We start from the raw sequence: 118,288 nt of genomic DNA, 5'->3' as shown, positions 1-118,288 counted from the left end.
TATGTGCCAGAAAGCGCTTTATCATTCAATGATGAGGAAGCAGAAGGGATCTCACAACCCCACAATGATGCTTTGGTAATCTATATCCTTATGAATAAAATTCAGGTTAAACGTGTTTTAATTGATCCAGGAAGCTCGGCCAATATTATTCGATCGAGGGTCGTGGAGCAGCTCGGCCTATAAGATCAGATCGTACCCGCAACTCGGATTCTCAATGACTTTAACATGGCAAGCGAAACAACTAAAGGTGAAATCATCCTACCAGTAAATGTAGCCGGAATTATTCAAGAAACAAAGTTCCATGTGATCGAAGGCGATATGAGATACAACGCACTGCTCTGAAGACCCTGGATTCACAATATGAGGGTGGTCCCCTCAACCCTTCACCAAATGCTGAAGTTCCCAACACCGGATGGAGTAAAAACAGTGTATGGGGAACAACATGCTGCCAAAGAGATGTTCGCGGTCGACGAAGTGATACCGATATCGTCGCTTTCGTCAACAAAAGGATCGGAGTCCAAAGGAAAACAAGAAGCTAAATAGCAACCACAGCTACCAGCCTCGACTCAATCGGAGAAGCAGGGAACGGACGATGACGATGACGATGACTATTGGATCCCTCGATCCTTCATAATCCTCGAGGATTCCGACGCCACCAAATCGACGGTCGAGGAGCTAGAACAAGTTGTACTGATCGAGCATCTACCCGATCGAAATGTATACCTGGGTACAGAGTTAACCCCCGAGCTCAGGAGAAAACTTATCAATTTTCTTATAAATAATATGGATTGTTTTGCTTAGTCCCATTTAGATATGACAGGGATCCCGCCGAAAATCGCTACAAATCTACTAAGCTTGGACCCGAAGTTCCGCCCGGTAAAACAAAAGAGAAGACCCCAGTTCGAGGTAAAACATGCATTCATCAAGAACGAGGTAACCGAACTTCTCAAAATAAGATCCATTCGCGAGGTAAAATATCCCGAATGGTTAGCAAACGTAGTTGTAGTCCCTAAAAAGGGAAATAAACTTAGAATGTGCGTAGACTATAAAGATTTAAACAAAGCATGTCGTAAAGACTCTTTTCCTCTGCTGAATATCGATCGCATGATCGATGCCAAGGCCGGCCACGAGATCCTTAGTTTTCTCGATGCCTACTCCGGGTACAATCAAATACAAATGAACCCGGAGGATCAGGAAAAGACTTCGTTCATCACTAAGTATGGCACCTATTGTTATAATGTAATGCCGTTTGGACTAAAAAATGCTGGTGCCACTTATCAACGCCTAGTAAATCGAATGTTCAAAGAACAAATAGGTAAGTCAATGGAAGTTTATATTGACAATATGCTAGTTAAGTCCCTGCGAGCAGAGGACCATTTGACACATTTACAGGAGACCTTCGATATACTAAGGAAATGCAACATGAAACTCAACTCGGAGAAGTGTGCATTCGGGGTCGGCTCAGGAAAATTCCTCGGCTTTATGGTATCAAATCGGGGTATCGAAATCAATCCCGATAAGATCAAGGCAATCGAGGACATCACAGTCGTGGATAATGCTAAGGCCGTACAAAGATTAACAGGGCGCATAGCCGCCCTAGGGCGATTCATCTCGAGGTCTTCAGATAGAAGTCACAGGTTCTTCTCACTGCTCAAAAAGAACAACAATTTTGCATGGACCCCGGAATGCCAACAAGCATTGGAAGAACTAAAGCAGTACCTCTCGAGCCCGCCACTGCTTCATACTCCGAAAGCGGACGAGCAACTATACTTGTACTTAGCAGTCTCGGAAATCGCGATAAGTGGTATCCTAGTTCGAGAAGAGCAAGGTACGCAATTTCCTGTTTATTATGTTAGTCGAACTCTAGGCGAGGTTGAGACCCGGTACCCATACTTAGAAAAATTAGCACTTGCCCTAATAAGCGCCTCTAGGAAATTAAAACCATATTTACAGAGTCACCCGATCGGCGTGGTGACTACTTATCCTCTTCGCAATATTTTGCATAAGCCCGAACTTTCGGGCCGATTGGCCAAATGGGTCGTCGAGATCAGTGGGTACGATATCGAGTATCGACCCCGAACGACCATCAAGTCTCAAAGCTTAGCGGACTTCGTGGCCGACTTTACGCCAACCCTCGTACCCGAGGTTGAAAAGGAACTATTAATAAAGTCGGGTACATCATCGGGGGTGTGGACCCTCTTCACAGATGGTGCTTCAAACGTGAAGGGGTCCGAGTTAGGCATCGTTTTGAAGCCACCCACGGGTAATACAGTTATACAAGCTATCAAAACTGCCAAGTTAACTAACAATGAAGCCGAGTATGAGGCCATGATTGCAGGTCTCGAGCTAGCTAAAGGTTTGGGAGCAGAAGTCATCGAGGCAAAATGTGACTCCTTGCTTGTGGTAAACCAAGTCAATAGAACCTTCGAGGTTCGAGAAGATTGAATGCAGAGATACTTGGACAAACTACAGGTGAATCTACATCGGTTTAAAGAATGGACTCTACATCATGTGCCTCAAGAACAAAACAGCGGGGCCGATGCCCTCGCAAATTTGTGGTCATCAGTCGAAGACGACGAGATCAGCTCGGGGACTGTCGTATAACTTTCAAGGTTAGTAATCGTAGAAGGCTACACCGAAATCAACTCCACAAGCCTGACCTGGGATTGGAGGAACAAATATATCGAATACCTAAAAAACGGGAAGCTTCCATCGGACCCTAGGGAATCGAGGACTCTACGTACGAAGGCCACACGATTCACATTGGCCGAAGACGGAACACTGTATAGAAGGATGTTCGATGGACCATTGGCAATATGTTTGGGACCGGGAGATATCGACTACGTCCTACGAGAAATCCACGAGGGCACTTGTGAAAATCATTCCGGTGCCGAATCATTGGTTCACAAAGTCATCAGAGCAGGATACTATTGGGCCGATATGGAAAAAGATACAAAAGAGTTTGTTCGAAAGTGCGACAAATGTCAAAGGTATGCGCCGATGATTCACCAACCCGGAGAGCAACTCCACTCAGTCTTATCCCCATGGCCATTCATGAAGTGGGGAATGGATATCGTCGGCCCTCTGCCATCGGCCCCGGGTAAAGCTAAAATTATTTTGTTTATGACTGACTATTTCTCTCTATGGGTTGAAGCGCAGGCTTACGAGAAAATTAGAGAGAAAGAAGTCATAGACTTCATCTGGGACTACATTATATGTCGATTCGGGATGCCTGCCGAGATCGTATGCGATAATGAAAAGCAGTTCGTCGGCAGCAAAGTGACAAAATTTCTCGAAGATCACAAAATAAAAAGAATCCTGTCGACGCCTTATCATCCTAGTGGGAACGGCAGGCCGAATCAACAAACAAAACCATCATTCAAAATCTAAAGAAAAGATTGAACGATGCTAAGGGAAAATGGAGAGAAAATATTGCCCGAAGTCCTTTGGGAGTATCGAACGACGTGAAAATCCAGTACGGGGGCAACGCCGTTTTCTTTAGTATACGGCGCCGAAGCTCTGATCGCGGTTGAAGTCGGGGAACCCAGCGTCAGGTTTCGATATGCAACGGAAGATTCAAATCACGAGGCTATGAATACAAGCCTCGAATTGCTAGATGAAAAATGGAAAGCCGCCCCCTTTCGAATGGCCGCACAGAAACAACGGATCGAAAGGTAGTACAATCGAAGAACCAATCTTCGACACTTCAAAATCGGGGACTTGGTTCTGAGAAAGGTCACCCTCAATACTCGAGACCCAAATGAAGGAAAACTTGGTCCGAACTGGGAGGGACCGTATCAGGTACTCGGCATCGTCGAAAAAGGATCCTACAAACTTGGCACTATGAACGGCGAATAATTACCAAACAATTGGAACATATCACTCCTCAAACGATATTACTGCTAAGGTATGACCTTCTCCATTTTCGTTTATATTTTATACTAGCCATTTGCAGATGTTTGATCGAAGACATCAGAGGATTCTTCAAGCACAAAGTCCTTAGGTCTGAAAGCACGCGTTGCACTCTTTTTCCCTTAAACCGGTTTTTGTCCCAAATGGGTTTTTCCGGCGAGGTGTTTAACGAGGAAACCATTGTTCATGCTAACTTAGAGCAATTCAACAGTATTCGAGGCTCCTTTACAATCAACCTCGAATACTGGGGGGCAACACCTTCGGATACTTACAAGGAAAATACTTCGTGTCGATAGGGTCTCGATAGGTAAATTTTGTAGAGGACCAAACGGTCAAATGAACCGTGTCCATGTAGATTACTCGAACTCTAATGGCAAAACACGTACGCATATATAATCTATTGAAAGAAGTATTTTTCCTTACCAGATGTTCCATGCTTAAGAAAAATTTATACTTTACAATTTCATACTTATGATCTATTGTGGAAACTAGCTTAAGGGCCGATCACAACTGAAGTTCAAACAATTTACCCGATACTCAGGGACTGCCGTCCAAAAAATCGACATGAACGAATTACTAAACCTCGAAATCGTAAGACCTTAAAAAGGCAATCCTCGATTTTATAGGCCACGGCCACCCCACTCGGGGACTGATACTTCGAACAAGTTCGAAGTATAACAGGGGGACAAGCCCAAAAGGAAAATTCCAAGTTAAAGGCTACGGCCAAATTAACACGGTTCAGAGACGTCTGATTCCTTTTATTAAACAGGCCTTCGAATATTTTTACAAACCGGTTAAAAAGGCTACCCTCGGCCATATTTCTAAGGGTCTCGATAATATCGAGCCTCGAAAACCCTAATGGGTACAAAGTCGTTCGAACTCTCGAACAAATTCTTTATTTTATGCTAAGGCATTACGAAACAAAAGGTCTCGATAATATCGATCCTTGAAAATCCTAATGGGTACGGAACCATTCGAACTCTCGAGCAAACCCTTTATTTCGTGCTAAGGCACAACAGAATTTATATGATTAAACAATAAACTTTTCAAGCCGAAAAGGGGGAGAAAGCCATTCTTTTTGCTATGACCGTATCGGCCTAATTCAAGAGCCTAAAGGGCCTGTTTATTTTTGAGAAACTATCCTCACTCAATTAAAACCTAAGGGTCACCCTTCTACGAGTTCGAGCAAGTACTCACTCGATTATAAAAACTACACTAGTTCGGCTTCGATCAAATTGCCTAAGCCTCGAACTTATGAACAAAATTTTCATAAGGCATAAACAAAACAAAATTTTCACAAGGCATAAATGAAATAAAGACAAGTCGGAAAGGAAAGAGATCTTTATATATATGAGAATATTTATAAGATCCGATCAGGATCCTATACAAAAGATCAAAAGTGAAAAATCCTAAGGTTCCTGATCTTCTCCGGGGACAACTTCTTCTCCATCGAGGTCCTCCCCATTCTCGGACCCGCTCTTGCTGCCATCATCATCATCATCATCGGAAGTGGCCAACGCTCCAGCTTCGGCTTCATGCTCTCTAGCCTTTACTATCTCGTCGGTAAGATCGAAACCTCGAACGTGGATCTCCTCGAGGGTTTCCCTCCGAGATTGACATTTGGCGAGTTCGGCAATCCAATATGCTCGAGTTTGAGTGGTCTCGTATGCCTCTCTCGCTTGGACTTGAGCGGCTTCAGCATCGGCCCGATAGACGGCCACGATCGCATCTGCCCCGGCCTTTGCCTTTTCAGCTTCAGATTTGGCCTTGGCAAGTTCGGAAGCCAACCGAGCCTCGAGCTCCTCTATTTTCCTTGCTTGAGCCGAGCTCTTCTCCCTCATGCCTCGAAGCTGACTTTCGGCCGATGACAATTTGGATAAAGTAGTCTCTTTTTCTGTAGCGAAGCGGTCCATGCCTTCTTTCCACCCCAAGGTCTCCGCCTTCATCATATTGACCTCCTCGCGGAGCTGCTCGATCCTCTCGACCTTCTGCTGCAGCTGTGAGATTGAAATATTAGCCACCATTCCCGAATCGAGCCCATGGGCTTTTAAGATTTTCATTACCTACTCGATCAGGTCGGTCTGATCTTAGTGAGCCTTGGCCAACTCGGCTCGGAGGTCCTTGGTCTCCTATTCTTTTTTCCCATAGAGAAGTTTAAGGGCATTCCTCTCCTCCGTGAGTCCTCGGAGGTCGGCCTCACATCGACTCAGCTTAGCTCGAGACCGAGAAAATGCTTCCCGGTGAAGCGCCGAGGCCTACGCAGAAAGAAGAAAAGAAGTTAGACAGGAAGAGAAAAATGAACACAAGTGTAACACCATTAAGGGGAGTTAAGGCTTACCTGATTCAGAGCTTGCTGCACTTCATTGAAAAGGCTCGATGCCTCGCCCGAGTCCTTCCTCGAGACCTCCAAGTCACTCAGACCGGTAAAGTAATCACGGAAGGGGTTCTCCTTTCTGTGGGCTCCTTCGATGGAGAGGGTCTTCAAGGCCCGAGCCTCTTGAATCATCTCCTCAGAAAACGAGGGGAGCAGCGGGGAGCCTCCAATTTCTATTGCCCCAAGTGAATCACTTGGGGCGTTCTCCTTATCTCGAGGGGCCTCGACAGCCGTACCCACCGTTGGCTCAGTGTGGTGGGAGGCATCTTCGATCCTCGATGACTCGGGGACTTCGCCCAAGTCTCTTCCCGAGTCCCCCTCATCTCGAGACGGAGTCTCTGCAGCCTTCACCGATTCATTGGCCTTTGGAACCTCGGTGCTCATTCCCACTCGGGCCATCAGCCTGGAGTCGTCATCTTCCACTTCTTCATCTTCCTCCCTTAGACACCGAACAAACTCTTCGGTTAGGAGGATGATGTTCTTCTTCGGCTTACGAGCCGCCTTCTTCTTAGGTTCTGGATCCTCGGAGGGTGAGGACTTTTTCCTCTTTTTGTCCTTCGCCGGTTTCGGTGCCGGGATCGAAATCTCCGCCTCACCAGATAGGGCCCCTCATAACTGCATCTTTGCCAAGGCCTGTATGAAAAGGGAATTAAGTAAGAAATGCTTTATTAAAATCATTAAAGACGTGGAAAAGGGGCTTACCATGAGTTTTGGCTTCCCATAGGCCCTTTGATAAGTCACGCCATGAACGCTCGGCATACGTAGAGGTCGAGGCTAGGTCCCGAACCCAGCTCTTGAGGTTAGGGATTGCATCAGGCATCTAAGCGACCGCTACATCACGGAAAAAAGATATCAATGAGAAGAAGCAAAAGAGCAAAACAATTAATAGTGTACTTACGCTTCATATTCCATTTCTCGGGAAATGGCATCTTCTCGGCCGGGATTAGGTCGGAAGTCCTCACTCGAACGAACCGGCCCATCCAGCCTCGATCCTTGTCCTCGGCTATGCTCGAGAACAACACTTTGGTAGCCTGGTGTTGGAGTTTTATTAACCCGCCTCGATAGAAGCGGGAACTGTATAACTTGATGAGGTGGTCGAGGGTGAAAGGCATCCCCTCGATGGATTTGGCCTAGGGTTATTTGATACTGACGGCAAAAATCAACGACGGAGGAGTCGAGGGGGCCCAGCGTAAAAGGGTAAGTGTAAACACTTAGAAACTCTTCCACATGGGTAGTGATGTCCTCTTCGGGGGTCGGGATCACCACCTCTTTGCCCTCCCAGTTGCAATCTTTCTTTACCTACTTAAGGTATCCCTCAGTTATCGAGCATATATACATCGACACTAGCTCGCATCAACCGGGAACTGACGAGGCTTTATCGGTCTTAAAATCGAAAGTGAGGACACAACCCCCGGGAACACATTCCTCGGGGCGCGGCTCCGTCGGTGTCTTGTCGCCGGCAGACCGCGATGAAGAAGCGTTTTCCTTTTGAGGAACAGTTTTTGACTTACCATTTTTGTATGGATTCGAAGTTAAAAATAGATGGAGATGATAAGATTTGGTGTTTTGAGAAGAGGTTAGCAGTGAAAATCGTAGATTTGCAGATGAAGAAATTAGAAGATATAAAAAGTTTTGGAGATTGAAAATCTGAAAGTAAAAGTTCAAAATGGTGGAGAGGGGCTATTTATAAATTTCACAACGACGATTCAATATTGGCGGTGGCCGACCATCGACTGACGTGCATTTAATGCCTTGGTAATTGTACAGACGGGACGTTTCAGTCACTTCCGTCGCTTACGTCACAAGGATAACATCATGACAAGTCGAGATAGAAAATCGAAGGCTCAATTCGTTTCTTGTCATTATACTCCAAAAATACGAGGGGACTATCTGTATACGGTTAAAATCGGGCCCATCCGATTTTACTATTTGACCGAGACCGGGAGTTTGCATCGGAGGATGGCCTCGTAACGGAATAGGCCATATCACGAGGACAAGGTACCGAGTTCAGAACCGAGGTACCTGTCAAGATCGAAGCTAGTAGCGATAGAAGCCAAACAAAACAGACATCGAGCAAGATCGAAGATAGCACAATAACAGAAATGCGAGATATTCGTGACTGGTCGAGGATCACGGCGTAAATCTCGGTGACTGGTCAAGGATCATAGCGTAAATCTCGGAACGGATCAAATCAGAAACGGTTAATTAGCTAATCATGGGATTTTCTTCTGTAATTAGAGTTATACCATAAGTGGAACTCCTCTACTATATAAAGGGGAGTATTTACTATTTGTAAGACATGGTTCTCACGTTAAAAAGCCAATAACGCTCTCTCTTTAGCTTATACTTTCTTGTTCATCAGCTTGCTTTTATTTTTAACTATTTTGGTATCAATCAGTTCGAGGACACCCTAGCTCGAGGGTTGAATTCCGTTTCAATACTGGTTCGCTTTATTTTATAGTTCATTTCTGTTATTAATCTTCATATTTGTCTATCGGTGTTAAGTGAAATCGCGTATCATTAGAACTTCATTATAAGTTTAATTGTTATCCAATTTTAAGGGTAAACAGTTTGGCGCCTCTTCAGTATTTGCTTTCTTATTTATTGTTCCATATGCTGAGGCTATATGATAGTGGATTATTTTAAAGATACTGACTTCTTATAAAAAGAAGAAGGTTGTTTTCAAATTCAGAAAAGGGTCATGAAGTTAGTAACTAATTTAACGTCGTATAAGTTTAAAATTTTGAAATATGTTTGTTGTTGACAGAAACTCACTGTCTGAATTAGTAAGTACTCCTAATTGAGAAAAGAATGCTAAGAGCCCCCTCTAAAAACTTTATGATCCAAACACTTCCCTTTTAAAAATATGACAGGATATGTCCTTTTTGAAGATTTTATTACCTGCTCTCTCCCTTCTGATGCTGACTCCACCGAAGGCCATTCCCCCTTTTTTCTTTGTTTTTATTTTTTACTTTCTTGTTTTTATCCTTTTCACTTTCTTTTATTTTTTCCCATAAACTAGTAATAGTCCCTCACTTTTTTACTTTATTTTTTTCTAGTTTTAATTTTTTTAATTATATTTTACAGTATTTCTTTATTTTCTTAATTTTGTTCTATCTAGTAAAATTATCCAAAATATTTCTTCTCTTTTTCATTATTCTTTTTATTATTATTATTATTATTATTATTATTATTATTATTATTATTATTATTATTATTATTATTATTATTATTATTTTATTGTTTTCACACATATTCATCTGTACAAACTTTTGCACTCTCTTTCACTTGTTTCTTTGTTCTTTCTACTTAAGTGAGTGAATCCTAAAATTTATATTGGTCATTTTCTACACAATTATTTATCCATCATGATTATTGAGAGTTACCTTCTCACCTTTTTAATGTGTTTTTCGTACTTTTTATTTTATTTTATATTATAGATGGTTTTATTTTATAATTTCCAAAGAAATTTTAGGGTTTTTTAAATAAAAGATTATCTCAAATATTTTATATATATCATTAGATAGTAATTGTCACACCTCCTTTTTCCCGAGGGATATGGGAGTTTTTCCAATTAAAGTGACATTATTCGAAATGGGATTATTTATTTAATTAGAGTCGCCACTTGGAATAATTATTATGGTGTCCCAAGTCACCAGTTTATTTTAAAATCCCAAATCGAGAAAATTTGACTCTATTTGTGGTCTACGAACACAGAAGATCGGGTAAAGAATTTTGTTAACCAGGAAAAAGGTGTGAGGCACTCCCGAGTTCCGTGGTTTTAGCACGGTCGCTTAACAATTAATACCTGGCTTAAATATCTGAATTATTACATGTTTTAGAACCTTTTTGTATTGCCGCTTTTATACCGTTTTTAATTATTTTAAAACAATTATGAAATTAATTTAAACAAGTCGCAGTGTCGCGCACTTGTTATTTTTGTACACACCGCAAATCACGCCACATGAAATGTACCCGTGATTCACAACATGTTTATTTTTAATTATTCGAAGTTGATTGGTCAAGTCGCTTGAACGCACACTTGAATTTTGGATTTAGGTATCATAGTTATGCCACGGGAGCCGTACCCATAACCATGATAATTAAATTATTTAGGTGCCTAAAAGCAACTAACGTGTTTATAATTCATTTTTCAAAAAAACTAATTTGAGATTATTGTAAGGCCATAGATATGAAATTATTTGTGGAAAAGATGAAGTAAATTAGTTATAGAAAGGTGGGCTATCTTGTAGCCTTATTGACATTTGCGCCAGCTTCAATTGTATCACTCTTGGGCCGGGCAGAATTCTTTTTGGCCCAAATCCTTTTCTGACTTAAACCAACACACAACCCGCTTTAATATTTCTACACTACGTTAACATGGCCCAATATGATTATTACCCAACCTACAAGAATTCGATGAACAGTCCATAAATTAAATGGAACAAATAATTCCCTATATTAATCTTATCAGCTACAACCAATTTAAGATATCAAATTAACGAAAAGGCAAGGAAACAAATACAATCATTAGCTCATCACATTAAAATAAGCATGCTTACAATAATTAGCAAAGAAAACAAAAGACAAGGCAGATGAACATATAGAAATGGGCAGAGGAGTAAAAATGGACCTTGAATGAATAATGAAACTTTAATTTCTGAGTGGCTTTCGTTGGACAAGGAACATCGAACCGGAGTGAATCGAATGGCGACCTCGATGGTGATCTCGAACTCAACTTTGGAGTTGCTGTTTTCGTGCGAAAAGGAGGCTGTTTTTCTGCGTTTTCGGCTGATTTTGGAGGTTGTTCGACAGCTTTTAACTGTGGTTTTGAGCTGAAGAAAATGGTGTCATTTCAGCAGGTTTTAGGATTGATTTAAGGGGCTGTTTCAGGTCAGTTTTCATGGGAGATGGTGGCTTGTTTTAAATTGGATTTTCAGCTCGTTTTTGGAGCTGTTTTGAGGTCGTTTTGGGGGGTGTTTTATGGGTATTTTTGGGGCTGGAATTTGAGGATTTTTGGGGTTGGATTTCAGGATGTTTTTAGGGAATTTTGGGCTGTTATTGAGCTGCTTTTGGGGAGTAATTTCAGCTGCGTTTTGGGGTTGGATTTCAGGATATTTTTAGGGAATTTCGGGCTGTTATTGAGCTGCTTTTGGGGAGTAATTTCAGCTGCGTTTTGGCTGATTTCTGGTACGTTTTGGGGATGTTTTGAAGCTGGTTTTCAGGATAGTTTTGGATTGGTTTTAGCTGAAATTTCAGCAGTATTTTGGGTAATTTTTGGTGAAAGCTTGGTATATTTTAAGGGAGAAAAACAAAGGTGTTCGGATGGTGTTGAGGCTGCTGATTAGGTGGAGGAGACGGGACTGTTTAGCAGAGCTTTTGGGGGTAAAGATGGTGGAAAGAGGGTGAAACTTTGATGGTTGATTTCGTGGAGAGGGAGACTGCGCTATTGTGCTTTCTTTTTTCGTCCCTTCTTCCTCTAATGTGGCCTTTGTGTGTGTGATATATATAGCTAAAGGGATGAGGGAGAGGATGTGAGGGAATATTTTTCCGTTGGTGACTTTTGTTGTACCTTTTCTTGTGAATTTTGTAAGATAAAAATCTTTCTAAATGATTCCCCAAAAATACCAAAATGTGCCCTCCCTCCCTATGTGCAAGTGGGTTTGTTACATATAGATAAAAAGGAATCTTTGCCAAGTGGCATTTTTGTATTGGTTCTCTTTTGTTTTTTTTTTATTTTAAAAAAACGATAATCTAAAATTAAAAATACTACACTATTATTTTAAACTAGAAAAAATAGAAGAAACTATAAAGAAAAGTTATAAAATTACTAGTCTTACCAAAATTAGAAGAAACATATTTTTTTGTGAATTTTCTTTTCTTTCGCAAATAAAACACAACTATTATCTAAAATATGACTCTTTTTGTGTGATTTTTATTATTGTCAAATAAACCTAGTAAAAAGTGAAATAAAGGCTAAAATATCAGGATTAAACTAAATACATATTTAAACACTAAGAGGTGGTGAAATATTCGAGCAAGGTCAAAAATTAGGTGCTCACAGCATGCCCCTTTTTGCTTGGAAACATGAAGAGTTTTCAGGTAAAGACAAGGTGAGCCATGTGACTAATTTTTGATCAAACTATTATTCAAAAGAAAAATAAATAAAAGATAAGGGTGCAACCGAGTCCTGATTTTGGATAGCGTACATATCACGAGTTATAAGAGAATCAGGGCGCTTGTAGTTCAAGGAGAATAATGGAATAATGAGGTTCGAGAGTCGAGTGACGTTCCGTCGAGGCTCCGGTCTGTGGTCCTGTTATTACATCAAATTCAAAATAAAAATAAAAATAAAAAAACTAAATAAGCCTATCAGCTATGAGTTACAAGATTCCTATCTTTAAGTCTTCTAAAACTTGATCTTGAGTCTTGAATGGAGAATCATGCAGACTTTAGATTTGAACCTTGATGATTGCTAGCTGCAGGTGCTAGTTCATTCTTCTACGGCTTCTTCTGATAAAAACGGGAAATGCAATGCTCGTGACTTCAGTCATGTCTTGAGCAGTTCACATCTTTTCATTCACTTCATCATTTTTGATTCACTTCTTTTTTCTTTTCTTTTCTTTATTCTGGATTGAGACTTCTTCTATTATGTAAGTGGAGTCCTGGTCCGAGAAGGACAAGGTACGCAATTCCCTGTCTATTATGTTAGTCGGACCTTAGGTGAGGCCGAAACTAGATATCCACACTTAGAAAAATTAGCGCTTGCTTTAATAATCGCCTCAAGGAAACTAAAATCATATTTCCAATGTCATCCAATATGTGCTGTAACAACTTATCCTCTTTGAAATATTTTGCACAAACCCGAGCTTTTGGGTCGATTGGCCAAATGGGCCGTAGAAATCAGTGGGTACGATATTGAGTATCGACCCCGAACCGCCATCAAGTCTCAAATCTTGGCGGACTTCGTGGCTGACTTTACGCCGTCCCTAGTACCCGAGGTTGAAAAAGAACTACTGATAAAATCGGGTACATCTTCGGGAGTTTGGACCCTCTTTACGGACGGTGCTTCGAACGCGAAGGGGTCCGGATTAGGCATTGTACTAAAATCACCCACAAGTAATGTAGTTAGACAGTCTATCAGAACTACAAAATTGACTAACAATGAGGCCGAGTATGAGGCCATGATTGCAGGTCTCGAACTAACTAGAAGCTTGGGGGTGGAGGCCATGAACGAGACTTTTGAAGTCCGAGAAGACCGAATGCAGAGGTACTTAGATAAACTACAGGTGACTCTACATCGGTTTAGGAAATGGACCTTGCAACATGTACCTCGAGAACGGAACAACGACGCCGACGCTCTTGCAAACTTAGGATCATCGGTCAAAGACGATGAACTCAACTCGGGAACTGTCGTACAACTCATGATATTGGTAATCAAAGAAGGTCACACCGAGATAAACTCCACAAGTTTAGCTTGGGATTGGAGAAACAAGTACATTGAATACTTAAAGAACGGGAAACTTCCATCAGATCCAAAGGACTCGAGAGCTCTGCGCACAAAGGCGGCACTGTTCACTTTGTCCGAAGACAGAACGCGGTTTAGAAAGGCGTTCGATGGACCATTGGAAATATGTTAGGGACCGGGAGATACCACTACATCCTAAGGGAAGTTCACGAGGGCACTTGTGCTCAAACGAGCTAGAACCATGATCATCTTCCTAATTTTGGTTTAGTTTGTTATATTTCTAAAATAGATTGAAGTTTCTAAGAATTCTAGAATATTTTAGAGTTTAATAAAGCTCAATTGAGGTATGTTGGCCAAACTCTTCTTTAAGAATTGGAATTCCCATTATCCTTGTAAGTTCCATGATGTTGATTACAAATCTAGTATTCGGATAAGTTCTGTGATAAAGATATATGTTCAATTCGTGTTTCAAATGCTCTTATCATATTGTAATATAAATTGAGGAGGTGTTCCAAACTATGGATTGTGTATCTACATGTTATATTCAAGTCGTGATTTATAAGGAAAATATTATACAAAGTTGTGGAGATATGGTGATTGTGATACACCTCCACCCGCATATTTTGGGGTGAGGCGGCATGACCGCTTTGTGTAGGGATTTTTGTATTGTGGGATTACACCTCCACCCGCATACATTGGGGTGAGGCGGTATGACCGCTTTGTGTATAGTTTTGGTATTGTTGTTACACCACCACCCACATATATATATATATATATATATATATATATATATATATATATATATATATATATTATGGTGAGGCGGCATAGCCGCTTTGTGTAGGTATTGGTATCGTTGATGCATTTCCACCCGCATACATTGGGGTGAGGCAGCATAGCCGCTTTGTATATGTTCTTGGTATTGTGGTTATACCTCCACCCACATACATTGGGGTGAGGCGACAGGGCCGCTTGAGTAGAGTTATGGTATTGTGCTTACACCTCCACCTGCATACATTGGGTGAGGCGGCGGGGATGCTTTGTGTAAGGATGGTTACAGATGATCTTATCTTAAATCCTATAAATGTTATTGATAGCTCTTAATAAGCTTGCTCTGGTTTAAACGGTTATCTATATTATTCTATTGCCGCCCTGATTCATCATATTCATATTGTATTTCCGAATTCTTAAATTGGTGTTTGGTTTTCATACTAGTACTATTCGACAGTACTAACGTCCCTTTTGCCGGGGCGCTGCATCTTTAATAGATGTAGGTGGTTCCACAGCGGAAGATATCGATCAGTGATAGCGGTGCTCATTCTTCCTAGCTGACTTGGTGAGCCCCATCTCATTCCGGGGTTGTGCATCTTTTGATTTGTATGTGTTATCATATTATGAGGTATAGTCGGAGCCTTGTTGCCGGCACTATCACTGTACTCTTTGGTATTTTAGAGGCTCTGTAGACATAAGTGTGGGTTGTGTATTGGTGCTGGAAAAGTCAAACTATGTTGTATTACTTGTTCTATTTAAGACCGTAAAATTATGGAATTATTGGTAATGAATTGGTATTGTAGACATGAATATCTTATTATAGAATTAACGAAGATGTGTATCCTATTTATTCAAGGATGAGTGTGGGTATAAGGAAATCTAATAGGCTTGCTCGGCCGGGTTCACTCGGTTGAGCGCCGGTCACGCTACCTGATTTTGGGGCATAACAGGAACCGCACCCGGCATCCAAGCAACGGCTGCGTCGAGAAAAACAATGATAAGAAAAGATGAAGAAGTAAAAACAACAAAAAAATAAAAACGGGATCATACTTACATTTCATATTCCATTTCTCAGGAAATGGCATACTCTCAACCGAGATTAGGTACGAGGTCTTCACCCGAACAAACCGGCCCATCCAGCCCCGATCTTTGTCTTCATCTATACTCGAGGTGAAGGCCTTGGTGGCCCGGCATTGAAGCTTTATCAGCCCACCTCGGTAGAGTCGAGGGCTATATAATCTTATGAGGTGGTCGAGGGTGAAGGGAAGCCCGTCTATTTTGCTCACAAAGAAACAGAGCAGTATCACGATCCTCTAGAAAGAAGGGTGAATTTGGCCGAGGGTCACCTGATATTTCTTGCAAAAATCAACGATGACCAGATCGAGGGGATCCAGCGTGAAAGGATAAGTGTAAACACTCAGGTACCCTTCCACGTGGGTAGTGATCGCTTCCTTCGGTGCCTGTATCACAACCTTTTTGTTTTCCCAATTGCAATCTTTCTTTACCAGATCAAGAAGACTTTTGGGTATCGAGCATATTGATCACGCCCAACTATGCCTTATAAAAAGGACTAAGCGGTCGTTGCAAATATAATCCGGTTTACAAGTCCGGAGTCGAATCCCACAGAGAACTAAGGCTTAGCTACAGCTGTTCAATATCGCTAAGAAACACAAGTCCAAGTAATTTCCTAATTATAAAGATTATAATATTTATTTTTATCTAATTAACTAGCAAATATTACAAAGCAGTAAAACTATCAATTAACATGGATGAAATTATAGACAAGACTAAGGAGGTCTAGAGTTATGATTTACCCAATTGTCGAAATCCTTTCCGCTACGTTTCCTATAAATTTGCCTAAGTCTTCTCTATCGACCATGAGCACTCTAACTGTCGTAACTCTCTCCCGAGTAATTACCACAATTTACTAGGCATATTCCCCCGAATTACGCTAGCTGGCATAAAGTACAGCTCACTCAGATCGCACCAAGGTTTCGTTATCCCTAATCCCACCTTTAAACCTCCGTATTGATCCATCATATACATTTAAGAGTGATGTTGTTCAACAACTACCTAAATATGCACTCTCTCCCGAGTAATACATACTTAATAGGCACAGTTAATTGAGGGCCCTTCAATCAACCACAAGAATAATATAGTTGAACAAATAGAGAAAATACTACGGCAAATCTATATTAACGTAACAAGAAAATCATCCTTCAATAGGTTCCATCAAAACCCTAGATTAGGAAGTTAGCTACTCATACTCATAGTAACAATATCCCAAATATTTTGCATAATTAAAATACAGAGTAAAGATGAAAAGATGTAGAAATAGATGATTCTAACTCCCAAGAGGTGATTCCACCAGCTCTCCTTGCCTCTAGCTGCCAAAAAATGTGGCTGCTGATAGCAACTCTTCCAAGTGGTGTTTTAGGTCTATTTATATGTGTAGAAGAAACCCTAAACGTGTGGGTCGGGTCCTAGTCAAAACCCGGAACGAGTTAAATCTTCAAAAGTCGGATTGGACCTGGCGTTAGGCCTGGCGTCGCCAGCCTAACGCCTGGATTTTGGCTGGTCTCGCCAGGCTAAAGCCTGGTCCAGCCTGGCCTTAGGCTGGCCTCGCCAGGCTAAAGCCTGGTCTCTCTTTTTCATTGTTCTCGAGCACACTTTCAACGTTTAAGTATCCCTTTTGCTCTACTTTCATCTCCAATTCACCTACACATAAAATAGACTCCATTAAGCATAAATAAAGTGTAATTTATCATTAAAGCATGTAAAATGCAAGGCACATAATGTACGAAACTATGGAATTATAGCCACACATCAATACCCCACACTTAAACATTGCTCGTCCTCGAGAAATCAAACTACACTTATAGATACGGCCTTTTTAAGCAATTCTCCTAACTCATTACACCAAGAATTTTTAAAATAGTTTAAGCACACAAGTGTGACATCCTCGCCTCAAGATTCGACTCACAAATATCATGCTTTATTCACAAAATCACTTACTTACTCTAACATGGATGTCAACAACATTACCTTTTCTTTATGAATTATGTGCCCTCACCCAATCAAAGAGATTAGTTCCACACACAATGAATTTTAAGACCGTAGGAACTCAATATAGGAAGAATTCACTCGCACTCTGAAATAATATTCATATGCTACAAAAGATGCACCATAGGCTTGCCCGTAGTGTAATACTCTACTAATCGAGTTCATTCAGTCTAAGATCAAGTAGGACTTTCATTGGTTGTAATGTAGGCTGCGGGTCGGGTAGTATACATTTGGATATGAGTGACTACACCTCCCTTAAGCACTTTAATACATATACTTTAACACACATCCCATACTTATGTCAAACCATAACTCCACCTTCACCTCAATATATATTAACTCCATATTTCTTTAAGCACAATTACATCAAGAGTCACCACTATCAAGGGATATTTTTCACAGCAATACAACTAATTTTTTTTTTTTTATCAATTCAAGTGGCTCTTACTTTTTCAAAATAATGCACCTTTCTCTTTATTTCATTAGTTCCGCGCCAAAGCCGAACCAACCACCCCACACTTTAACTTTTACAAAGTTCATAACAATTCAAGTGCTCATGAGAGGTGAAAAGGTTCAAATATATGGTCGATTAAAATAAAGGGGTACGACTTGTAATTTGGTTACCAAAGAAACATGATTATAGGCTCAACGGAGTTAACTACGGTACATAACATTTAGGTGGGTAAACTTTATATATTTGGCTTAACAAAGAAACACCTATATCACTTCCTAGACTTAACAATACTACTATTTCGCTTTGCAAATACACGGGATAAGTTCTAGACATCAAATGCAATGCATAGAATACATACAAAATCTCACACAGACATGGCACATAACTCACTCAGAATTGGTTTCATCGCGACGCTTCAGTCAAAGCAGTTAAGCAAAATTAAGAATCTACGATTTAAGGTACTTATGCGAGAGTCAAAACCCAAGCCTAAGCGTCACAACCATAGTACTAACTATTCTCAAGGCATAACAAAGCTAAGAGATATTGTTTCAATTCAATTCATGGCACAATGGTTCCTATTCCTAAAAATAAATAAAACTAACTACACCCGGTTCAAACAAAACCCTTGGAAAAGAACCGCGGTACAAAGAAAAACCAAGGGGGAATTGCTACACTACCTAACAAAAGAAAATCTTTTTGTCTTTTTCCTTTTGACTTAAATCCCTCAAGAAAATTTTCTAATAGATCCATCATCAGGAAAAGTCCAATCTTTTCTATTTCTGTTCTCTAAAAAAAAAAAAATCAATTAAACTAACATAATTAAAATAGCATAGAAAGTCACCTAGACAATCTCCTCACCCCACACTTAAAATTGTGCATTGTCCCCAATGCACACCATAACTAATAAGAGGGTAAAAGAGACTCCCTGGCAGGCCAAAGGCCGAAGCACTAGCAACTCATGGGGTACTCAGACTTCTCCCAGACTTGGTCCTTCGTACGGGTACCTCACACTTAGTTCCAACCATCTGGTTTGCTGTTGCATCCTTCCAATAGCTTTGCTTTCAATGCTCCTAGAAAAGCAAAAATTGACACTACAAAAATAAAAATAAAAAATAAAAAAATAAAATAAAGCAGTAAAGCTGGGTTTCCTCCCAACAGGCGCTTGATTTAACGTCGTGACACGACACGAATCACTTTCTGCCTCCACTTTGAACATATGAATTGGACCCCAAGTTTTGATTCTACTCTATGATCATGATCCTGGGGTGGTGGAATGAATCTGACTGGCCTAATAAAACAATGTAGTATTCTGCACTTCTTGGCCTTTAGATGAGATGTGTATTCCCGACTTTCTGGCAAGAAGCATTTCAGAATATAGGCGCTTTGATCCTCATTCCTTGACTCCTCAAGTGGCTTGGATGACTCTATTTCTATATCATCATCCAAACACAATGTGAAAAAATGCTTGGAGTGTGGACCAATGCATTCAACTACATGAACATTGGGACTGTCTACATCCTCAACACTAATGACACTAGAGTCAACTAAATATGTATCATCAATGTCCTTGCTTGACTCTAGTATCTTTTCTACAACATCGGCATCCTCAAATTCTAGTTTGATTGATTTTTGGTGTTCTACTATGGACCCTCTATTGTTACCTCAATTTCTGCATTTAATTCACGCTCTTCTTGGATACTATTCACAATATTGACTTGTTGAGCATTAAGATCTTCAACCAGTTGATTCACTTGAACTTTCAAGTTGTGAATAGTTTTCTCTTGCCTTTGTATCTGTAGCTGTCTTTTGCTATTTTGTTCCACAAGGCACTTTAACATATCAAGGCACTTTTGCATATTACTGATCTCTTTTAGGTCATCATCCCTGGGTTCTTTGTTCCTAATAACTTCACAAGAAAAAGAAGAACCATCAAAGTAAGGGGTTGGGGGAACATAAGAAATATAAGCACAACCCTGAAAGTGACCATCTTGACCACCACACATATCACACACATTCCAAACATAAGATTGAGTTGGTGCACATAACTCACTCTCGAGAATATTTTGACAATTTTGCCTAGGGTGGTTTCCTTTCCTCCACTATATATATAAGGAGGATCAAAAATAGAATTACCAACATCAAAACTCACATAATTCCAAGATGCCATATTTTTAACATTAACAAGTAAAACAAAAATAAATAAAAAAATCAAATACAAGAAAGGAAAAATAAAAGTTCAAACTTGCAACCTAGCAACATATACACCTACGCCTATAAGTGTTTCTTTATCAACCTAGCAATGTATTTCTTTGCAATATAAACACATACAACTAAACCGTTAGTTCCCTGGCAGCGGCGCCAAAATTTGATCATGCCCAACTATGCCTTATAAAAAGGACTAAGTGGTCATTGCAAATATAATTCGATTTACAAGTCCGGAGTCGAATCCCACAGAGAACTAAGGCTTAGCTACAGCTGTTCAATATCGTTGAGAAACACAAGTCCAAGTAATTTCCCAATTATAAAGATTATAATGTTTATTTTTATCTAATTAACTAGCAAATATTACAAAGCAATAAAACTATCAATTAACATGGATGAAATTATAGACAAGACTAAGGAGGTCTAGAGTTATGATTTTCCCAATTGTCGGAATCCTTTCCACTACGTTTCCTATAAATTTTCTTAAGTCTTCTCTATCGACCATGAGCACTCTAACTGTCGTAACTCTCTCCCGAGTAATTACCACAATTTACTAGGCATATTCTCCCGAATTACGCTAGCTGGCATTAAGTACAGCTCACTCAGATCGCACCAAGGTTTCATTATCCCTAATCCCACCTTTAAACCTCTGTATTGATCCCTCATATACGTTTAGGAGTGATGTTGTTCAACAACTACCTAAAGTACTCTCTCCCGAGTAATACATACTAAATAGGCACAGCTAATTGAGGGCCCTTCAATCAAGCACAAGAATAATATAGTTGTACAAATAGAGAAAATACTACGGCAAATCTATATTAACGTAACAAGAAAATCATCCTTCAATAGGTTCCATCAAAACCCTAGATTAGGAAGTTAGCTACTCATACTCATAGTAACAATATCCCAAATATTTTTCATAATTAAAATACAGAGTAAAGATGAAAAAATGTAGAAATAGATGATTCTAACTCCCAAGAGGTGATTCCATCAGCTCTCCTTGCCTCTAGCTGCCAAAAAACGTGGCTGCTGATAGCAACTCTTCCAAGTGATGTTTTAGGTCTATTTATATGTGTAGAAGAAACCCTAAACATGTGGGTCGGGTCCTAGTCATAACCCGGAACGAATTAAATCTTCAAAAACTCGGATTAGACTTGGCGTTGCCAGCCTAACGTCTGGAATTTGGCTGGCCTCGCTAGGCTAAAGCCTGGTCCAGCCTGGCCTTAGGCAGGCCTCGCCAGGCTAAAGCCTGGTCTCTCCTTTTGACTATTCTCGAGCACACTTTCAATGTTTAAGTATCCCTTTTGCTCTACTTTCATCTCCAATTCACCTACATATAAAATAGACTCCATTATGCACAAATAAAGTGTAATTTATCATTAAATCATGTAAAATGCAAGGCATGTAATGTACAAAACTATGAAATTATAGCCACACATCACATATGTATCTCGATATCAGCTTGCATCGACCAGGAACCGATGAGGTTTTCTCGACCTTAAAGTCAAATTCTATGACACACCCCGAGGGAATAAGTTCTTCAGGGCATGGCTCCACCACTAGTTTCTCGCCGGCCGACCGAGATAAGGAAGCAACCTCTTTCTGCGGAATAGTTTTAGAAGTTTTAGACATTTAGTTTTTGTGGGCAAAGAAGAATGGAGACTGAAGTATTTGGTGCTTTAGCAATAACAAGCAAAGAAACTCAAAGATTTGAAGATATGAAGCTTTGAAAAAAGCAAAGAACTATGGAGATTGGAATAAAAAAATATAACAATCCGACTTGTCATTTTGAGAATTAGCATTCCGTTCGGTGGTTTAAGGTCTCGAGCAACTTTGGAATGTGTATTATGACTTGCAAGGGTGGTCAAGTTTGGTTTTCGGAGTGAAATGAGATACTTAGTCTCTTAATTAAAAACTTAAGTTGAAAAAGTCAATCGGATATTGACTTATGTGTAAACGACCTCGAAATTGAATTCTAATGATTCCAATAGCTCCGTATGGTGATTTTGAACTTAGAACCGTGTCCAAAAAATTATTTGGAGGTTCGTAGTGGAATTAGGCTTGAAATGGCGAAAGTCAAATTTTTGAAAAGTTTGACCGGGGAGTTGACTTTTTGATATTGGGGTCGGAATCTGATTCTGAAATTTGAAGGTAGAATTTGGAAATTGTTAGTTTTTATTAGGCTTGAATCGGAGTGCGGTTTGTATTTTTGTTGTTGTTTGATGTAATTTGAAGTTTCGACTAAATTCGTATGATGTTTTAGGACTTGTTGTTATGATTTGATGGGTCCCGAGGGGCTTGGTTGTATTTTTGGATCATTGGTTGAGAGACTAGAGGCTGTTGTGCTAATGGGGCTTGTGTCTTTCGGCCCGTTTGGGCGGTGTAATTTAGACCCTATTACAATCAGACAGTGGAATAAGAATGATAACTTAGGCGCGACGACACCTAGAGTTGTTACAGTGAGTTAGAGCGTAAGGTATACATGTCTCTCCCTCGCGGATATTCTCTACAGGGGGAGAACTCAGTTTGCCACCTGAATCAGTCCCTTTATGGACTTAAACAAGCATCCCGAAATGGGTTTGCAAAATTTTCTTCTACTTTAATGGATGTTGGTTTTTCAATCCCAGGCAGTCCCTTTTTACTCGTCGACGTGGAAACTATTCTGTTTTTTTATATTTTAATATATATTGATTAAATTGTAACATTGGTAATAATATTAAATTCAGCATATCAAATAGTTGATTTGGAGATAGAGGTGACGGAGGAAGAGTATCGATTTGAGAACAAAGTGGCGAACGGGTGCGTAATGCGTGGGAATCTGCGGAATAGTTAGGGTCGAATCCTGAAGAATGATTTGAGCATAGTGGGTGACTTTCGATAAGGTTCTAATGGATTCAAAATGTATATTTGTCGATTCAAATTTTTCTCAATTTGTATATAGCCATAATCGGTTATTTACACTGGATGGTGTCGGGACTTGCGGTAATTCTGTATGACTATGGATTCTACATTTTAGTGCAAGAAAGGTAAAAAGGAATAATCTTAAGTCCACATATGGTCTTTTCAGTGTGGGGGTCTCGGTTGTGGTACTTTTGTGGTGCTTAAGAAGAATACAGTGGCTTATGGGCCTTAGGGCTGGATGGTTTTATGTTAGGATGTCTTGTAGTGAGCTTTGGGTAAGGATCGTAGTGTTCTGACAAGAAGAAGTGTCAACTTGAGGGTAATTCTAAAGAAACTCGAAGAAAATAGGACAGCTGGGTAGTACGTTAGACCAGTATGGTAATGGTATGCTCAGTTTTTTTGGGTAATTATGATGTGATGAGACTTTACAGATATTTTGGTAGCAATATTCTTGGGTTTGGTAACCTACATGGCTTGGTCGAGTTAGAAAAATTCAATCTTGATAGCTTGGTTATGTGCAAACAGATTTCAAAGTGTTCTTGATGATTTTTACCATGGGTTAAGCTGAATATTTTCTACCGGTGTGAGGAACGTGTTGTGTATTGTGATTTTCTCCTGGAAGGGAGCCGATGGAAGATTTCTAACTAATCGGGTATGTATTCCACTGGTGACTCAGAGTTGATATGAAATTCTCGTACTCTTCGTATGGTGATCTAATAGAGGTTGTGTGTCCTGTGAGATTGAGAATTGCATGTACAAGGTGGTTGTTCAGTTTTGAAGGGAAGGTCATGAATTATGGACAACATGATTAGTTCCGGACATTTAGATGAATGTTATAACTGCTCGGTAATTCCTGAGGATGGTGCACATTTTAGAAGGCGCATTGTGTTTTAACTTACGGATGCTCATTGGTATTGCGGTACCCACCTGGTTGATAGACTGCTGATATTCAAATTATTGTTATGTGGTACTGAAGAATCATAGAAGTATTCGTCGTGGGATGATCGTGTATGAGAGATGTGTTAAAAATTCAGGCGGTGGAGTTGGGATCAAATATGGTGATTCCTATGTTCTATGGATTTGGAGACTAGGAGTTCTTAGAAGCAGGTTGTTTCGTGGTTGTGGATTATGAAGATGTGCCCAAACCTAGTCAGATGATAGTATGTGTTATGGTTAGGTCGTTGTAGACTTTTGGAGGGCTATTTTCCATTCGGGGATGGTCGGAGTTAATTTGGGGGCCCATTGATAAGCCCAATGAGGATGTGTATTCCACACCGGGTCGGATTTGTTGACTCCGAACGACTATTATTGAGGGATGTGCCATTCAGCTAGAATTGATTTTTATTCGTATCGGATATGTTCTAAATGTTACTCTTCCATGCTACGAGGAGTTGTGGTTCATTGGTTATATGCACACATGGTGCGGTTCTGTTTGGGCCTCATAGCGGAATTCGATTGAGATAGTGATTGGGGTGTGGAATGCTTGATTGCGCCTTAGTTATGGTCTTTCCGGATTGTGGTATATTGTGTTATTTGCTTCTCCATGGTTATGGTCATGCACTTCGTGTACTTGATGTTAAATTGCATGTGGTTGTTGATTTTGAGCATTGTGGCCTGAGGTATTTCATATAGACCAGTGCTTGGATGGGGTCATATATTGCAGCTAAGTTATGTAGGGAGATGGCCCTTTGTGTTAGATTCGTGTGTCTTAGTTTTACTAGGTATGATGGGTTCGTAGCATTTCGGTTATGGTGGTACTTGTTGAACTTGCGGGATAGTTCTCTCGTTTGAGTCATTTTCCATGATAGAGTATATTTGGAATGTTGTTTATTGGTGCGCGGATTGCACGGCTTGTGGCTTTAGATTGTATTGGTGTGGCATGTCACTAGAGTGGTTGTGTTGGATGAGATGAGGTCATTAGACCTAGAATGGATACTATCAGATTTGATTACAGCGTGTTGGAAGAATAATTTAGAATTCGGCTTAAATAATTAGTTATGGTACTTGTTGAATGAGGGAAAGCTCTGTGACTTGTTGATCTGGTAAGTAGTCATGAAATTTCGCGTGTTTCTTTCATTATCGATAGTGTACGAAGGTTTTGGAGTGAGGTGTTATTTGATATGGGGTTTAATACTGATATCAGGTTTGTTTTTAAGCAGCTACAATGATTAGAAACTACTACGAGTATGCAGATTGTGTGGTATATTATGTGATTACATCTGGAGTTATGGCCAAGGCTTAATACATCTTGATAAGACTCATACAGAGTGTAAATGTGAGATTCGGGTCTTCAAAAGGAATTTTTGGATGTTGGAAATTGGATTCTAAGGTTTATGGGCTAATGCTAAATTAGTAATTTTCAGTTATGTGATGTCATCAGGCCTATATGGAATAGGGTGACGTGGGATCACCCCCGGGTATGTGCGTGATAAGGTGAAATAGTGATTTGAAGGTTTAGGAACAACTCTTGGCACGTTCGAGGACGAACATATGTTTAAGTAGGGAAGAATATAACGACCCGACTTGTCATTTTGAGAATTAGCATTCCGCTCGGTGGCATAAGGTCTCGAACAGCTTTGAAATGTGTATTATGACTTGCGAGGGTGGTCAAGTTTGATTTTCGGAGTGAAATGAGACACTTAGTCTCTTAATTAAAAACTTAAGTTGAAAAAGTCGACCGGATATTTACTTATGTATAAACGATCTCGGAATTGAATTCTGATGATTTCAATAGTTCCGTATGGTAATTTTGGACATAGGAGCATGTCCGAAAAATTATTTGGAGGTCCGTAGTGGAATTAAGCTTGAAATGGCGAAAGTCGAATTTTTGAGAAGTTTGACCGGGGGTTGACTTTTTGATATCAGGGTTGAAATCTGATTTTGAAAATTGAAATACCTCTGTTATGTCATTTATGACTTGTGTGAAAAATTTGAGGTCAATCGGACTTGATTTGATAGGTTTCGGCATTGAAGGTAGAAGTTGGAAATTGTTAGTTTTCATTAGGCTTGAATTTGAGTGCGATTTGTATTTTTGTTGTTGTTTGATGTAATTTGAAGTTTCGACTAAGTTCGTATGATGTTTTAGGACTTGTTGGTATGATTTGACGGGTCCCGACGGGCTTGGTTGTATTTTTGGATCATTGGTTGAGAGACTAGTAAAGTTAAAAAATTTGGGAGTTTGACCATGGTCAATATCTGGTCAAGACGACCTCTTTTCAGTGTTTTGAGTGCGCGAGCAGGTCCGTAGCATATTTTATGATTGACATCCATAGATGATTTGTGTCCGGGAGGTTCTGGATGAGTTTCAGGGTGGTTTCAGATCATTTCGGAGAAGTTTGAGTTTGTTGGTTTATTATGAGGTACTGTTCATTCGCAATTGCGAACCATTTATTGCAATTGAGAAAACACTGTTCATTCGCAATTGTGAACCATTTATCGCAATTGCGAAAACACTGTTCACTCGCAATTGCGAACACTGTTCATGGGGGGGGGGGGAGGCGGGAGGGGGTACTGTTCATTCACAAATACGAAGTTTTTGTCTGCAAATGCGAACCTGGACAGAATGTTTAAGATCTGAAAATGGGACTTCCATTTTTGACGAATTGGAGCTCGGGAAGAGGTGATATTTGGGAGATTTTCAAGGAAAATAATGGGGTAAGTGTTCTTAACTCAATTTTGGTTAAAATACCAGAATCCATTGCTGTTTTTATCCCTAAATCAGTGAATTGGGTTGAAAATGGTAGAAATTTTCATAGACTTTAACTGAGGATTTGGAGGTCGATTTGATGTTGGAATTTGGTAAAATTTATATGGTTGGACTCGTGGTTAGACGAGCATTCATATTTTATAACTTTTATCGGGTTCCGAGACGTGGGCCTCACGGGCGATTTTTGAGCTAAATTTCGGATTTTGCTGGAAAATTAGTATTTTCTTATAGAATTAATTTCAATAAATTTTATTGACTAAATCATATTATTTGTGGCTAGATTTGAGGCGTTTGGATGCTAATTCACGAGGCAAAGGCATATCAGACTAGAGAATTATACTGTTTGAGGCAAGTAACAGTTCTAAATTTGGTCTTGAGGTTATGAAACCACGGATTATGTGTTATATGTTTGGTGTTGGAGGTGACACACATGCTAGGTGACGAGCGTGTGGGCACGCACTGTAGGAAATTGTGACTTGGTCAAATTCCATGGAACTATGTAGTTGAATAATCTGTAGTTATCAGTACATTCTCCAGGTAGTAGAGAAATTAAAACACAAATCATGTTTAGATTATGTGTTGGCACTGTAGGGACCCACAAACGTCGTGCACATGTTGAATTATATGTTAAATTGTTGTTTTGTACTCAGTCACAATTTACTTGTTTATTTTATCTTAGTCTCTATTATTCCTTATTGATGCATCATATTATTGTTGTTTGGGCTGATTTGCATGATCATTGAGAGCCCGAGAGACTGGAGAGATTTATGACTAAGCGAGGCTGAGGGCCTGATTGTGAGATATTATATTATAGCACGTGAGTTGTCCGTGCGGATCCATATATTGATACTATAGCACGTGAGTTATCCGTGCAACACGTGAGTTATCCGTGCAGCACGTGAGTTGTCCGTGCGGATCCATATATTATACTATAGCACGTGAGTTGTACATGTGGATCCAGATATTATATTATAGCACGTGAGTTGTCTGTACAACATGTGAGTTGTCCGTGCGGATTATAGCGCTTGGGCTGTAGGAGCCCCTCCGGAGTCTGTACACACCCCCAGTGAGCGCAGGTACCTACTGAGTGCGAGTTATGAGTGTTGAGTGAATGAAATGGCTGAGTGACTGTGGTCCTGAGATGATGCATATGATTTCATTATTATTGCACTTCAGGTGTCATATATCATTGTTTGGAAATTTCTGAGAGATATTATCTTATGTTTCAGTTGAACTTGACATGAAATTAGTGTTTTGGGCTTAAATGTTGAACTTGAAAGCATGCCTATATTATTATGTTGGAAATTACTGTAATTGGACTCAACTATGAAGCTCGTCACTAATTTCAGTTCCTTATTTATTATTGTTGCTTGCTGAGTTGGTTGTACTCATACTACATCCTTCACCTCGTGTGCAGATCGAGGTACCTCTGGACACGGCGGTTGCTAGTTTTTCGGAGTTTTATATATTGGAGATTAATCGAGGTAGCTTCTTGGCGTCCGCAGACCTTGACTTTCTTTCCTTTTAGTTTTTGTACTATTCTATATTTTCGGATAGTGTTTTTAGCATTCAGACTTTATTATCATTTAGATGCTCATGTACTCAGTGACACGGGATTTTGGGAGTGTTTATAATTGTACTTGTGAGATCTCTTCCGCTGAAATTAAGTATTATGTTTTTTTTTCAAATTTAAAAGATATGGTATTTTATTGAGATTGTGGGCTTGCCTAGTATTGAGATAGACGCCATCATGACTAGTGAGATTTTTGGGTCGTGACAACAAGATTTGAAAATAAAGTTTGAAATAATGAAGAAGGGGGCTATTTATCGTTTTCACAACGACGGTTCAAAACTGGCGGTGGCCGACCGTCGACTGACGCGCATTAAATACCTGGGAAACTGTACCGACGAGACGTTTATGTCACTTCTACTGCTTATGTCATGACGATTACGTCATGATCGAAGGCTCAAATCGTTTCTCGTCGTTACTCTCCAAAAAATGAGGGGACTATCTATATACGGTCAAAATCGTACTTGCCCGATTTTGTATGGTTAATCAAGACCGGGGTGGCAGACCGAGGTTCAATCCCAAGTTATATTGGATCGTTACATGAATAAATATTTCCTAGCTTGTGATTCAGGGATCGATCGAGATCGAGACCAGCTAAGGTCGAGACCGAGAAGGATAGGGATCTAGCGAGATCGAAGGAAGCCTGCTAGGTCGAATAACTGAAAGCCGAGGATTCGGTGACCGGACGAGGATTGTGGCGGAGATCTCGGCATATATCAAGTCAAGACCGATTGATTAGCCAATCAGAAGATTTCCTTCTGTATTTAGAATTATACCATATGTAGAACTCGTCTACTATATAAAGGGGGTTCCAATCATTTTATAAAAGTGGACACGCATAACAAAGCAATATATTACGTTTTCTCTCTTAAGCTCTCTTATTCAGTTGTCCAGTTCTTGCTTTTCAATAATATACTCAGTTGGTTCGAAGGCGACCTAGCTCGAGGGCCAAAGTTGCGCGTCACATTGGTTTGCTTGATTTTACAGTTAATTTCTATCTTCAATTCTTATATTTCTCAGTTTGTGCCAAGTGAAATCACATATCATTAAAAACACTTACAAATTTAATTGTTATCCGATTTTAAGGGTAAACAGTTTGGCGCCTACCGTGGGGCTAAGGATAATAGTGATTGCATGGTGCTAATTTTCATAACACACACTACTTTACACTTGTTCTTGTAAGTGTTTTTGATTCCAGGATCAGCATATCGAACTCTTAAGCAGTACCCACACACATCAACAATGGTCTTGGTTTTCATGGCGAAAACGACAACGTAGCCGCCCCAGGAAACGAAATGCCTCCAGTTGATCTCGAGGGAGTACCAGTTGCAGACCCCATCGACGTCAGTTCCCATGTTGCCCTGAATGCAAATCTGGGCGTCGACCCCGAAAATAGCATCCGCAAAGATGTTCAATCAGTCGGTCAGAACACACAGGGCAGCGAAGAAGGCAGAATCATCCTTCGAATAATATTCGAAATGCTACAGGCTCAACAAGTTGCAATAGCACAACTTTAAAATCAGAACCACGCACCGAGTAGGGTCAAACCCGAGCCATCACAGGAAGTTGTTAACAGGGCCGAACCAGCGCCGGGGAGGTCAAATGTGAATGAGTCAGGGACCGACCCCGCTATCTTGAAAATGTTCGAGGAGCTGACAAAGCGAATTGAATCGGGGGAGAAGAAGATTGAAGCGAATGACAAAAAAGTGAAAACATATAACTCCCGAGTTGATCAAATTCCGGGGGCACCACCTATTTTGAAGGGTTTGGATTCAAAGAAGTTCGTACAAAAGCCCTTCCCCCCAAGCGCGGCTCCTAAGCCCATTCCGAAGAAATTCTGCATGCTAGAAATTCCCAAGTATAATGGAACTACCGACCCCAACGAACATGTCACTTCTTACACATGAGCAATAAAAGGGAACGATCTAGAGGATGATGAGATTGAGTTTGTACTGCTGAAGAAATTCGGAGAAACTTTATCAAAGGGGGCGATGATATGATACCATAATTTTCCACCTAACTCTATTGATTCTTTTGCCATGATCGCAGATTCCTTCGTCAAAGCACACGCCGGAGCGATAAAGGTCGAGACTAGAAAGTCTGACCTCTTCAAAGTAAAACAGAAAGACAACGAGATGCTCAGAGAGTTCGTATCTCGGTTCCAAATAAAGTGTATGGATCTGCCCCCGGTCGCCGACGATTGGGCCGTTCAGGCTTTCACTCAAGGCCTAAACGTAATTATGGTTGTTTAACCAAATGTGTCATAGTGCTAAAGGAAGAAATCAGCCAATTTTAATTGATAATTTTGAAGAGAAAGATTTATATCTTTTAATATGAGGAGCCAGTGAATAATTTGGTGGTAGGGAAGGGCATGCATGCAAACCGGACCTAGGATTTGTGTACAGCAAGGACATCATTATTAATATAAATATGCCAATTAATTAGTTGCGACAAAGGTTGGTGTATAACTCTTTTAATACTTTGCCGAAGTGAACGTTGAAGGTACAAGGATTTTTCGAGTTTCTCTATCATCATTTTTGGGAAAATTTTACTGAATTATTTGTTTTCATATTGGTCGAGAAAATGATGATACTTATAAACTTACTTATCAAGATAAAAAGGGTGATTTGCTTCTTGCTAGTGATATACCATGGAGGTTTATCTAAATTTAACCATTTTTTTTCTTTTTTGTGGTGTATTATCTTTGTATTTGTTTTCTTTTAAGGACATAATGATTTGAATATTTTTAATTTTTACAGAACATTTGTTGGGTCAGTTCAGGGCTAAAATTGATTAGAGATGAAGATTATTGACTAATAAAACTAGCTAAAAGAATATTTTATACATCTTTTCTTATTTTAGTTAGTCTTTTATGTCTTTCTATTAACTTTTTGATGTCTAGAAAGATATATCTCAAATAGAGTTTTTATCTATTTTATATAAAGGCTCCGAGCGAAGTTAGATTTGGTGCTTTAAAGGGAGAGATTTGAAAAAAAAACAAATTAAACTAAGTTGACTACAATGTCCTAGTACTAAATTATTGTAATTCAGAAAAGATAAAAGAAACAAATAAATAAGTTGACCAGTAAAAATAGAGTACTAAACTATTATTGAATTCAAAAAAGATAAAACAAAAATAAAAATTAAGCTGACCGTTAAAAACAGAGTACTAAACTATTATTAAATTCAAAAAGGAAAAAGAGAGAAGAAAAGAAATATTGATGGTGTTGGGTCTCGAACCCAAGTCAACAAGTAAGGAAAAGTGGATTGTTTACCACAGTGCATGTCTCTGAACAAGACCAAGTTCAGAAAGGAAAACAAATAAAAAAAATGATGGATTGTTTCTTTTGGGGTGTTACAAACGGGACAATTAGCATCTATGTTGATGCATATGTGATATAAATAGGCGTTGGATTACAGCCTATTATGGAAGCATAACCAAATAATAGTGGATTTTTTGGGGGGATTTAAGCAATCCTAAATCATCTTGGTCTTTTGGGGAGTAACCGTATCTCAATTAATATAGTGAATTTTATTTTTTTTGTGTGTGGAGCATTATCCAAATAAAATCTCTTTGAATTTTATTAATGTAGCGGCAAACACTCTTTGGGAGGTGAAATATTGCATGGCATGCGCGGTAATAACATTTAGAGTGGATTTGGCAAGAGTAAGACATTCAACTGGTGTAAGAAAGTTTGTTTGCCAACTGAAAATCTTGTTTTTCGTATTATCAAGAATATATTAGAAATCAGAAGGCTTTGGCTTATCATTAAGAATAGGATAACCAAGATTTTCGTAGCCATTATATTTAAAAGTTGATGAACCTGACTTCGGATACTATCTTAGCAATGTCAAGAGAAGAACGCTATGGATTTATTGGTAATATATGTAGTAATTACAGAATACTTTGTTTGAATATGTTAATGGCATTAACTAAATTTCTGGTGTGCTACAAAGTATACCATAGTTGCTATTGGATCATGATATACTTTGTTTGAATATGTTAAAGGATATTCTCAATATTTTTGGTATAGTATGTATTCTATAATTAATGTTGAATCAGGATATACTTGCTATGAATACTGTTGAATCTTGTTTATACTCTTTGATATACCAAAAGTTGAATCACGGTATACTTTATTTATGTTAAATGATATTTTCAATATTCTTGATGTACTACACAGTATACTATATTTATTTATTGAATCATGGTATACTTTAGTTAAGTATGTTAAATGATATTTCTAATAATTTTGGTATACTACAAACTATAAGGTATACTGTGATTTGTGATATGAAATAATATTTATAATACTCTTGATATACGTAGTATACAATGATTAAAGTTGAATCATGGAATACTGTGATTATTGGTGAATCATGGAATATTGAGGTTACTAGTATGTTAAATTGTGTTCACAATATATTACTGTGAGCATCTAATTTTTTATCATGCTCGAATATTTCACCACCTCTTAGTGTTTAAATATGTATTTAGTTTAATCCTGATATTTTAGCCTTTATTTCACTTTTTACTAGGTTTATTTGATAATAATAAAAATCACACAAAAGAGTCACATTTTTAGATAATAGTTGGGTTTTATTTGCAAAAGAAAAGAAAATTCACAAAAAATATGTTTCTTCTAATTTTGGTAAGACTAGTAATTTTAAAACTTTTCTTTGTAGTTTCTTCTATTTTTTCTAGTTTAAAATAATAGTGTAGTATTTTTAATTTTAGATTATTTTTTTTTAAAAACAAAACAAAATAAAAGAGAACCAATGCAAAAATGCCACTTGGCAAAGATTTCTTTTTATCTATATGTAACAAACTCACCTGCACATAGGGAGGGAGGGCACGTTTTGGCATTTTTGGGAAATCATTTAGAAAGATTTTTATCTTGCAAAATTCACAAGAAAAGGTACAACAAAAGTCACCAACAGAAAAATATTCCCTCGCGTCCTCTCCCTCATCCCTTTAGCTATATATATCACACACACAAAGGCACAATTAGAGGAGGAAGGGACGAAATAAAGAAAGCACAATAGCGTAGCCTCCCTCTCCACGAAATCAACAATCAAAGCTTCACCATCTTTCCCCCATCTTTAGCCCCAAAAGCTCTGCTAAACAGCCCCGTCTCCTCCACCAAATCAACAGCCTCAACACCATCCAAACACCTTTGTTTTTCTCTCTTAAAAACACACCAAGCTTCCACCAAAAACTACCCAAAACACTGCTGAAATTCAAGCAAAAACCAATCCAAAACCATGCTGAAAACTAGCTTCAAAACAGCCCCAAAACTCACAAACAATCAGCCAAAACACAACTGAAATTACTCCCTAAAAGCAGCTCAATAACAGCCTGAAACTCCCTAAAAAACATCCTGAAATCCAGCCTCAAAACTCCCCAAATTCCAGCCCCAAGAACACCCATAAAACACCCCCCAAAAGCGACCTCAAAACAACTCCAAAATCGAGCTGAAAATCCAGTTTAAAACCAGCCACCATCTCCCATGAAAACTAACCTGAAACAGCCACTTAAATCAATCCTAAAACCTGCTGAAATGATACCATTTTATTCAGCTCAAAACCACCAATAAAACCGGCCGAACAACCTCCAAAATCAGTCGAAAACGCAGAAAAACAACCCCCTTTTCGCACGAAAACAGCAGCTCCAAAGTCGAGTTCGAGATCACCATCGAGGTCGCCGATCGATTCACTCCGGTTCGATGTTCCTTGTCCAACGAAAGCCAGTCAGAAATTAAAGTTCCATTGTTCATTCAAGGTCCATTTTTACTCCTCTGCCCATTTCTATATGTTCATCTGCCTTGTCTTTTATTTTCTTTGCTAATTACTGTAAGCATGTTTATTTTAATGTGATGAGCTGATGATTGTATTTGTTTCCTTGCCTTTTCGTTAGTTTGATATCTTGAATTGGTAGAGTAGTTGATAAGATTAATGTAGAGAATTATTTGTTCTAATTAATTTATGGACTGTTCATCGAATTTTTGTAGGTTGGGTAGTAATCATATTGGGCCATGTTAACATAGTGTAGAAATATTAAAGCAGGTAGTGTGTTGGTTTAAGCCGAAAAAGGATTTTGGCCGAAATAAATTTTGCCCGGCCCAAGATTAATACAATTGAAGCTGGCCCAAATGTCAATAAGACTACAAGATAGCCAACCTTTCTATAACTAATTTACTTCACCTTTTCCACAAATAATTCCATAATCTATGGCCTTACAATAATTTTAAATTAGTTTTTTTGGAAAATGACTCATAAACACGTTAGTTGCTTTTAGGCACGTAAATAATTTAATTATCATGGTTATGGGTACGGCTTCCGTGGCATAACTATGATACATAAATCCATAATTCAAGTGCGCGTTCACGCAACTTGACCAATCAACTTCGAATAATTAAAAAATAAACATGTTGTGAATCACGGGTACGTTTCACGTGGCGTGATTTGCGATGTGTACAAAAATAACAAGTGCGCGATACTGCGACTTGTTTAAATAAATTTCATTATTGTTTTAAAATAATTAAAAGCGGTATAAAAGCGACAATGTATAAAATGTTCTAAAATATGTAATAATTCAGATATTTAAGCCAGGTATTAATTGTTAAGCGACCGTGCTAAAACCACGGAACTCGGGAGTACCTCACACCTTCTCTCGGGTTAACAGAATTCCTTACCCGATCTTTTGTGTTTGCAGACCACAAATAGAGTCAAATTTCTTTAATTTGGGATTTTAAAATAAACCGGTGACTTGGGACACCATAATAATTATTTCAAATGGCGACTCTAATTAAATAAATAATTCTATTTCGAATAATGTCCTTTTTATTGGAAAAAACTCCCATATCCCTCGGAAAAAAGGATGTGTGACAGCTCTAGCAACTCTGCTGAGGACAAGAACCAAGAACTTCTGGTTCAGGGTTCAGAATTCGAGCTTAGAAAAACTGTTAAGTTTGGCTTTCTTGTGATTGTCTGATATTACATGTTTGGGCCTAATGTGCTAATTTTTGCTTTTTACCGCTTTGATATTGTTTGAACTGTATATAAAACTGTTACGACACCCTTCTTCTTTCTGAGTCTTCTAAATCTTCTGGGAAGCGCACGCTGGCGTAGCATCTTTTCTGTTAGAGTGTCATACCCCTAATTTTAGAACGAGGATCGGATCAGTTACAAAGTCGGATGGCCTTTTAGTTCCCGGTACGTTACCCCCTCCCCCTCCCCACGCTCGAGTTGTCCGCTCGGGTAAGCCAGGTCTAGAACAACACACCCCAAGATTCAAACCTAGAATAACATAGCCTCATGCCGGATCCCTAGTAGGTACGTTTGTTTGTATCATGTGTATTTGCCTTTGGGGACTCAACACAGGGGTTGGGTCTGTATAGGACAGGTGTACTCAAACTAAAAGACCATCCTGATGCATTTTACGTGCTACTTGTGCATTTGTTTGTTTCGTCTTGCATGTTAACCGGTTTCTAAAGTAGGGAAAGAAAATCAAGAAAAATCAAGAGTGAGGCAGGAGAGAGAAAATTTTACCCGATCCCTGAAAAATTCAGGTATTTGAAAAATCCCGAAATTCTACCGAAATTTTGAAAGAATAAAAAAAGTGAAAAAGAAAAGTCATTTCTAAATGAGCCCATAATTTTCAAAAGTCATGTTTTTCTTGATTTTCAAAACTGGTTGAACTACGCGGGTCTGATTCTCACCAGATGTGAGATACGTAGGCAAACCTCATTGGTTCCGACCCCAATTTTTTTTTTAAAAAATCAAAAATATTTTCTTTTTCCTTAATTCCCTCTTTAGAATTCTTTCCTTAAAATATTCAAAAAAAACTAAATCCAAAAATATTTTCCTTCTTTTCCGAAGTGTTTCATTCGAAAAAAAAAAAGAAAAAAAAATTCAAATCAAAATCCAAAATATTTTCTTCCTTCTTTAGAATTTCTTCTATTCCTGATCTCCCTGAACTATGTAATGATCCGATTCATGCGGCGTCATAATACGTAGGCAATTTCATCAGATTCGATCGTAGCCATTAAATAAACCGAGTGGGAAAAAAAGAAGAAAGAAAGGAGTGACAAAAATAATTGAGAAAAACAAAGAGCGAAAACAACAGAAAGAGAAAATCAAGATGTGAAAGATCCCAAAAAAACGAGAAAGAACGCGGAATGAAAAGAAAAGATGTACAGAGTGAAAAAGGGTTAGCCGAGATGAAACACACAACTGTTCAAACACATGGTAGAAGCGTTTAACTGTTTAGGTGTATTACATCCCAACGTGCGATTTTCTATCTGTTAAATGTCTCAAAACTAACAAGGTTGTTGGGTGTGCAAATTTGCCATGTTTTGTTCAGGTGGTTGGTTTTGTTGGTAATCTGGCTTCTTATCCTTACTTCACAAGATCCAAAGGAAGGGTTCCCGAAAGTCATCTACCAATTATCGATCCCGAGGATAGCCCGGCACCGACTATTTCAAAACCAGAATCATCAACTGCTGAATAGAATAGGATGTTGCGTCTCCGCATGTTGGAAATGTGGGACACTTGGACTAATGGCAGGGAACCGCCGAGTACAATTCCAGGGTTCCCTGAGTTAATCCAAAGGTCAGGTGGGGCTACCAACATCCTTGTGCCCAACTCGCTCATCCCATGCGGGTACCCCCCAATGCCGTTTAACGGTCCTGGCATGCCTTCTGTGGTTTGCCCCCAGGCGTCGGTTTCCAGGGCACCTCCAGCATTGTTCTCTGCGGCCCAGCCAACTGTGCACAAGCCATGTTTTGAACCTCTAACTATCACATTTCATGGCCCATAATTTCAGCAGGATATGACCTATGTCACTCCGAACAAATATACTCAACCTCCACAGTATGAGTTTCCGGCTGAACTGGAAAGAATAGTCAAAACTCCCGAGCAAGAAGAAATGGCTCAGAAAATGAAAAGCATGGAGCAGAGTTTAAAGAACATGCAAGGCCTGCGTGGCCAAAAGAGCATCTCCTACTCCGACTTGTGCATGTTTCCCCATGTTCATTTGTCATCTGATTTCAAAATGCCAAAATTTAAAAAGTATGACTGGCACGGAGACCCGATTGCTCATTTGAAAAGGTATTGTAACTAGCTGAGGGGTGCTGGTGGAAAAGAGGAGTTGTTAATGGCCTATTTTGGAGAAAGTCTCACCGGAATTGCTTCCGAGTGGTACATGGATCAAGAAATTACCTATTGGCATGTGTGGGACGATTTGGCCCGAGATTTTGTCCGCCAGTTCCAGTATAATGTGGACATCGCTCCCGATAGAAACTTTTTGTCCAATTTGAAAAAGAAAATGGCAGAAAGCTTCATTGAATATGTTGTCAAATGGCGCGAGCAAACCACCAGGGTAAAGCCTCCAATGGACAAAGCTGAAATGGTTACGGTCTTCCTACAGGCCCAAGAGGTGGACTACTTCCAGAACATGATGTCCGCTATGGGTAAACCGTTCGCTGAGGCTATCAAAATTGGGGATATTGTCGAAAATGGTTTGAAAACGAGCCGAATCTCGAGTCAAGTTGCCTTTAAGGCCACATCACAGGCCATTCAGAATGGATCGGGGGGGGGGGGATGAACAGAAACATGAGAGAAGAGGGAGCCATGATGGCTTCAAGATCGAGGGGGGCCTGCAGGTCATTCAACCAATCATATGTGCCGCCAAGAACCCCACAACATTATTACCCTCATCATGATGCTGCATATGTCGTGGCATCGCCTCCCTACGCGGTGATGAACGCGTAACCTTACCCACAGCCACAACATTATCCACAAAATCGAGCTCCACCTCCCAGAAATGCCCGTCCCTACCAAGCTCTATATAATCCACAACAATATGTTCCCCAATACAATCCTAGCCCAAGAGAGCCTCCATGAAGGAATCAGTTCACCCCTATTGGTGAATCATACTCGAGCTTGTTCCAAAAGCTAGTCAGGCTAGGTCTTCTACAGCCAGTCACCCCGAACCGGCCGAACCTTGAGTCCCCCTCGCACCAAACTGATGCTAGATGTGAATACCACTCTGGAGCGGTGGGACATGATACTGAAGACTGTTGGACTCTTAAAAGAGCAGTGGAAGACCTCATCGAGGTCAAGGCAATAGTTCTTAGGGATGAAAAGGCCCCTAATATGACGAACAATCCTTTGCCTACTCACACCAATGGGCCAATAGTTGGAATGATCAGTGATGGTGGGGAATTTGATCCGGCACTGAAGGCCATTGCAGCCATTGCCTAGATAGAAGAAAAGCCAAAACAAGGTCGGCAAACCTGAAAGTTCCCTGTTAGATGGGAGTCTTGGTAGCCGATCTTGATCTCCTTTCTGCGTTCGGATTATTTCAGGGTGTAATCCAGATGTTTTACTTTATTGTCTTACTTTATGATGTAAAACCTTCTGTCTTTAAAAATTAAAAAAAAATCAAATGAAATAAATATTTCATTGTCCAGGAATGTCACTTTTTGTTATTCTCTTTTCAGTTCTGTTAATGCAGATTTTAATAACATGACATGCTTGCGAACTTCATACCCAGATCCTAAAACGTTGTTAGACCTCGAAATAATGAATCAAGAAGCAGAATGTGTTGAAGATAAAGCTTGTGAGAAAATAAACAAAGAATTGGAACAGTAGGCCTAAGCCAAGTCCGAATGAAATCGGAAAAAGTTAAAATTTCCTCTCTTCGAATCATTGTTGAAGCCGAGATTGAGGATAAAGATTTGGTCAAATACCGATTGGAACGACATTGATTGATGAAAAACAATTGGCCGCAGTTTGCCACGGGCAGTTGTACCAAATAAGAATGGCTCGTGTCTACAACAAGAAAGTGCGGCCCAAGAAATTTGAAATAGGACAACTCATTCTGAGACGTATCCTCCCACCTCATGAAGAAGCTAAAGGAAAATTAGCTCCAAATTGGAACGGTCCATACATTGTAACGAGAGTACTGCCAAAAGAGAGCATTGTGTACCTAGGAAGCATCAAAGGAAATGTCCTTGAAACAACTGTCAACGCGGATGCAGTCAAAAGGTACTATGTTTGACCCTCTATGTAGCATTAATGTTCTCCGATTGGGATGACGAAGGCTTTTCATTCTCGCTATCCAAACATTATTAGCCCTTTTTGCTAACCTTTTTGAGTCGGTTACCTTTCTTTGATTACCCTTTTTGGAACCTCAAGATGTTATTTAAAAAAAAGAAACAAGAAAGAAAAATAGAAGAAAAACAAAACAAAGAAAAAAAAAAGAAAAGAAGAAAAAAAAAGAAAAAAAAAGAGGAAAAAGAAAAAAGAAAAAAAAAGAAAAAAAAAGAAGAAAAGAAGAAAAAGAGAAAGAAAACAAAACAAAAATCCAAACAAGTTCATTGAACTACGTTCGACTTGATTCCAAAAGGATACGTAGGCAGCCTCTCTCTGGGGTTCAGTCACACCAAAAAACAAAATCCACATTCTCCCAAAAGTTGAAACTGGGGCAGATGTTACAATGGTTCGGCGATGGTTTCGCCTGAAAGGTTCCAAAGTTGTAATTCAATCCAAATTCTTTTTACCCAAATCCTTTTCAAGTCTTTCCGATCAATCAACGAGAATGTTCAAGAATTGGAGGATACAGTCCCTTGGATCTGATACAACCAAATTAGAGAAATAAAATGATAGAGTCTTTTGGTGAAAACCCTCACGGGCACCGTAAGGCGATGATAAGTAAAGAAATTAAAAATGAGAGTCTTGTTAGTGAAAACTTGCAAAGAGCACTATAAGGCGATGGTAAGAAGAGAAATGAGAGAGGTCAGTTAGTGAAAATCCGCAAAGAGCGCCCCTGATCAAAAAAGAGGATCCTCACAGCTATTGGCACCGACATAGTCCCGGGGAAGGTTTCTCTGTTTTGAGGCAAAAGTTGTGATGAATTTCTGAGAGACGGACGGTTTACACGGATCGGGCATCCAAGCTAAAGGGCATGTCATGTTCATTGAAGTCCGCATGTACTCCAGATAAGTCCTTCTTTCTTTTCCCCTGAAAGGGATACCTCTTGTTTAAACTCATTCTCCATTCTATTGTTTGTTTGTTTTTTGAATCCCTTTCGGTCTAACTTTGTTCCAAAAACTAAGACAAAGAGGAGACGACAAAACCGATTTATAGGACCCTCGTTTGCCACAAGTTGATATTCAAAAAGGCATATAACCTCGGTAGGGGCATCAAGTCGACCACGACTGGCCATGACGGCCGATGCTTCGAAATCAAAAACTCTTGGAAGGAGAAAATCAAATTGAAGTGCCTACAAGGGCAAAATGAAGTTGAAAAGGTTAAGTCCCAAGTGGCTAACCGTCTTGGAAAAGTTTGAAGAGCCAAAGGTTCCCCAATGCTCTGAAGTTAAAAATTGGAAGAAAGAAGTCAAATGCCCATAAAGGCAAAATAAAGTTGAAAAAGGTTAGTCCCACGCAACCAACCGTCATGGCAAAGTTTGGAAAAGCCAAATGTTCTCCAGGGCCAGAAGTGCAATCGGTATTCAGGAAACAACCAGTTATAAGTAAAATTATCAGCAAAGAAGTCGACCAAGATCAAGTGACTGAAGCACTCAAGGCCGCAAAACCAACCACCGTATCAAACTAACAATTATTCTTTATTTAAAAAAACAGGAAACAGGTGCTATCCAAATGCAACCTTGCAAGAAGAAGGTGCAACAAAAAAGAAACCACGCGGAGATTAAAATAGCTCTGCAGCAGCAACAACTCCAAAAGGGAAGTCTTCTCCAAATTCTTTCACGCATTTTACTCATTCTCTTAATAAATAAATAAGAAACATAAATAAAAATAAAGAAAGTTCAAAATCATGGTAGCATAGGGTCTCCACTCCCTAGCTGCATTTTTTAGCATATTGTCTCTACTCCCTAGTTGATTTTATTTTAGACATAGGGTCTCCACTCCCTAGTCTCTCTAATGCTTGCGGCTTAAATTGAAGATTACCTAACATTGTTTGAAAATATTTGTCAGGGGGTGAGGCTTTGACGCCCTTTCCCTTTTCTTCAGTCTTGGGGTTGTTGGTCTCATGCACTCGAAATGTCCTTCAGGGCAAGTGAATGTTGTCAATTCTATACTTTCTTCATGCATTTTTACTTGCCAGTATCCTGATTTACAATCGAATTTGCTAAATATCGTCTTTCCTTGTATTTTTTTTATTAACTCTGTTTTAATCAGGTAACTTATATCCGTCTATTTTAGTATTATCATTAAGCCTTTTATAATTTATTACCATTCTTGCATTTCCTCTTATTATTTCACTGTGATTCCTTACCATGAAGGCAGTCGGCTTATGTTTAGAGGAAGATCTCCTTATTACACCTAAATTCATAAGCTCTTTAATTTGAATTTTAAAGTCTTCTAAATCTTGATGTGTGGCTTCTATTGAGGTTATCTTGATTATATATTCTGGATTTATTATCTCTAATTTACACATAATTTTATTATTTTCTCAGTGTTTTAAAGGTTTTTCTCCTATTATTTCTATTTCATCTAATATTTTTACTATATTGTCTAAATCCTTTTGATTTTTTATTATTCCTATTTTTCTATTCCTGTTTTTAAATTATATAATTATGTTTCAATATCTATCAAAGTGTAATCTTTTTCTAATATATCTTGATTTTCATCATCTTCTAATAGCAAAAATTTAGACTCTTCCTTTATTTTACAGCATGTATTTTTATTTTTACATTCTTTACGACATTCCTTTTATTTTTCTTACGGTCTTTCTGGTCTGATTTTAGGAGTGTTCTTATTCTGGTTTCAGTGTTTATTGTAATGACTCGACCAGCCTTTTTACTTTTTAGATTCTCATTCCCCTAAATAAGACTCCTCGTATGTGCTTTTACTGTTTTATGACTTGCAGGGATCGTTAGTTCGGGATTTGGAAGGGTTCGGGTTGAAAACGGAACACTTAGTTCCTTATTGGCTTTAAAGGGGTAAGTTTGACTTTGGTCAACATTTCTAGTAAACGACCTCAGAATCAGGATTTGATGGTTCCAATAGGTCCGTATGATAATTTTGGACTTGGGCGTGTGTTCGGATCGGTTTTTGGACGACCCGGGAGCGTTTCGGTGCCTAAGATTGAAAGTTGGCTTATTAAAAGTTTAAAAGTTCTTTAAATTTGGTTTGAAGTAGGATTTGGTGTTATCGAGGTCCGTTTGGGATTTTGAACCCCAGAATAGTTTCGTATGGTGATTTAAGACTTGTACGCAAAATTTGGTGTCATTCCAAGAAGTTTAAGTATGATTCGGCGCGCTCAGAGTAAGTTGGAAGAATTTGAAGTTCATAAGTTAATTCTATTGGTTTTGGATTGCGATTCTTAGTTTTAATGTGATTTTCCACGTTCCGAGGGTGCGAGCGAGTCCGTTTTATGTTTATAAACTTGTTGGTATATTTGGCCTCGGGGGCCTCGGGTGCTATTCGGACGTTGCACGGATCGAGTTAGAGCTCAAAAGGGGCTGTTGGTGCACCAGTTCTGGTATTCCCGCACGTACGAGCTTTTGGCTACAGGTGCGAGCTCTGGGCCGCAAAAACGGCTTTGGGAATTTGGACAGTGGTCCACAGAAGCGGAGAAGCATGCACAGAAGCGGTCTCGCCTTTGCGGTGAGACGTCCGCAGGAGCGAGAAGGCCGCAGATACGCTCCACCCTCCACAGAAGCGGGATCCCGTCCGCAGAAGCGGAGTCAGCCAGCCTGGGCTAGGACCGCACCTGTGATGACTTTTCCGCAGGTGCAGCACCGCAGATGAGGCCTCAGGTCCGTAGAAGCGGAAATGCTGGAGGCAGTGAGGTCCTTTTAATACGGGACTTAGGCCATTTTGGGCTCATTTATTGCATTCCTTTGGCGATTTTGGAACTCTTAGAGAGAGGGTTTCACCTAGGTATTGGAGGTAAATTATTTCTTTTGTGAAAATTTTGGATTTAGATGAAAAACCTAGGTTTTGATTAAAACAATGGGATTTAACCACAAAAATGGTTATGTAATTAGGTAAAATTATATATTTAAGTTCGTGAGGTTATGGGTAACAATTATTTTCAAATATTTCTGGAATCCGAATATGTGGGCCCGGGGATGAATTTTAGGAATATTCAAGTTGGGGTTGGGTAATCACTCTAATCGTTAGAGTATGAACTTTTAAATATATATTAATTAATTTACACAATATTTGATTAGTTTCGGATTGTTCGACATCGAGTTGAGGCTTAGAGTAAATTTGAGGCCGGAAAGCGAGCTTTGAGACAAAGTAAATCTCTTGCCTAACCTTATAAGAGAGAATTTACCCTATATGTAATTTAAATTACTATTTGCTTCTAATTGTGGGGGGGCTACGTACGCACAAGGTGACGAGAGTCCGTACGTCACTGCTAATTATGCTTATGTCCGGGTAGTGTAGGACCCAAATCATGAAATATTTATAATGTTTGCACCCTACTTGTTAATTAAAGTGCCTAAATTATATTGGAACTTGATAGAGGAATTGTAAAAGACTGAATTTCACTTACTTGAGCTTTGGCGGATTACTTGCCCGTTAATAGAAATTGTGCTTCTTCGTGTACTAGCCTTGTAATACCTTTTAAATCTGAAGTTCATAAAGTATCATCTCTTCTTGTGGAGCGGGCCGAATGCCTCGACAGTAGAATAGATGCATCTATGGTTTGTGCCGCTCGACCCTCGGCAGTATACACATTATTCTGTATCGGGTCGTAGGACCTCAGCATTGCATAATAATGCACGGAACCTAATTACACTTGATATTATTTTATAGCTTGAGAGGTTGTAATTATTAATGATAGAATTTGACCTGGAATTTATGATTAGTGAAAGAATTATGTATTTACTGCTTGTTATTGAGTTATTATTATTGTTTATATAACCCATGCTTATGTAGAATTTCTACATTTATTGTTAGCCCATAGTAAGTGTCGAAGTCGACCCCTCGTCACTACTTCTTCGAGGTTAGACTAGATACTTACTGTGTACATGTTGTTTATGTACTCACGCTAAAATTTTGCACTAATCGTGTAGTATCTGAGGCAGGTGCATCTGGCGGTCATATCAGCACGCACCTCCGTTATCCCGAGGCCTAGTGGTGAGCTGCTTCCTGAGCCGTTCTGCAGCACCTAGAGTCTCTCTTTTGTATCTATTTTCTGTCTACTTCATTTCAGACAGTAGTTAGAGTTTTGTATATTCTACTAGTTGCTCATACACTTGTGACACCAGGTCTTGGCACACATACTAGTAGACTTTATGATTTTGGAGTATTTATGTCACTATATTTGCCCACTCAGTTTGCCTTCATTTTATTTTATTAAATTTTCTACTACTTAATCTCTTAATAAATGGAATTTAAATTACTTGGGAACTTATTAAAAGAATAATCACATGGTCAGTTCACCGTTAGCTTGCCTAGCGGCAATGTTGGGCGCCATCACGGCCTATAGGAGAAATTTGGGCTGTGACAACATGGTATCAGAGCACATGGGATCGTCTGTTAGTGTATCTAGTCGGGTTATCTCCTTTCTGAAGGCTCAACACATGGTCGAGAAGGGTTGTTTGGCTTATCTAGCCTATGTTCGGGATACTACACAGAGACTCCGGCGATTGATTCAGTACCCGTGGTTCGGGAGTTCTCCGATGTGCTTCCTTCTGATCTTCTAGGCATGCCACCAGATCGTGATATCAATTTCTGTATTGATTTGGATCCATGTACCCAGACTATATTTGTCCCACCGTAACGCATGGATCCGAAAGAATTAAAGGACTTGAAGGAACATCTAGAGGAGTTTCTAGCAAAGAGGTTCGTCAAACCAAGTGTATCGCCTTGCGGTGCACCGGTGTTATTTGTGAAGAAGAAAGATGAGACTATGCGGATGTGTATTGATTATCGCCAGTTGAACAAAGTTACCATTAAGAACAAGTACCTGTTGCCGTGTATTGATGATTTATTTGACCAGTTGCAGGGTGCTAGGGTATTCTCTAAGATCGACTTGAGACCAGGGTACCATTAGTTGAAGATTCGAGATACGGATGTTCCGAAGATGGCTTTTCGGACTAGATATGGCCATTATGAGTTTCTAGTGATGTCCTTCGGTTTGACTAATGCCCCAACGACGTTTATGGATTTGATGAATTGGGTGTTTAGGCCATATATATATATTCGTTTGTCATTGTCTTCATTGATGACATTTTGATCTATTCGCGTAGCATGGAGGAGCACGAGCATTATTTAAGAGTGATGTTTCAGACCTTGCGGGAACAGAAGTTATATGCTAAGTTCTCCAAGGTGAGTTTTGGTTGGATTCTGTAGCATTATTAGGGCATGTCATATCAGGCGAGAGTATTAAGGTAGATCCCAAGAAGGTCGAGGCAGTTTAGAGTTGGCCTCATCCTACCACAGTAACCGAGATAAGGAGCTTCTTGGGGTTAGCAGGTTATTATCGTCGGTTCGTGAAGGGCTTCTAATTTATTGCAGCACCTCTGACTAGATTGACCCAGAAGGGTGCTCCGTTCCGATGGTTTGATGATTGCGAGTTGAGCTTTCAGAAGCTCAAGACCGCATTGACTTCAGCACCGATATTAGTGTTGCCTTTCGGTTCATGGATGTATACTATGTATTGCGATGCTTCACGCATTAGTTTGGGTTGTGTATTGATGTAGGAGGGGCGAGTTATTGCATATGCTTCACGTTAGCTGAAGCCCCACAAGAAGAATTACCCCGTACATGATTTGGAGTTGGTCGTAATTGTTCATGCTCCCAAGATCTGGAGGAATTATCTTTATTAGCCCAGATTTACATTTAGGAGATTGTTCGATTGCACGGTGTGCCTGTCTCCATTATATCAGATAGAGGCCCTTAGTTTACTTCGTATTTCTAGGGGGCAGCACAGAGTGAGTTAGGGACCCGGGTAGAGCTCAGCACAACCTTTCATCTGCAGACCGACGAACAGTCGAAGCCGACAATTCAGATCTTGGAGGATATGCTCAAAGCATGTGTGATTGACTTTGGAGGGCAGTGGGATCGATTCTTGCCTTTGGTCGAGTGTGCGTACAATAATATTTATCAGTCCAGCATCGAGATGGCTCCATTTGAGGCTTTATATGATCGGTGATGTCATTAGCCCATCGGATGGTTTGAGCCCTGCGAGGCTAAGTTATATGGTTCTGATTTAGTGAAGGATGCCTTGGAAAAGGTAAAGTTGATTCAGGAGCGACTTCGCACAGCACAGTCCAAACAGAAGAGTTACACAGATCAGAAAGCACGTGACTTATCATTTATGGTGGGCGAGAAGGTTCTCTTGAAAGTCCCGCCGTTGAAGGGAATCATGAGGTTCTATAAGAAGGACAAGTTGATCCCAAGGTTTATAGGTCCATTTGAGGTGTTGAACGGGTTGGGGAGGTTGCTTATGAGCTTGCTTTTCCTCCCAGCCTATTGGGATTTCATCCAGTTTTCCACGTGTCCATGCTCCAGAAATATCATGCCGACAGGTCGCATGTGTTAGAATTCAACATGGTTCAGTTAGATGAGAACCTGGGCTACGAGGAGGAGCCAGTTGCCATTGTTGACAGGCAGGTTCTCCAGTTGAGGTCCAAAAAGATTTCTGCGATAAAGGTTTAGTGGAGGGATCAACCAGTCAAGGAGGCGACTTGGGAGACCGAGGAGGACATGCGGAGAAGATATCCACACTTATTCGGCACGCCAGGTACGATTCTAGACACATTCGAGGACGAACTTTGTTTAAGAAATGGAGAATATAACGATCCGACCGGTTGTTTTGCTTTCTAGATCCCCATTCCCCTAAATAAGACTCCCCATATGTGCTTTTACTGTTTTATGACTTGCAGGGATGGTTAGTTCGAGATTTGGAAGGGTTCGGGTTGAAATCGGAACACTTAGTTCCTTAATATTGGCTTTAAATGGGTAAGTTTGACTTTGGTCAATATTTCTAGTAAACAACCTCGCAATCAGGATTCGATAATCCCAATAGGTCCGTATGGTAATTTTTGACTTGAGCGTATGTTCGGATCGGGTTTTGGGTGACCCGGGAGCACTTCGGTGCCTAAGGTTGAAAGTTGGATAATTGAAAGTTTAAAAGTTCTTTAAATTTGGTTTGGAGCAGGTTTTGGTGTTATCGAGATCCGTTTGAGATTTCGAGCCCTGGAATAGTTCCATATGGTGATTTAAGACTTGCACATAAAATTTGGTGTCATTCCGAGTAGTTTAAGTATGATTCGGCGCACTCGGAATAAGTAGGAAGAATTTGAAGTTCATAAGTTAATTCTATTGGTTTTGGATTGCGATTCTTAGATTTAATGTGGTTTTCCGCGTTACGAGGGTGTGAGCGAGCCCGTTTTATGTTTACAAACTTGTTGGTATGTTTGGACGAGGCCTCGGTGGCCTCAAGTGCTACTCGGATGTTGCACGGATCGAGTTAGATCTCAAAAGGGGCTGCTAGTGCACCAGTTCTGGTGTGCCCGCACCTGCGAGCTTTTGGCCACATGTGCAAGCCCGCAGGTGTGAGCTCTTGGCCGCAAAAGCGGCTTTGAGCATTTGGCTAGTGGTCCGCAGAAGCAGAGAAGCATGCGCAGAAGAGGTCTCGCCTTTGCGGTAAGACGTCCGCAGGAGCGAGAAAGCAGCAGATGCGCTCCACCCTCCACAGAAGCGAGATCCTGTCCGCAGAAGCGGAGTCGGCTAGCCTGGGCTAGTACCGCACCTGCGATAATGTTTCTGCATGTGCAAGCGCCATAGATGCGGAAATGCTAGAGGTAGTGAGATCCTTTTAATACGGGATTTAGGCCATTTTAGGTTCATTTATTGCATTCCTTGGGCGATTTTGGAGCTCTTAGAGAGAGGATTTCACCTAGCTATTGGAGGAAAGTAATTTTTATCCAATGTAAGTTAAATACATAGATTATGGGTAGATTTTAACATGTAAAAGTATGAAAATATTGGGTTTAGTTGAAAAACCTAGGTTTTGATTTAAAAAAAAAGGATTTAACCAGAAAAATAGTTATGGAATTGGGTCAAAATTATATATTTGAGTTCGTGAGGTTATGGGTAACAATTTTCTTCGAATATTTCCAGAATCCGGGCATGTGGGTTCGGGAATGAATTTTAGGAATCTTCCAATTGGGGTTGGGTAATCACTCTAATAGTTAGATTATGAACTTTTGAACATTTATTGATTAATTTACACAACATTTGACTAGTTTTAGATTGTTCGACACCGAGTTGAGGCTTTAGATTGAATTTGAGGCCGGAAAGCGAGCTTTGAGACAAGGTAAGTCTCTTGCCTAACCTTGTAAGAGAGACTTTATCCCATAGGTGATTTAAATTATTATTTGCTTCTAATTGTGGGGGGCTACATACGCACGAGGTGACGAGAGTCCGTGTGTAGCTACTAATTATGCTTCTGCCCGGGTAGTGTAGGACCCAAATCATGAAATATTTGTAATGTTTGCACCCTACTTGTTAATTAAAGTGCCTAAATTATATTGGAACTTGATAGAGGAATTGTAAAAGACCAAATTTCACTGAATTGAGCTTAGGTGGATTACTTTCCCGTTAATAGAAATTGTGCTTCTTCGTGTACTAGCCTTGCAATAGCTTTTAAATCGGATGTTCATAAAGTATCCTCTCTTCTTGTGGAGCGGGCCGAACGCCTCGGCAGTAGAATAGATACATATATGGTTCGTTCCGCTCGACCCTCAGCAGTGTATACATTATTCTGGATCGGGTCGTACGACCTCGGCATAAATCGTGCGTAAGAATACACGGAACCTAATTACACTTGATATTATTTTATAGCTTGAGAGGTTGTAATTATTAATGACAAAATTTGACCCGGAATTTACGATTAGTGAAAGAATTATGTATTTACTGCTTGTTATTGAGTTATTATTATTGTTTATATAACCCATGCTTATGTAGAATTTCTGCATTTTTTTGTTAGCCCATAGTAAGTGTCGAAGTCGACCCCTCGTCACTACTTCTTCGAGGTTAGACTAGATACTTACTGCGTACATAAGCATAAATTGTGCGTAAGAATACTCACGCTAAACTTTTGTACTAATCGTGTAGGATTTGCGCCAGGTGCATCTGGCGGTCATATCGGCACGCACCCCCATTATCCCGAGGCCTAGTGGTGAGCTGCTTCCTGAGTCGTTCTGCAGCACCTAGAGTCTCTCTTTTGTATCTATTTTTCTGCCTGCTTTATTTTAGACAGTTGTTAGAGTTTTGTATATTCTACTAGTTGCTCATACACTTGTGACACCAGGTCTTGGCACACATACTAGTAGACTTTATGATTTTGGAGTATTTATGTCACTATATTTGCCCACTCAGTTTGCCTTCGTTTTATTTTATTAAATTTTCTACCCCTTAATCTCTTAATAAATGGAATTTAATTTACTTGGGAACTTATGAAAAGAGTAATCACATGGCCAGTTCACCGTTGGCTTGCCTAGTGGCAACGTTGGGTGCCATCACGGCCTATAGGAGAAATTTGGGTCGTGACATTTATTGTTTGTACTGGTGTATGAGTAATATTTTTATTTAGTAAACAACTACCATTATTATGTAATATGAAACCTAATCCTAATACAAAATCTACATTTATATTTAAGTCTCTTACCCATATTTTATCTACCTTGTAGCTAGGCTTATAAAAATCTAAACATATTTTTACAAAGCTAATTTGTGATTTATCCACATAATGTCTATATATATTATGTGTTCCGTCCATTTGCATTGCTGCTACTAGTTTATCTTTGGTGATGTTTGGCCATAATTATTTATTTTTAGTGCATTACTTACCTTATATTTAAGTGTTTTAATGCTAAATTGTATTATATATTTGTTTAATTGAGTATATTTTATGTGTAAATGCTTTGGAAATAAAATTGGGGAGCAAATAGATTATTTTAACCAAGATGACGTGATTAGTTGAAGTAATTGACAGAGGAGCTCATTGTGTTTGGCTCATGATAAGTTCTCCTAATTGATTACAACATAGTGGGCAGTAATAATTGTGCTCATTATGACATAATATTATTGTGACATAATTATGGGAGACATAGAAATGGAAGAATAACGAAAGTAAACTTAAGGATATTACCTGGGACAAAGTTACGTTAGAGCATATGCGTTTGAAGCAACCAAGCGACGTGTGATTGTTTTCTCGGGACAAGCATCGCGTCGCGCAGTTGGGGCGTTACGCGGGTCCAGTTTCGAAGTTATTTTGTTTCCTTTTTTATTTTGGATTTGGTTATTTCGTTTAGGCCTTTTTTCTACACATATAAATAGTCTTTAAATACCATTTGTTTAGGGGGACATTGACCGGAGGGAGAACAAGCCATTTTGGAGCCAAGAACATCACGTGGAACAACTTTTGGAGGAGAAAATCATCGAGTTCTTCATTCCTTCATCTTTTCTTTGTAATTTATTTATGCAAAATACTTGGTAAATTATTACTACAAACATGAGTGGCTAAGCACTCTAGTTTCTAGGGTTGTGGTTGACATGATTATTAACGTTTATTAATTACATCTTCGTTAATTCAGATTTTCATCTTGTGGTTGTTTCGTTAATTCTAGTTTTAACGTGTGAATTGTTGTAGCTACCAACTCACCCTATTATCTATGCTATGATTAGGAAAGTCGTGTTTAGATTAGAGTAGAATTAAAGAGAGCTTGTTTCTGAACCCGTGGCTCGGGGAACAATTTTGCGGTTAGGGTAGTAATATACATGACAGTCTTGCTTAGTTAAAAATCGTATTATATTCGTTCATGATAGATTCAATACCATAGGAATATAGGATTGATATATTGTGGATAGGCGAGTAGTATTGTGAGAACATGCTACTCATATAAACGAATCGGTCAATTAGCAACCATTGATAATCTGGATTAACAAGTGTGGTTATTGAACTTAATAGTATTGATAAACCGACTACAACCCTGGAATCTTCATCTCCTCTGAGCAAAATCCAAAACACACGTTTGCATCCCTAATAAATTAGCTAATTACTTGTTCAATATTTGCAAAAGTAGTTTAGTAGATAAATAATATTTTTGATTATCTTGGACAGTTAATTGATTTTAGTTTGCTTAGTTAACGATTAATCTAAGCCTCTGTGTGTTCGACATCCGACTTTCGAGTCACTTTATTACTTGACGGCCATGTATACTTGCGTGTACTTGGGGAACCAACAAGTTTTTGGCGTCGTTGCCTGGGACTTCGTTCTTGATTGTTTATCTAAGTTATGCTTTTAATTGATTTTTATTCAAGTTTTTAATTTTTCTATTTAGTTATTTTTCTAGATTAGACTTTTACTTTTATCTTTATAGGTTTTGCTTATTTTTTCTTTTTGTAAATATTTTTATTTTTATAATAATTTAATTTTTCTCATAGTGTGTACATAGTGCTCTCAACATGACATCTGGGGATGAATTATCCGAAAGTAAGGTTATTGATGAAGACGCTTGGTTGACGGAAGACTTTTATGACCCGTCTTTTTGGGCTTGTCATGACCTGAACTCTGGAGGTCTGAATTTGAATATGGGAGTAAGGGTTGGTATTGGGACGGATATTCACGATTAAGAGAATATGCGGAACAACGTTATCTTCTAACAAAGTTGGTGAATGATTAGTCGAAGGAGAAAATTGATCTTGCACAAGAAATTGACAAGTTTGGCTTGGCTTTGCACAACTTGGATGCAGATTTGAGTAAAAAGGATGATGCGTTCAACGCCAAACAATTTAATGATGAGTTGTGTGAAAATGAAAAAAATCTTCTAGACCAAATTGAGGAGCTAAAACGAGAATACAAAATATTAGACCATATCTTTCTTGAGGGTGTCTATGTTGAGAAGAGTATTCTAGAGTCATGTGAGGAAGTAGATAATGTTATATTTGAATACTCTAGTGTGGGTACATATGAGGATGTAAATAGTGATGTAGTTCTAGAGTTGGAACGTATTAGTCCTCATTCCATGCATTTTTCGACATATGATTTGAAAATTGAGTCATTCGAGCCTTTGGTGGAGCCAACTGACGATGAACAAGGTGCTTACATTCTGGAATTTATTGTGTTAGAGAGACATAATTACATACCTCATCTGAAGACCAAGAAGTGTAGAATGCGAAATTGGTTATTAGGCCCAATTACATTAGTCCCACCACCCCGCGAGCATAGCATAAAGCTTGAAGCCAAATTGGGGGCTCAAATCATAAGTTCGAGATGGAGACAAAAAGTACTTTAAGTTGTGCCGCGACGTTAAATCAGGCGCTTGTTGGGAGGCACCCCAACTTTACTGCTTGCTTTTATTTTTATTTTTATTATATTATTTTTGTAGTGTCTGTTTTTATTTTGTAGGATTATAAGCATAGGAAGCAAATCTATTGGAAGAGTGAAAAAGCGAGTTAGATGGTGAGAACTAAGTGCGGGATGCTCATACAAAGGACCATGCCTGGGGGAAGTCTGAGTACCCCGTGAGCCGCTATTACTTCAGCCTTTGGCCTTTCAGGGAGTTTCTTATCCGCCCTCGTTATTATTTTGCTTTATTTATGCATTGGAATACTGCACTCTTTTAAGTGTGGGGTGGGAGAATTTCTCTAGATAATTAGTAGTAGTATGTTGGTAAAAATATTAACTTATTTTTTATTTTCGTAGTTGTGTAATATTTAGCAGCTTTAATAAAGAAAAATCGAAAAAAAATTGATTTTTCCCGACGATGGATCTTCTAGATAGTTTTGTTGAGGGATTAAAGTCTAAACAAAAATTCAAAAATATGCCTTTTAGTTTCCTTTAGGTAGTAAAAATTTTCCGTGACTTTTTTGTGCCTTGGTTCTTTTCCATGGGATGTAGTTTGAAACGGGTAGTAGTTTTTTCTTTTATTTATTTTTTTTAGAGTAGGACTTAGAAAAAAATGGAGGAAGAAAGATGAGATTCCTAGGTGCCCTTGACTTGTTTGATAGTAGCATATTTAGGTTTTGGCATGCGTAATATCTTTCCTATATGCTAAAAGTGCTTATGATGCCTTGGTTATTTGGATAGCATGTTTTGTGATGCCTATGTCTCATTTTCTTAACTTATGTTCATTTTGTGCTTAATGCTTAACATCTTGTGGCTCCACGAATACTTGCATTAGTTTGAGAGTCGAAATGAGACCGTCCTTAGTGAATCATGTGCCATGTGTGAAGTGAAATTTTTGTGTAGTCCATGTCATTGTACTTATGTATAGAACTTGCCCTATATGTGAGTCGAAGCGAATGTTTAAGTGAGGCTCGGTTTGAAAAATAATTTTAGGCTTTCTTTGATCTTTTCGAGTGTTACTGCTTATCACAAATAAAATCTATCCTTAGTTAACTATTTTGAGATTATAGACTTTTATTTGGCACCTCAATTACAAGCCTATACCCTTTTTATTCTTATTTGACGTTATTTTGATCCTTTTACCTCTTAAAGCACTTTGATTGTGAAATGAGTGCTAAAAGAAGTAAGGAGGGAATTTGGGTGGCTTTCGAGTGGAACCAATAAAAGGAAGAAAGGTGGTTTTTATTTTATAAAAGAATACACCACTAGCGAAAATTATAAAGAAGAAAAAAAATTTGTTAAAAGAGAAGAAAATATTTAGATGAATAAATTGATATCTTATTCTTGCTAGTGGGTATGAATTAAAGTAGTGCCTAAAGAAAGAGGGAACGTTGTAGGGATGATTTTAGTTGTGAAATTAAACTTGAAATTGAAGAATTTGCGCTTACAGTTGATTATGTGATTTGTTAAAGTGCTTAGGAGGGTTAGACACTATTTCTAAATATATCCTTCCCATCCCTAAGCCCACATTACAACCATGAAAAAGTCCTAATTTATTTTAAATCGAGTGAGCCTACATTAGTAGAGATTTACATTAAGGGCAAGCATATGGTACCAATTGTATGCATGTGACTTCTTTTGTGAGAGTGAGTGATATTCTTTGATATATATGAGTCCTTAAAATATATTTGAGCATTTGATTTAAGTGTATGGATTCAACTTACTCTTTTGTTCTTGTTGTGAGGGCACATGATTTCGCGAAGGATAGGTAACGTTATTAGACTTCTCTAGGATGTTGGGTGTTCAAGCCATGAGTGCATTGTGACACTGAGTCGGTTTAGAGGCTAGGATTGTTATAAGCATTTTCTTTTGAATAATGGCATGAGTTATGGGAAGTATGTATGTGATTGCATATGCTCTAGCTTAATTGTTGCTATCAACCATGGTCATTGGTGCTCGCAGTGTAAATATAAAGTGCCCAAGGATAGTGTGAATTGTTGGTTGACTCGAGGACGAGCAACGTTTAAGTGTGGGGTAGTATGTTTGGCTATAATTATATATTTTTAGTGCATTACTTATTTTATATTTAGGTGCTTTAATGTTAAATTGTATTATATGTTTGTTTAATTGAGTATATTTTATGTGTAAATGCTTTGGAGATAAAATTGTGGAGCAAATAGATTATTTTGACCAAGATGACGTGATTAGTTGAAGTAATTGACAGAGTAGCTCATTGTGTTTGGCTGATGAGAAGTTTTCCTAATTTATTAGAATATAGTGGGCAGTAATAATTGTGCTCATTATGACATAATATTATTGTGACATAATTATGGGAGACATAGAAATGGAAGAATAACGAAAGTAAACTAAAGGAGATTACCTGGGACAAAGTCACGTTAGAGCATATGCGTTTGAAGCAGCCAAGCGACGCGTGATTGTTTTCTCGCGAGAAGCATCGCGTCGCGCAGCCCAGCGCGAGAAAAGCTGGGGCGTTACGCGGGTCAAGATTTGAAGTTTTTTTTTTTTTTTTTTTTTGGTTTTGGATTTGGTTATTTTATCTAGGTCTTTTCCCTACACCTATAAATAGTCTTTAAACACTATTTGTTAGGGGGGATTGACCGGAGGGAGAACCAGTCATTTTGGAGGCAAGAACATCACGTGGAACAAATTTTGGAGGAGAAAATCATCGAGTTCTTCATTCCTTCATCTTTTCTTTGTAATTTGTTTATGCAAAATACTTGAAAAATTATTACTACGAACATGAGTGGCTAAGCACTATAGTTTCTAGGGTTGTGGTTGACATGATTATTAACGTTTATTAATTACATTTTCGTTAATTCGGATTATCATCTTGTGGTTATTTCTTTAATTTTAGTTTTAACTTGTGAATTGTTGTAGCTACCAACTCACCCTACTATCTATGCTATACTTGGGAAAGCCATGTTTAGATGAGAGTAGAATTAAAGAGAGCTTGTTTCTGAACCCGTGGCTCGGGGAACGATTTCGCGGTTAGGATAGGAATATACCTAACTGTCTTGCCTAGTTAAAAACCGTATTATATTCGTTCATGATAGACTCAATACCATAGGAATATAGGATTGATATATTATGGATAGGCGAGTAATATTGTGGGAACATTGATAATTTGGGTTAACAAGTGTGGTTATTAAACTTAATAGGATTGATAAACCGACCACAACCCTGAAATCTTCATCTCCTCTGAGCAAAATTCAAAACACACGTTTGCATCTCTAATAAATTAGCTAATTACTTGTTTAATATTTGCAGGTTTAGTAGATAAACAATATTTTTTATTATCTTGGACAGTTAATTGATTTTAGTTTTCTTAGTTAACGATTAATCTAAGTCTCTGTGGGTTCGACATCCGACTTTCGAGTCACTTTATTACTTGACGGTCACATATACTTGCGTGTATTTGGGGAATCAACATAGGGTTTTAATTAAATTTTGTGGAATTATCCTTTTATTTACTATACACTTTGTACATCCGAAATCTATTAAGGCCAATGTCTCTATTTCGTAATCCTCTATTTTGATTCTCGCAAGTATTTTTATTGTACTTAATTTTTATCTTCATTATATACTAGTGCATCATTATTTTCTATGCTCATTAATTCTTTATCGTGTAGGAGTTCTGTTGTATTTTCTTCACTTTCTTCCAATTTTTGTTTTCCTTTTTCTAATTTATTTATTCTCTTTTTAATTAATTTATTCTCATTTCTAATGTCATTACTCTTGAATTGAGGGTAGGATAATTTATCTCTTTGTATTTTTCTTCCTTATTTACTTTTATTTCAAATTCTTCTTTTATCCCTACTAGGATACCATTTGCATATAAAATAGTGATTACTATCTAATCCTTTATTTCTCTCAAACTCAAGATTACAATCTTCAGATATATTTACTAATGTGTTTGCTTGTACTTCTTCTAAATCCAACTTTTCTAATCCTATCTCATTTATTAATTCTTCTTCCTCTAATTCTGATGAATCTATTTGGATTTTTTCTTCTATATCTACGCTTATTTTGAGTATATACTTTCGTTATCCAGCATATATGCGTCTACATTTATTAGAATCTCTTGAAAATCTTCTATTAATTGTGAATTTCTTATTTTGCTATTAATCCTTTTTGGGCAAGTATTTGCAACGTTCTATGCTTCCACAAGTAAAACATTCTAATTTATTTTTATAATTTCTTTTTGTCCTATATTTTCTAACATGTCTATTTCTATCTAAGTAAGGTTTTTTAGCTGATGATTTTCTAAGATAATAATTCTTTCTAGTATAACCTCTATTATATTGAGGCTTATATTTTCTATATTTTTTCTTTTTATATTTATCCTTGTCATAAATTTGGGTTGTGTACAGTATATTCTTGCAAAAACTCATATCATTTTGTTTTAGTTATTTTTGTATTTGTATATGTGTATATTTTTCTTGTAATATTTCCATTATATGCTGTATTTTGTGTCTTATAGACCATTTTGCATTCGAATTTTGTATTACTCCTTCTCTTTTGTACCATCTTTCTTCTATTTCTCTGCCTAAAACTCTTGGTAATTTATTAAATAATATTTTTTACCAAATTCTTTGTCAAATGCATTTCCATTGATCGTACAATAATAGAAATAATCATGTAGAAACTTCTTTATGTGAAACCAACTACTTATACTTAATTATTCTAATTTTATTAATTTATTTTTTTGTAATATAATTAATCTACTATTTGTATTTGTAATGACCCAACCGTTCATTTTAACTTTTAAAAATCTGTTCCCTAAAATAAAACTCTCCGAATATGCTTTTATTAATTTATGACCCGTGGGGATGGTTGGTTCGAGATTTGGAAGTGTGTGGGTTGAAATCGGAACACATGGTTCCTTAAGTTAGCTTTAAATGGACAAGTTTGACTTCGGTCAATATTTCGAGAAAACAACCTCGGAATCACGATTTGACGGTTTCAACAGGTTTGTATGATGATTTTGGACTTGGGCGTATATCCGAATCGGATTTTGGATAACACGGGAGTATTTTGACGCTTAATAGTAAAACTCAACTATTTGAAGGTTTAAAATTCTTTAAATTTGGTCTGGGATAGGTTTTTGAGTAATTGAAGTCCGTTTTGAATTCTGAGTCTCGGAATAGTTCCGTATAGTGATTTAAGACTTGCACGCAAAATTTTGTGTCATTCTGAGTAGTTTAAGTATATTTCGGCGCATTAAAAGTAAATTAAAGAACTTGAAATTCTTAAGTTTGAATCAATTTGGTTTGAGGTGTGATTCATAGATTTGATATTGTTTTATACGTTTCGTGAGTTCTAGCGAGTCCGTTTTATGATTTCAAACTTGTTGGTATATTAGGGCAGGGTACCGGGGGCTCCGAGTGTCAACCGGACGAGACTCGGACCAAGTTGGGAGTTAAGAACCAAAACTGAAGCTCCCAGCTACTGTCAGAATCGCACCTGCGCTTGGCCAGCCGTAGGTGCGACACTCGCAAGTGTGGCAGTAGCTCGCAGGAGCGAACCTCGAAGATGCGAGTTTTCGTGTGCAGAAGCAAAAAAGGGAAGGGGCAATCGACCGCAGATGCGGATGATTTGCGCACCTGCGAACGCGCAGGTGCGAAGCTGTGTGCGCAAATGCGAGAATTGGCCAGGCAAGAGAAACTCGCACCTTCGAGGATTTTTTGCAGGTGCGGAGCCGCAGGTGCGTTCCAACCTCCGCAGGTGCGAAAGACATGTTTGACAGAAAGCTTAAAAGAACGGGAATTCACCATTTTTGCCCGTTTTCTTCCATTCTTGGGCGATTTTGGAGCTTTTTGAGAGGAGATTTCAACTAACAACTTGGAGGTAAGTTAATTCTATACCCTTTGAGTTAAATACACAGATTATGGGTAGATTATAACTAGTAAATCATAGAAATCAAGGGTTTAGATGAAAAACCTAGATTTTTATAAAAATAGAATTTTAACCACGAAAATAGTTATAGAATTGGATAAAAATTATATATTTGAGTTCTTGAGATTATGGATAACGTTTCCATCCAAAAAATTTCGGAATCCGGGAAGGTGGGCCCGGGGTAAATTTTAGAAATTTTACCATTTTGGATAGGATAATTTATTTAATAAATGAATTTCGAATTATTGAACATATATTAATTATTTTATATAACTTTTGGATAGTTTCGGACTTTTGGCATCAAATCGAGAATTTTACGCGACGCGATAATCGGAAAGTGGACTTTGAGACGAGGTAAGTCTCTTGTCTAATCTTGTGAGGGAAAAATTACCCCATAGGGATTAAATTGAATAATTGTTGCTATTTGCGGGGGCTACATACGCACGAGGTGACGAGAGTCCACGTAGCTACTATTAATGCTAAAGTCTAGGTAGTTTAGGACTCAAAGCATGAATTACTTGTGTAAATTATATTCTTTGTTTAATTAATATTACTTATGTGATGACCCAAAATGTCATCTTTAAATTTAATAATTATTTATGTGATCTAAGTACTATTTATCATTACTTCTCATATGCCTAACTTTCTGTTTAAATTAACTAATTGTTAAAAGAAATTATTCTTCCTCCCGAATTTATTTTATAATAAATATACTCTCCTTCCGGATGTACATAAGAAAATGTCCTCATTTCTTGTGGAGCGGGCCGAACGCCTCAGCAGGATAGATGCATCTATGGATCGTGCCGCACGTCCCTCGGCAGTGTACACGACACTCTAGATCGGGCCGTACGTCCTCGACAGAAATCGTGCTTAATAATAATAATTACACGATACTTTAATAGTTATTTTAGCTTGTGAAGCTAATTGAAAAATTAAAAAATTCTTGGAATTTAATGAATTATTATTCCTGCTTATTAAGGAATTAATTGTTATTCCTGTAAATGAGATTTAATTGATAAATTAGAAATTATTTGAATTGAAAGAATTTAATTAATATATTAAGAATTGTTGCATTTGAAGAAATTTGATTATTTCTGGTGGTTAAATAAACTATCATAAATTCTGTGAATCATGCTGATTTAGATATTCTAGTTGTATTTCAATTATTATTATTGACCCATAGTGAGTGTCAAAGTCGGCCATCTCGTCTCTACCACTTCGAGATTAGGCTTGATACTTACTGGATACACGTTGTTTACATACTTATACTACACTTGCTGCACTTTTTGTGCAGGACCTGAGGCAAGTACTAGTGGGGGACCTATCGTCTTACACCCACGTTATCTAGGGGCATAGTGGTGAGCTGCCTTTCTGAGCTGTTCTGCAGCTACTAGTGTCTCTCCTTGTATTTTTCATTTTGTCTATTTTTATTTCAGACAGTATTTGAGATTTTGTATAATCTATTAGATGCTCATACACTTGTCACACCAGGTCTTGGCACACACATTGGTAGAATTTGATGTTTTATTATTTTCTTGGTTTTTAATTTTGTCAATGTATGCTTAATTTATTAAGTTGGCTTGCCTAGCTGTAGTTTTGGGCGTCATCACGACCTATAGGTGAAATTGGGTCGTAACAACATGGTATCAGAGCACTAGGTTCACGTAGGTCTCACAAGTTATGAGCAGACCTAATAGAGTCTTGCGGATCGATACGGAAACGTCTGTACTTATCTTCGAGAGGCTATAAGGTGTTAGGAAATTACCTTTCTTCATATTCCATCGTGCAATTGAGGTATTTCTGAATATCCTTCTCCTATTCTCTCTCACATGGTGAGAACGCGCTTGAATGAGGTTCCAGGCCAGGGAAGAACTACTCCCCCAGTTGATAGAGGCCGAGGCAGAGGCCGAGGGAGGGCTCCAGCCTGTGGTAAAGGGCGAGGATGTCCCAGGACTGTTCCAGTTATGCCGCCAGTGGGTCCAGCAGAGAATCCCATTGTTGAGGAACAAGATGAGGTGCATGTGGCAGAGCCAGCTCCGGTGGATTTCACATCCGCACCGGGATTTCAAGATGTCATGGGTCGTATGCTGCGGTTCATGGACAATATGACTCAGGTCGGTTTATTTCCGGCAAACACAGCCACATCTCAGGCGGGCGGGGAAGCACAGACCCCTACCGCGCAGGCTCATGGACAGGCAGCAGTTGTATATCAGACCCAGGGTGCACTACCCATGGGTGGAGCCCAGCTAGTGGCAGCAGCTACACCTAAGCCCAGGCCAGCTGTAGTCGCCGATCCTCAGAAACTATTGGACTGATGGACAAGACTACATCCTCCTGTCTTCGGGGGTAAGTGACATGAGGATCCACAGGACTTCATTGATCGTTGCAGGGACAGACTGCACAACATGAGGATATTGGAGTCTCATGGGGTAGACTTTGCTACTTTTCAGGTAGAGGGAAGAGCCCGTAGATGGTGGCAGTCTTCTGTTCTTGGCAGACCAGCAGATTCTCCTCCCATGACATGGGACAGGTTGACCCGTATCTTCCTGGACAGGTATATTCCACCCTCCCAGAGAGAAGAGTTGCGGTTTCAGTTTGAGCAGCTCTAGCAGGGTCAGATGTCAATGACCGATTATGAGGCGAGGTTTTCTGAATTATCTCGCCATGCACTTATGATACTCCCTACTGAGGCGGAGAGAGTGCGAAGGTTTGTAGCTGGTTTACATACTGGTATTCAGGCCACTATGGCTCGAGAGGTTGAGATGGGTACTTCTTACGAGCTAGTTGTGGAGATAGCCCGTAGGATTGAGGGTGTGCGTCAGCGGAGCCGAGAGCAGATTATGAGAGATAAGCGGTTCAGGTACTCTGGAGAGTTCAGAGGTGCTCCGTCTGGGGGCAGAGGTCAGTTCGTGAGGGGGCAGTCCAGCAAACCCCCATTTCCTGCACCACCACCTCCTCGAGGTACTCCAGTGCGACCCTATCTCAGTGCTATACCAGAGAGTTCTTACCGCCCACCAGCTATTCAGGGTCCTCCCAGTGGGTATTCAAGTCCCCAGGGCCAGACTCTTAGTCAGCAGCCCATCGCATCGAAGAGTTGTTATGAGTGCGGGGATCCCAGTCACATGCGGAGGTTTTGCCCCAGGCTTCGGGGTAGACCAGTACAGCAGGGTCAGCAGCTTATGCTTATCGGACCAGTTGCTCCGCCAGTAGTCCGACCACCAAGAGGTGGAGGACAGGTGGGTAGGGGCCGTCCTAGAGGTGGAGGTCAGCCAGTGGAGGCCAGCCAGTTGGCGCTCCAGCTCGGTTCTATGCTTTTCCAGCTAGACCAAATGCAGAGGCCTCAGATGCTGTGATTACAGTTATTATTTCTGTTTACGGCAAGGATGCCTCAGTATTATTTGATCCAAGATCTACGTATTCATACGTGTCATCTCTATTTGCTCCATTTCTGGGTGTTTCTTGTGAGTCCTTGAGTACTCCTATTTATGTGTCCACTCCTGTAGGCGATTCTGTTATTGTGAACTGGATCTACCGGTCTTGTATTATTACATTCTGTGGTTATGAAACTAGACCAGATCTCTTATTGCTCGAGATGACCAATTTTGAAATTATTCTAGGTATGGACTGGTTATCTCCATATCATGCTGTTCTAGATTGGCATGCCAAAACTGTTACCTTGGCTATTCCATCTTTGCCTAGGTTGGAGTGGAAAGGTTCGTCGGTTAGTTCATTTAATCGAGTTATTTCTTTTATAAAGGCTCAACACATGGTTGAGAAGGATACTACTACAGAGACTCCGGCTATTGATTCAGTTGCCAGTAGTTCGGGAGTTATCCGATGTATTTCCTTCAGATCTTCCAGGTAAGCCACCTGAACGGGATATTGATTTCTGTATTGACTTGGCTCCAGATACTCAGCCTATATCTATTCCACTGTATCGCATCGCTTCGAAAGAATTGAAAGAGTTGAAAGAACAACTTGAAGAGTTACTAGCCAAAGGATTCATCAGACCGAGTGTATCGCGTTGGGGTGCACCAGTATTATTTGTGAAGAAGAAAGATGGCACAATGCAAATATGTATTGACTATCACCAATTGAACAAATTTACTATTAAGAACAAGTACCCGTTGCCGCGTATTGATGACCCATTTGACCAATTGCAGGGTGCTAGAGTGTTATCTAAGATTGACTTGAGGTCGGGGTATCATCAGTTGAAGATTCGAGATTCAGATGTTCCGAAAACTGCTTTCCGTACTAGATATGGTCATTATGAGTTTCTGGTAATGTCCTTCGATTAACTAATGCCCCGGCAGAGTTTATGGATCTGATGAATAGGGTATTCAGGCCATATATTGATTCGTTTGTCATTGTCTTCATTGATGACATCTTGATCTACTCGCGCAGTAAGGAGGAACATGAGCAGCATATGAGAGTAGTGCTTCAGACATTGCAGGAACAAAAGCTATATGCTAAGTTCTCTAAATGTGAGTTTTGGCTAGATTCTGTAGCATTTTTGGGACATACTGTATCGGGCGAAGGTATTAAAGTTGATCCCAAAAAGATTGAGGCAGTTCAAAACTGGCATCGACCCACTTCTGCGACTGAGATCAGGAGTTTTTTGGGTTTAGCAGGTTATTATCGTCGGTTTGTGGAAGGTTTTTCATCTATTGGAGCACCTTTGACCAAATTAACCCAGAAGGTTATTCAGTTCCGATGGTTTGATGATTGTGAGTCAAGCTTTCAGAAGCTCAAGATAGCATTGACTACAACACCAGTGTTAGTGTTTCCTTCCGGTTCGGGAATGTATACAGTGTATTGCGATGCTTCACGCGTTGGTTTAGGTTGTGTATTAATGCAGGAAGGGCGAGTTATTGCATATGCTTCACGTCAGTTGAAGCCCCACGAGCAGAATTATCTGGTACATGATTTGGAGTTAGCTGCGATTGTTCACGCTCTTAAGATTTGGAGGCATTATCTTTATGAGGTGTCTTGTAAAGTTTATATTGATCATCGTAGTTTGCAGCATTTGTTCAAGCAGAGGGACCTAAATTTGAAGCAGCGTAGATGGCTGGAATTACTAAAAGATTATGATATTACTATCATATATCATCCAGATAAAGCAAATGTAGTTGTAGATGCCTTGAGTAGAAAGGCGGAGAGTATGGGTAGTTTGGCTTTCATTTCAGCAGAAGAGAGGCCATTAGCTTTGGATATCCAGTCCTTGGCCAACAGACTTGTGCGGCTAGATATTTCAGAGCCCAGCCGAGTTCTTGCATGTGTCGTAGCTCAGTCTTCACTATTTGAGCAGATCAAGGCTCGCCAGTATGATGACCCACTTAATGGTTCTTCGAGAAATGGTACTACGAGTTGGTGCCAAGGAAGTTACTATTGATGCGGATGGTGTTCTGCGACTCCAGGATCGTCTGTGTGTTCCTAATGTGGATGAACTGAGGAAACAGATCCTGGAGGAGGCACACAATTCTCGGTATTCTATTCATCCAGGTGCTACGAAGATGTATCGTGACTTAAGGCAGCATTATTGGTGGCGACGAATGAAAAAGGACATAGTTGAGTATGTAGCTCGGTGTCTAAATTGCCAGCAAGTTAAATATGAGCACTAGAGGCCAGGTGGCCTACTTCAGCAGATGACCATACCAGAGTGGAAATGGGAACGAATTACTATGGATTTTGCAGTTGGGTTGCCGCGGACCTTGAGGAAGTTTGATGCAGTTTGGGTGATTGTTGACAGGTTGACTAAGTCGGCACATTTTATTCCTATTGTGACTACGTATAGTTCAGAGATGTTGGCCCAGATTTCTATTCAAGAGATATTTCGGTTGCACGGTGTGCCAATTTCCATTATATCAGATAGAGGGCCTCAGTTTACTTCACATTTCTAGAGAGCAGTACAGAGTGAATTAGGGACCCGTGTAGAGCTCAGCACAACCTTTCATCCGCAGACCGATGGGCAGTCAGAGCGGACAGTTCAGATTTTGGAGGATATGCTCAGGGCATGTGTGATTGACTTTGGAGGTCAGTGGGATCATTTCTTGCCTTTGGCCGAGTTTACTTATAATAATAGTTACCAATCCAGCATCGAGATGGCTCCATTTGAGGCTTTATATGCCCGTCGATGCCGTTTACCTATCGGATGGTTTGAGCCCGGTGAGGCTAAGTTATACGGTACTGATTTGGTAAAGGATGTCTTGGAAAAGGTAAAGTTGATTCAGGAGTGACTTCGTACAGCACAGTCGAAACATAAGAGTTACGCGGATCAGATAGCGCGTGATTTATCATTTATGGTAGGTGAAAAAGTTCTCTTGAAGGTTTCGCCGATGAAGGAAATTATGTGATTCTGGAAGAAGGGCAAGTTGAGCCCAAGGTTTATAGGCCCATTTGAGGTGTTGAGACGAATTGGGGAGGTTGATTATGAGCTTGCATTGCCTCCCAGTCTATCGGGAGTTCATCCAGTTTTCCATGTATCTATGCTCCAGAAGTATCATGCTGACCTATCACATGTGTTGGACATCAACACAGTTCAGCTAGATAAGAGTTTGGGTTATGAAGAAGAGACATTTGCCATTGTTGATAAACAAGTTCGCCAGTTGAGATCCAAGAGGATTTCTGCAGTAAAGGTCCAGTAGAGGGGCCAACCAGTCGAGGAAGTGACTTGGGAGGCCGAGGAGGACATGCGGAGCAAATATCCACACTTATTTAACACTCCAGGTATTATTCTAAACTTGTTCGAGGAAGAACGTTTGTTTAAGAGGTGGAAAATATAATGACCCAACCGGTCATTTTAACTTTTAGAAACCCGTTCCCTAAAATAAAAATCCCCGAACATGCTTTTATTAATTTATGACTCGCGGGGATGGTTGGTTCGGGATTTGGAAGTGTGTGGGTTGAAATCGGAATACTTGGTTCCTTAAGTTAGCTTTAAATGGACAAGTTTGACTTCGATCAACATTTTGAGAAAATGACCTCGGAATCGGGATTTGACGGTTCTAATAGGTTCGTATGATGATTTTGGACTTGGGAGTATGTCTGAATCGGGTTTTGGATAATCCGGGAGCGTTTTGACGGTTAATAGTAAAAATCAACTATTTGAAGGTTTAAAATTCTTTAAATTTGATTTGGGGTAGGTTTTTGAGTAATTAAAGTCCGTTTGGAATTCTGAGTTTGGGAATAGTTTCGTATAGTGATGTAAGACTTGCACGCAAAATTTTGTGTCATTCCGAGTAGTTTAAGTATATTTCGGCGCATTAAAAGTAAATTGAAGAACTTGAAATTCTTAAATTTGAATCAATTTGGTTTGAGGTGTGATTCATAGATTTGATATTGTTTTACACGTTTCGTAAGTTTGAGCGAGTCCGTTTTATGATTTCAAACTTGTTGGTATGTTCGGGCGGGGGTCCCGGGGGCCCCGAGTGTCAACCGGACGAGGCTCGGACCAAGTTGGGAGTTGGGAACCAAAACTGAAGCTCCCAGCTACTGTCAGAATCGCACCTGCGCCTGGCCAGCCGCAGGTGCGACACTCGCAGGTGCGTAAGTAGCTCGCAGGAGCGAACCTCTCAGATGCGAGTTTTTGTGCGCAGAAGCGAAAAAGGGAAGGGGCAATCGACCGCAGATGCAGATGATTTGCACACCTGCGAACGCGCAGGTGCGAAGCTGTGTGCGCAAATGCGAGAATTGGCCAGGCAAGTGGAACTCGCACCTGCGAGGATTTTCCGCAGGTGAGGAGCCGCAGGTGCATTCCAACCTCCGCAGGTGCGAAAGACCTGTTTGGCAGAAAGCTTAAAAGAACGGGAATTCACCATTTTTGCCTATTTTCATCTATTCTTGGGCGATTTTGGAGCTTTTTGAGAGAAGATTTCAACTAACAACTTGGAGGTAAGTTAATTCTACACCCTTTGAGTTAAATACATAGATTATGGGTAGATTATAACTAATAAATCTTAGAAATCAAGGGTTTAGATGAAAAATCTAGATTTTTATACAAAATGAGATTTTAACCACGAAAATAGTTATGGAATTGGATAGAAATTATATATTTGAGTTCTTGAGATTATGGGTAACGTTTCCATCTAAAAAATTTTGAAATCGGGGCAGGTGAGCCCGGGGTAAATTTTAGGAATTTTACCATTTTGGATAGGGTAATTTTATTTAGTAGATGAATTTCGAATTATTGAATATATATTAATTATTTTATATAACTTTTGGATAGTTTCGGATTTTTCGGCATCGAATCGAGAATTTTACGCAACGCGATAATCAGAAAGTGGACTTTGAGACGAGGTAAGTCTCTTATCTAATCTTGTGAGGGGAAAATTACCCCATAGGGATTAAATTGAATAATCTTTGCTAATTGCGGGGGCTACGTACGCACGAGGTGACAAGAGTCTATGCGTAGCTGCTATTAATGCTAAAGTCCGGGTAGTTAAGGACTCAAAGCATGAATTACTTGTGTGAATTGTATTCTTTATTTATTTAATATTAATTGATATATATATATATATATATATATATATATATATATATATATATATATTGTGTGTGTGTGTGTGTGTGTGTGTGTGTGTGTGAATATATTGTGAATTGTTAGATAAAGATATTAAAGGATGGAAATCTCATATGCTTGACTTTCTGTTTAAATTAATTAATTATTAAAAGAAATTGTTCTTCCTCCCGAATTTATTTTATAATAAATATACTCTCCTTCCGGAGGTACATAAGAAAATGTCCTCCTTTCTTGTGGAGCGGGCCGAACGCCTCGGCATGATAGATGCATCTATGGATCGCGCCGTACATCCCTCGACAGTGTACACGATACTCTGGATCGGGTCGTACGTCCTCGGCAGAAATCGTGCTTAATAATAATAATTACACGATACTTTAATAGTTATTTCAGCTTGTGAAGCTAATTGATAAATTGAAAAATCCTTGGAATTTAATGAATTATTATTCCTGCTTATTAAGGAATTAATTGTTATTCCTGTAAATGAGATTTAATTGATAAATTGGAAATTATTTGAATTGAAGGAATTTAATTAATATATTGAGAATTGTTGCATTTGAAGAAATTTGATTATTTTTGCTGGTTAAATAAACTATCATAAATTATGTGAATCATGTTGATTTAGATATTCTAGTTGTATTTCAATTATTATTGTTGACCCATAGTGAGTGTCAAAGTCGGCCATCTCGTCTCTACCACTTCGAGGTTAGGCTTGATACTTACTGGGTACACATTGTTTACGTACTCATACTACACTTGATGCACTTTTTGTGCAGGACCTGAGGCAAGTACTAGTGGGGGACCTATCGTCTTACACCCACGTTATCCAGGGGCATAGTGGTGAGCTGCCTTTCTGAGCCGTTCTGCAGCTACTAGTGTCTCTCCTTGTATTTTTCATTCTGTCTATTTTTATTTCAGACAGTATTTGAGGTTTTGTATAATCTACTAGATGCTCATACACTTGTGACACCAGGTCTTGGCACACACATTGGTAGAATTTGGTGTTTTATTATTTTCTTGGTTTTAAATTTTGTCAATATATGCTTAGTTTATTAAGTTGGCTTGCCTAGCTGTAGTGTTGGGTGTCATCACGTCCTACAGTTGAAATTGAGTCGTGATAGTGGGGCTCTCCCACTTAGTTTGAAGCTACAATTACATAAATTCTGGAATCCACCGAGATTCTTTCTTTATGTTGATTCTCCTAAGAAAGTTTTCATATATTTATACATTATTTCTGCATCTGTATCGTGATAGGTTTTTATATAATCTGCTACTACTATACCTTTTCAAAGGTCTATTACTGAGTTCCGCATTTGTGGATCATGTGCAGCTATATTTAATATTTTGCCTTTATTACCTCCTTCTTGTAACCTAATAGGTTCCTCTATAGGCATTCTTTTTCCTGCTGGTTTTTTTTTTTGTTTCTATTTCTTGTCCTATTCTATATACCTTTCTTCTAGGTACATTTCCTGTACTAGTATCTATTGTATTTCATTGGGTTGTTCTTTGAAATGGACTAGAACTAATTAACTCCATTAATTCTTTTTGGCTTATTAAGGAATTTATTTCTATTTCTTCATAACTATCTTGCATTTCTCCTAAACTTTTATCAAAACTTTCTAATTTCTTTTATGAAATATTTTCTGCTCTATATCCCTATTTACCTTTCCTTAATTCACATTTCTTAAAATGTTCTTCTATTTTTCCTAAGGTTAATCTCCCTAGTTTACATCCTTTACATTGGAAAGTCATATTTTTATTTTTCTTAGTGAGTTCTCGTACTTCTTCTAAGGCTGTATCTACTTCAAAGTCATTTTGTATTATTTCAATATTCATAAATTCTTTATTTTCCAATGTACTTTCAGTCTCATCATCCATTTCTCTCTGAGTGGTATAGTTATAATCAGTAAACCTAATTGAGGTTTCTTCCTTAGAATTCGTATACATTAAATGAGATTCTGATTTTAGTATTTTTGGTTTTGCAAAGTCTTTTAAATTTTATTCTAATCCTGCATATTATTCTGGGTTTATCTTGATAGGTTTTATCAATTTTATTCCTTTATTTCCCATTAATTCAACTACATCGTCGACCTTAATTTTAAATTTTGTGTTACTATTAGTTGCCATTTTTCCTATGAATCCTACACATATTAGTAAATTATTTTTATTGTTCATTTCTTCATATCCTTTAGTCTGTATCCCTATCTTAATATTTTTTTCCAAATTCCGCCAGGTTTATCATAAAGTCTGGACTTATATAGAATATTCCTCCATTCCATTAAGCCTATTATAGATTTCTTTAAATCTGACCATCTGTCATCATATATTACAACCAATACTTTAGTTCCTAAATTCTTTCTAGTTAGTCCTTTTAATCCTATTACTATTAATCCCATATGCATTAAATTCTTTTTATAATTTCTTATTTGTCTTACTGATTCAGGATTAATCAAGTTTATTGTTGCAACCTTACTTCATATGGAGGATAACTGTTCTTCTCGGTAATGTCTATATAATTGTGAGCTATTCTAAAAATATCCAATATTATATAATGGTTTTGGGTTTAGTAACCTTAGTTGATTTTATTGAAAAATTTATATATCTTTGTCTATATTTATTACTTCTTCTAATTGTTGATTCTCTTCTTGTTATGATTCGCTATAACATATTACTACCTATTCTGTTGTCTGAGAAACTTACTCTAGGTCTTTCTTCTTTTGCTGTTCTTGACCTACTTGAAAAAAGGTCCATCTTTGAAGTTTTCTTACTAATTTAGGTCTTTCTTTTTGGGGTATTATTTTTACCTTTTTTAATTGTTCTATCAAATCTTCCACCTCTCTATTCTTTGGATTTTCTATTTCGGTTCTTACTTCTTTGTCCTTAATAATTTTATCTAATTTTTTATTAACTTCTAAAAGTAATGCTATTATAGTGTTATTTTATTTTATTATTATCTAGTCTGATTTTTCTTAAGGAATGTAGTCCGTAAATCATTCTGGATTGGGCTGAAACTTTGTTGTTAATCTTAACACTTTATCATATACCGTATCTAAATCATCCATGAAAGGGAGATTTCTTTTAGCGTTTCTATTGTATCTTTTAGCTTACTAATATCAATAGTTAGTACTTCTACCTACTGTATTATTTTTTATACCAATTGCGTTGTTTGAATTTCTAATTCTTTAGGCTTTTCTGTAACAGTTCTAATTAGTTTTTCTATGTCGTTCTTAGTCGGTATTTTTCTAGATTAAATTTATTGTTTAAAAATTGGATTTTTCTATCTATTTCTAGTTCCTGTGACTTTAAAAGGTCGAAATTATGTTCTAATTTTTCTAAAATCTTTTTTTGTTTATTTTGTACATATTCTATTATATCTATTTTTCTTATTATATTCTTATTATTTTCTTGCGATTTTTTACTGAAATTAATTATTAAATCTACCACATTATTATATTGTTTGTCTTCTGTTTATAATATATGTTCTCCATTGCTAAAGTTACACTTTATGACTCAATTTCCTTTTAATATTCTATATTTCTTTTCTGGATATATTCTTAAGTCTAGATATTCTAAATTTTTTAATTTATCTATTATGCTTGATTTTATCTATCCCAATGGTATCCACACTTTGGGCTTTTTTAGGGATTGTATTCTTGTCACGACTCAAAATCCAACTAGTCGTGATGGAACCTAACCCAACCCGCTAGGTAAGACAATTATCAACTATCCAATTCCAATAATAATTACTAAAATAATTTAAGCAAAGAAAAATCTTAATCTTATACATTCCCCAAGAACTGGTAGTACAAATCATGAGCTTCTAAGAATAGAGTATACAACACTGGTATGAAGTAAATACATCATCTGTTTGAAAAGTACATAAACAGAGTTTTATGAATCTAAGGCTACCATGAACAAGAGGCAGCTACAACCGGAATGCAGGTATATCTTCAGATCCAGCTCCCACGATGTAACGACCCAGCCGGTCGTTTTGAGTATTACAATCCCGATTCCCCCATTTTCTGCTCAACTTATGCCTTACAATTGATTTGTGACTTATAGGGTTAGTTGGTTTGGGTCCGGAAGGAATTCAGAGTAAAATGAGACACTTAGTCTCATAATTAAAAATTTAAGTTAGAAAAATTGACCGGATATGGACCTATGTGTAAATGACCTCGGATTTGAATTTTGATGATTCCAATAGCTCCGTATGATGATTTTGGACTTAGGAGCGTGTCCGAAAAATTATTTGGAGGTCCGTAGTTGTCACGACCCAAAATTTCACCCGTCGTGATGGCGCCTATCTCAATATTAGGCAAGCCGTTAATGTCACTTAACCACATTTCCTTTTTAAGTTTGAAAATATAATATTTAAATACAATACAAAATCTCCCAAATACAAATACGAACACTCCCCAAAACCTGATGTCACTGAGTACATGAGCATCTAATATGAATACAAGTCTAGCAAATATAGTCTATAATAGTCTAAGACTAAATACAGTGAACAAATAGATAGAGAAGGAGAGATAAGGTCTGCGGAACACGGCAGCTACCTAAAAATCTCTTGAAATTCAACCGTGCGAAAGGATCAACACCCGCTATATCCGGAAACACATGGATCTGCACACGAAGTGCAGGGTGTAGTATGAGTACAACTAACTCAGCAAGTAACAATAATAAATAAGAAATTGAAGATAATAACGAGCTACACAGTTATGGTTCACTTCCAGTAATTCCAGCAAAGAATAGACATGCTATCAAATCTGGCAGTTTAATGTCAAATCAATGTTTATACAGTGCATGTTCATGTAATCCATATATCAAAAATCTTTCAGAGATTTCACAGCAATGACAAATAGCAACTAAGTGCAACAACAAATCGAAATCAAGTACAACTTCTTAGGACAACAATCACTCTCTAGGCTCCCAGCCCTCATCACTTCCTGGGCTCTCAGCCCTCATCACTCACTCTCAATGGGTACCCACGCTCACTGGGAGTGTACAGACTCATGAGGGGCTCCTACGTCCCAAGCGCTATAAGCACGGACAACTCACGTGCTATAACAAAAATATCTGGATCCGCACGGTCAACTCATGTGCTGCACGGCCAACTCACGTGCAGTAATAATATAAGGATCTGCACGGCCAACTCACGTGCTGCACGGCCAACTCACGTGCAATAATAAGCCAATAAGGCCTGCTGCAGGCGGGCAGCCCCGATCCATAAAATATCCTCACAATCAGGCCCTCGGCCTCCCTCAGTCATAAATCTCTCCAGTCTCTCGGGATCTCAATAATCATGAATGAGCCCAAACAACAATGATATGATGTATTAATAATAATAACAGAGACTGAGATAAAATGTACAAGTAAAATTTGAGACTGAGTAAATATAGCATTTAGCAGGCAATTCAACACGTACACGACCTCTGTGGGCCCTAACAGTACCATCACATAGCCTAAGCATGATTTCTAACATGATTTACAGTCAAATTTTATCAACACATAGAGGGCATACAACTAACAACAAATTATTCAACTTTATAGTTTTTCAGGACGGACCAAGTCACAATCCCCTCAGTGCACGCCCACAAGCTCGTCACCTAGCATGTGCATCACCTCCAAAATAATCACATGATACTAAAATCTGGGGTTTAATACCCTCAGGACCAGATTTATAATTATTACTTACCTCAACCCGTGTATTTATTTATTCTGCTATGCCCTTGCCACGAGAATTGGTCTCCGAAAGCCTCGTATCTAGACCCAATTAATTCGAATCAGTCAATACAAATTATTGTAATTAATTCCATAAGAAAATACTAATATTTCCAATAAAATCCGAAATTAACTTCAAAAATTGCTTATGGGGCTCACGTATCGGAACCCGACAAAAGTTACAGAATATGAACGCTCATCCAACCACGAGTCCAACCATATAAATTTCACCAAAATCCGACACCAACTCGACCCTCAAATCTTCAATTAAAGTCTATGAAGATTTCTACCATTTTCAACCCAATCCTTACCCATTTGAACTTAACAATCTTTCCACAACCTTATTGGTATGTATATATGATACTCTACACCCAAGAATCATACTATTAATCACCCATCTTTACTCCAAACCCGAAATTGAGGAATTAGAGAAAGAAATTCTTACCTCTTTGAAGCCCTAGCAAGATCCTTGTGAAATCTTCAAACCTTGAACAAGAATTGATGGATAAATGACTAAGTCTTTAGTTTCTCTCTCTAAAATGCTCTCACATCTCTCTAAAATATCAGATTTTGGCTAAAAAATGAGCTTTAAGGGCTATAAATCGAAGTTCGGTCGGATCAAAAATTAGAAAAAATGGAAGCTCTGACGCAGTTATGTGATCACATAACAGGTATGCAGTCCGCATAAATTGGCCTCCAAAGCTGGGTGTTACTGACCTATTCTGCGGTCATTATGCGGTCCGCATACTTGTTCTGCGGTCGCATAATGCACCGCAAAACAGGTCTGCGGTCGCATAGTGCACCGCAGATTTTCCTCAAATCTTGCCCTCCTCCTACTCCACTTTGAGACCGTTGATCTACCTCAGTACCACCAAAACTTAATTTCCTTAGCAAAATTTTTCCGAGGTCGTTACACATAAGTTAGCATCCGGTCAACCTTTTCAACTTAAATTCTAAACCTTGGAACTAAGCGCTCTAAATCATTTCAAAACCTCACCGAACCCAAACCAATTACCCCGGCAAGATAAATAACAACTGTAATTTACAATTTGAGCAGTAAATGGGGGAACGGGATTACAATAGTCAAAACGATCGGCTGAGTCGTTAAAGTAGTCGAATTAGGCTTGAAATGCCGAAAGTTTAATTTTTGGAAAGTTTGACCGGGGGTTGACTTTTTGATATCGGGGTCAGAATCCGATTCTGAAAATTTGAATACCTCTGTTATGTCATTTTTGACTTGTGTGCAAAATTTGAGGTCAATCGGACATGATTTGATAGGTTCCGGAGTCATTTGTTGAAACTTGAAATTTCAAAGTTTATTAGGCTTGAATTGGTTGTAATTCATGGTTTTAGCGTTATTTTAGGTGATTTGAGAGTTCGACTAAGTCCATATGATGTTTTAGGATTTGTTGGTATATTTGGTTGAGGTACCGAGGGGCTCGAGTGAGTTTCGGATGGTTAGCGGATCAAAAATTGGACTAAAATAGCTGCTGCAAATTCCATCTCCCATAATCGAGCCCTGATTCTCCCATAATCGAGCCCTGAATCGTTACCATAATAGGGCCATGATCGAAGCCACGATCGAAGGCAGGATCGAAGGCCATGGTTGAGGGACATGATCGAGGGAAAAGATCAAGGGCCCAGGATCGAAGCCACGATTGAAGGCAAGATCGAAGGCCAGGGTCGAGGGCAGTGACCGAGGGTCAAAATCGAGGGCCAGAATTGAGGGTCATAATCAAGGCCCAGGATCAAGGCTCAGGATCGAGGAACACGGTCGAAGGCCCAGGATCGAGGGCTGTCTGGGCAGAATTATAAAGCAGGGACTTCGTCCCATTCATCATTTTTGACAAATTGGAGCTTGAGGAGAGGCGAATTTTGATAGATTTTCAAGGAAAACTTGAGGTAAGTCCATTGTGATCATTTCTACTCCATAATATTAAATTATCATCGAATAATCCGACTAGATTACATGATTTTGAGGTGTAAATCGGAGATTTGAACTTAGAAATTTGGAAATAAGATTTGTAGATTTGAGGGTCGAGTTGAGGTCGGATTTTGGTAAAATTGGTATGGGTAGACTCGTGGTTGAATGGGCTTTCGGATTTTGTACCTTTTGTCAGGTTCCGAAATGTGGGCTCCACGGGCGATTTTTGAGCTAAATTTTGGATATTTATGGAAAATTAGCATTTTCTTATAGAATTAATTCCAATGAATTTTATTAACTGAAATAAATTATTTATGGCTAGATTCGAGGCGTTTGGAGGCTAATTCACGAGGAAAGGACATTGCATAATAAGAATTTCACGGCTTGAGGTAAGTAACAGTTTTAAATCTGGTCCTGAGAGTATGGAACCCTAGAATTTTGTGTCATGTGAATATTTTGGAGGTGACGCACATGCTAGGTGACGGGCGTGTGGGCGTGTACCGAGGGGATTGTGACTTGGTCCGTCCCGTGGAAACTGTATAGTTGAATAATTTATTGTTAGCTATATGCTCTCTATGTGTTGAAAGAATTTGACTGTAAATCATGTTAGAAATCATTCTTAGGCTATGTTATAGTACTGTTGGGACCCGCAGAGGTCGTGTACTTGTTGAATTATTTGCTAATTGTTGTCTTGTACTCAGTCATGATTTTTCTTGCGTATTATACCTCAGTCTTTCTGGATATTTGTTGATACACTATGTTATCTTTGTTTGGGCTAATCTTTGTGATTTCTGAGAGCCCGAAAGACTAGAGATGTTGAGGACTGAGTAAGGTCGAGGGCCTATCGGTGAGGTAAGGATATTATAGCACGTGAGTTATCCGTGGATATTATGGCGCTTGGGCTGTAGGAGCCCCTACGGAGTCTGTACACCCCCAGTGAGCGCGGGTACCCATTGAGTGTGAATGCTGAGGGCTGAGAGCCAAGTGGTTGAGTTGTTGGGATGAGTGGAGTGATTGTTTCCCTGAGAGGTTGTACTTGCTTTTCATTTGTTGTTTCACTTAGTTGCTATTTATCATTGTTGTGGAATTCTCTAAAAGATTTTATATCCGGATTACATGAACTTGAATTGTATAAATTGATTTGACTTAAACTGCTGGATCTGAAAGCATGTCTATTCTCTGTTGGAATTACTGAAAATGAACTATAACTGTGTAGCTCGTCACTATCTTCAATTCCTTATTTATTATTGTTACTTGTTGAGTTCATTGTACTCATACTACACCCTGCACTTCATGTGCAGATCCAGTGCTTCTGGACATAGTGGGTGTTGATTTTCTCGCACAGTTGATTTTTCGGAGATTCAGAGGTAGCTGCCGTGTTTCGCAGACCTTGTCTCTCATTCCCTATCTCTTTGTTTACTGTATTTGGTCTTAGACTATTATAGATCATTTTCTTTTGACTTGTATCCACATTAGATTCTCATGTACTCAGTGACACCAGGTTTTGGAGAGTGTTGTATCGGTATTTGTGGGATTTTGTATTATATTTAAATATAACATTATCAAACTTAAGAGAAACTGTGATTTATTGAGATTACCGGCTTGCCTAGTATTGAGATAGGCGCCATCACAACATGTTGGGATTTTGGGTCGTGACAAGTTGGTACCAGATCCCTAGGTTACATAGGTCTCACGAGTCATAAGCAGGTTTAGTAGAGTCTTGCGGATCGATACGGAGACGTCTGTACTTATCTTCGAGAGGTTACAGAACCCTTAGGAAAATTTTCCTTCTTGGATTCTATCATGCGGAATTGATTCAGCTTGAAACATAACTCTTTGAATTCCTTCCACGCATTTCGTATGCGCATATGAGCGCTTGATATCAGTTGTGCATCGCTGGCTTGGGATTCTATGAACGGGGTTCAAGATGTGTATTCTGTGTTTCGGTAATGGGCCAGTCTAGAGGACTTGAGGGCAGGGTTAGACTGCAACTTAGGCTCGGTAGCTTCAGTTATGTGAACTTGTACATTTGGACTCATATCTCTGGTAGTGTCCCTATGAGTGGAATTTGTAGCTCGATGAGTGGTTGAATGACTATATGATAAGTATGATGTGAATGCGGGATGTGTTCAGATGGGTTAAATGAGACAAATAAAGTTTACTTGTGACTCAAGAGTTTGCTATTGGGTACTTGATATCTGTCTTGATTTGACGTATGGTCTCGAGTTGTAAGTGTATTGAAGGATCTTTCACGTTGTTAAATTATGGGACAAATTAAATTCTCATATCTTGTCAATGCGTTTGGACTCAAGAAGAGTAAGTGATTGTGTAGTAATTGTGGTTGCGAATGGATATTTCTAATGTTGATGGCTCAAGAAAGATGATCTTCGAAGAGGCTAAGAGTCAGTAACATTTTATTGGTTCAGGTACGACAGAGATGCATTTTGATTTGATGCAACAGTTAGGCAACAAAGTGTGAGGGAAGACATGACGGGAAGTGTTTCGCGGTGGTTGAAGTACTGGCAGGTCAAGTAGGAAAAGTAGAGGTTGAGAAGTTGCTTAAAGGAGATGGTTTAACCAAAGTAAGAGTGGCAGATTATCATATGGATTCTGTGGTAGGGTAGTCTCGTGCCTTGAGAAAGTGTAGAACGGTTTGGAATCGTGATAGAATGTGATTTGGCCTACGGACTTTATTTGGAGTGATGGTTACTGTACGGAGAAAGATTGAATATGAATTGAGTTCGGAAGGCATTGTTGAACTTTCAGTTAATGTCAATAGGGAAAGTGCAAACTTATACAAATGGTGGGCGAGCATGATCTCAGGAGAATTTACTGATTACGTGGTTGTTTTACCCAGTGCAGCGTCGTTGGAAGATGTCGGTAAGGAATTTCACAGGTGGGTTATCTTCGGTGAGTAGTTAGTAGTGGCGTGATCTTGATAAAACTTCTGCGAGAAATATTAATTGCTACCTGGTAAGAGGTCGAGTGTGCGACTGTGGCTGGTGATTCAGAATGTTCATGAAAAGCTTAACAAAAGAATTCGAGAAGTCTGGCGGGTTAGCGGTATGAGATCTTGGTAAGTGAGAAGGAGAAATTCTTGCGGGTTCTAATTTTATATAGTTGCAGCTTAAAGCTAAGCGGGGGAGCCTACTATTGACAATTTGATTTCATGGTTATGTGTTAAAATTTAGTTTCGGTCGGAGACATACTTGTGGATCAGTTATGACTTGCAGAGATGGAGATCGAGGATGACCCGAGTAAGGAAATTCCTGAATACGAGTTATATGGTACTTTATAGAAATGTGAAAATTATAGAACGATTAAGTTATTATTATGAAGGATGTAGTGCACACGAAGTATGAATTTGATTGGTCGTGTTAAGGAATGGTTACTTATTTGAGTGTTGACTGTGCTAAAGGAGCACATGTCTTTCGGCCCGTTTGGGGTGGAGTAAATTAGATTTGAGCAGAGTGGATGACTATCGAGAGGGTTCTAATGGGTTCAAAATGTATATGTGGAAATTGAAAGTTTTTCGAATTTGTATATCACTAGAAATAGTTACTTACATTGGATGGTATCGGGACGTGCGGTAATTCTGTTTGACTATGGATTCTACATTTCAGTATAAGAAAGGAAAGAGGAACAATTTTAAATTTGCATAAGGTATTTTCAGAGTGAGTGTTACGGTTGGGGTATTTATGAAAATGCTTAAGAAGAATACAGTGGCTTATGTAAGGATAGTAGTATTTTGACAAGGAGAAATGTCAACTTGAGGGTGATTCAGAAGAAACTCGGAGAAAATAGGACAAATAGGCAACATGCTGGATCAGTATGGTAATGGTATGCTCGGTTCTTTTGGTTCTTATGATGATGTGGGACTTTACGGGTGTTTTATGGAAATACTGTCGGATTTGGCAACTTGTGTGGCTTGGTGGAGTTGGAGGAATTCAGCTGTGATAGTTTGGTTATGTGCAAATGGATTTCAAAGTGTTCATGATGGTTTCTACCATGGTTTGAACCGGATATTTTCTACCGGTGTATGGAACGTGTTGTGTATTGTGATTTCCTCCTGGAAAGAAGCTAAAGAGAGGTTTCTAACTAATAAGGTATGTAATTTGTTGGTGACTCAGAGTTGATAATGGGATTCTTGTGCTTGTCACATGATGGCATAATAGATGTGGTGTGTTGTGAGGGATTAGAATTTACATGTACAAAATGACAGTTCAGTCTTAAAGAGAAGGTAACGAATGTTGGGCAGCATGGTCAGTTTCAGATATTTCGATTAATGTTATAACTGCTCGGTAATTCCTGAGAAGGGTGCACATTTCAGAAGGCGCGTTGTGTTTTGACTTACGGATGTTCATCGATATTGTACCACTCACCTGGTTAATAGACTGCTGATATTCAAATTATTTTTATGTGACACAAAAGAATTATGAAAGTATTCCTCATGGGAAGATCGTAAATGGAAGACGTGTTAGTCATTCTAGTGCTGGAGTTGAGATCAGTTATGGTGATTCATGTGTTTGATGAATTTGGAGACTGAGAGTTCTCAGAAGCATATTGTTTCAGGGTTGCGACCTGTTTGAGGTGAGTATTTTATTTAAACTAAGTGGAGACACTAAGTTGCGTTAATTATTTATGATAGCTATGCGCTATGAGTGCGCATATATGTGAGGTTTGAGCCCGTGTGCGGGCATTAGAGCAAGTATTCATACTCGAAGGAATGCTTAGGCTATAATATGCCTAGAGTTGACTGTTAAGTGTAAAGTTATAATGTTTCCCATATTCGTACCTTTGTTGAGAACTATCTGGGTTATACTTGAGGTTACAAAGAAGATGATTCCCTAAATAAACGGGGTAGTTACTAATTCTGCGTAAAATTGCCGATTTGAAGTATGATAGCGGACTTTACACATACTTGCACTATGGCATGCTACTTATACCAGTCCAGGAGCATGAGAATCTTATATCATTATCATATACAAGTGTACTTGTTTAATTGCTCATGTATGATATGATGGGACTGGAGGCATGTGACTATGCCAAGCGACTCATATTATTGGCACGTGAGTTGTCCGTGCTGTGTGTGGGAATTCTATTTCTATTATGATTTATCTGATCTATTAATTTCCTTCTTCTACAAATGTGCACATGCACCTACGGTTATCCTCTTCACGAAATTTGAGGAGTTGGTTGTAACATTGTGGTTGTGGTAGTGCTTGTTGAGCTTGCAATATGGTTCTCTTCCTTGAGACATCTCCCATAATTGGGTACACGGATTGCGCAGTTGTAGCTGGAGTTATATTGATGTGGCGTGTCTGTGGGATAGTTGTGTTTAATAGTATAAGGTCATTGGACCTAGAATGGGTACTATTAGGTTTGATTACGGTATATTCGGGCGGATAATATTGAAAGTCGGCTTAGAAAGTGATTATGGTTCTGGTTGGGGCGAGAGAGCTCCATGACTTGTTGCTCTCATAAGGAGTCATGAGATTTTTGAATGTTTCTTTTATTATCAATAATGTACGCAGGTTTTTGGAACAATGTTTGGCATGATTGGAGGTTTTATACTAGTACTTGGTTGGTTTTGAGTAGTTGTTGTGATCAGAAATGGTGTTACGAGTATGCGAGTTGTGTAGTATGTTATGCGATTATATCTGGGATTATGGTTATGGATGGATACAGCTTTTTCTAGCTTATATAGTGTGTAGATGTGAGATTCGGGTTTTGAGAAGAATTCTGGATGTTAAAAATTTGGCTCCAAGGTTTTTGGGCTAAGGCTAAATTAATGCTTTTCAGTTATATTGTGTGGTCAGGCCTATATATAATAGGCTGACGTGAGATCACCCCGGGTACGTGCGTGGTAAGATACAATAGTGATTTGGTGGCTTGGAAACAACTCTTGGCACGTTCGAGGACAAACGTATGTTTAAGTGGGGGAGAATGTAACGACCCAACCAGTTCAACCATATTAATTTCACTCAATTCCGACTCCAAATCGATGTTCAAAACTCAAAAATTTATTTTATGAACTTTAGGCCAACACCCCCAATTTCCTTTTTAAATTCATCAACCAATTGCTAAAATGAAGATAAATTCATGGAATATAATCACAAGGGAGTTAAGAACACTTACCCCAAGTTGTGTGGAAAAATTCCTCTCCAAAATCGCCCAAACCGAGCTCCAAAATCCGAAAATGGTGAAAAATAGCGAAACCCCGAACTTAAAGGGTTCTGCCCAGGCTTTTTGCTTCTGCGAAATTTGGACCGCATTTGCACCTATCGCAGGTGCGGAAAACCCATCGCACCAATAATTCAAATGTACTCAGTCATGAAAAATGACTCAAATGAGAGAACTGCCTCGCAAGATTTACAAGTATCACCACAACGAAATGCTGAAAATCCATCACACCGTAGAACCATCACACAATTCTAACACAAGGTTCATACCTTAACATAATTCCGCTGCAATGCGTGACCCCATCCAAATGTTGGTCCATATTATCTACCTCGAGCCACCCTGCTCAAAATCAATAACCACAGAGAGGCAAATGACACAATGCCACACAAAACCTGAAAGAACCTAACCAATACGCAATCGATCATGCAATACCCAAATACTCATCTCGCTCAAATTCCGCCATAAGGCCCCCAATAGAACTGCACCATGTGTGCATATAACCGATGAATCACAACTCCTCGTAGCATAGAAGAGTAACTCATAGATCACTTCAGAATACGAATAATTTCAACATCAACCGAATGGCACATCCCTCAACAATAGCAGTATGGAGCCAACCAATCCGGCTCGATGTAGAATACCCATCCTAGTTGGGCCTACCAATGGACCCCAAATCAACTCTGGTCACCCACAAATAGATGAAAAACCCTCCGAAAGTCCACAATGACTGAATCATAACACATATTATCATATGGCTAGCTTCGGCCATGACTTCACAATCCGCAACCATGAAATAATTTGTTCCTGAGAACTCCCAGTCTCCAACTCCATGGGACACACGAATCACCATATTTGATCCCAACTCCACCGCCAGAATGTCTAACACATCTCTCATACACGGTCATCCCATGAGGAATACTTCTAAAATTATTCCGTGCTACGTAGCAAAATTTGAATATCAGCAGTCGATCAACCAGGAGAGTGCCGCAATACAAGTGAAGTATCCATAAATCAAAACACATTGCCCCTTCTGAAATGTATACTCTCATCAGGCCATACCGATTAGTAATATCATTTACCTGGTCATCTGTAACCGGCCTACGAATTTATGTCCTTCCCTTCAAAACTGAACTGTGACCTTGCACATGCAAATCTCAATCCTACACAACACACCGCATCTACCATGTCATCCTGTGAAGAGTATAAGAATCTCATAATAAACTCTGAGTCACAAGAAGAATACATACCCGATCAGTGAAAAACTTTCCATTTGATCTCATCCCAGAGAAAATCCCAATACCCAACATATTCCTCACGCGGGTAAGAAATATACTCCTCAAACCGTGGTAAAAACCATTGAAAATTCTTTGAAACCCATTTGCACACAACCAAGCTATCAAAACCGAATCTCTCTAACTCAACCCAGCCACGCAGGTCGCCAAAACCCAAGAGCATTGCCACAAAGCACCTGTAGAAAACCCCCACATTATAAGCACCCAAAGAACCGATCATATCCATTACCATACTGATCCAACCTACTACCAAGCTGTCCTATTTCTCCAAGTCCCTTTCGAATTTGTCTTCAGATTGATACTTCTCCTTGCTAAAACGCCATGATCTTTAACCATAACTCACCCCACAAACCTTAACATAGAACCATAACGCCCTATAGCCCATAAGCAATTGTATTCTTCTTAAGCACCTTCATAAATACCACAACTGTAACACTCACTCTGAAAATGCCTTATGTGAATTTGAAATTGTTATTCTTACCTTCCTTATACAAAAAATATGTAGAATCCATAGTCATACGGAATTTCCGCAAATCCAGGCACCATCAAATGCAAGTCTCAGATTTTATCCATACACAAGTCCGGAGAAATTCTCAATTGCTATATATAAACCTTGAACCTATTGGAACTTTCACGAGAGTCTCCCCCTTTGTTCAAATCCAAATTACACCACCCAAATGGGCCAAAAGACACATGCCCCATTAGCACAACAACACTCAAAGAAGTAACTCTACTTTAATACCACATATCAAACTCATAATCCGTGCGCAATACATCATTCGCAAATAACAACTCACTCATCCCACGATTTTCATATACTCATAAAGCGCAATATAACCTGTATCCAGAAATTTTCTTACTCGAGTCATTCTCGAACTCCACCTCTGCAAATCATAACAAACCCACAAGTATGCCTCAGCCCAAAATTAAACCTTTACACATAACCATAAAATTGAATTGTCAATAGCAAGCTCCTCCACTTGGCTCAAAGCCATAGATTAAAACACTCGATAACTCACAATACCCATACTCTATTACTGCCTTAATACCGCAGTCAGTTCAATAAAAATTCTTCTTAAGCTCATACCCCGCCAACCATAAAAATACCTCAATCGTCCGCTATGCTCGCATCCATTCCCTTAACACTCAAGTCAACTTTCTCAACCAGATTCAAATTCAAGTCTCAACACATACGCCCCGCTAGCAGAAAAGAAACTCTATATTCACATCATAAGGAACACACCTACATAGATTACTCCGCAGGAGATAACCCACCTGCTTAGTCTTAAATTGGCATCTTGTTATACCCTTTTGCAACCACAATTACTATGAAATCACTTAATCTTTATGAGTCCAAACTCATTAACCATACACGAAGAATTTAATTTGCCCCAAAATTTAACAACGTGAAAGATCTTTCAAAACATTCACACTCGAGATTGTATGTCACATCAAAACAAAAATCAAGCACTCAATGGCCTTCCTTTACACTTCAAGGAAACACTTCTCGTCATATTCAAATCGTCTTAACACATCCCGCAGTTACATCATACTCATCACAAAGCCATTCCACCGCTCATCGAGCCACAAATTTCCACTCGTAAGGACGTTACCAGACATATGAGTCCAAATGTACAAGTTATAACTGAAGCTACCGAGCTTAAGCTGCGGTTCAATTGGCCTCAAGTCCTCCAGACCGGCCCATCACCAAAACACAGAATACACATCTCGAACCTCGTTCATAGAATCACAAGCCGGCGATGCACAGCTGATACTAATTGCTCATGTGCGCATACGGATGCGTGGAAGGAATTCAAAGAGTTATGCCTCAAGCTGAATCAATTCCGCACGATAAGGAAGGAAAGATGGGAAGTATATATCCTAAATTCCCTGTAGCCTCTTAAAGATAGGTATGGACGTCATCATACCAATCCGCAAGACTCTACTAGACACTTGCTCATGACTTATAGAACCTATGAACCTAGAGCTCTGATACCACCTTGTCACGACCCAAAATCCAACTAGTCGTGATGGCACCTAACCCAACCCGCTAGGTAAGCCAATTATTAACTATCCAATTCCAATAACAATTACTAAAGCAATTTAAGCAAAGAAAGATCTTAATCTTATGTATTCCCCAAAAACTGGTAGTACAAATCATGAGCTTCTAAGAATAGAGTATACAACATTGGTATGAAGTAAATACATTATCTGTTTGAAAAAGTACATAAACAGAGTTTTATGAATCTAAGGCTACCATGAACAAGAGGCAGCTACAACCGGAACGCAGGTACATCTTCAAATCCATCTCCCACGAACACACCAACATTCGCAGCCAACATCTGCACGCAAGGTGCAGAAGTGTAGTATGAGTACAACCGACCCTATGTACTCAATAAGTAATAAACCTAACCTTAGGTTGAAAGTAATGACGAGCTTGTACCAAGGTCGAGTCCACACCAATAGCCAACAACAGTCCATAACAATGTAAAGCAAATAAAATAAGAAGTAACTCGGAGATAAAAATGCTCAGCAAAATCATGATTTCTGAAAATAGTTCTGCCTTTCAAATACATCAGTGAAAACCCAAATCGTTTACCGAAGTTGCCAAAAATATGAATAAGTTTGAAAACAATAAAAAAAATTCCAAAAATCCTTTCAACAATAAATAAGATGTTTCATTTTCTTTCCAGATAACCAGCATAAAACAAATACATCACTATGCCCATTTGTCAACATGTGTGAGAAATCATGAATGATGTGATACCGTACAGCATGAGGAAAATACATCTCTATGCTTGTATGTCATGTGTGCATGTCAATGCAATGTATCTCAAAGATGAACTCATGTACTCGCACTCTCAGAGTACTCAATCTCACTTCTCCCACATTCCACTCGTCATGCCCAATCGCTCGGTACTGTATATGGCCAATCCGGCCCAGGGAATTTCCATCCCGGAATATACACATCAACTGATCATCAGTCACCCAGTACCGAGTAGGGCCAATCCAGCCCGTGGAGAAGATCCATATCTAGGTATATAATTCTTCGGACAAGATCCATGTCCAGGGAAGATCCATCCCTCAATAACATCAATCGCGCTCACTGGGGGTGTGTGTAGACTCCGGAGGGGCTCCTTCAGCCCAAGCACTATATAAAGCCTATAAGGCCTGCTGCAGGCGGGCAGCCCCGATCCACATAATAACAATAATATATATAAAGCCAATATGGCCTGCTGCAGGCGGGCAACCCCGATCCACATAATAATATCCTCACAGTCAGGCTCTCGGCCTCCCTCAGTCATCAATCTCTCCAGTATCTCTCTCATGGGCTCACAATGTCATAAAAATAGCCCGAAAATGATGATATAATGTATCAATAAATAACAACAGAGACTGAGATATGATATGCAATGAAATGAATATGACAGAGTATAAATTTTTAATTTAAAACCAATAATTCACAGCAATATGACCTCTGTGGGTCCCAATAATACTAGCACATAGCCTCAACATAATTTTTAATATGATTCTCATCTAAATTTCTTTAACACATAAAACTGCATGGAAAATGCCAGGATTATTTGACTACAGAATTCCACGAAAATAATTATGTCATAATTTCTATGGTGCACGCCCACAAGCCCGTCACCTAGCATGTGTGTCACCTCCAAACGATTCTCATAATACGTATATTCAGGGTTTATACCCTCAGCTCCAAGATTAGAAGAGTTACTTACCTCGACCAAGATGAATCCAATACCGAGCAAGCTAAACAATGCTCCAGAAATCCCATTTTGCACGTATCAACTCCTGAACGGCTCGAATCTAGCCACAATAAATTTGATTCAGTCCACACAATTTATAGGAATTAATTCCATATCAAAATACTAACATTTTCCCATAAAATCCGAAATTACACTCCAAAAATCGTCCGTGGGGATCACGTCTCGGAATTCGACGAAACTCACAAAATCCGACAACCCATCCAATTACAAGTTTAACCATACTAATTTCACTCAATTCCGACTCCAAATTGATGTTCAAAACTCAAAAATTCTTTTTATGAACTTTAGGCCAACACCCCCAATTTCCTCTTTAAATTCATCAACCAATTGCTAAAATGAAGATAAATTCATGGAATATAATCACAAGGGAGTTAAGAACACTTACCCCAAGTTGTGTGAAAAAATTCCTCTCCAAAATCACCCAAGCCAAGCTCCAAAATCCGAAAATTGTGAAAAATAACGAAACCCCGAACTTAAAGGGTTCTGCCTAGGCTTTTCGCTTCTGGGAAATTTGGACCGCATTTGCGCCTATCGCAGGTGCGGAAAACCCATCGCACCCTGCAGCTCAACCTCGCTTATGTGCCCTTCAAACCGCTTCTGCGACCATCGTAGGTGCGCGAATGTCTTCGCACCTGCGACCTCTTCCAAGTCCTTCCTTGGTCGCTTCAGCGATTCATTCCGCGCTTCTGCGTGCGCGCACCTGTGGTGCCCACTCCGCAGGTGCGGTTATACTAGTAGCAGCAGCACTTCAACTGCTTCATCAACTCAAAATCAAGTCCGTTAACCACCCGAAATCAACCCGAGGCCTCCGGGACCTCAACCAAACATACCAACAAGTCTTATAACATCATACGAACTTACTTGAATCTTCAAATCACCTCCAACAATATCGAAAACACGAATTACACTCGGATTCAAGCCTAAGAAATTTTGAAATTCTCAAATTCTACAAACGACGCTGAAATCTGTCAAATCACATCCGATTGACTTCAAATTTTGCACACAAGTCACATTTCACATTACGGGCTTATTCTAATTTCCAGAATCGGATTCTGGCCCCGATATCAAAAAGTCAACTCCCCGGTCAAACTTTCCAAAAATTCAACTTTCATCATTTCAAGCCTAATTCCACTACGGACCTCCAAATAATTTTCTGGACACGCTCTTATGTCCAAAATCACCATACGGAGCTATTTGGAATCATCAGAATTGAATTTCGAGGTCGTTTACACATAAGTCAATATCCGGTCAACTTTTCCAACTTAAGTTTCGATTAAGAGACTAAGTGTCTCATTTCACTCCGAAATCCTTCCGGACGTGAACCAACTAACCCGGTAAGTCATAAAATACATATAAAACACAAATAGAGCAGTAAATGGGGGAACGGGGTCATAATACTCAAAACGACCGACCAGGTCATTACAATTCTATGTTCTATGTATTCTATCTCAATTCTTATTCCTTGTAATTCTCAATTTATGGAAGATATTGTTTCTTCACTTATAATACGTTGTACTACTCTATTTACTATTAACTCTGATAATTATTGTTTTGCTAATTCTAAGATTGTTATTAGTAATTTTTTAATTTTCTTTGATTTTCTTTTTCTTTCTACTTCTCTATTTAAATACCAATAATGTATAGCTATTTGTCTAGTCTACGGGTGTTGTTTCATAAATATGTATTTTAATATGGTTTGAAACGAGTTGTTACCTGCTTTTTAGAGACTCGAGCTTTTATGTAGCCTAGTAGTCTAGATTCTAATCTTGATATTGTATATATTAGTTGGTTTAACCTCTAGGAGGTCTTTTTTGTTTTATTTATTCTGATATATTCTGCGTATAATATTTTTAATTCATTTTTCACTTCTTGATAAGAGTCTGTTTTTAACATATGTTATCCTAACGGGATATATTTTATATGATTTTTGATGAATCTTATATAATTTCTTCCTTGTGTTATCTCGTTATTAGAATTCTGTATTTCCCAAATAAGGTAATTCTTAAAATTTTTGTCGTGTAAATCAGTGTCTAATTCTTTTTTATGAGGTTTGTTTAAGGTGTTCAAATATTCTTCTAGTGTTGTTCGAAAATCTGTTGTATTTTAAATTTTTTCTAAAGTAAAATATATTATAAGGTTGTGGAAACTTATATATAAGTTACTGTTTTTATCTAAAAATTATGTTTCTGTTTATTACCCCGATTTATTTATAGCTTTATACTATGTCTTATGTATTTAATTTCTTAGTTGCTAGTTTGTAAATAACTAAAAAATTACTCTAAGTATATGGTTATCTTTCCAACTTTTTAATAACTCTGATGGATTAACCCGTAAATTCCAAGGAGAAACTAGTTAAGATGAGCCCAAAATATTGCCAGAAAGGTGTTAAATGGGCAAATATGTTTAACTGCGGCCAGTGTGAGGTTTAAAGAAAGAGGTGTTAAGAAAAGATCAATACCCATGCATCATTTTTAGGTTTCCTTGATCACCATCTTCTCTTTTCTTTAGGCTTTCTTGATAACTGAATATGACTCCCTTGTTTACTTGACGACTGAATATAACAATAACAACAACCCAGTATAATCTCACAAGTGGGGTCTGAAGAGGATAGTATGCACGCAGATCTTACCTTTACCCTGGGATAGAGAGGCTCAAGGAAAGATTTAAAAAAGAGTATTAACAACAAGATAATAAGAAAACAAAGCGAACGGAATGACATGTAGTAAGAGAAATCTAACAATAATGGAATACAAGACTAACATTAATATTACTGAAGTGGGAATAAACACTCTCGACTACCTACTAGTCTTCTACCTTAATTCTCAACCTCCACACCTTCCTATCAAGGGTCATATCCTCGGTAAGCTGAAATAACGCCATATTATGTCTAATCACCTCTGCCCATGATACAACCTAGGGAGAACCATACCCCAAAAGCTAGCTATTGAGGTGAGAGAGCCCAAGGCTATATAAACTCCACATCAGCACATTGCAATATCGATGTGGAACTCAAGTCTCATACCTTGCAATGGACTATAACAAACCACCACGCTCCACATCCGTCGCCCCCGACGGCTGTACGCTAGACCTTTCTAGCCCCGGGCGAACACTGCAATACCGGCACCACCATCTATCGCATGGTAGGTGCGGAGGGCGGTGGGTGGCTCTGATACCATTTATACAACCTCGGGAGAACCACACCCCAAAAATTAGTTATTAATATGGGAGAGCCCAAGACTATATAAAACTCACATCAGCACATTGCAATACCGATGTGGGACTCAAGTCTCATACCTTGCAATGGACCATAACACCCCAATACTTCTTTGGCCTATCTCTACCTCTCCGCAGATCCACCAAGACCAGCCTCTTATACCTCCTTAATGGGACATCTGTGCTTTTCCTTTTCACCTGCCCAAAACCATCTTACCACAAAGGTATAGGGCCTATCTCGAATAAGCAGTACACACTCACTAGTTCAGAAAAAGATTGGGAAAATCCAACATTTATTTTCTCCTTTCATGTCCCATTTCATACTGCTATTATCTAGTGAGATCTCCTTCTGACTCTATATTCCTTTTGGCTTTTCAAAGTGAAGGCCAAAACCTACCAACTCCTCTTCTTATTTTGACTTGTTTGAAGGAAAATATTTTATTTTTAAATTTCTGAATGATCTCTACAAGTTTTTATTTCCTCCACGATCTTCACACATAAAATAAGTTAGCAATACCTCTATTTATAATAGTACGAAACATATTTCAACTAGAAACAAGAAAACTATTCCTATATTAATTATGACTACAGATCCTATTTAGACATGAATTAACTAACTTTGCAAATACCAGATTCTAAATAATTTAGGTATCCTACTACAGCTTTGAATTAGTTTTCCAACATTGTCTAAATTCTCGGCTCAATTGTTTTGCTGCTTCTATTATCATGATTTCTGCAGCCACATGGTGGCTGAAGCTCTGGTACGTATATTATTATTATTATTATTATTATTATTATTATTATTATTATTATTATTATTATTATTATTATTATTATTATTATTATTATTATTATTATTATTATTATTATTATTATTATTATTATTATTATTATTATTATTATTATTATTATTATTATTATTATTATTATTATTATTATTATTATTATTATTATTATTATTATTATTATTATTATTATTATTATTATTATTATTATTATTATTATTATTATTATTATTATTATTATTATTATTATTATTATTATTATTATTATTATTATTATTATTATTATTATTATTATTATTATTATTATTATTATTATTATTATTATTATTATTATTATTATTATTATTATTATTATTATTATTATTATTATTATTATTATTATTATTATTATTATTATTATTATTATTATTATTATTATTATTATTATTATTATTATTATTATTATTATTATTATTATTATTATTATTATTATTATTATTATTATTATTATTATTATTATTATTATTATTATTATTATTATTATTATTATTATTATTATTATTATTATTATTATTATTATTATTATTATTATTATTATTATTATTATTATTATTATTATTATTATTATTATTATTATTATTATTATTATTATTATTATTATTATTATTATTATTATTATTATTATTATTATTATTATTATTATTATTATTATTATTATTATTATTATTATTATTATTATTATTATTATTATTATTATTATTATTATTATTATTATTATTATTATTATTATTATTATTATTATTATTATTATTATTATTATTATTATTATTATTATTATTATTATTATTATTATTATTATTATTATTATTATTATTATTATTATTATTATTATTATTATTATTATTATTATTATTATTATTATTATTATTATTATTATTATTATTATTATTATTATTATTATTATTATTATTATTATTATTATTATTATTATTATTATTATTATTATTATTATTATTATTATTATTATTATTATTATTATTATTATTATTATTATTATTATTATTATTATTATTATTATTATTATTATTATTATTATTATTATTATTATTATTATTATTATTATTATTATTATTATTATTATTATTATTATTATTATTATTATTATTATTATTATTATTATTATTATTATTATTATTATTATTATTATTATTATTATTATTATTATTATTATTATTATTATTATTATTATTATTATTATTATTATTATTATTATTATTATTATTATTATTATTATTATTATTATTATTATTATTATTATTATTATTATTATTATTATTATTATTATTATTATTATTATTATTATTATTATTATTATTATTATTATTATTATTATTATTATTATTATTATTATTATTATTATTATTATTATTATTATTATTATTATTATTATTATTATTATTATTATTATTATTATTATTATTATTATTATTATTATTATTATTATTATTATTATTATTATTATTATTATTATTATTATTATTATTATTATTATTATTATTATTATTATTATTATTATTATTATTATTATTATTATTATTATTATTATTATTATTATTATTATTTTATTTTATTTTTATTTTTTTGCAATAGAATTTGGGTCTTTATTAGTTATGCATTTTCCTACTATTGTGGTATGTGGGGGTTAATTTGCCCGTATATTATGTAGAAACTAAATGGAGTTCTTATGATTTCATGTTTGGAGAATGACATTTATTTGTATGATTGCAATATCCTGTTTTTGTGAAGTAGCTTCATTAATTATCTGTAATAGTACTATTTGGTGGGTGCTTTCTTTCATTAATAATAACTTATGCCAAAAAGACAATTATAAGTTTCAATTCTGGCAACTATTTAATACTCCTTTATTTGATCAGGGGAAGTAGGTAGTACACATCTTACTAAAGGTTTGATTAAAAGTTAGTAAAACTTAGGATATATCAAGTTCATTCATTTGCATTTTACTTAAAGCAAGACAATGCAAATTTCTTCACTGACTTTGATCTGGCAGCTAAACCTTTTGTATCTTAACTTTGGAATTGTACATTGAGTTCATGAGGGTAAATGTCTAGTCGTTTGTACTCCCAGTAACTGATTTTACAGTGTGCCAATAGATTAGCATGAAACAGTACTACACATAGTATTTTGTATCTCATATGTTGCTCGTTAGCAGGCGGTGGGTGATATCCATATGTCTATTTCTCAGAAAAACTCTGAATGATCTGTCTATTGTCACTCTGACTAACAGAAATTAGTGAAAGAGGGAGTGTAGTAGTGTGAGGTGGGAGGGTTCCTATCTTGTTCTTTTCTATCTTTTAAATTGAACCCGCCTGAAGATTCGTTGCTTATGGCGTATAGTTTCTTGGGAATGTTGTAGGACCAAACTAAGGGTGTTGGCCAAGATGCCTCATCTGTGATTAGCTCGAAATTGGGAACTGTGGCCACTCAAGTGAAGGTCGAAACTTTTCCTGGAAATGAGAATATGCCAAAGGTCAACATCCCTGTTTCAAAATTTTTCATTTTTAAATGATCTCGGATAGCATATAGCTTGATCTGATTCAATTAGATTTCTTGGTCCTATGTGCAGCAGGTTAGGAAGCCTTATACCTTTACAAAACACAGAGAGAAGTGGACAGAGGAAGAACACAAAAAGTTTTTTGAAGCCTTAAAGCTGTATGGCAGTGCTTGGCGCCAAATAGAAGGTGAGTTTGATATAAGGTTGTTCGTCCCTAACACAAGGTCCATTCTTTTTTAGAATCCTTTCTTCTTTTCCATTGATGTATCTGAATATACTGGAAGCTTCTTAAATGTCATTTCTGATAATGTAGAACATGTTGGCACCAAAACTGCAATTTAGAGTCGGAGCCATGCTCAGAAATATTTTTCCAAGGTTGGTGCCTTAGTTTAAATGCGCTGTTAACAAGTTTGCTCATTGGTTCACAATGGCGTGCAAAAGATATAAAAGCAGAGATGCCTCGATAATCCCTGGCCAAAATCATTGAAGTTTAATCATCCATTTTAGGTTGCTCATGATTCTGGTAATGATGGTGATGGATCACTTAATGTGATGGATATCCCTCCGCCTAGGCCGAAGAAGAAACCACTGCATCCTTACCCCCGTAAGATGGTGGATTCGCCTATAACTAACCTTGGAAGTTCAGCTCAGTCTGAAAGGTCTCCTACCCCAAGTGCATCGCCTCAGGGCAGAGACACTTATTCCCCAGATTCAGTTTTGTGTGATTCAGATCTTTCTGGATCTCCAGTGGCTGCACAGCGAAGCGCTAACCTTTCACCAGCCTCTTGTAAGATGGATGCACACTCCGATTACTTAATCTCTACAGAGAATGACGCCAAATATATGACATCAAAATCCAGTATTGAAGAGGAAGTACCTGTTGCATCAAAAGTAGAAGCTGATAGTTGCTGGACCAGTTACCAATTCCAAAACGGTAAATTTACTATTCAAGCGAGTTAGTAATGGTCTAGGAGTTGCTGTCCAGTTACCAATTTCACTGATCTTAAGAGTCTCTGTATTTGCAAGAATGTGATATAGCTTCCAGGGATACCTCATGTTCTGGTGAAAAGCGAGCTGTTGAAACACCTTTAGCAGGTACCAAGCTGTTGAAACACCTTTAGCAGGTATCAAGCTGTTTGGACAGACGGTTTTTGTACCAGATGCTCCTCACCTTGGTTCACAAGGTACAGAAAATTGCAACTCATTGCCATCTAATGCAACTGAAGAGAAAATCAATATCGGCAATGACAATCTGTTTCACAGCTTCCCATTTAACCAAGCAAATGCACAGTTCATTCTTGCCATGGTTCCTGGCAGTACAATTCCACCAGCTTCTCGCTGCCAGAAAATTGGCTAGATGACAATCCTAACAATTTAGCATCTCTTCCTGCTACTATGTCTTGGCGGTCTTGGTACCAAGGTTTAGTGCATCGATTCGTCTCGCCATGCAGCCAAACAGCCACGGGGAGTTCTGTTCCTAGTCAAAGACAAAACAGTAAAGAATCTCAGAGGGAGGGATCATCATCTGGTTCTAACATTGGCTCAGCCAGTGAAGCAGATTATGGAAAGAGGAACTGTTATGCTGTTGAATCTAAATGTACATCCAGGAGCGAGAAACGGAACTACATAAAGGGATTTGTACCATACAAAAGATGTTTAGCAGAGAGGGATGGTATGTCATCGGGGGTTGGTGCAGAAGAAAGAGAGGTACAAAGAGCCCGAATGTGCTCATAGTGCTTTCTGTTGCAGTTACCTCTCTTTTCAATTCCTCCTTGCCTGACCTGCACTTTTGCAGCCCTACACACAATGGTCTGATTTATTACCCAATATCTGCTTGTCGAATAATTTAGGCTCGCAGATATTTTAATTCTTGTCATCTGATGATGACTTACGCCAACTTCATAAAGAGACGAGACCATTTGCAGACATTCCTTGTCTTTTCAGCATTCATTTGGTATTCTATATAAACTTCAGCTATGTTGTTCGGACTCTCCGAAAATGTGGCCGGATACGTGTCGGATCCTCCAAAAGTAGTGCATTTTTGAAGGATCCGACACGGGTGCGGCTACATTTTGGAAAGTCCGCGCAACAGAATTTTAGAGCAGAATGAGATCTGAGATGTATGGAAAGTAGAGTTCATAAGCAGATAAGGTATAGCCAAGAATCCTTCCTTTCAACACATGTAGACTGTAGTCCTATCTGTATTATAACCCTAACAGTTGACACTGTCAATACTTTCCTAGGATAGAGATCCCATTCTTCTTATTTGATATGATGTTTTACACCATCTGGTCTCAACTCCCTGCTGTGGCTGGTAATATTATTCTTTTTGAGATTGTATTAATATGCCATCCGAATCCATAAAACTAAGCAGTGGGGAGAAGTATGGGCTCAGCTTATTTTCTCTGAAAAAACTCACATGCTCAATTCTGTATAGCAGCATATCAACTGGGGTATAGCGCACCAATTTGCTAAGGAAATGCCAAAAAAAAAAAGCCAATGTCTGCAGCTGAAAAAAGATAAGCAGAAGTTTTTGATGTATGTGTACTTATGCAGAGCAAACTTGTCAGCTCAAGGCAAACATGTGGGTGCAAAACGAGACAGACGCTTTTGTCAAGATCTGCAGGATATATAATATACTGTAGCTATCTATTATCTAGTGACATAACGGGAAATGCATTAACATACATGACTAGCACAAACTTAGAATTAGCTAAAAGGAAGGGCTTTCTTAGATTTCCTCCACCAACAAGAAGAGTCTGTCTTCTCAGAGTTTATGGTACAAACAAATGGAGTTATATAATTAAGAAAAGCTGTGCTGCCAAATTTTTGGCCTCACATCAAATAGCTGGTTTCATGTACAACAAGCACTACATGTTAGTAATTGCACAATTGTGTGAGAGAGGATTGGAAATGCAATAATGAATCAATGATTATCACCATTTTGCGTCCAGATTAATTTTGCTTGTATCGAAGTAAGCAATCTTCATCCCTCGGTAGAGCAAGTTGAGCAGAAACATTCTGATAAAAGTGTAGATGCACGATGATTAAATGAAGCCGTCCACTATTCATTCCTCCCTCATAACAGTTATTATGGACCTTGGAGATGAGTCTTGATTAGGGATGCATGCCTACATCATTGTCTTTTATTTTGATTAGGGCCTCGACGAAGTTCAGATCTAGGCTTAGCGACTTCAACAAATATTACCCTGCCATCCAGAAACTGAAAATGGCAGTTTTTTAGGATATACTCAACAAAAAACAACTCCATGAAGCAACAATGACGCCTAGCGTTTTCCAATTTGCAAATGAGGATACAAGAGTGTCTAATGCATTTGCCATTAGGTTCTTTTGAAAATGTAATGAAAATACATTTGATACTATGTAAATTACTAAGCATTCATTTTTATGTATCGAGATGTACAAGATGAATTTGGGAACAATATAACTTGAGGTTAGGATCAAGTTAGAAAACAACAACAACGACAACCCAATATAATCTCACATGTGGGGTCTGGGGAGGGTAGTGTGTACGCTGAGCTTACCCCTACCCTGAGGGTAGAGAGGCTATTTCCGAAGTTAGAAATTGACTGAAAATTGAAATATTTACTCCCCCTACAACGTTCGTACAGTTGCATAGCGCACAGTTTATCCAAACTCCAAAAGACGGCATTTTCTTCTGTTTATCCGAAAAACGGAAAGAGTTGAATTTGTACGTAGTTCTAAGGGTATGTGGTATAACTTGACACAAATCGTAAAAGTAAATAGAAATATCGAATATTAACTATAAAGAAAAGATTCAAACCGGGTTAAAAGGAAGATGATTTATAGATTAAGCAAGATGAATCAATCTATGAAGCTAAAAAAGGATAATTCTTCAATATGGGAGTGTATGATATCTGAGTTACAATGTATGCCAAACTTCCCCCTTTACAGAAATATAGCCATCCCTTTTATAGTGGGGGATCCTACTTTAGATATAATTAAAAATACATAGTGGAGAACCCATGATAAATCAGTTTTTCCCTAATTCCCGCCGAGATTCTCTCCCTTAGTGCGGCTGTAATGGCTCTTGTCCATGAGCTCGATCTTGATCGGACTCGGTATTGGTCGGTATTGGTCGGTTTTCAGTTTTAGAGCTCGATGCGGGTTTGAGCTCGATGCCGACTCGGGATCCGGTATTGACTTGGGCTCGGTATTGGTTGGCCTCTGGCTCTTAAGCTCGATTTCGTCGCTTCTCAGTATAGTTCGATTTGGACTCGAGCTCGATAATGGCGTCGAGCTCGGTATTTAATCTGACTCCGAAACTCGAAGCTTGTTCGTGCCTTCTTCAAATCTCACCTCGATATTATGAAGATGCTCTTCGGTCCATCTTCATTAATCGTACGAAGGTTGAAAACGGTTTTGACCGTATACAGATAGTCCCCTCGTTTCTCGGGAAGGATGTGGCGAGAAACGATATGATTTCCCAACGATTCGAGCTCGATCATGACGTACGTGATAGTTGTCCCGTCGGTTTAGTTTACCAAGGCATTTAATGCGTGTCAGACGATGGTCGGCCACTGTTGATACTGAACCGACGTTGCTCAATCTATAAATAGCCCCTTTCTTTACCATTTATCACTTTTACATCTCCAATCTCCAAATTCTCTAAAGTTCTTTCTTGCATCTTCTGAGTTCATCTATAAATCTGTGATTTTTACTGAAAAATCTTTCTTTAAAACATCAGATCTTTGTTATCTCCTTCCTTTTTCGATTTTTAAATCCAAAATGGTGAAAACATCAAAAACCGTTCCTTACAAAGAAAAAGCTTCTTCACAGTCTGCCGCTGTCAAAACACCGGTGGAACCACGGCCTGAGGAGTGTGTTCCCGGGGAGTGTGTTCCCCGGGAGTATGTTCTTACCTCCGATTTTAAGGTCGATAAAGCCTCATCGGTTCCTGGTCGATGTGAACCAGTATCGAAGTATATGTGCTCGATAACTAAGGGACACCTCGAGCAGCTGAGAAAAGATTGTAACTGGGAGAAAATAGAAGTGATAATCCCGGCTCCCGAAGAAGATATTACTACTTATGTGAAAGGGTTTTTAAGTGTGTATACATACCCTTTCACATTGGGCCCCCTCGACCCTATCGTTATCGATTTTTCCCGCCAATACCGAATAACCCTAGGCCAAATCCATCCTTCCTTTTGGCGGATCGTTATTCTGATCCGCTTTTTTGTGAATAGGATCAAGGGGATGCCTTTCACCCTCGACCACCTTATCAAATTGTACAATCCCCGCATCTATCGAGGTGGGCTAATAAAACTCCAGCGTCGGGCTAACAAAGTGCTCTTCTCGAGCATAGACGAGGACAAGGACCGGGGTTGGATGGGCAGGTTCGTGCGAGTGAAGACCTCCGATCTGATCTCGGCCGAGCAGATGCCATTCCCTGAGGAGTGGAACATGAAGCGTAAGTATATTTCGATTGTTAGCTCTTATTGCTTTGCTCCTTTTATCTCTTTCTCACCGATATCTTTTTTTCGTGATATAGCGGTTGCTTGGATGCCCGGTGTTGTTCCCGGCCTTAAGAGCTGGGTACAGGCCCTGGCTTCGACCTCTGTATACGCCGAGCGCTCGTGGCGTGATTTGTCAAAGGGCCAATGGGAGGCCAAAAATCATGGTAAGCCTCTTTCTCATGCCTTTGTTGGTTCGAACAGAATGTTTTCCATATACTTAACCAATTTTCTTGTGTGTAGGCTTGGGCAAAGATGCGGTTATGAGGGCCCCGTCCGGTGAGGAAGAGACTTCGGCCCCGGTTCCGAAACCGACGAAGGCCAATAAGAGAAAACGGGCCTCCACTTTCGAGGATCCAGAACCCAAGACAAGGACAACTCGTAAGCCGAGGAGGAAACTTATCCCTCTGACCGAAGAATCCGTTCGGCATCTGAGGGATGAAGATGAAGAAGAAGAAGAAGTTGACGGGTCCGTACTGGAAGCCCGAGTTAAGAAAACCATCGATGCCCGAAAGGCAGCTGGATCGATGGTGGTTTATGAAGCTCCGCCTCGAACTGAGGGGGTATCGGAGAAAGAATCGGGCAAAGTCCCCGAATCATTAGAGATCGAGGATGCTTCCCACCGAAGTCAACAAACGGTGGGTATATCTGAAGGGGCCGGCCCTGAAGCTCTCTGAACTGAGGAGAACGCCCCAAGCGAGTCGCTTGGGGCAATAGTAATCGGAGACTCGTCCACTCTCCCTGCTTTTTCGGAAGGGGCGATTCGGGAAGTCCAAGCTTTGGGGGCCCTCGAGGTAGACCGGTCTCATGAAGGGGAGGACCCCTTCCGTGATTTGTTTACTGGTGTCAAGGATGTTGCTGGCCCTAGTGATGTGTCGGGCCTTTTTTGTGAAGTGCAACAAGCTCTGAATCGGGTAAGCTCTAACTCCCTTCGTTGATACCACTTTCATGTTTGCTATTTTTTTTCTAACTTCTTTTCTTCTTTCTTCGTAGGCCGCAGCGGTTCATCGAGAAGCATGTTCTCGATCTCGAGCTGAGCTGCGTCGGTACGAGGCCGACCTCCGACGGGTCACGGAGGAGAGGAACGCCCTTAGGCTCCTCTTCGGACAAAGGGAAGAAGAAATCAAGGGCCTCCGAGCTGAATTGGCCAAGGCTCAACAAGACCAGACCGACCTGACCAAGCAGGTAATGGTAATCTTAAACACCCATGGGCTCGATTCTAGAACGGTGGCTAATATTTCGATCTCACAGCTGCAGCAGAAGCTTGAGGTGATTGGGAAGCTTCGTGAGGAGGTCGATATGATAAGGGCGGAGACCTTGGGATGGAAAGATGGCATGGACCGTCTTGCCGCATAAAAAGAAACTGCTCGAGCCCAATTATCATCGGCTGAAAACCAACTTCAAAGCATGAAGGAGAAGAGCTCGATTCAAGCAAGAAAAATATCGGAGCTCGAGGCTCGGTTGGCCTCCGAACTTGCCAAGGCCAAATCTGACGCCGAAAAAGCAAAGGCCAATGCGGATGCATTCGTGGCCGTCTATCGGGCCGATGCTGAAGCTGCTCAGGTACAAGCAAGAGAGGCAGTCGAGACCGCTAAAACTCGAGCACATTGGGTTGCTGAACTTGTCAAATGCCAATCTCGGAGGGTGACCCTCAAGGAGATCCATGCTCGAGGGTTCGATCTCACCGAAGAGATAAAAAGGGCTAAAGAGCTCGAAGTCGATGCTGGAGCCTTGGCTTCCGATGATGATGATGATGGGAGCAAGAGTGGGTCCGAGAGCGGGGAGGAGCCTGATGGAGAAGAGACCGCCCCCGGAGATAACCAAGAAACTTAGCCCTTAGATTCCATTTTGGTTTTTTGTGTAGGGTCCTGTTTGGACGTTGTAAACACTCTTGTATATATATATATATATATATAAAGATCTTTTCTTTTCCCGACTTGCCTCTGTTTTATTCTCTGCCTTGTGAAGATTTTGTTTCATTCATGCCTTATGAAGGCTTTCATAAGGCTTTAGGCAATTTGATCGAATTCGGACCTTGTAGCCTTTATAACCGAATGAGTGCTTGCTCAAACTCGAAATTAGGTAGCCCGTAGGCTTAGTAGTCGAGTGACTGATTGCTCGAACTCGAAGTAATATAGCCCGTAGGTCTAGAGGTCGAGTGAGTGATTGCTCGAACTCGAAGTAGTATAGCCCGTAGGCTTAGAGGTCGAGTGAGTGCTTTGCTCGAACTCAAAGAAATATAGCCTGTAGGCTTGATAGTCGAGTGAGTGATTGTTCGAACTCGAAGAAAGGTAGCCCGTAGGCTTAATAGTTGAGTGAGTAATTGCTCGAACTCGAATTAAGGTAGCCCATAGGCTTAATAGTCGAGTGAGTGCTTTGCTCGAACTAGAAGAAAGGTAGCTCGTAGGCCTAGAGGTCGAGTGAGTGCTTTGCTCGAACTCGAAAAAATATATCCCGTAGGCTTGATAGTCGAGTGAGTGATTGTTCGAACTTGAAATAAGATAGCCCGTAGGCTTAATAGCCGAGTGAGTGATTGCTTGAACTCGAAGTATGGTAGCCCGTAGGCTTAATAGTCGAGTGAGTGCTTTGCTCGAACTCGAAGAAAGGTAGCCCGTAGGCTTAGTAGTCGAGTGAGTGCTTGCTCGAACTCGAAGTGATGTAGCCCGTAGGCTTAGTAGTCGAGTGAGTGATTGCTCGAACTCGAAGTAAGGTAGCCCGTAGCCATAACAGTCGAGTGAGTGATTGCTCGAACTCGAAGTAAGGTAGCCCGTAGGCTTAACAGTCGAGTGAGTGATTGCTCGAACTCGAAGTGATATAGCTCGTAGGCTTAATGGTCGAATGAGTGATTGCTCGAACTCAAAGTAATGTAGCCAGTAGGCTTAGTAGTCGAGTGAGTGCTTGCTCGAACCCGAAGTGATGTAGCCCGTAGGCTTAGTAGTCGAGTGAGTGATTGCTCGAACTCGAAGTAATGTAGCCCGTAGGCTTAATAGTTGAGTGAGTGATTGCTCGAACTCGAAGTAAGGTAGTCCGTAGGCTTAATAGTCGAGTGAGTGCTTGCTCGAACTCGAAGTGATGTAGCCCGTAGGCTTAATGGTCGAGTGAGTGATTGCTCGAACTCGAAGTAATGTAGCCCGTAGACTTAGTAGTCGAGTGAGTGCTTGCTCAAACTCGAAGTGATGTAGCCCGTAGGTTTAATGGTCGAGTGAGTGATTGCTCGAACTCGAAATGTTTTGTAGCCCTTGGGCTTCGTAGATAGTCCCCGAGTGAGAATGGTTGCTCGAACTCGTGTCGGGGTAGCCCTTAGGCTTTATAGTCGAGTGAGTGTTGCTCGAACTCGTTGACTTTTCGGTTGGCAGTCTCCGATTTATAGGGTAATGGTCGGCCCTTAAGCCTGTTTGCATAATAGATCTCGAAATAGAGGAATTTTTCTTGGATATAAGATATCGGTAAAAAAGAAATTTTTCTTTGTAAGTCATTATACATGTGTTTATGTTTTGTGTCAGGGCTCGGGCCAACTACATGGACATGGCTCGTTTGACCATTTGACCCTTACAACTTTTCCTGTTGAGACCCTGTTGCCATGAAGTAGCGAAGTAACTTCCTTTGCACCGAACTTGATAATCATCGTTGATATATTCGATGACAATGCCCCCAGTATTCGAGGTTGATTGTAAGGAGGCCTCAGATACTGTTGAATTGTTCCAAGTTAGCACTGTCACGACCCAATTTCACCTATAGGTCGTGATGGCGAAAAAACCGGTCTAAGGGAAAAAGAGTGCAACGCGTGCTTTCTGGCCTAAAGGCTTCGAGTTGAATAATCCATCCCTATCTTTGGTCGAACACCTGCAAGGGTTAGTTTCGAAATATAATTGAACGGGAAGGGGGGGTCGTACCTTAGCAGTAGTATTGTTTTAGGCGTGACACGTTCTGATTGCTTGGTAGTTGATTGTCGTTTATCACACCGAGCTTGTAGGATTTCCACTATACGGCCGGTATCGGTCTCTGATCGATCTATGGTTGGTAGCCCTTTTAATAACGGACCCAGAACCCAACTGGTCGTCTTCGACTCTTATTTTGGATTGATATCGAATGCACATCGGCCCAAGTAATAGCTGGGTACTCGATCAGGTTATGCTTCAGCCGCCGTGAAGCCATCGAGCTTCGTTCGTTTAGACCTTGAGTGAAAGCTTGAACAGCCCAATCGTCCGTGACTGGTGGTAGATCCATTCGTTCCATTTGGAAACTAGATACGAATTCTCTTAGCATCTCATTATCCTTTTGTCTTACCTTGAATAGGTCCGACTTCTTGGTCTCGACCTTTATGGCCCCAGCATGTGCTTTTACGAAAGAATCTGCAAGCATAGCAAAAGAATCGATAGAGTTAGACGGTAAATTATGATACCATATCATTGCTCCCTTTGTCAGGGTTTCACCGAATTTTTTCAATAATACAGATTCGATCTCATCGTCCTCTATATCGTTCCCTTTGATGGCACATGTGTAAGAGGTGACATGTTCGTTGGGATCGGTCGTTCCATTATATTTAGGAATCTCGGGCATGCGAAACTTCTTTGGAATCGGTTTAGGAGCCGCGCTCGGGGGGTAAGGCTTTTGGGTAAATTTTTTGGAATCTAAGCCCTTCAATATCGGTGGTGCCCCCGGGATCCGATCAACCCTAGAGTTATATGTTTCCACCTTTTTGTCGTTTGCCTCGATCCTCCTTTCTCCTGATTCTATTCGTTTGGTCAGTTCTTCGAACATCTTAGCAATTTCGGGATTAGCCCCCGACTTTTGCTCATTTGACCTTACTATAGCTGGTTCCATTCTGTGGGTGACTTCTCGGGGTGGATTGGGCTCCGGCCTGCTCGGTACCTGGGTTTGACTCTGCAATTGAGCTATTGTTGCCTGTTGAGCTTGCAACATTTCGAAAATCATACGTAAGCTGATTTCGTTTTCCACAACGTTATGGGTATCTCGAAATGCAGATCGAGTACCACCATGAATGCTATTTTCAGGTTCAGAACGTAGGTTTGTCTCAATGGCCACATGCGAATTAATGTCTAATGGCACTTCGATTCGAGCTCCAACGGCGTCGACAAGCGGCATTCCGACCCTGGGCGTCAAGTTGTTGTTCTCACCTTGAAGGCCGGCTTCGTTGTCGATAGGTAAGGCCATTTAATTTGAGAGCTCGTCGTTGCTAATCCGAAATCAAAGGCACTTCCGAAAACAAGCATAAAATGGTGTGTTTTGCAGATTCGTATCAAATAACCATTGTTATCCTTAGCCCCACGGTGGGCGCCAAACTGTTTACTCGAAAAACGGATAGAGTTGAATTTGTATGTAGTTCTAAGGGTATGTGGTATAACTTGACACAAATCGTAAAAGTAAATAGAAATATCGAATATTAACTATAAAGAAAAGATTCAAACCGGGTTGAAAGGAAGATGATTTATGGATTAAGCAAAATGAATCAATCTATGAAGCTAAAAAGGGATAATTCTTCAATATGATATCTGAGTTACAATGTATGCCAAACTTCCCCCTTTACAGAAATATAGCCATCCCTTTTATAGTGGGGGATCCTACTTTAGATATAATTAAAAATATATAGTGGAGAACCCATGATAAATCAGCTTTTCTCTAATTCCCGCCGAGATTTTCTCCCTTAGTGCGGCTGTAACGGCTCTTGTCTATGAGCTCGATCTTGATCGGACTCGGTATTGGTCGATTTCCAGTTTTAGAGCTCGATGCGGGTTTGAGCTCGATGCCGACTCGGGGTCCGGTATTGACTTGGACTCGGTATTGGTTGGCCTCTGGCTCTTAAACTCGATTCCGTCGCTTCTCAGTATAGTTCGATTTGGACTCGAGCTCGATAATGGTGTCGAGCTCGATATTTAATCTGACTCCGAAACTCGAAACTTGTTCGTGCCTTCTTCAAATCTCACCTCGATATTATGAAGATGTTCTTCGGTCTATTTTCACCAATCGTACGAAGGTTGAAAACGGTTTTGACCATATACATATTCAAACATCCAAAGATATTAATGCATTGGTTTGGGAAAAAAAGTTGGTTGCAAACTCAGTTTTCACTGTTTGCATACATGTTTATCGGAATTATTTTTATAATAAAAGAAGGGGAACCTTGGAGCAACAGTAAAGTTGTCCCCGTGACACCTGTAGGTCACGAGTTCGAGCCGTGGAATCAGCCACTGATGCTTGTATAAGGGTAGGCTACCTACATTACATCCCTTTGGGTGCAGCCCTTTCCCCGGCCTGCATGAACATGGGATGCTCCGTGCACCGGATTGCCCTTTATTTTTACAATAAAGTTAACTTGTTCTAAAGATTTCTGAACTCTTCAAATTGTTGAATAATTGAAATAGTCCTAATTGATAGTTTGGAATTTGGACATATCACTAGCAATGTAATGAAGTCAATGACTCTGAAACCCTAAGAGTTAACACTGAAATTACCAAAAATTATCACAAAAACAATCAGCAAAAAGATTGACATGTTACCAGAGCTTATGACATGGCCAACTCACTTCTTTCAATATCTTCTCTGTGGTTTATATCCTTTAGGTGGTATACTATCCTAGACAGGTGTATAAAGAACTTAGTCTTATTCTAAAAAGAAACTATCATCACGCAGCTTACAGTATTTTATTGAAAATCAATTGCCATACAGTATCATGTGACATAAAGATGACTTGCTTCACGGATGACCAGTAGCTGATCTTCCACGCACACAAAATCCTCTATCTGCTAATGTAGATGTAGGGTTGTTATCTATTCTGAAGAACTAATAGCGTTCATTTATCAATCTATCAAACAATAAATGACGGGAAGCCATATGAAAATTGGCTAAACCTGCACCAAGATCTGTATCTAATGTCTGAACTTGTCAGGCATCCACTTGACAAATAAAGTCACCAACCTTATTTTTTGTTTACTGTATATCTCCATTGGGACATCTAACTTCGACCCCAAAAATATGTAATACATACATTTTTTTTTTAACAAAGCAATAAATTTTATTGACCAAAATTGGGCATAAAAACTCGTATACAAGGGGTATACCAAAAAGTAGAGACCTACATAAAACTATGACTCTCTATAAATAACATCCAATCATCTATACAAAGAGGAACTTCATGGGTCCACATATATTGACCTCAAAGCAGTTACTGATCCATTGGTATGCACATATATTGAATTTTGCTGGACAAAAAGACAAAAGCAGGAAAGGGGAAAATACATAAATTGCACCTTGAAGTTGTCTCAAAAAGTTTTGAGGGCGATCTTTTACCCCTTATTCTTGTTTGAAGTGGAGCTAACACCCCCTTGAAAAGCAATGCCTAGATTTTAAAAGGCCAGTGTCGAATGGAGGCCTGCATCCGGGGTTTTGTGTGATAAAAATATGCCACCAAGACTTAAAGGCAAGTTCTACAGAGTGGTGGTTAGTCCGACTATGTTGTATTGGGCTGAGTGCTGGCCCGTCAAGAAGTCCCATGTCCAGAAGATGAAAGTAGCTGAAAATAAGGATGTTGAGATGGATGTGTGGACATACCAAGAAAGACAAGATTAGGAACGAAATTATTAGGGACATGGTGGGAGTGGCCCATGTGGAGGACAAGTTGTGAGAATCGAAGCTGAGATGGTTCGGGCACGTGATGAGGCGAGATATAGCTGTCCCGGTTAGGAGGTGTGAGAGGTTGACCATGGCAGATCTGAGGAAGGGTAGGGGTAGGCCTAAGAAGTACTGGGGTGAGATGATTAGACAGGACATGTCACTGCTTCAGCTTACCGAGGACATGACCCTCGATAGAAAGGCGTGGAGGACGAGTATTAGGGTTGAAGGTTGACAGATTAGTTGCCCGAGTCTCTCCTAGGCTTGTCAGTAAAACTAGTCCTATTGTTGTATTTGCTTATTCCTGGTTCGTTATTAGTACATGTTATATTATTCGCTTTCATTAACCTATTACTTTGTTGTTGCTATTGTTTGTTGATTTAGTTTACTGTTCCTTGAGCTGAGGGTCTACCGGAAACAGCCTCTCTATCTTCATAAGGTAGGGGTAAGGTCTGTGTACACACTACCCTCCCCAAACCCCACTTGTGGGATTATACTGTGTTTGTTGTTGTTGTGTGTTACATACACTGAAACGTGTATTTTCTCTTCTATCAATTCTTTCACTATTTTTTTCTTCTTCCTCTCGCACTTTTCAGAAAATCATGTAGGAGTACTATTTTTTTCCATTTCAATTGAAACCTACAAAACTTTCAAAAAAGAGTTATTTGTTTATCACTCACACAGTGGGCTTTGAATTGTTTGAGTTCTTGCTTCAGTAAAATGCAGCAGTTTGGCGACGTTGAAGAGGGAAGGACACCGGCGTAAGGTGGAAGAAGGTGAAGGGGATGGAGGAGGAGATGTTTGATGACGAAAGAAGGCAATGCAGCAAAAGTGAATAGGAGCTAAAAGAGCCTTAGGAGTTCTTCTTCACCGGAAAAAATAAGGTCGCTGGAGTTCGATTTTCCGGCCAGTGGACACTCGATGAAGCTAATGAAGAAAATCAAGCAATTATTCTTGTTTAATGACTTGGGCTTAATTATCTTAGGCTGATTTTCATCTTGAACCATACAAACCAAAAAAATAAAAAATCATATACATCAAGCACATTCCTCAAATACACAAAGCTTCTTTAAGAAAAATGCAGACACCCAGTTTCAATGAAACTTTCCAGCTCAAGAATCTTACGCTCCATCAGCTCTTTCTCCATATAAATAATAACTTTGGGACTTGCAAATAGAGATGCATTGTTCAAAAAAGAAAAGATTGAGACTTTGTTAGGAAAAGTGTCCAGAAACCTTAACTGAAAAAGAGAAAGGCGGGGGGGTTGAAGGAGGAAAGAGGTCAAACTTATTTCTTTTTCTTTCCTCATATTTTTTACTTTTGCATAGTTGGAAAAATAATAAATGGACCCCATCTTCCGCTTGTCATATTTTAAATGGTCCTAGTTGCCAGACAATTTTATCAATTAGGCGTATTTATAGCTTTTCACGTGCCTGATGTGGGCGAACATCACATTTTTTGCCATTTTGTCACTTATGGGGGTCTTAGTTCCACTTCAAATAAGAATAGGGAGGTAAAAGGCCGCCCGCAAAGTTTAAGTGTATAATTGAGTTTTGGGGACAACTTCAAGGTGCAACTTATGTATATTCCCAAGTTTTAATCCAAGCTTGTGTCTCATCATTTATGCCCTTGTACAATGACTAAACATATCAGGTGTGTGAAAGAGCATCAAAAAGGACTTGCACAAAGCAGTAGACTTTTGTTTGAGCCTTACACCAACTTGTTTGGGATTAAGTCATAGTAGTTGTTTTTGTCTGTAGACTGTTTGAGGGCCATAAGTCTCTTTTAAGGTTGCACTACTTAGAAGGGTTTTCCGTGTTTGAAAACATGGAGATAAAAAGATTGTTCTATAACAAATATTTGTTACCTTTGACAATAAAAATGATAGGAATGATTATAAGGAAAGGTCCACATTTGTCCCTGGGCTATGCAAAATGGTCTAAGGGTCAAATAAAACCCTGTCATTATCAAAATGGGCTAAATTTTCCTCTTGGTCCAAACGGTAAATCATTATAATATTTTATCTCCTAATTCTGCACATGGCTCAATTTAAAACTCACTCCTTTTTACCGGTCCCCTTCACCGTTTATCCATTGTTGTTTGACCCGATTTAATATTGTAAAAAGTCAAACCGATGCTAAAACCTTACCTCGATTTCAAAAGAAGTAGACCAAAGAGTGCAACAGCAAATGCTTTCCATAAATTTACTGCTACTTAGTTTCAATGAACCTTTGATATGTTTCCAAAGCAAGACAAGGTGGTCCTAGACAATAGCGTTAGTTAATTTTATATGAGTCTTTCATTCGGGCATTCTGTGGGCTGACTCCGACACGTATAAGATTTGTAGAAAAGATTTTACACTATATGCCAATAGATTCTTTAGTGAACAACATGTTCTATGACAGAGTTACATTCTATTTAGCTAAGGATGAATGCTGGTATTACCTTGCCATGCATTCCCTCAATTGCTTTCTGTGATTCCTCCTCCGTAGCATAATGAAGGAAAGCAAATCCTCTTGGTCTGTTGGCAATTTTGTCCATCACCAAATTCACTGCAAATATATACATGTTTTAGGAATTTTAATAAACTAAGATGTTGTGAGTTCGAGTCACCCCAAGAGCAAGGTGGGGAGTTCTTGGAGGGAGAGAGCCGAGGGTCTACCGGAAACAGCCTCTCTACCCCAGGTAGGGGTAAGGTCTGCGTACACACTAACCTCCCCAGACCCCACTAGTAGGATTATACTGGTTTTTTGTTGTTGTTGTTGTTGTAATATGCTAGTTGCAAGTTTTACTCTATTGTGAATAAAACTTTATTGTACGGTACAATTGAGTTGGCACTGAGTACAACAGCAACAATTGTCATATGAGTGCTCATTTTGGTTAGTTAAGATAACAATAGCATTGCAAGGTATAACAAAGACAGCACAGAGTACAACAGCAGCATTTGTCAAATGAGTGCTCATTTTGGTTAGTGAAGAGAGCAATTTCATTGCAAGGTAGAACAAAGTGAGCACAGAGTACAATATGAGAGCAACTTCATTGCAAGAAAGTGAGCACAGAGTACAATATGAGAGCAACTTCATTGCAAGGTACAGCAAAGTAAGCACAGGGTACAACAGCAAGATTTGCTTGCTAAATGATGAGAGAAAAGAAGGGATATTATCACCTTCCACGATCTCCCCGAAGTCCTTGAAGGCATTTCTTAAGCTCTCTTCAGTTGTACGAAATGAGAGTCCTACAAAATGAAATTATTAACAAAAAAGTAAAAATGGAAATAGCAAATGTAACGAAATGGAAAAAACTATAGTAAAAGAGAACGGACCACTGACAAAGAGCTTGGTAGAGGGATTGAAGTTGAAGCGAGTCGTTGGGGAAGAAGACAGAGGATAACAAGATACAATTTGGAAATAACGAGTTGGGGGCTGAATTGATAACGACGACGACGAAGAAGAAGAAGAGGAGGAGAAATGTTGACTGTGAATTGTTGGGTGACAATGGAAAAGATACTTTGATTCTTTTCTAATGGAAGACCACAGTGGTAGCGGTGCATACACATTAGCGCTAGCGAACAATGCCACCATTTTTCGCCACAGTTCAGCGTAGAGTCGAGAGCAATGAAAATGGATAATGGGTCGTGCGCTTACTTCTGCACGTATACCCTATACGAGTCACAGAAAATAATGGTATCACAGTTCTTCAAACAACTTTACTAGTATTATTTATTTATCTATTTGATTATATTTATATTTATCTATGTATATCTATCGAAACTCCTTATTTAAATTTCCTTCGCCAAAGGTGCCCGTTTACTATGTTGAACCTATGATCACTTGTTCGAGAAATGTAAGTACTCTCAAAGGCTATGTGTGACGATCCGATATGTCATTTTGAGTACTAGCCTTTAACTCCGTGTTCCGAGACCTCCATTAGCTTCATTTGATGTTTCAAATTTTATGTAAAAATTTGAAGAAAATATGATTTTTGATTTTAAAAACAACTTGAGTTGACTACGGTCAACATGAGTTGATCCCGGATCGGTATTTTGACAATTCTGGTAGGTCCGTATTGTAATTTTGGACTTATGTGTATGCCCGAAACTAAATTCGGAGGTCCCTAGGTTGATTTGACTGTTTTGCCTAAAGCTAGTAATTTCAAAGTTTGAAAACTTCCTAGGTTTGACCGTAGATTGACTTTATGGCTATCGCGTTCAGATTTTGATTTTGGGACTTAGTATAGGTCCGTTTTGCTATTTGAAACTTGTCTGCAAAATTTAGTACAATTCGGAGTTGGTTTGATAGGATTTAGACGCTTGGTTGTGATTTTTGAAGTTCTTGAGTTTTCTATTGAATTTCATGCGTTTTGATGTCCGATTTGTGGTTCTAGATGTTATTTTGGTGATTTGATCGCGTGAGCGAGTTTAAATGATGTTATTACACTTGTGTGCATGTTTGGTTTGGAGCTTGAGTGGTTCGCATGAGTTTCGGATAGGTTTCGGGTCATTTTTGAACTTGTGCAACAGCAGGTTCTGGTGTCTGGTGTGTTGTGCTTCGCGATCGCGAAGGGGAAGTTTGGGGCTGGGGCGGATTGTTCATCATGAACGCGAGAAGCTGGTCACGAATGCGAAGCAGAGGGGGCTTACCCTTCGCGAATGCGACATGCCTCTCGCGAACGCGAAGAGTTGTGGGATATGGGGGAAGATCAGGCGGTTACTCTACGCGAATGCGGGCCCTGGTTCACGAATGCGAAGGCATGTGGGGAGTTAAGCCTTCGTGAACGCGAAGAGTACCTCGTGAATGCGAAAGCCTTTTGGCCGCTGCTCTTCGCGAACGCGTCAGGGGCTTCGCAAACGCAATGAACACCTGACGCCCAGGTATTAAATCCAAAAGTCAGGGTTTGAACCATTGTTTATCATTTTGAAGTTAGAGCTCGGCCTAGAGGCGATTTTGAAGAAGTTTTTCATCCCAACTTCATTAGTTAGTAAATTTTAACTTGTTTTGTTACATTTCTATAAACACTCATTGATTTTAACCTTTAAATAGGATTTTTCATGGTAGAAATTAGGGAATCAGGTAGAATTTGGGGATTTTGTAAAATTGAGATTTACAATTTGGGTAATCGAGTTTTGGTCCGAATCTCAGGTTTTGACCAAGCGGGCTCGAGGTTGACTTTTTCTAATTTCATCAAAGATCGAATTATTTTCACTCGTGGGTAGTTTCTAAAGCTTATTTTGAATTATTTGAACTATATCTGGCTAGATTTGACTGGTTTGGAGGCTAATTTTAAAGGAAAGGCCGTGTTTGGGTGTTGATTTGATTGTGGAAAGAGGTAAGTGTTGTGTCTAACTTTGTCGTGAGAGAATTAGGACTTGTTGAATTATTTGCTATATTAATTATGTGGGAAAAGCAGCGTATATGCGAGGTGGCGAGTGTATATGCGCCGTTATGGGATATACCATGCGGGATTAGGCCATTTATTTCTATGTCTTCATTTACTCCATGTCCTTTCCTGTTATATGCTTTAACTGTTACGTGTTTTTACTCGACATCTATGCTACACTTGTTACTTGTCATTTAATTATTACTTGCCTTAATTTATTCATTTTTCACACGATTTCTGCTTATTTGCTACCCGTTTCTACTTGCCTTAATTGTATATTTTAATTGTCACATATTTTACCTGCTTTTATTATTTTTATATTATTTGATGCACTTTATTATGCTATTTTGCTTATGTGAGTCGTTTAACTGTTCTGTACTAATGAATTGGTAAAGTTTGAGATTCCGAGATGTTGGATATTCGCCGTTTATTCTGGTGGTTCTTTACTGTTCTATATATTTCACCTTGTTTTTGTTGATATTTTGTAAATATTGTTGTTGAGTTGTTTATGTTATTGATTTAAAATTGTTTGGGATCCGGTCGCACGCTGCAACGGTATTAAACGGTATTAAAATGATATGACGGAATAAGGATATTATGATATGAACAGATGATGATATGGTGGGATTGGATTGTGCGCCGTAACAAATTTAATATGTTGCAATTGTTTGAGATTGTAGAGTTATCCTCGGTATTGTGATATGAGACTTGAGACTTTGTTATTCTGGGGCTCTCTGGTAGTTGACCTTCGAGTATGTTTATATGAGTTTATTGCTTTATTTCTATTCCTGTTATTATTATTATTATTATTATTATTTTGCATAGGTTATTTGTGAGTGACTTGCCATAGCCTCGTACTACTTCGTCGAGGTTAGGCTCGGCACTTACAGAGTACATGGGGTCGGTTGTATTCATGCTATACTTTTGCACTTCTTGTGCAGATACCGGTGTTGATCCCAGCGGCGCATAGCGAGACTGCTCGGATTCAGCTACTTTTGGAGACTTGAGGTATAGCTGCAAGTCGTCTGCAGCCCTGAAATCCCCTTCCATTCTATCTTTACTATTTATTTAGTTTCAAACAGTTGTATTTTGTTCAGACTTTATCTGTAGCGATCTAGATGCTCATGTATTTGTGACTCCAGATTTTGGGATATTGGTTTGCCTAGCAAGTGAAATGTTAGGCACCATCACGGTCCCAAGGGTAGGATTACGGGTCGTGACAAATACCCCTGTCGTTACCTAAATGGTTCAACTATACCCCTCCTCCATTAAATTTGTCCAAGGTGGAATCCCAATCCTATGTGGCACTAATGTTTTGATAAAGTTGACACCATATTTTGTGGAGTGAAATTGGTTGATGGCAAGTGGTCGAATGATGAAGCGACACATGGAACCAAAGACATGCAAAAGATGAGTCAACAAATAATTGGCATCGGGTGAGAAGTGTGAAACCGGTATCGGATGGATCCCGAAGGGAGCATAGCCGACAATAAAGATTCGAAGGTTTTGACATCGGATAACCATTTAATGAGCAGCTGTTATAGAGAATATCTGCATTTAAAGCCAACCGTTATGCACTCATCAATGACGTATTTATTCTCATTCAAGAGGAGCTTGATTTTAGGATCTTGTCTCCCTAACCGGAGCTATAAATAGAAGGACTAACAACCATTGTAGGACAGGAAATATTCTGCAGTAAAAAGCTATAACTATCTTGTTACGCTCAAATTAAATAGCTTTACAACAGTTTTTTACTCTTGTTCTCGGAAAGGCTAAGTTGGGAGTCGGGCTTATTATCTCATTTACTTTTGTTTGTTAATCTAATTATAGTTATTATTTGTTTATCATTTTTAGATCAAATTTATTCGCTTGTCTATAAATCATACTATAAAATTAACTGTATCGTTTTATGGGTAAACAGTTTGGCACCCATCGTGGGGCATAGACAACTGCATAATTGATTTGATCCATTCATTTGTTACTAGCAAGTTTTGATTCTTTCCTCAGTAAAAATTAGATATGGCAGCTAATGATGTTAACAACGCTTACAACATTGGAGCACGCGATGAACGGGAAAAAGTGTCCCAGCGTGATGATTCCATTAGCAAGACCCGCAACGAAGGGAATGAAACTACCCCAGTTTGCGAGGGACACTATTCTCGGCATCTGCAGAGCCCAACTCCTGATAATCTGGAGGACGAACACGTTATTGAAACCGTTAATAACAAAGAGGAATCATGATCACTTCTCAAGACAAGATTGTGTGATGATGGAATTACAATAGGCGATGTGAGGTGCCTCCAACAATGAGAATGAAAGGACCCTGGTTCCTCCCACCATTCCCACAAATCAGACGGCGCAAAGGACCGATAATAACACTCTAAGGGATGAGGTCGGTTTCAACGAAGCCGGAGGGACCAGTAGCGTATCTGGGAATAAAAACTTGAGTGATCCATTCAAAACTGAGCTCATGAGATTTATGAGAGAGATGAATGAGTGAATGGATCAGAATGTGAAGGGGTTTAATGCTCGGATGGATCAGATGTCGGGCGCTCCGCCGGTGTTGAAGAGTCCGGATTCAAAAAGGTACACGCAGTTGCCGTTTAAACCAAGTGCGGCACCAGAGTTGATCCCAAAGAGGTTCAAAATGCCAGATGTACCAAAGTATGATGGGACTTCGGATTCGCAGGAGCACATCATGACCTACACCACAACAGTGAAGGGAAATGACTTGGCTCAACATAAGATTCAATCGGTTCTGTTGAAAATGTTTTGTGAAACCCTCACGAAGGGGGCCCTGACATGGTATTCCCTCTTACCTGAGCATTCAATCGATTCTTTCGAAATGATTGCAGATTCATTCATTAAAGACCACTCTGGAGCAAGAAAGGTAGAAATATTCAGAATTTCGCAAGGAGAATCCGAGCTGCTGCGGGAATTCATAATCTAGTTCTAGAAAGAAAGGATGCTGCTACCAGCAATTTCGGATGAGTGGGCAGTAGAGGCATTCACAAAGGGCCTCAATCCATTGAGTTCTGATGCCTCCCGAAAATTGAAAGAGAGCTTGCTCGAGTTCCAGGCAACCACATGGGCAGATGTCCACAATCTCTACGAGTCAAAGATAAGGATAGAAGATGACCAACTTTGATCTTCGATGTCATCCAAGGGACGGGGTAGCACTAAAAATTAGGATATGTTTAAAAATGACTTTGATGTAGATCGGAGGTCCTCTAGGGGTCGTTTTCTACCGTATGAGAGGTTCGATGGGCGTAGAAGTAAAGGATTTAAGTCATCGGATAGGTTTTCTTCCAGTAGAAGGTTGAATCGTGGCCGGAATAATAGGTCGTTGCAAAAAAAAAGGTGCCAGGGTCCTGAGATCCTGCATATCCCAGGTTATCAAATTATAACTTTAACTTCAACTTGGTAGAATTGGTGCACGGTTTTGCGAAACCAATCCCATCGGATTCTAACCAGAGGTATCCTAGTTTGTGGTGTGAATTCCATGGGACTCACGGCCATAGAACTGGGGACTGCTGACATCTTCACGAGGAGGTGGCGACATTGTTAAAGAATGGTCATCTTAGAGAGTTTTTAAGTGACCGCGCCAAAAACAATTATGGTTGAAGCCGGGACAAAGCGGAGCCATCAAAGATGGCAGCAAGGTCACATCGGATAACTATCAACATGATCTTCGAATTAAGCGAGGTCATTGAGGTAACTTTCTCAGCAACAACAGAAACAATGATATCAGTGACTCACGGCAAGAGGGTTCGCGAAGTCTCAGACGATGAAATCACCTTCACAAAGGAAGACGTTGATGAACTTCTTATGCCACACAATGATGCTTAAGTAATCTCTCTCAATGTTTTAGATTTTAAAATTAAGCGTGTTTTGGTTGATCCAGGAAGTTCAGCCAACATCACACAATGGAGAGTTCTAGAGCAAATGAAGTTAATCGGGAACATCCTTCCGGCGACAAAGCTTCTAGCTGGCTTCAATCTGAGAAGTGTGACAACCCGAGGAGAGATTTTTCTGCCCACGCACGTGGAAGGAGTAACGAAGACTATTTTGTTCAAAGTGGTAGATAGCGATATGGGCTATAATGTGATCCTCGGAAGGCCGTGGATACACGAGATGAAGGTTGTGCCCTCGACCTATCACCAATTGTTGAAATTTCCAACACCAGAAGGGATCAAACGGATAAGAGGAGACCAACCGCCATCAAGGGAAATGAATGTTGTAACCATTTCGAACAGCAAGGACAGAGAATCAAATAAATAACAATTACAGGAACCGATGCCTTCTCCCATTATATCAGGTACCGAGGTCTTTTCAGGTACCGGAAGAAAAGGATGCGACCAAATCAACTGCAGAAGGGCTCGAACAAGTGGCTTTGTTTGAGGATTTTTTGGAAACAAAATTTCATTTGGGGACGAGATTAAGTTCCGAGCTCGGGTTAGAACTTATAAATTTCCTTAAAGCTAACGTTGACTGCTTTGCGTGTTCGCACTCGGATATGACAAGTATACCACTGGAGGTAGCGGTCCATACACTAAGCCTGGATCTAAACTTCCCACCGGAAGGGCAAAAGAAACGCCCAATAGCAGAGGTCAGAAACAGGTTTGGTAAAGAAGAGGTAACTCGACTACTCAATATCGGTTCAATCGGAGAGGTAAAGTATCTGGATTAGCTAGCTAACTTAGAAGTAGTACTTAAAAAGAATAACAAATTTAGGATGTGTGTAGACTATAATGATTTGAATAAGGCGTGCCCCAAAGACTATTTCCCACTGCCAAACATTGATCAAATGATTGATGCTATGGCCGAGCACGAGTTGATGAGTTTTCTTGATGCTTATTCAGGATATAATCAGATTAGGATGAACCCGGAAGACCAAGAAAAAACTTATTTCATCATAAACTTTGGCACTTATTGATTCAATGTGATGCCTTTTGGGCTTAAAAACATCGGAGCCACTTATTACAGGCTCGTTAACAAGATATTCCAAAAGAAGATAGGTAAAATGATGGAAGTGTATATTGATGACATGCTAGTTAAGTATTTAAATGCGGGAGATCATCCGAAGCATCTCCAAGAAACTTTCGACATTCTGAGGAAATACAACATGAAACTCAACCCGGAGAAGTGTGCCTTCGGGGTTGGTTCCGGTAAATTCTTGGGCATTCTGGTCTCGCAAAGAGGGATCAAGGTAAATCCTGTTAAAATCAAAGCCATCGAGGACACCCCGGACAAGTTAACAAGTGTGAACACGACCCAATTCCCACAATTGGTCGTTATGGCACCCAACGTCGCCGTTAGACAAGCCAACAATGAATTATCAACTTAATTATTTATTTTATTATTTTTGAAATCATGAATTTTATTAGATAAAGAAATTAATGCATTAAATGTCATGGATACATACAATTTAAATAAAATATAAAATAAAAGTGTGTAAATGTTAAGCAAAACCACAAACAAATTTTAGAACATCCCAAAACCTGGTGTCACAAGTGTATGAGCATCTACTAGGAAGTACAATAATGTTGACGGCCAATTTTGAACATCCTTTTTTAAATTAATTTATTTATACTTAATAATTTACAATAAATATTTTAAAAGTATTTTCTAGTAACAAACACCTAGTCTTACAAATCAATTTAAGTAATAGTTTTGAAATTAATCGCGGAGTGTTAACATTATGTAATTACAAATATACTTACTATTTTTTTTTAAGATTATTAAAATATTTTTTATATATACATTACGTGGGTTCTATAATTAATTTGATAAATTAGTCTTAATTTCTAGTTAATTAGATTATTATGTGAAATTTGAAAATTAGTGCTACAATTTAGGAAAACAAAGTATTTTTTACGAATAATTAATTAAAATTATTAGTAGTATATAATAATTATAATTTTTACCACATTTTATTAAAATTTTTAAGTTTATTTAAATTATATTCAAAAGTGGATCAAAAACAAAAGGCTACAATTGCAATTCTCAATTTAATGCAAAGTGGCTATTCCTTAAATCATTTTGGCTCAATGCATCAGCCCAATCCGAAAAAAGACCCAGGTCCAATTCTCTTCTCTCCACCATGGCAATCCCCGTTGCTTCTTCTCATCCAATGAGGTCGTGCCACGTTACCCGTCTCCCACCTTTACAAAATAAACACAACAAATTTGGCTGTTCGTTTCTTAGATCAATGACCCACGACTTTTAACCTTATTTCCTCTTTAATTTTTAACATTCGGAGATTTAATTTCGATTGTTGGATCACAAGGATCCAACGGCTACAAAACCTTCCCATAAAAAATGTTTTAACACCAAAATGTCAGGACCGTTGATCTAAAAGTTCAACGGCCTAGACCAACCCTCTCATTCTTAACCTAGAGACCAACCTTCCAACCCCCCTAACCCTAAATCATTTCGTCTCTGACTTCGCCGCCCCCTTTCCCTTTTCTCTATTCCGTCTCTCAACTCCTATCATACTAATCAACCAAATAACCTTGCATCAATTCGTGCAAGGTCACAAATCGACCAGAAATCATTCCCTTTGTCTTCTGAGTCCGCGAATCCCGCCGAGTTCTTCCCCATTTCATCGTTCAAATTCAAACACCTAAAATCTGGAACCCTAGCTTAAACATGAAACTTCAAATCGTTCAAATCCTCTATTGCTCCGTTAAATCGGAGCATGCATGGAGCTTTCTTCAGAGATTCATCATGAAATTCTATACCCATAGGTCAAACTGTTTGACCTCTGGGTTTTAGGATTTGTCCGTTGGTTCAAAGCCTTCAGCCATCGATTCCTCCTCTCAGGTAAACTCAACACTGAATTCCTCTCTATCCTCGAGATTATTTCACTCGATTTTCTATCATCATCTACTATGTGTCACTCTCCACTACTTATTTGAATTTGTGAAACCCTAGAGCCTTAAATGGCGCTATAAAAGGGGCCTTTAATGTTTTCACCAACACAGAAGGACCTGCTCATCAGGAACATGGTTGAATAGTTAAAGAAGTTGTCTGGAAGAGTCCAGAGCATCGAGGGAGGAAAAGTGTCGAAGGTTTGAATTATGAAGATTTGTATATCTAGCCAGACGTGGAGTTACCGGAGGGTTACAA

At 38.8% G+C, this 118,288-nt stretch overlaps 1 protein-coding gene and 1 pseudogene across 2 annotated transcripts; one reads left to right on the top strand and one right to left on the bottom strand.

The window, feature by feature from the left end:
• The first annotated feature begins 37,578 nt into the window (after window positions 1-37,578).
• On the top strand, window positions 37,579-95,226 carry LOC107773502 (uncharacterized; annotated as a pseudogene).
• A 145-nt stretch (window positions 95,227-95,371) lies between these two features.
• LOC107773500 (organelle RRM domain-containing protein 6, chloroplastic) lies at window positions 95,372-109,474 on the bottom strand. 2 transcript variants are annotated; one of them, XM_075248260.1, is made up of 5 exons: window positions 109,104-109,474; window positions 108,948-109,016; window positions 108,227-108,333; window positions 107,931-108,044; window positions 95,372-95,880 (listed from the first exon to the last, which is right to left on the bottom strand). In XM_075248260.1, exons 1-5 carry the CDS (start codon window positions 109,360-109,362, stop codon window positions 95,794-95,796), a joined length of 636 nt encoding a protein of 211 aa, XP_075104361.1. In that variant the 5' UTR covers window positions 109,363-109,474; the 3' UTR covers window positions 95,372-95,793. The 2 variants fall into 2 exon arrangements, with proteins under 2 accessions (XP_075104361.1, XP_016448395.1); XM_016592909.2 differs by lacking the exon at window positions 107,931-108,044 and having other exon boundaries at window positions 109,104-109,470.
• Window positions 109,475-118,288: the final 8,814 nt, after the last annotated feature.

Source organism: Nicotiana tabacum, chromosome 24, assembly GCF_000715075.1.
Source record: "Nicotiana tabacum cultivar K326 chromosome 24, ASM71507v2, whole genome shotgun sequence".
NCBI classification, from domain to species: Eukaryota; Viridiplantae; Streptophyta; class Magnoliopsida; order Solanales; family Solanaceae; genus Nicotiana; species Nicotiana tabacum.
This window is presented reverse-complemented; position numbering and strand designations above follow the sequence as displayed.

What these genes read in the sequence shown, in the direction of transcription:
- LOC107773500 (XM_075248260.1), bottom strand. Translation starts at nt 109,362, where the DNA reads ATGGTGGCATTGTTCGCTAGCGCTAATGTGTATGCACCGCTACCACTG. An exon ending in TACCAAGCTCTTTGTCAGTG is followed by an intron (nt 109,017 to 109,103) that starts GTCCGTTCTCTT and finishes TTCATTTTGTAG; the next exon opens with GACTCTCATTTCGTACAACT. An exon ending in TTGAGGGAATGCATGGCAAG is followed by an intron (nt 108,045 to 108,226) that starts GTAATACCAGCA and finishes GCTATTGTCTAG; the next exon opens with GACCACCTTGTCTTGCTTTG.